The sequence below is a fragment of the Petromyzon marinus genome, chromosome 45, assembly GCF_048934315.1.
Source record: "Petromyzon marinus isolate PM22_M1 ecotype Great Lakes invasive population chromosome 45, UKy_Petmar_22M1.pri1.0, whole genome shotgun sequence".
Taxonomy (NCBI): domain Eukaryota; kingdom Metazoa; phylum Chordata; class Hyperoartia; order Petromyzontiformes; family Petromyzontidae; genus Petromyzon; species Petromyzon marinus.
Window position 1 is genome coordinate 9,915,711 of NC_133711.1, and position 120,776 is coordinate 10,036,486.

The 120,776-nt window shown below is 50.1% G+C and overlaps 2 protein-coding genes and 1 long non-coding RNA gene across 6 annotated transcripts; 1 reads left to right on the forward strand and 2 right to left on the reverse strand.

The window, feature by feature from the left end:
- Nucleotides 1–38,299: 38,299 nt before the first annotated feature.
- LOC116952151 (flap endonuclease 1-like) lies at nt 38,300–66,453 on the reverse strand. 2 transcript variants are annotated; one of them, XM_032971240.2, is made up of 13 exons: nt 66,042–66,453; nt 55,497–55,569; nt 54,881–54,983; nt 52,850–52,889; nt 51,494–51,525; nt 47,694–47,757; nt 45,605–45,687; nt 44,621–44,757; nt 44,103–44,163; nt 41,608–41,739; nt 40,957–41,114; nt 40,118–40,247; nt 38,300–39,429 (listed from the first exon to the last, which is right to left on the reverse strand). In XM_032971240.2, the coding sequence occupies exons 1-13, from the start codon at nt 66,121–66,123 to the stop codon at nt 39,322–39,324; spliced, it is 1,203 nt and encodes a 400-aa protein (XP_032827131.1). In that variant the 5' UTR covers nt 66,124–66,453; the 3' UTR covers nt 38,300–39,321. The 2 variants fall into 2 exon arrangements, with proteins under 2 accessions (XP_032827131.1, XP_032827132.1); XM_032971241.2 differs by lacking the exon at nt 66,042–66,453 and adding an exon at nt 64,955–65,051.
- Nucleotides 66,454–69,373: 2,920 nt separating this feature from the next.
- Nucleotides 69,374–118,757, reverse strand: LOC116952185 (kinesin-like protein KIFC3). Of its 3 annotated transcripts, none has more exons than XM_032971311.2 (19): nt 118,620–118,757; nt 114,408–114,530; nt 111,001–111,085; nt 97,143–97,585; nt 92,470–92,604; nt 90,292–90,489; nt 87,996–88,169; nt 85,157–85,304; nt 82,859–82,989; nt 82,306–82,417; nt 80,679–80,860; nt 79,609–79,713; nt 79,266–79,396; nt 78,591–78,714; nt 77,861–77,990; nt 75,403–75,632; nt 74,431–74,559; nt 72,899–72,958; nt 69,374–71,274 (listed from the first exon to the last, which is right to left on the reverse strand). In XM_032971311.2, the coding sequence occupies exons 2-18, from the start codon at nt 114,492–114,494 to the stop codon at nt 72,932–72,934; spliced, it is 2,571 nt and encodes an 856-aa protein (XP_032827202.2). In that variant the 5' UTR covers nt 114,495–114,530; nt 118,620–118,757; the 3' UTR covers nt 69,374–71,274; nt 72,899–72,931. The 3 variants fall into 3 exon arrangements, with proteins under 3 accessions (XP_032827202.2, XP_032827201.2, XP_032827200.2); XM_032971310.2 differs by having other exon boundaries at nt 69,374–71,271; nt 82,306–82,453; XM_032971309.2 differs by having other exon boundaries at nt 82,306–82,453.
- A 254-nt stretch (nt 118,758–119,011) lies between these two features.
- Nucleotides 119,012–120,461, forward strand: LOC142930922 (uncharacterized). Its single transcript, XR_012946903.1, has 2 exons — nt 119,012–119,148; nt 119,339–120,461. It is a non-coding gene; the product is annotated as an uncharacterized LOC142930922 (long non-coding RNA).
- The last annotated feature ends 315 nt before the right edge of the window (nt 120,462–120,776 follow it).

Sequence of the window (120,776 nt, forward strand, 5' to 3'; positions counted from 1 at the left end):
TGGCTATCGGAACAAAATGCCAATTATTTTCGACAGGATCACAGAAATGCTAAATGTGAACATTAAATAAACTGCCTGTGGGTTTTATCTCCATAACAACGTTAACGCAGGGTATTACTTCTCCACGTGACTTTTGGGGTCATTGGGGATAAGCACCAATTGTGGATAAGAGGTTCATGGTTATACATATATATGTGTGTATATGTGTGTGTGTGTAGTGGAGCGGTTAGCGTGCTGCGCTACGAACCTGGCCACCCAGGTTTGATTCCCTCTCACGGCCAACACCAGTAACGATTATCTGAACCAGTCCTGGGCCTCCCCTAGGTCAACTCAGTCTCAAATGAGTACCTGATGCGATGTGTAAACATCGCTATTGGGGAGACAAAGGCGGCCGGTCCTGGTGCTAGTCACTCACCTCCTCGTGTGCCGTTCCAGCCTTCATAGGTGCTCGCTAACAGCACTTACCCCAACAGTCTGGTAAGGCTATACGGGGGATCTTTGTCTTTGTGTATAAATATATACAGTATATGTATTCGGGACTTGATTTCCCAATATGAATGTTTTCCCAATGGTAGACTATAGTAGGTGGCACGTGACTAGTAGTCATCCACAGCGAGAGGGATACAGGTAGTCCCCGAGTTATGACACTCCGACTTACGATATTTCGATCTTACGATGGCGATAGCGAATCAACAAAATTGCCATCAACAACCTAACATCGTTCAAGTATGCAGACGACGGACAGAATCTTGGTGAGTACAGTACAATATGATACGATACATTCAATGCATGTTAAAAGTTTTCATAGCTGATAGGATTGTTTCCTGAAAAAACTTTCTATTAAATTGCAGTTCATATAGATAGGCTGAGAATTTACCTTGTTGTTTTTTACTTTACATTTTACCGTGCAATACCGTATTGTAATTGATAAATACATACAGTATATCGTTTATACAGCACGGTACTGTAAATTGCTCTGTTTTGCTAAATTATCACCATTCTTAAAGACTCCTGGGTAGGCTAGGCCATCTTCGACTTACGATATTTTCGATTTACGACGGGGTCGTCGTAACGCATCTCCATCGTACGTAGAGGACTACCTGTACTGGGTGTGGTTTGCTGGCGTGGAATAGAATACAAGTAGCTGGTAGATTGGAGTAGACGAAGGACAGGTAGGCACAGCTACAGACGAAGCTATACTGGATGAGCTATGCTAGGTGTGGACACTCTTTTCTGGATAGCTGTGCCAGACAGATCTGGCTGGAATTAAGCCTCGTTTATATCACGATACAAGTATGCAATACAACGTAGATTTAAATAGCTTCTAAATACAACCGCATCTCAATATGCAATACAGAAACAGAGGTACATGGGCATTATCAAAAAAATGTATGCCTGTTTACCCAAGAAAGTCTCAGTGAGTCTCAAGACTCCTTTTCAGGAGGGTTCTGCGTGCAGTCGAGGGGCAATGTTGCTGCTGTGTGTAATCGCAATCGAGTATTAAAAAAAACCGAGACGTTTATTTACGTATTTGTATTGTGCTTTAACTATGGGTCTTGCCAAGAGAAGGCACAGCGGTAGCGACATATCCACAGCGATGCCTCGTGTGAAATATTGCAAGGGCAATATTCCTAGCGGACAAGAAGAGAAAAGCAATAAAAAAAGCCTAGAGGACATTCCATTTAATCGTCCTACGAGACCCCCATAACAAATTTAAACAAATCCTCTAGGAATCCTAAATGAATTTTATAGGAATCAAATAGGAATTTGGAACCATTGTGGAATATTAAATGAGAATGTTGAGGTCGTGTATATATTTTCCGGTAAGGAATGGATGGTTCTCCAGTTGCATTTGCGGGACCCCCTAATGAGAGAACCATGCAAGCTCCCTCCTGTTTATCAGCACATGGATGTTACCATCGTTTTCATAGAAAATCAGCTGCTTCATTTGCCTCGTTAATGATAGTGTTAAAGAAAGAAACAATAAACCGCTTGTCTGGCGGGGTACGCGTGCAGACGGACAGTCAAGCAGTTTGTTTGGGGGGGGGGGGGGGCTCTGGTTGGTGCAGGGAGGCCTCAAAGAAGATTTGTTACGGCCGGAGACTTAAGTTGACTGGAAGAGAATGCAAAGGCGGGGAAACGAGGGTGGACTGTCTGGGGGTAACGGTTGACAACCGTCAGAGAAGGAGCACGAGGATTGGCGGAGGGAAATATGAGGGTGAGCGAACCTTCGAGAAAGGGGGCCTCGAGGAATATAAAAGGCGGAGAGCACGAGACGGAAGGGGGCGGTTGGAGAGAAGACGAAGCTCCGGCGTCAACAATCGAACACCTTGGACTCAGGGACAGCGTTGGTGTCCACAGCAAAGGCTCTTAGTAGAGCACGAACGTGCGTTGGCGTCACTGCAGTAGTGCACTGCAACACAATCACTAATACCCCAAAGGCCAAGTGTCGTTACCGGAAAACCTACCTCTTCTTTTACGAGTCCCTCGCCCTTTCCAGGTCGTTGAGGCCATGACCGTTCCCGTCACTGACATCTCCTTGCAGTCGTCTCTCCGCTTCTCTCTCTGTCCGTCGCTGCATCCTTGAACTGGGCCAGCTTCTATCCCGCCCAATGTTCGACGTTGGACTCCCAGTGAGGTCGTGGTCTTCCCTCGCTTCCTCAAGCACCTTCGCACGTCAATTCCATCGCCATCCTCTACAGCCGATCCCAATTCCTCCTTGCAACGTGCCTGGAATATTGCAGTTTGCTACACTTGACCTGAATATGTAGCCTTGAGTCTTTGTCTATGTCATATCTCTCAGGGATTGCTCTTTGTGATAACTCTCGAGAAATCTCCAGAAGGCGTTCAGTTCAAAGAGTGGCTGACCGCCCTGTGTATAAATCCCAGAATGCCACAACAACATTGGACCAGGTCCAAGGCACCGCACGCGCTGGTGCCGGACCCCGAATGGAATGTAGCGATGTCACTGTCGTACCTGGGAATTCAGATCAAGCTCACGTAGATACACATATGTGGCAGTACAGAAAGTTGGTTAGTGGACCCATCTTGAGAGTGCTATCACCCTCGTGCGCATGGCGGTGAGCCGTCTCTGATTACTCTGGTTTCACGTTGTAGGCACAAGTGGCGATCTTTCTTCGAATACTCCCGTTTACAAATGAACAACATTGGCCGGCACACACGAAACACCAGCAGCGGTCAGCAACGCCGGAGTTGAATGCTGCCAAAAAATGCAGTTCCTCAAGATGCTCCCAAAAACACGTGGAGGGAAACGTGAGACATTATTCTGGACAGCACGCGGTACAACCCGAAAAACAAAGCAGAGGGCTGCGTGGCACAATCGCAGAAACCTAAGCGGTGGCATCCGTAATCTTTCTGGTTTGATTCAAAGCGGCCGCTGTGCACCCAGGCACGGTTCGAATGTAAATGTAACCTCACGGAGAGTTAATACTTAAACAATGATACTATTTGGAATTCATATTCACAAAAACAAATACATATACATTGGGCGTTACCCATGTTGAGTGATTGGCAATCTAAGCAATACATTCTGGTAGAATTGTGTCCCTTTAAAATGAGTGGATACAGGGAAGAGCAATATTCATTTCCTTACTTTTTTTTGCCCGACTATACACGCCGTGACAGATTCAGATGTGTTTTTTTTTACCGCGGATTTACGTTAAACCTCCGTTACCCAGCCTACGTGCTATTTAAATAAACAAAATAAGCACAAGTGTCCCACACACGCACCGGTACACACCTTTGTTACAGCGCTTAACGTGCAAACGACGAAAACGAAAATTTGATCGCACGCATTTCTTTACCGCACATAAATATAGAAAATTAGATTTCCCCCAAAATAACCAGTGCACCACGAAGGCCATTTAGCCGAAGAATCTACTTCATCTTACCCACCGTAACAATATATCCATTTTGACGAACATTTTCACGAGCAGGGGACTACAATGACGCACAGTACGTAGGGGGTGCATGTCATCCAGTGCACGTCCGTCCGTACGCATGCGGCACGCTCGTGCAACGCACGTACATGCGCACGGACATATATAGGAAAACAATGATGATTTGAAAGAAAAAAGCAAACCTCTTGAGCCGCGACCCCATGACCTCGCCACCTCAACGTGGGTGCCCGAACCATCTCACCAGTGGGAATAAGTGCGTCGAACATGAGAAAATTAGATTCTGTAAAACAAGCACTGTTATGGCTGATTTAGGCATAAAGGGCTTACTGGATGCGGCCACGGCAAACATATGGGCTTAGAGGTGCTGATTTACACACGTAATATCATTCTGCTGCGAGGGATTAGTCACACTCGAGCACGGGTAATCCGCACTGCGGGACAGACTGGCCAGACTTCGATCATCTTCTTCCCGGCTCAATTCCCGGCTATCTTACTCAGCACTCCGCTCACGCACAAAATAAAAAGCCGAAGGCATTTAGTCCGCGCCATCCTTCGGAAAATCACACCGGCGGCCAAATAAAATAGCAAATCATAATGCTACAAGGGCATTCAAAGTAAATCAATGCCTCACCACCTATTAACCTACAAATTTGCAAGAGGGATCCGGCAATACATTTAAAATTTTACAGGACCAGAGGTGCCGATTCTGCCTCGGGGGGGGGGGGGCTGTGTGCACTCGTGTCCAATTTTGAATATGCTGCTGCCCTCCACAACCACCCCCCAGTGTGCGTCAGCTCGGATTTGATGTCGGACGGTTAACCATATTGGCTCACGAGTGGATCGTGGTCGCGAAACGGAAGGGGGTTTTGCGTGGGGGGTGCTGTGGGCTCATTTGCCGCGCTGCACGGCCGAGACTCGCTCTGGGCCACGACGGCCGTGGCCTCCTGCCCCTTCTCGCTAAACGCGAGGCCACGACCTATCGGAGGCAGCCGCGCCGCATTCCTTTGAGCCCGCCGTGATGCCTTACATTTTGCACTTTGAAAGGTGAGGTGCGGTACAGGTCCAGCCCTGCAATCACTTGCTCGCGTCATTGCTGGTGGAGGTGGCTCCACTCGAGGCGGCTCTTGAGAGAGTCTCTCGAGCGAGTGATGTTTGGCTTATTCCTTCACGCCGGCCGGACAGCATGGGAAAGGTGGCGATACCCGCACTTTACCCCACCACGCGCCACTTGCAGATCGACTAACTGTGGTGTGACCATTTATACATTCTGCTGGATGGAAAGAGGCGGGGGGTGGGGGAGGTTAAGAATCTGAGAATTGTTTCAACTGCCGTGCCGGGAGAGAGAATGGAACTGGTGGCCTCTGGTTTGCGAATCGAGTGTGTCAGCCATTACACCATAGAATTTCACCCTTTAAAAAAAATGTTAATAAAACTCAGACAACCACTGTTTGCAAAACACATTCAGGCTTTTGTGTGCCTGTCCCACGGTGTACTGTGGTGCATTTACATTTTCAGGGAATAAATCAGTGTAATGGTGCATTGTCATTACTCGGCCTTATTCCTGAGTCAATGAAGTGGCAGGTGAGAGAAAGGGCTTACGGCATCAGTGTATGGGAGTTTGAGAAATATGTCCATCCCCTTAGGTTGATTTAGTTTCCACTGTGGAGATGGAGCGATAAGAGCAGCTCATTTGCGGGAGTGGGTTGGGTTTGCGGCATCGTGTAACTGTATGGAACTGAGTGGCGATGGCGTGGAGAGGCCTTCATCCAGCAGTGGATTGGCTATGGCTGATGACGGTGGCATACTCGGGTGAGACTCACTCGGGCGTCAAATCATCTCCACGCTTCTATGCGTACTTTTCAGGGGGTTTTTTGTTTGTTTAATGACTGTGTTTCTGAACCGTGAGACCCTCTTAATGTTGCGCATTTATGTATACCATAATTAAATATCCCATGACACATTAAACCTAAAATTATACCAAGCGCATTTGAGAATTGAATAATAAGTCCATCGCCTGGCTAAATAAGGAGGCAGACAAAAGCAGGAGGCTTTCCACGTATTTCCACTCAGGCTGACACACACAAATGGAAGAATTTGCAGCCATAGAGGAACACACCAAAATTGAATACCATATTTTGTTGAAGACGGGATTTGGCGTGTTTGATTACCATCATTAGGAAATGTCACATCCTTCTGTGTGCATATGAAAGCATGGTGTATTATTCAAAATTAGGCGACATGAAAATAGGAGCTCATTATCTTAATTGCTCCGTGATGGCATCTATTAACGTTATTGTTCATTGGAGATTCTTTATTTCATTAGAAAAAGTAAAACATAATGCACACTATATGGTGTATTGTATTTATAATGTGCAGTGAAAGCTCTATTTTACATTCGATGTAACCAAAGCGAACATGCGCAGATATATGCATTGTAGGTATCATCATGGATTTCAATAACAAATTCACTGAAGCTGAATTTTGTTTTCCGCCGAAGAATAACACGTGCTCTGTATGTAGGTTTAAAACATTCTCACAGGTAGACAGAGGAAAGTCCGTTGAGAATCTTGAAGGCGATAAGAACAAAGTCCATGCTGGATTGGATGAGGACGCCAGTGCAGGCATCGGAGTATGGGGGGGGGGGGGGGTGACGTGGTTTGATTCACGGGATCGGTGCGAGTAGCCTTGCTGTAAAATATGTGCATCACCTGCAGTTGTATTTTTGTGAAGGGTTGGAAGAGGCCATAGACGCGGGACGGTTTGTGGAGGCCTTAGAGGCAAGAGGCGCCGTTCAGATGCAGTGTCCCATGGGTCTCTGCGCATGTATACATGATAGACAGAATCAATTGCTGAAAGTGGTCGGTGAGTGAATTCACGCAAATATTTTCCATGCTAATAATCGACATTTAAAATGTTGCACTATTTTTTTTGTTTACCACGCATGTGTCAGCAGCCTTATCTACGGCTCAATAACGTGTGTTACTCATAACAGCACGAGTACCAATGTCCCACTGTGCACACCCTAATATTCATTTGGCAGTGTTAATTAACAGAAACGGTGTTTAATACACAATAAACAAAACATACGCAGGTAATATTATCTTCCCGCGTTGTGCGATGTTCTTGGCCAGATGATAAAACACATGTTTAGCAAAATTGTGTTTTTAGAAAAACTTGAATTCTTGTGCTCTTGTTATATCATAAGTACTTTGTCAGGGAAATAAAACACGAAGAATTAAACGAACAACGACAATCACATACAGCAACATTTTCCAAAATCAACGATATCATTATCATGGATTTATTTTTGTTATCGTACGATACATCGTAATACAGTATCGCCATATTGTGGCAATCCACCCAGGTCACTCCTGCAAATGAGACTCTATCCTGGTCTCTTGAGTTTTCACCTGGTTAAGCAAATAAAACTCGAAGCCCAAGTCAACCCCAGTGTTGTAGCATTGTCTACGGAATCGATGGAGAAATTGATTTGGGGAGCCACGTGGTACATAGTTCTCCAAGCCAAGACAGAAGTACCGTTCTTCGTTCGCATCAACCACCCAAACTCTGGTCATCAGGGCTGCAATCACAATCAAGGGAGCGAAAATTGACAACTGTGTTTTCTTCCGAATCATGCCGGCAGCTTGATTAGTGGCAGCAGTTGCTCTTATGTAAATGCTTGTTACGGAGCAGCAGTGCCACTTGCGAGCTGGCCGTGAACACAAAAAGCCGTCCACGTGTCCATCTACAGATTTATTTCTTCTTCTTCTTCTTACGTGGGTGGGTGGGAGAAATGTGACACATCTCTTGTCAATCTCACACCGACCATCGATTGTTCTCCTCGCGATAGCTTCATCATCGTCTAAAATCATGTCGATTGCAGTCACCAAGCAGTGAAGTATTTGTGTTATTTTTTATGTTTCCTTCGCTCCCTGTGAATATTTTAATTTCTGGCCAGCATGGAAGAGTAGGCCAAATAACTCCTGGATTAGAGGCTCACTTTAGCTCCCTCTCGTGGAGGCCCTTTCGCTAGCAGCCTTCTTGTGGACAACAGAAAGCCATGAAAACCATGTCCTTACAGGCAGATCACTTGATTTTGTAAACATAATGAAATCTTCACTCAAAATCCATCTCCGTTTTATTTTTTTCCAATGCTATAACCTCTCCTTAACATTAATTCTGTAAATATATAACGGTTAAAAACATAATTCAAGTGGTCCAATACGTCGGGTTCCTGCTCTTCAAGATTGCTCTGGAATCTGATAACCTCACTGGCATTGTGACAAGGCGTCTGTCAATGTAATTTTAATAAGTAAAAAATTGCACCCAATATTCTCCACAGCTAGAACTGCACATAAAAGCGACCTCATTTTAGTTAACCTCCTCATTTCATAAGAAATCTGATTTTTTTTTAAATAAACGAACAAACTGAAGCGAGTAGTTTAAATTTGAGATGTGAAATGTGAGAGAAAAATACACTTATAAAATACAACCAATTCGTCTCCCCAGAAATAAAACATTATTTTAAATATAATTACAATGCACATTCCAAGTAAAACCCTGATATTAGTTCTTCACTCCACTGCTTGCAGAAGGGCCTCCATTAGATGGATCTTTACAGAGCTCCACTCGACGGTAATTTGGTCTACTCTTCCACGCTGGACAGACCCCTTGTAAGAGCGGGGGGAGTACCCACGCTTTACCCCACTCCACCCAGACCTGCCGGGTGCCTTAAGTGTGATGACCACATTAATACTGCTCGGTGGACAGACGCGAGTGGGATCTAATATATAATTCCCCATTATTTCATCTGCCACGCCATGACAACGTCAATCTTGTTACACGATTCCACCTTTTCGAGGCGTTTCTTTGTATTTATTGTAGAAGAGGCAATGCCGATGAAGTTTAAGGTGCCGCGGTGGGCATTGCGTAATGCGCACCGATTGAATGTATCAGAGACTTGGGGCACAGACTGGAATCCAGGTGCAACCCTTAGGCACAAGGCACGCAGGACGCAAACAAAGATTCGTCTACGATCATGATCTTTTAGTCCTTACGTCTGCGGGAAATTCTCTTAAACCCTATCAGATGTTGTTTACTAAAAGGAAACAACACGCAACGTGGAAAAAAAAACAAATATGACAAGGGTGTTTTATTTTTCATGGTTTCGTACGTTATGAATGATTTGACTGCGAGATATTATCTCGTTATTCATTATATCGCCGTAAAACAAAGCAATAGTTATTACATTAAAACAAATTTTCAAAACCCCACCTCGCACTCTCCTGCCAACTTTTTGGGTAATTACGTTCCCTGTGATGGGCTCCGAAACCCAGTTCTTTTTTTTTGTCTAACTCTTAATCACGTGGTCGCCGAAGCAGACAGGAAATTAATAACGAGCTCCTAATTACATCACATCGGGGCCGGTCGTGGAATATGGCAGGCGTTACTCCAGCCGCCGTGACGAATGGGACGTGATTTGCGATTCGATCTCGCGAGCCTGAAGGTCACCAGAAGTCATTCATTATCAGCGTGACCATATGGCGTGCGCAGGCAGGCAACTCTGGGCTATGAAGAGGCTCTCGCGAAGGAGAGTGAGCATCCTCCTATGATACACGGCGGGAGCCTCGCAAAACAGCCGCTGCTTGCGACTGAGAGATACCTAGCAACGTGCTCGGGCATCTCTGCAAACGCAAAAAAAGCAACAAGCAAAAAAATGCATTGGCAGGAAAAATGCATGAAGATGCATTTGTTCGTTTTGTCATGGACAAAGCGAGATTTGCAAGCGACGCCCTACCCTGTTGTAGAAGTCTCCCACACAGGGCTCTGCAAGCCTGATAGTCGCCCGGTGCAATGCATTGCCTAGCGCGACGGTCGAAACAATGGAGCGGGTTTATCAAATCCCATCCCGCCACCTGTGATTACCCGGCAGTAAAAAACAAAAACAAATGGGTTAGTCGATCCCCTTAGCTGCGTGTGGTGAGGTAACGTGTAGGTATCGGCAGCTCTGCCGAGATGTCTGAAGAGCGTGAAAGAGTAGACCAAGTATACTCGAGATGGATTCTCTGTGAAGCTCGCACGAGTAGAAGCCATCCCACCAGCAATGGGCCGCAGCTTCACCTATTCACCTATTCACCTCGACATTGCTACAGTTGTTTCGGATTTTGCCATCGCCTCCGATTAGTGGGGTTGGCTAAGTACGGTGCGAAATAAGTTCAACATACGTAGAAATTATTTTTTAACACGTGATAATAATAAAAACACACGCGCGGCGGAGGCGGTGTCACAGCAGTTAGCACACTGCGCTATAAACCCCGTGACCTGAGTTCGATTCCGGGCCACGACTAACATTAGTGGCGAGCGATATCCAGAACTGGTCCTATGCCTCCTCCTCTCACCGGCGTGGTGAATCATGGGAAAACAACACAGCCATGGCAGACATGGCGTGGGTACAGGCCTTAATTACCTCCAAAAAAAGAAGTATCGTGACCAAAAGGTCTCGTGAAAATAATACAGTGTTCACATTTTTATTGAAAATATTTTAAGCGCCGTGAATCGAGCGTGATGGTTTTTAAAATCGAGGCTTGGTGTATTTGTGCCATTGTAATTAATTGCAATATTTGCAACAATGGGAATGAATATCTAATTTATTGCTTTGTAATTATCCCCCTCTGGAGGAGATTTGTGATTGTCAAGTTAAATTGCCGCTCTAATTTTAATTAATTACTTCTTATGACCAAAAATGAAATTTCAGCCTTAATTGGGAATAAGCCATCGCGATTGTAATTCCAATTCTTTTCAACACCCCGTAACGTAATTGACTACATTCTGAAGACCCTGTTCTTATATCAGTGACCTTTCACGTGTTTTAAGTCACAATTTCTATATTCCAAAAAAGGCCCGGAACACATTGCCAAGGCTTTACCGATTAGTTTCCGATACATAATTTACACGGCGCGGATCTTTTACGTTTTCACCCGATTATTGTAATGGGAGGAACCACTGCGTCGCCGATTTCTCATTGAATGAAGGGGGCCGCAAGACCCAAAGTGTCGACGCAGAAAATTAAAGCCCCCCCGCCCCCCTTGCTCCTGCGTCAGACCAAGCTGACGACCCCCCAACGGTGTGCGATCAGAATCGGAATCTTTATTGATACTGGAGGAATCCGATGAGCTATGAAGCTCTTTTACACAGATGTCCAGTAATGCAGGAGCGCAGCCACTGGTTAAGGGACACCATCTTGCACAGCATTCATTTCAATTTCTTCGCAAGCAAGGTTACAAATAAACGACGATTGTGCCGATGATGGAACCTTCAATCACGCGGTAGCGAGCAAACAGGAGGCGCGTTACTAAGTCGGTAGCCAGTACGTTGTGTGGATTTAATCTAAGTATAGTGCAACATAACTACTCTGTTGTTTTTCTTTGCCAACTACGTAATCACAATAGAGACAAACGTTCGCTCGCTCTCAAAGTATGGCTGTGCCTCTGGGGTATAATGCCACCGGTATCTAGTTTGGATGCAAGTGGCAGATAACTAACACTTTCGTGGCTGATAGTTGAGAAAACTCTCAGTCAAACTTAATCCCTGATACTGCCTTGCTTAGATGGTATCCGCCAAAGTGGTTATCGCACACTTGAATCAGTGCCCCTCGCCTTGATATTTCAAGGGTTCTAAGAAAAATGCCCAGAGCCAACAGGTTAAGAAGACACTGTTCGCAATATATGGGCCACCATGGCACAACAGCACGCTTACAATACCCACTGAAGGATATGGCTGTTATAGGCACGTGCTATCTATATTTGGATATAATTCGAAACGCAAACAAAACATCGGGGCATAGATTCGCCATTTTATTGATCCCAACAAAAAAAGATGAATTCTGGATTTAACCGAAAGAATGACGCCACAGGAAGTGACGTAACTTCGATTATGTCATGCCAATGCTTTATCCACCAAAAGTGATGTGAAGTGCCACCAGGCATCGCCACTGTTTGTTGGCACAAAGACATGCCGAATTCGCGATGGCCGAAACGCGGATCACAATCCACAGATGTGCGTGCAACTCGGGGCTCGCATATTTGTTGTCATAATCTAAGGTCATCCGGAATTACAGAGCAATACAACTCACGTGTCTAGCTTCTGTAAATAGACATCTAAAGTTGCTGAAGATAAAATGGCAATTATTTGCTTAATTTGATTAGGACAATTTACAGCGTGGGCGAAGTTTGCGGGGGAGGGGCATGTGGGGGTGGCAACGCCCTCCCCTAACTGGACACATTTTATTAATTTACAATAGTTTACAATTAAGATTCAATATAAATTCATTATATTCACCCGCGATTCCGAATGTGAGGGGCAAAGCGAACCCCTGCCCCCCCCCCCCCCAAAAAAAAATCTAGACGTCAAACTCGGCCTATGATTTAGACAATTTGTGGTCCATGATGAGGGAGCGGGGAAGGAGGTGGGTTTGCTGTCCGTCGGCTGAGTAGTGAGTGGGCCCGGTGTGATCACGTAACGTCGTGACAGGCTCGCCAACTTCGCTTTCGTGACGTTGCTTAAAACGGCAGTGGTCAAAACCCTGAGCGTAAGGCCCAGCTGGCCACGCACGTGGCTGGGGTGGAGTAGGGCCTAAGCTGGCCACCCACGTTTCAAGATTCATGTTTTATTTATTAGGTATAGCCCTGTGAGCCATGCGGCTCTTGAGTCGGGTGCCACCGCAACAAACGAAGTATGATCACAGAACATCTTAAAGCGACGACACGCCACAGAAACATCCTGGGATAAACCAGCAATTCTTAAAGAAAGAAAAAATAACACCGTATTACAACGCTGTGTGCAAACATCCCAGTGTGATGCAAGTCAAACAATAACAACCATGAGACAATTTAGATTAAGGTTATCAGGCCAACTACGTGGCAGAGCATTGAGCCGGGCGATGCACTCGATACGAGCTAAACAACGCGGCCATTTTGTTCTTTTTACTTGTTTTTGCATTCTTTCTTTGCATTCTTTCCTGCAAAAACAGGGCACCTATTTACTTCAGAGTTTATTTTCAATAATACTGTTGGGAGTTCACCTGAGTCGTCCTGGTCAGGGAACTTTATCGTTACAACACACATACGCACTCGTAGGAAGCTCCTATCTCTAGCCCACAATACAAGTCCTGTCGACATTCCCAAGGAACGTGAATGGCTGAGCTGTTGACCCATTCGAAGCCAAACGAAGTTGCAGGACAATGAAGAGGATCCAATTTGAAAGAGGTTTTATTTTGTTCACTCAACCGGACGAAACTGTCTAATGGCAATCCTCAACTGCGTGGATACTGCACACGGGGGGCGGGGGGGGTTCATTCCCAGGCCCAAATTCTTGCTCTGCCAAAATTGGCTGACATTTTTGAGACAATCACACCTTAGAAAATATGTTCTTTAAAATGTATCAAGAGTAGAGACCGAGTAGAGAGACGGGGCATCCACACATTATCTTGTAAATCATTGACACAGGTGTGCAGGACACCTGACAGTCAAGTTTATTGGTTGTCATATTAGAAGGTGCCTTAATAATACAATTTTAGTTGTATATAGCGACATTCATGCAGACTGCATCTCACAACGATTGACAATTTGTCATGCATTGTGGCACGAGGAAGCTGCCAGTGGGTGAGCTGGCACTAACACTTTTCCAAGCTCTGTGATCCTCTAAATACTAAGATGTTTTCGGCCCATTGATGAGTGTATATACATGATCGATCAAGCTCAACCCACTGCTGGATGGAAATCGCCACAAGAAGTGGGCCATCTGCGATGTAACAATCCACCCATGCACCTCGCACAAGCTGTGTCCATTCCGTTCATCTCATGGGGAGCCAGGGCGCAAGCACAAAAGCTGGGTTCTCTCTGGTTTGTTTTTCGTCCAGAGAACACTTGCTAACAGGGCAAGGTGAGAGACAGAGAGTGCTCCAATTAGTGATGAGTGGTGGTTATACGCAGTGGCGGATTAAGCCTGTGCAGGGCCTGTAGCATGTCATAAAGGGGCCCTAAATAAATAAATAAAACACTTTAATATTAAAACACAAATGTTTAACTTGCATAGTAAAGTAATTGTATTTTTTTCATTTGCTATTAAGCCAGATAATACGTCAAATCGCTAACCTTAAACACCCAGTCGTTCATAAAAGTTGTAGGCAGTATAGTACTATAGTAATAGAGCAAGTGCAGAGTCACTGAACCGGAATTGATAGCTTGAAAGCATTTAGCGCGGGGCCCTTGAAAGTGCGGGGCCCGTAGCATATGTAGCTACTTTTGCTACTACGATGATCCGGCACTGGTTATTCGTGGTTAGCGAGTCGCACGTGTTCTGCATCGAGTGGCCTGACTGCGCGTTGAGCCCACGGTAAAGGTGCAGGAGATTAATCACGCACGGCAAACACGACGCCTTCTTTATCTTACGTAACAATGCGACATCAATCAGCCTCGCGAGCCAGTCATCGCTCGTGTCACCTCCGCTGTATCCTCTATTGCTTTTGACTTGCCGAGTGTCAAGGCCACATGCGGTTGAGTTTCCGTCCGCATGTGTGTGCGTGCGTGTGTGTTCAAATCCAGCATTTCGTGTAAATGATGAGAAACCCCAATTGCAGCAGGAACATGCGTGCGCTGGAACGGCGTGCTGCGAAGTTGGTGGTCTATGCAAGCCTGACGGGCATTGTACTTCCAGTTTAGTGGTCACATTGACATGCTTACTCTTTGGTTCTATTGGGTAAAGTCACGTAGGTAAAAAATAAAATAACAAAAATCACGACGTTTCGGCCACAACACAAGCGGCCTTCATCAGGTAAAGGGACGAGACTGTCTGGAGGACAGCGCTGGAGTGAAAAAAGCCACGCTCAGATCACGACCTTTAAGCTATTGACATGCTCGCAAGGAAATTGAGTCGTGCATTCGCGCCGCTTGCGAGCGGCGCAGCTTTGCGTGTTGCAAAATCCGTACGCGTGCGTTGCGTAGCGTGCATTTGCACGACTGGTGCCAGCGCTGCCACCCCGCAAAGGACGCCACTGGGCGGTGGGAAGCGATCAGAGGACGCAGGGGCGACGCTCACAATAGTGAGCGGTGCGCCCAGCGTGGCAAAAAACACAGATTGGGTGTCATAGTGGGGGGGAGCTCAGTCAACCCATCTGGCTTATGTCACTGTCATTTAAGTGATGATGTCACCGCCACGTAAACAACCTCGTTGTTGTTGGTGTTTTCTGCGCCGTATGGGGTTAAGAGCACTGCCCTACGAACTCCGAAATCTGAGTTTGATTCTGGGCCATGGCTAACATCAATGGCGAGTGATATCTAACCCCGCACTTTGCCTCCCTTAGGTCAACTCAGCCATAAATTTAAAACTGGTACGGTAACTCTTAGGATAGACGGGAGAGATATTCATATATTTGTATGCGATTGCAATTAGGGCATGCATTGAACGGGAGTGGTTTGCTCAATGAGGTGATCGGGCAGGTCATAGTGAGAATGAATGAAGTGAAGGAGGTGCTCGAAGGAAGAATAATTTGGGAGAAGTCCGAGAGAGAGAGAAAGTGTCGTAACCCTCCACCACCCGACACAGCCAATTAGTAAGGGATTTATCACGTAAACAAAACGCCAATTAGTTACTACTTCAGCCTACCGGTGTGTTGGAGATGACTCAAATTGTAAATGTTGTGGATTTACTCTCCAACACATCGGTGGGCTGAAGTAGTTACTAATTGGCGTTTTGTCTACGTGACAAATCTCTTACTGATTGGCTGTGTCGGGTAGTGGAGGGTTAGGACGCATTCGTACTTACGCGATCTAATCCAAAAATCTTTATTATGAATAATATTGGACGCGAAAGCCTCCGACGTGTGAAACAAGAAGAAGAAACGGGACCACGATGTGAGACGACGTCTACCGAAGGGCTGCGGAGAGACGGGGAGCGCGGCGGGAGACGAAGGGGACGGAGAGAGACGCGTGCCTCCGACCTATCTGTGGACAGGACAACGAATGCGTGCAATGAGAGGACCCCAAATGGGCGTGAGGATTGAGCCACGAGGCCAGACTTGTCCCACCCCTCCCCACTGGGGGCGCGCGCTTGGCTATCATCAGCGCGCGTGCCCGTGTGTGTGTGTCCGTGGTGGGCAACAAGGGGAGCGGTGGTGTAGCGGTTTGCGCTACGAACCCGTCGACCCGAGTCGATTCCCGCTCAACAGTAGTGACGATTATCTGAACCGGTCCTGGGCATCCGCTATGTCGACTCAGCCCCAAGTGAGTACCCTGGTGTGCGATGTGTGAACATCGCCACTGGGAAGACAAAGGCGGCCGGGCGTGGTGCTGGCCACCCACCCCCTCGTGTGCCGTGCCGACCATCAATAGGTGCTCGCAAACAGCACTTCGCCCCTACAGCCTGTTAAAGGCTCTACGGGGATATTTTTCTGAGTCATCTGGAAGGCATCACACTGGCAGGTTAAGACTGCCCCCTGCTGCTCCCTACCATGTGGGACCGTTGTTTGCCTTCAACGAGCCGGGGGGGGGGGCTGTTGGTTTATTGAGCTAATTAAATCATTCACTCGCTCATTCGTTTATTTAATTTTGCAACGCGTAAGTGCAGTCATTGCACTTTTCATTGTTTTACTTATTTAGCCCTGATTCTTATTTAGCCCTGATTCTTTTTTAGCCCTGATTCTGTCACCCCAAGACGTCGGGTGAGCTTCGATGTCTACGCGCCAGCTTCAATGAACCTTATGGCGGTACCCCGGGGTGCCATAGTACCCCAGGGTACCATGGTACCCCGGGGTACTATGGTACTATGGTACCCCGGGGTACTATGGTACCCCGGGGTACCATAGTGGGGTACCATAGTACCCCGGGGTACCATAGTACCCCGGCTCTCGCACAATGTCCGTGATGCAGTCATTTTTAGTCTGTTGATGGTCGGCGATGCGGCAGTCGACTCATCTCGACGAGCTGTACTCACGATGATGTACCGCTACGGTGCGTACGAGCGTTCAGGGTTTCGGCGCAATCATCCCCGCTGCGTTTCGACATCGCGGAGTGTGGCACTGGTTTCGGATTGATTGGTTACCCCAGTCACGGAGTTAAGTAACACCCCTGGAAAAAAAAATAGTGTCCCATAAATAACATATTTAATTGCCTCGTACATTTTGTATTATTTGGTAACCCCGGGGTACCGCCATGAGGATCAATTGTCGAGCGAGAAATGTTACTTTTGAACATACTGGTAGGAGATAATCGGGTTTTCCTCTTCCTCGCAAAGGAGGTCTCATTATGACGCTGGTAGGAGGCTTTCGCCACCAATATTATTCGGAAGAGGTTATTTTTTCGGGGGGGGGGGGGTGGTTAGATCGTGTAAAAATATAAATGTGTCGTTCAACCCGCCCACCAACCCAACACGGCCAATTAGTGGGGTTTTATCACGTAAACAAAACATGCCAATCGGTTACTGGTCCGGTGTTGGAGAGTAAACCCACACCATTGTGGCCGTCGCCTGATGAGGCTGGTTGTATTTACCGGCGAAACGTCGTACTCGAATTGTAAATGTGGGTTTGCTCTCCAACACACCACCGGCGTGCTGAAGTAGTTACTAATTGGGCAAGTTTTGTTTATGTGACAACCCTTACTAATTGACTGTGTCGGGTGGTGACGGGTTTAACGACACAACCCAAACAAGCATCTACTATGGACAATTGTACTCTTTATTTGCGATGGCCGCAGCTAGCATCTCCTCCCCCACGGAATGAACAAACTCAAAAAGCGCACAGCCCAAGCCATCACGTTTATAAAGGAGCGGTCCAGTCACAGCATCGCTACACCAATACACTCACACACAGCACACGTCAGATAACCTCCACCGACATCCATTGGCGTGTGCTGTTCATACGAGCTGAATTAATAGTAATGATCAGATATTACCTAGCATCACACCCCTCCGTGCTCACCCGCATGTACCCAACCCACACCTGCTTTCTGAAAACACGGCCATGGTTACAATTCATCTTCATGTGGCAGGCAGACGGCTAATTTCATTACACCGTCCATAAATATTCCTCTCTCTCTCTCTGTAATCCCATTACGTGCTTTTGAATTGTGCGTTATGGCTTGTGTCTGTGTGTGTGTGTGTGACAAAAACGCATTTGCCACACAAACATGCAGACATGTAAATACAAGCACAATGTGCAAGACCTTTAGCAATCCAGTGCCTCCCAAAATCTAAATATTGCAAACGAAACACACAAATTACAATAAATTAATTCCAATGCCGATGAGTAGCCGAAGAAAATATATTCATAGAAAGGAGATGTGAAGACGATTAGTCACTCCTCGGATGAGTCAATCCTCGGATGAGTCACTCCTCGGATGAGTCAATCCTCGGATGAGTCACTCCTCAGATTAGTCACTCCTAGGATGAGTCACTCCTCGGATGAGTCACTCCTCGGATTAGTCACTCCTCGGATGAGTCACTCCTCGGATTAGTCACTCCTCGGATGAGTCACTCCTCGGAGTGACGAATATTCTCAAGCAGGTGAGGAAGGTGATACTTTGATGGTTTGGGCACGTGTTGAGGGAGAAAATGGAGATGCAACGAGAAGGGCTATGGAGATTGGAGACTCAAACTGACACAGAACCATCGGCACACACAGACAATCACATACACAGAGACCCATATACTCAAGTAGAGACCCATAGACTCGCACAGAGACCTACAGTGAGGGAAAAAAGTATTTGATCCCCTGCTGATTTTGTACGTTTGCCCACTGACAAAGAAATTATCAGTCTATAATTTTAATGGTAGGTTTATTTGAACAGTGAGAGACAGAATAACAACAACAAAATCCAGAAAAACGCATGTCAAAAATGTTATAAATTGATTTGCATTTTAATGAGGGAAATAAGTATTTGACCCCCTCTAATTAGAAAGATTTCTGGCTCCCAGGTGTCTTTTATACAGGTAACGAGCTGAGATTAGGAGCACACTCTTAAAGGGAGTGCTCCTAATCTCAGGTTGTTACCTGTATAAAAGACACCTGCCCACAGAAGCAATCAATCAATCAGATTCCAAACTTTCCACCATGGCCAAGACCAAAGAGCTTTCCAAGGATATCAGGGACAAGATTGTAGACCTACACAAGGCTGGAATGGGCTACAAGACCATTGCCAAGCAGCTTGGTGAGGTGACAACAGTTGGTGCGATTATTCGCAAATGGAAGAAACACAAATGAACTGTCAATCTCCCTCGGCCTGGGGCTCCATGCAAGATCTCACCTTGTGGAGTTTTAATGATCATGAGAACGGTGAGGAATCAGCCCAGAACTACACGGGAGGATCTTGTCAATGATCTCAAGGCAGCTGGGACCATAGTCACCAAGAAAACAATTGGTAACACACTACGCCGTGAAGGACTGAAATCCTGCAGCACCCGCAAGGTCCCCCTGCTCAAGAAAGCACATATACATGCCCGTCTGAAGTTTGCCAATGAACATCTGCATGATTCAGAGGACAACTGGGTGAAAGTGTTTTGGTCAGATGAGGCCAAAATGGAGCTCTTTGGCATCAACTCAACTTGCCGTGTTTGGAGGAGGAATGCTGCCTATGACCCCAAGAACACCATCCCCACCGTCAAACATGGAGGTGGAAACATTATGCTTTGGGGGTGTTTTTCTGCTAAGGGGACAGGACAACTTCACCGCATCAAAGGGACGATGGATGGGGCCATGTACCGTCAAATCTTGGGTGAGAACCTCCGTCCCTCACCCAGGGCATTGAAAATGGGTCGCGGATGGGTATTCCAGCATGACAATGACCCAAAACACACGGCCAAGGCAACAAAGGAGTGACTCAAGAAGAAGCACATGAAGGTCCCGGAGTGGCATAGCCAGTCTCCAGACCTTAATCCCATAGAAAATCTGTGGAGGGAGCTGAAGGTTCGAGTTGCCAAACGTCAGCCTCGAAACCTTAATGACTTGGAGAAGATCTGCAAAGAGGAGTGGGACAAAATCCCTCCTGAGATGTGTGCAAACCTGGTGGCCAACTACAAGAAACGTCTGACCTCTGTGATTGCCAACAAGGGTTTTGCCACCAAGTACTAAGTCATGTTTTGCAGAGGGGTCAAATACTTATTTCCCTCATTAAAATGCAAATCAATTTATAACATTTTTGACATGCGTTTTTCTGAATTTTGTTGTTGTTATTCCGTCTCTCACTGTTCAAATAAACCTACCATTAAAATTATAGACTGATCATTTCTTTGTCAGTGGGCAAACGTACAAAATCAGCAGGGGATCAAATACTTGTTTCCCTCACTGTATAAACGAGAAGCACTGTGGAGATGCAACCGGTGCAGAGCAGAAGGAGAATATGGAGACCGAGGGGGAGATGGAAGGATGCGGTGGAACGAGATACGAGGAAGTTGGATGTGAGCAGAGAGGAGGCACAGACTCGAGCGGTGGTTCTTGACCTTTACTGCAGCTTTGCATGCCAACAAAGACATTGGGGTTTGATTAAACAAAGTAGTTGTATCTTCTTGGTTCTTTTGGTAAAGTCACGTAGAATGAGAATAAAATAATAAAAATAAAACATAATATTACGTGACTTTACCGAATGAACCAAGAAGATGAATCCCTGCAGTCACGAAAGCTTTAAATCGAAAAGTAGTTGTACTTCCGTGCCCGTGCTTAATTTGTGCTTCGATTATTTACCTTCTAAAAATAATCCGTCCATGTCTCGCACCCCCAGAAAGGGCATCTCGCACCCCTAGGGCGTGCAGCGTGCACCCCAGGTCAAGAAATGCTGGACCAGAGACGCATGCAGACAGACAATCTGAGCAGCTGACCCCGCACAAGAATGGGACCTTTGGCTTAGACACACCCCCGCCTTGCCAGCAGGAGAGCAATAGAACACCCAACGGCGTCACGCGGGCAGGTGTATCATCATCACTCGCCGTGTCCGCACAGCGACGGCGCTGGCCCAGACGCAGCCGCTGGGTTCAACCCCCCCAGCTAGGGGGGGGCAGAGGCACTCCCTCAACGCCAACGCGAAGTGGCAGACGCGGCGGCTGGCCCCGAGCAGCGCCGTCCCCAGGCGGACGTGAGCGAAGCGGTCTCCCCTCGGCCGGACACGTGCCCCGCGATGCTCCTCCTCGCCGTGAGCCCTCGTGGCGTGCGGTCAGCGGTTTTATTATTATTATTTTTGGGGGGGGGGGTGGAGAAGAGGAAGGTCAGCGCCGGGGGAATGGTTTTGCTTTGCCGGACTTAGCAATTATGATGCACGCTGGGCACGAATCCCAACCCTGCGCTAGTCAAGACGCTCTCTCTCTCTCTCTCACACCTCGTCTTGGTTTGGGAGGGGACGCGGGCAGGTGGCGTTGGTGTTCTTGGGCGAAAATCAGAGGAGCCGGGAATGTCTCCGAGATGGAGCAGACGCCACCCGCAGGGTCTGTCGGCACGTGACTGGGGAATGCGCGTGCACGCTGCTTCTTAGAGACCCTGGATCCAAGACCCGTGGAGCAAGACGAAGAGACAAGAGGCACGTGAAGCTAAAGGTTCAGCCCTGCAATTGGTCTCTCGCGCCGCTGCCGAAGGAAGGGATTCCAATTTGGGGTTGCTCAAAAGAGTAAGTTGGCCTACTCTTCCTTGCTGACCACACATCTGGGAAGAGGTGGAAGTGCCCACACCCTTCGGCACCACAGACCACTTGCTGATTAACGAAGTGTGGTGTACCCATTTGGGCGCTCAAAGCGAGCTGGCGACGTCTAGATGATTGCGAGTGCTGTGTGCTAGAATCATTACACCACGACAGACGATTAGCTCGGTTGGCTACGTACGGTGCGAAATAAGTTCCAACTTACATGCGTAATGGGGAGAGGCATACAATAACTTAATAATAATAGCAAGAGTGAATACGAAAGTAAATATAACTCGTCCCAAAAATATCCAGAACGAAAATGTGACAGATTTTCCACACATTTTAGCCCCGTGACATTCCAATGCTTCCCCGCGTTTCCGCCGTGGAATGGGGGAAGCCTTTAGGATAACGGAGCAATTTGAGCCTCGTCGTGCAGAGTCAATTCACTCCCACGGGGCCCAGGTGATGCGAGCTGGAAGAACCGGAAAAAGCCGGAGACCCAATTCCACTCTAATCTTCCAAATGCGTGTGATCATTGTGATGGCCATATATGCATGACGTTAATACCCTGGTGGCAGGTGAACATGGGCCGCGGATGATCGTTTGAGTGAAGCGTGAGATATGGAACCCCGCGGCGGCGAGTGAGCACTTCTGCGCACATTGTACGCATGCGAGTGAGTGTGTGTGTGTGCGTGGGGAGCGGTGCTCGCTGACAGCACTTGGCCCCGACAGTCTGTTAAGGTTATTCGGGGAGGGGGGGGGGGGTCTTTGTCTTTTGTGGGGAGCGGTAGCGTAGCGGTGAGCGCGCCGCACTACGAAACCCGGCGAAACGAGTTCGATTCGGCCACCAACACTGGTTATGATTATCTTAACCGGTCCTGGACCTCCCCTAGGTCGACTCAGCCTCAAATGAGTACCTGGTGTGATGTGTAAACATCGCCACTGGAGAGACGAAGACGGCCGTGCGTGGTGCTGACCATGGCTAATATCAGTGGTGATAGAATTGGGCAAGGTGTTGGACCTTGCCCAATTCGATTCAGCATGAACATCTTCCCATAACAGAGGCGTTTTGGGTTAGATCGCGTAAATATATAAATGTGCCGTTAAACCCGCCACCCCCCGACACAGTAAGGGTTGTCACGTGAACAGAACAATGCCAATTCGTCACTAGTACAGCACACCGGTGTGTTGGAGAGCCAAGCCACAACATTTACAATCTGAGTTTGCTGTGTCGGCTGGTGGCGGGTTTAACGACACATTTACGCGATCTAACCCAAAAAAACCTCTATTGTGGATGATATTGCTCGCGAAAGCCTGCTACGTGCTAAACAGAAAGTTTACAACTGGTGCGGTGCTTAAGCATCGGCGCTGGGCAGACAACGGTGACCGCGCGAACTTCTGTCCAGTGTCCACAGCTCGTGCGTGCTGCCCACCTTGACAGGCGCTCACGTGACAAGCACTTGCCCACAGCCGCGTTCACTGTGTGGGGCGGGAGGCGGCGGGTGGTTTGTGTTGCGCGTGCAAAAAGAACCCACGTGTGCACAACGTGTGCGCTGAGCTCGGTCGGCTTGATTCAGCCCAACTCCCGCGGCCGATGCCCCTGGCCTGGCTGCCTAAAGGCCCCGGTGTACACTCTAGGCCAGGGGTCCCCAACCCCCGGGCCGCGGGCCGATACCGGTCCGTGGCCTGTTAGGAACCGGGCCGCACAGCAGGAGGTGAGAGTGGTGAGTCCGCGCGTGGCACGCCCCCATTATTTTATTATTTACCAATTCCGTCCGAGCCTCTTTCCCGCAATGCGCACTTGTCTCAGTCACGTGGTGTTGGTAAGCCCAAAAGCTCTAACCCCTAGTAGCCACAATGAGTAAGCCCACAAGCTCTAACCCCTAGTAGCCACAATGAGTAAGCCCACAAGCTCTAACCCCTAGTAGCCAAAATGAGTAAAAAACAAACGTCCCAGGAGAGCTTCTTTGAAAAGGGAGAAAGACCCAATGATGAACCCCCCCGCCACCCCGGTCTGTGAAAAAATTGTCTTCCACGAAACCGGTCCCTGGTGCCAAAAAGGTTGGGGACCGCTGCTCTAGAGGACGCTTTCCCAGTGCATGATTACAGACAGCCCCTTTGGTCATTGGCTGCTGGATGAGGGCCTCCCTATGCCCGATATCGTCTGGGTGGGGGTTGTTTGTCCAAACATCACCACGATGAGTAAGCGAGCGCTGGTACATGCGTTGAGCATCGTTGTGATACCGTGGAAATACGGCACGGCAATTGATTTCAATGCATTGCCCTCTGCTACACAGAACAAACCCCGTGCAGCCTACGGCATCTGGTTTGTACGGTGGTGGATAGGATGAAGGCCCGCCATGGTTCGACGCTTCGTATTTTTCCAACCTCCAATCCCCGGGGCAAGTTTCTTGTGTGTGTGGTCCTGAGCTCAACACATTTTCTCAGCTCTAAGCGTGCCCACGGCAAAGAGAAGTCATTCTGGTGGGAGACACACAGCTTTGCGCAAATGTACCCTTCGCGTGTGCTAACACACGGGCAGCAGAATAAAGTTGCGCAAATTTATGGGGGCAAATTTTTCTCTCACGATTCTGTTATTTCGCCGTCCTGCAACGGACAAAAATCCCAGCGCTTCTAAAGTCAAGGGAAGACGACTGCCTCAAAAATGTGGGTGACCCTGGGAAAACCAGGACAAGTGGCAACCCCGTGAACAGTTCAGAAGCCAACCGAGCGCTAATCGCACATGCCGGAGGTTTCACAAAGTCACGTTATAACTGCAGCACCTTTCTGCCCGATCGCCCAAAAATTCAGACGAATTCGTGCAGCGAGTGCGTCCGTGGTTACGGCAAAGTTTACATTTCATTACGGGGCCTAAAATGATGTTGCTACAGTGGGCGAGTTTGTATTTAATTGTGTTCGGTAATTTGAATCTACCCTCTCTTGTGGGCCAATTACCCCGCTGCCCTTTACACATCTCCAATTAAGCTCCGTTGCTTCCATTCTTTCCCCGCTGAGTTTTAATTGGGCTTAACTCGTTAGCCTGCAGGTCTCCCCCCCCCCACCGTGCGTGCGGCCGAATTAAACCCACGTGACACGAGGCCCCCCCCCGCCGGCCTCGGCCATCAAACATAGACCCCCCCCTCTCTCTTTCCACCCACCACCACGCGACCCGTGCATCACCACAGGCCACTGACAAAGTGAACGGGGCAGTGGCAAAAGCGTTTAGAATGCGTCGCCCCCCTCTTCTCTTTCCCGTCCGTCGGAAATGTCTCCTGATAGTCTCCATCGTGGGGCGGCAGTTTGTTTTTGTTAAGACAGGGAATGCCCGACAAAACCCGTTTAATTTAACACGTAGGCTTTCGCGACCAATATAAAACCCGTTTAAGTTGGCAACAGAAACGAGTTAGAACAGCACCAGCCACCGCCCCTTTGGCCTTCAAATAAACCGGACTGCTCGCTTTAATTCGCCAAGCAATCGAACACACACGGATTGGGGGTTTAGCAGATCATCGTTTCACGTCACCCGATCTCACTTTCGCGTCTTGATCGTCCGTGCACAATGGGACCTCTTCCCGTGTCGTTCTCCCAACTTTTCCAGGTTCGCTCGGAGAGGTTCCCAGGGAAGGGAGAGTTCGGAGTTCGAAAGCGAGCGACGGTGACTGCACCTCCGATGAGCACGATTGGCTGCGTATGGTGCGAAAAAAGTTGCAACGTTACGTGCATGCATACATACATTCGGCTGAAAATGCTTTTTTATGAACATGGAAGGCGTCGCGAATTGGCGACATAAATCTTAACCGCGTGAACAATTAAAATGCAAGCGGTTCGTATTTATGCTACGTTCGATTGTGTATTCACGTATTCAGCGCGTTGACGGCAGCCAGGGGTAATGACACTCGTGAATAGAGGGTCTCTGCAAAGTGTTGCACACACGGCGTTAACTTCGTGTTCGACGCACGCGCCTTCATTTTCAAACGCGTGCCCATCCAACAAACGACGCGACATTGCCACGATGTCCGCAGACGACCCCCGCATTTGTATTTCCATTTTCCTTTACATAATCTATTTACGGGGTTTATTTATTTCTTTATTATTTTCAAACAACCCATCTTTGAAAAATGCAATCTCCATCCCATTTGGAATTGCATGAGGCCCCGACCCCCTTGTGACAAGGTACACGAGAGATGCCATCATCGGTTTTAAATGGGGCCGACAATATTCTCGCTTTATATATTTATTTTTATTTTAACAACCTTCTCGGAGCAAACGGAAACTAAACAACGACAACAACCCACCACACCAACAACGACAACAAACAAAAATCCATACCAGTGCTCGGGCTTTGCGATTGGGATCATTTTGACATCGCTATTATGGAAGAACAAACGTAAAACATTTGCGAATGAGAAGGGGACACTCGAAACCCATTACCATCACACTTGTTCCGTCGTGAAGCGAATTTACCAATAATACACGGATCATTGTGCCTCCGTGAGCACGCCCCAGACCTCCTGTAATTTACTTTTTGGAGTCGAACATCGGACAAAGATGCATCCGTGTCTCCAGCCTACTATGACCCTAACATCCTCTGCATCCCATTTACGAGCCTCATATTCAACTCTGAATGCAGTGAAATGTTTTCACTTGTCCACCGCTTGCTCTCTCCTCTCTCTCTGTCCGTGAAAATAACCCCTTTCTGAAAACGCTGCCACTCCGCGTTTTCCTAAACGTGCGCTGATTTCGTGAGAAAATCATTTGCTAACGCAAAAGTGTTGTAGGCTTTATACAGTGTACACTCGATCTCATGCCTCTCAAGTGTGTGTGTGCCGCGTTCCTCGCTACCTTTTGTCACACGCTTTCACCATGTCCCATAGATGCATGAATGACGTTTATTTATCGCCCTATAAAAGCCCATTGAGATAAGACGCTTCTCCAAGGTAGGCCTGGGTCACACAGATACACCCTAGCAGCAAACAGGTTCCAGGAAAACGCATGCAAGTCTATAATTAAACACAGAAGAACAATACAAACTGTGGGGACAATTTTAAATGTCATCTGCATTTAGAAGTTATTGTTATTGCATCCATATATGGACAAAGTCTGTGACCAAATCACACAGAATGCGCCCAACCTCATCGTTCTGATACTGAAAGCAAAGCAGGGTTGAGCTGAACCTGGATAACACTCGGATGTCAAGATCCTTTGTTTCCTGTACAGTCTATGCTACCCGCTTTCACCAAACCGCATTCACAAGCAAAGTGAGGTTGGGTCAAATAACTCCAACGATTCGCACAGCAATGGGGAGGCCCTCATCCAGCAGTGGATTCACGGATGGACTATAGAATGTGCATCTACATAAAAAATAACTGAAAAGTAGATTAGGGATGAAAATGCTCAAATCAGAGGCATTTTTCAATATTAATCAAATTAATTACAACTTAAGACGTCACTAGCACACTACATTTCACCACACAAATCGAAAGGGGCGCTTTGAGGGCTGGAGGTACCATTGCCACCTCCGATGCACAATACACCGGGCCAGATAATGGGAAGAGGGATATATCACAATACTGAAAGAGGGGAAGAACTGCATTTAAATGCATCATCTCGAGTGGTGTATTATTACACAACTGTCAAAAAAAACCAGGGGATATTAATGTCCTGGAAAGAATTCGAGATTTCCCAGGACGGTCGTGGGGAAAGCAGGACAGGTGGAGGCCCTAACTGGAGCGGTTGGGGCGTCGAAGGGATGAGAGGTGGGCCTGGTGTCCACGATTCTCGTCGAACGACGCCCTCTGCCCTCCCGTGCTGGCGCAAGAGCAAATCCGTGCGGCAGCGTTTGGGCAGCCGGAGTGACCGCGGCCAAATCTCCACTGCCCTGAAGCCCGTGGTGATTATTTTTATTCCGCCGGTTAATTACGAACGTTCATTTGGGGCAATTTTTTTTCTGTTCACAGCATAAAACACCACGGCGGTTATTGTTATTTCACAGTAATCACCCGAGTTGCTGAGCAAACTCTCTTCGGCGGTCCATGGCCTCTTGCCCCCCCCCCCCCCCCTTGTATCCCCAGCCACAGGACAGCCGCGGTTGGCTACGTACGGTGCGAAAGAAGTTCAACATACATACACCGCCTTCCTCAGCGGCCTGTCTGCAACCACCCCATCATCAACAAGCAAAACTAACATCAACAAAGCAGCAATATAAATTGAACACGCACTTCTCGATTTCAACTTTATAATTGTCCCATAAATTTTCAGCACCCCCCCCTGCCCCACCCCCCACCAAACCCCTCCGCCCCGCCGCTCTCTCTGTGTCCCACGCGACAGAGAGAGAGCGAGAGGGACACCCCCCCACCTCCCCGTGTAAAACGGAAGGCATTGGTGGCGATCACCGGGCGCCGGCCGTAAAGTGACGCCGCTGGGAATCGGAGCCGACAAGCCGCCTCTGTCAGAGGGGGGCGATGTGCCGCTAAAGCGCACTGAGCTGTGGAGGGGCATGATGGCTCGTCGAGAGCTGGCGCTGCTTCGTAAAAAATCATTCCGCTGCAATGGAAGAACCCCCTCCATAAAAGAACCATGAAGATGTCTCATGAAACATGTGCCCTGTGAAATCGTGTCGTTGCCCGCTGTGTGTGTGTGTTTGTTGTTTTGCCTCGTTGCTTTTGCGCACCCCGTTTGCGTTCGTGGCCGCGAGTCGCGCAAATCTGCAAAACCAGCAGTGGACGCCGCTCGTGCGCGCTGTAACATTGTAATATTCTCTCCCACGTCACCAAAGACAAGAGCCCCCCCCCCCCCCCGTGTCCTGACGCCTGGCCGCCTTTGTCCCCCGCCCCCCAGTGTTGATTAGTAGAAACACAACGCATCAAGGCTAATCGACCTATAATCACTGTTACTGGCCGTGGGCGGAAATCAAACTCGCCATGGCTCACACACACGCGCGTGGCGTCACATTTTGACCATCGTCTCCCCTGACGGAAATGATTGTTGCTTGAATACCGATTCCTCAATAAAATGCCGTCAATTGCAACGTACGCGGCCTTCTCTGACAAACCAAATATTTTCAGATGCTGCCGCTGGTCATTCGAGCTCAATTTTCTTTTCCATGCAACGCTTTAAGTGAGAGCCTCCGCTAGTTTCTAACGCCCCCACCCCCCTCGTGAACAGGCTGAGCGCCACTGCCAGGGAAGGAGAGCCCCCTGGTGCTCTCACATCGCCAGTGCAAGCGGATTACGCGCGTGTCTCCGGGGCGAGCAACCACGGACCCAATCATGGGGGTGGAGAGGGGGAGAGCTGTCATTTCCTGCGTTCGTTAGAAGTTCATTAAGTATAAATGCGCGGCATTTATACTTAATGGACACGAGGCTTTCGCCACACGTGTGGCGTATGACTGTAACTAACCCAAGGTGGCAGGGGGTGACCAGCCGGCAGCGCCTGCAATTGCCAAAAGCGTGATCTTGGTCACACCACTGGTGGCGGAAGGGCTCTAGAAAGCCCATCTACAGGGTATATTGGTTCTTTTCTTTCACGCTGTCCCAACAGCTTGGAAGAGAAGGAAAACCCCACACTTTATCCCACGACACATTACCTGTCAATTGATGAATACATTTCTAAAAGTATATTTGTTATTATTATGCTTCCTTACCCAAAAAGCCTCCCAGAATCTCAAGACTATTTTTCAGAAGTATCCTACTAAGTTTTCATAGCAAATGGCGATGTTGCTATGGATAATTCCAATTGAGCAATATGCAGAATTTTTTATTTGCATTGGAATGTTTGGCCAATACCAGTTTCATTGTAATTATATTTTAGCTATGGAAGAAAGCCCGAGAACCCATGCAGACCAGGAGGAGAACATACACATTCCACACAGCTAGGTTCCCGAGTTGGAAATCGAACCCAGGTCCTTCTTGCTGTGAGGCCCAAGTGTTACCACTGCACCACCCTCGGTGTGTTCGGGCAATGTTCGGCTGATCATGCTGGCAAATCGTGTCTCGAAAAACGTCCGAGATCTGATGAGATCCGGTGCATTCCGAGTGATTTTTATCAGGTCATAGCCACTCCAGTGTATCATGACCTATATTGCGGGTACCTCCAACTGTGCAGATCCGACCACTGCAGTGTGTCTCTGCGTACGTCAAAACGTGCGTCTCCAGCAGGCGTCGCCCGGTCCCGTGCCTTCTTATCGCCAACCAGGGCCCGTGGGCTGGCCGCAGAGTGGCTGGAACTTAAACAAATAAGCAGGTGGCACAGGCAACCCATGTTCGCCAGCAATACAACATGGCATCTAAAAGCAGCCACGTCTCCAGACTCATCACAGGAAACAAAAAACAAATGTAGCTATATGCACATGCAACCAAATGGGGTCTTGAGTTTCAACTGCACGGAGTTTTGGAGCGGTAGAGAATTCCAGACTGTAGGAGCAGAAGCTGAGAAGGAGTGACCTCCCGTGGGACGAAGCTTCACTGTGGGCTTCATAAGAAGGACTTTATTCCAGGAGTGGGGACAATGTGTCGGGGAGTAGAGTGAGGTGGGAGAGGAGAGGTAGAGGCAGGGGCACGACCATGACGAAGTGTAATAACAATCATTGCAATCTTAACGTGAATCCTAGACTCGACAAAAAGCCGGGCGACAGCGATTGCAGTACTTGGAGTCACGTGATCACGTTTTCGTGCCCGGGCGGAGGAGCCTTGCGGCGGCACTGTGGATGATCTGTAAAGTTGAAACGAGGGGATGTGGGAGACGGCACAGGAGCGAGCTGCAGTGGTCCAGGCGAGGAGTCGTGGATTGGGGTCTCGGCAGCCGGAGGCGCCAGGCGGGGCGGTACGCGGGCGGTGATCGACGGGTGCAGGTCGGGAAGGAGAGCCCCCCTGCTGCACTCGCATCGCAATGATGTCCCCCCCCCCAACTTTATGTCGCCCCCCAGGTACGACCGGGCCTATCCCAACCCCTCCTTATCAATCCCTATTGTTTTACTGCATCAAAACTACACCACCGCTTGCAATGACCCAATTTTTCATTTCATATTATTATCATGCTATCTACAAATGTTATAGCTGCTGTAAAGCGCCTTGGTAAAGGCGCTCTATAAATATCATTAAGATAAGATAAGAAGGGGACATTGCAGACCGTGGGTGAATGAGAGCTCCGGATATAAAATAGCCCCATGGTTGCGTTTGTCTTTTTTTGCCAAACTAATATCTGAGTCCAGGAGATGCACACTTGACTTGGGAGATTTTATTTAGAACTTGTTTTTTTTGTACCAATTTGAAGGATCTCAGTTTTGACGGTATTCGCATGAAGATTGTTGAGCCAATCCAGTCTAAAATTGCATCAAGGCAGCCTTCAAGATTGGAGACTGTGGATGGTTGACATGAATCTGTAGAAATCTGCATCTGGATGTCATCAGCACAGAAATAACGTTCCACATTTTAAATTTGATGTAATTTTACCTGGTTGAATGTAATACATTGAAAAAAAACCGTGGGACAAATACGGATCCCTAAGGCATCCCCCTATAAGTTACTGGTTTAAAAATATTTTATTTATGCCACATTTATGAAATAATAAAAAAAACGATTTTATAAATAAGAACAGAACCAAGCGAGTAAAGTGCTTGACATTGCCTACATATTTCTGAAGGCGCTGAATGAGAATGTGATGGTCCACGGTGTGAAATGCGGTTTTGAGATCGAGGAGGAAGAAACGCGAGAGACCCAGGACCGACGAACGGAGTGTCTCCGTAGGATGGTGGCCTCGTCAAGACACCAGGTTACAGTGGATCGTCGATGGCAAGAGGCTAACTTTAAGATCAGCTTTGAAAATTAAATCTAAACCTCCACCTCTACCATTAGAGGTGCAGGTGGAGTCTCTGGTGTAGGCCAATCAACGCATATATAATTATCAGAGCATGTTTGTTTGCATGTTCACCACAAGTTCCGTGTGGCAAATGCAGACGTGATTCCTTGCAAAATGTTTCTATTTGGTGTTTGAACATCTTAACACCTGTTTTATTTCCAGAAAGCGCAAAATATATTCTTATTTTTTTCTACCAATAGAGTGTACACATTCGCATACAGTGCTTTGAAATCCATAAGATGTTTTTTTGGTTAGATCGCGTGAATGTGTCGTTGAACCCGCCACCACCCGACACAGCCAACCAGTAAGGGTTGTCACGTAAACAGAACATGGCAATTCGTCACTAGTACAGCACACCGGTGTGTTGGAGAGCCAAGCCACAACATTTACAATCTGAGTACGACGTTTCGCCAGTAATTACGAGCACATTTATATATTTACGTGATCTAACCCAAAAAAAACCTCGATTATGGATATTGGTCGCGAAAGCCTCCGTGCCAAACAGTTCATTGAAACCCTGGGAAACTGCTTCTGCTAATGAAAGCAGACCTAGAGGAGCACTCCAAGTATCAACTACACAGACGTCTCCCTCTTGTAGAAGATCTAAAACAAAACAGCGATCCGTGAAGGTCGGATGTTGACATTTCAACAACCGCATCGAGCGGGAGGAGGCGATGTTGAGGTGCGGTGCCACCAACAGCATTTCCCGTTTTGACCTCTTTGACCTCGAACTTTGCCTTCGCTGCGTCTGCCACGTGCGGTGCCCGAGCGAGCGCGCCTGTGCAATTTCACCCAAAAATTGCAGACGAAGACCACATACACACTTCCATTTTGTGGCTTTTATTTGTTATGTTAGCTGGACATTATTTCAAGTTACAACACACAGCTACAACTACGTTGATTAGAAATATGCTCTTTTACGGTTAAAGCATGAACCACTCTCAATGGAACTTTACTTATCCAGGGATGCGGAGAAAATCTGCGGCGCATCCAAGCCGAGCCAGCGAGGGCGATTTGCCGTGCCGAGCCAGCACCAAACCGTGATACGCTGCTGGCATTTACGATACCTCTTAATCTGGCTTGGGGCCAAGCAGGGCCAGGGGCGGGGCAAAATGATGCATTTATTTGCGGAACGCGAGCCGGCAGACTGAGAGAACGCAGTGTCACCGCGACATCTACTCACATCTCGGCTCACTGGCGTGTCACATCAATCGGCAACAACTCGGAACACGTTGTCAAGTCGTTGACAACAATGCCTCTCAACTATGCTTCTGCAGTGGGAGGGGGGAGGGATAATAAAAACAACCTGACGCCTCCCGAGCCGCGCCGGGCTGGTTCGGCACAGCCCCGGTGCGGTTTCGGTTGCCCAAGGCTCGAGGGATGCAAAGTAACAATCGTGGGAACACTTTGATGCAGCCCATTCGCTACGAGACGGCTGGGTATAGGATAAGGCAGGTTCCATTGTGTATGGCTTTGGCTAACACAACGGGCAACAACGCGGTACAGACCGCCCATCTACTGCAACAAACACCACATCACAAGATATTGCACATGACACAGCACTGCCAAAGCACACAAGCGCTCGCATGTGGCACACAGGTTCATCTAAGGCAGGGCTTCCCATGCGCCGGTTCTCGCGACTCGCCGCAGTCCGTCTTTCCGAGCTGACCAATTTACTTAATCAAATGAAGTTGTTGCGCACCAAACGCACCTGTCGATTGTTAAACACGTCCCACGCACACACGCGCGCGCTCATCGGTGGTCTCTCTGCTAATCTGAATGGGAATCATTGCCTTCTAGTTCAGTAGAATTAACCTGGGGTGCACGCACCCCCTGGGAGTGCGAGATGCCCTTTCTGGGAATGCTAGACATGGCCAGATTGTTTTAGAAGGTAAATCATCGACACACAAATTAAGCACGGGCACGTGAGTACAACTACTTTAAATTTTGATTTAAAGCTTTTCCTTATCTGCAGTAATTAATATTCTTAGCTCTTTCGGTAAAGTCACGTTGAAACGTCGTGAGAATTTTTATTGTTTTATATATATTTTATTTTATTGTTTCCTTTCAACGTGACTTTACCGAAAGAGCTAAGGATATACAACTACTTTGTTTAATCAAACCGATGTATTTATTAACATTGTACCGCAAGGCTACAGCAAAGGTTAAGAACCACTGCTCTACATCATACTGCACACGTGCACACACACATGGTCTCTCTATCCTTCGATTAACCATCCCTTACAAATCACTTTGTCACACACATGTACAGCGACAAAGATCCATCCATATAGCCTTAACCGACTGATGGCGCAAGTGTTGTTAGCGAACACCCACAAAGGGGTGGGTGGCCACCACTATGCCCGGCCGCCTTTGTCTCCCTTGTGGTTATGTTTACACATCGCACCCGGCACTCATTTGAGGCTGAGACGACCTCGTGCAGGGCCCGGGACCGGTTCAGATAACCGTCATCGGTGTTGACCGTGAGCGAGAATCATGCGCCTACATATACCAAGACACTACACACGATGTTTCTACATTGATTCAAAGCGATGTTCCATGCATCACCTGAAACGAGTGTGGCGATCAGGAGGCATGTGCGGCGTATGGACGGCGATGTGCATTGGGACGGAATTTGAAATTGGTCAGCTCGCAAAAGGTGCGTCGGTCGCGGCTTACGAGGATGGAGTCTGGGAGACGCTGCTCTAAGGCTCTAAGCCGTTCCTTTAGGAAACATAGAACGAAAAAAATGACACAAAGCAACACACTCTACAAATCTTAGTTACGTTTTTTTTATAAAAAAAAAAACCTTGCTTATAGAAACCTAAAAAAACTCTATATAAATCTACAGAGACACTATTAAGAAATGTAAAATGTTCGTGTAATCGTGTACAGGTTGCCGTTCAATTTAAACCGGAGAAACGTGATGTCCGTCGTTTTCTGGGCACTGACAATCGTAAGCAGGGACTCTACCACAGCTGGGTTCTGTGCCGCGTCGGCGGCTTGGAAAATATTTCCGAACCCGGCAACAGCCGCATCGAGTAATACAACCTCACTATGGCTGGCGGCTACTTGTCACGCGCCTACCGCAAAGTCTACCAGCGTGTCGAAATTATTTTGTCAGTGAGAAGTTAAGTCCTGGTTACCACCAGCACAAAGGGGGCAGGGGTTAGGGTTGGTTCACGTTGGGTGAAGGGATCTCAATAACTGGAGCACGGCACAGCCATTCCCGAACCAACAAACCAGCCGTGCTGTCCCGGGTTTGTGCTTTTTGTCATCATAACGATGTTGGCAGCTCCTCGGTCGGTTGGTTCCTTTATGGTGGGGGGAGGTTGGAGATAGGGCATCGAGCATGTTGCTACCGCAATACGATGCAGATTCGTTTAGCGACTGTGACTGCACCACAATACGGTCTACGGAAACAAGTTGCGCGTGTCATGTACTATAAAGTGTCTGTCAAGTCATAGGCAGAGGGGAAAAACAGGACGTGAGTTTGGGCTTAAGCGCAAAGCACCAACATGACTCAAATGCACCACCGATCACGCACCATTGCCTGGACCTCACAAATCTCACATGCTCGTTGTTTTGCATTCCCCCCCCACGCGCTTCACATGCATGATAATCAGAACTCGTTTACACATTGGATGCAGAAATTCCACTTCTGCCACTTAAATCTGTGGCTGGTCTCACGCCACCGTGCGTCAATCAAGCGCCAATCGCTCGAATAAACTCAATGCTTCACCGCTTTTCCGTCTTGAGAGGTCAGCGTTAAAGTATTCTCTCATGATTACGTGAATTTAGTTCTTACCTAACTTTATAGACCACGATTTTTTAAAAAGCTCAGTTTCGATACCGGTTAGTGCTTAAGAATACAACGATTTCAAGTGTGCTTCAATAAACAGAATATCATTTCGGATTTCACGAGCACCATTTGCAATCCTAACCCGATTTCAAGCATTTTTGTCTTCTCATGCTCTCAATTGATTAAGGCTCTCTACTACATGGTCATGAAGACAACGCTGGTTGTTTTTTGTTGTTGCTGTTGTTGTCGCGTCTGTAATCGGACAGCCCAACAGTTTTGGCCTACGTCCTTTCAAAAGTTTTTTTTAATGCGTCACAGAATATTACCGTATCCGGTATATATCGCGGGTTTACGTGGGAACAAAAAAACAATCTACAGCCTGTAGCTATATTTGGAGGTAAAAAAAAAAAATGTGAAATGTAAATAGTCAAAAATGTACAGTTCATTAGATATCCTAAATATACAGGGGATTAATGAAGGTTTCATCCATTACTAAACAATCAGGCGGCAGTTTCAGCTCTGTCAATTAAACTATGCGTGTTAGCAAGCACCTATGAAGGCCGGAATGGCAAATGAGGGTCTGGGTGGACAGCACCACAACCGGCCCCATTTGTCTCCCCAGTGGCGATGTTTACACACGCACCGGGTACTCATTTGGTGCTGAGTAGACGTAGGCGAGGCCCAGGACCGGTACAGATAATCGTCACTGGTATTGACCATGAACGGGTTTCGAACTCGGATCAACGGGTTCGTGATGCTGCGTGCTTACCAATGCGCCACCACTCTCCCGTGTGCTTTGGCGATCAGACCTGGACACCGACTTGTGAATTGCTCCACACATCTAAACTCAAAAGGAATAAATGCCTCGAAACTCCACGTGTCCGCCACTTCATTGGCAACACACACCGTGGATTTAAGAGGGCCCCAGGTGTTGTCCAACCCCTTGGGTTTGAGCGATTTGGACGCTTCTGCTCAAGTTTGTATGGGATAATATTCAACCGCACAGTTCAAACTGCTGTCTAAATTTATTTTTGTATATTTCATAACAGATTAAACCTTCATAGTCACCCTGCATTCTCTACCGAAAAAATCGAATTCCCGTAGGATGTTCCTTTCATTAAAGAGTCCTGCCGCAGACTGACGTTAAGAGCATCTACATGAGCAAGTGCTTAGTGAGGGTTTTACGTCTCGACAAATGATTTGGTTCTCAATTTTCATGGCTGCACGAGAGACGGGAGGCCTGGCTGCAAAGCCAATGCCAGGCTAAAGATGTTCTCTCACCCTGCAACAAGGCACAGTCGCCTCCAAACACTCACAGCCCCCGGCAGCCCAACCGCTCTGCTTCAACAGCCTCTGCTCTCTAAACGCCGCAATTAAGGCTGTGATTTTGGTTCTCGAAAATGGTGACTTTTAAAATAGTCCGTGAAATCTCGTAAAATGCGGAAATACATTGGGTTACGTGCTCCCTTTCTTTCCTTTCAAAAGTGTCGTACGTCAGGGGTAGCGGGTGAGCCGTCCGAGCTAATTCCATTACCATTCCGTGAATTTTATCAAAAGCTACCGTGCCAAAATCGTAGCCTTAGGCTAGTTTAGGGCAATTGTCTCAGCCTCCCTTGTACTACGAGCGACTGGAAACTCGGAAAGGAAATGGCATGGAGAGCCGGAGTTATGTCTAGCCAACGAGAAAATAGATTGTTTAAAAGTCTGTTTTAGAATCATTGATTGACCTCAATTAAAAACTCATATCTTTAGAACTCCTTTTCGTGTTTAGTTTGTTTTCCTTCCCCTGCACCTCCGACTAGCACAGTTGGCTATGTACGGTGCGAAAGAAGTTCTACATAGATACACACAGACCTAGGCAGCATACAACCATGGGAAGTCATGTGAATTCTGGCTATAAGCCGAATAGAAATTGCCATCCAAGTTGCATGCTACGGAAAGCGGTGATCAAATTTGTCCAAATTTGGGAAATGATCACCTATGTTGAATGTCACCCACGGTTAACCTAAAATCACTACTGCGTCATTTTTTCGGATTTTACCACGTATTGTTCGGCATGATGTCAGGACGTTTCACTCCAGCATGTAAAGAGCACTATTGCCCTAAAAGCGTTTGAGTGTATCATGGACTTTAGAGTAAAAATATATTCAAATATCAATCTCATGATCACAATCTGGGAGTTCGAGATCGCTACTCGATTGAGTCACGATCTTAGTTCCAGGGCTGGTTGCAGCAGTGAGCTATGTGACCAGTACTGCCTGACTCGAGCCCTATGGTTCTGGACCTCAGAGGTGAGGGCTTTAGATTAAAATGTCACAAACGTTATTACAAGAATGCTGGAGATTCCATTAAAATTATTCCAAGAATAATAACTTTTTTTTAATTCCAAAATGAAGGCCTTTTCATTAAAAAAAATTCCAGGAAGGGCAATGTTCCCATTAAAAATTATTCCAGGAATAATGGATTTTTCATTCCAAAAGTGATTCCAGGAATGCTGAGGTTTCCATTAAATTATTCCAGGAATGACAATGTTTCCATATCATTCGAGGAATTATGGAATTTCAGTGAAAATTATTCCCTGAATGACAGTGGCCATTAAAATAATTTTAGGAATGATAGTAATCATGATAAGTATTCCAAGAATGATGGAATTTCCTTTAAAAATATGCCCAGGAACGATGAAATTCCTATATAAATTGTTCCAGGAATGATAGAGATTCTTTTAAAATGATTCCGGAAATCCTGAAACCATACTATATTATAAAAAACAAGTTTTGCTGGCTGGATTCATGGCTGCCTGGCTGGATTTCTGTCTGGTGCACAAGTGCATGTGCACGGTGGTGACATCACCAAGCGTATCTGTATGACCGTCGCCCGCATTCCCCAGCGTTCAGCCAGATTTGTGAATCGCACTGGCGTAACGCTCCCCCACCCACCCTCCACCCCATGTGATAGGGGAGAGAGATAGAGGGAGGGAGGGAGGGAGGGAGGGAGGGAGGGAGGGAGGGAGGGAGGGAGGGAGGGAGGGAGGGAGGGAGGGAGGGAGGGAGGGAGGGAGGGAGGGAGGGAGGGAGGGAGGGAGGGAGGGAGGGAGGGAGGGAGGGAGGGAGGGAGGGAGGGAAACAGAAAGGAAAGTAAGAGAGCAAAATGGAAAGAGAGAGTGAGGTATAGAAAAAAGCAGTGGGAAGGGAGGGAGGATTAGGGAGAGGCAAGAGAGGAAAGGGAGATGTGGGAATAAGGAGTGCGAGGGTGAGAGGAGAGAGAGAGAAACAGGGAGGGAGACAGGTGGGAGGGAAGTGAGACAGTGGAAGGAGAGGAATATTAAGGGGGAGGGAGAAGAGGGGACATAAAGAGAGACAAAGACAACGTGAGAAATAGAGATTAATTTCGATATACAGTTGTGAGAAACAAGGCTCTCATTATCAGATAAAATTTTGCTGGCTGGGCGGGAGGGACGGACAAACAAGAGGTCACATCGAAAGAACATGCTGGTTTTTTTTTAAGTATTCCAAAAATGATGGAATATGTTTACAACTCATCCCAGGAAAGGTTAAATCGAAATTATTGCAGGAATTTGTAAATGTCCATATTATTATTCCATAAATGATGGAATTCCATATAAATATTCCCAGGAATCATGGAATATCGATGCAAATCATTCCAGGATTCATGGAGTTTCCATCCATAAACTACTAAAAAACCTATTGTAAGAGTTAATGACAATAATGTCATTAAGGCAAAGCAAATGTTCCGTTGTTTTTTTCAAATGTTCTTATTTTCTTCAAATGTAGAAGAAAATATAAAATCACTTTTTTCGTTGTCCTCACCTCTTACTCAACTCTGCTCCACGACCCCAGCCCAATGAACCGATACCAACCACTAACCCCCAGATGCTGACCGCACGAGACCCAGCACCTATCCTCCGCTCCCCACCACCACCACTACCACTCACCCACTCCCCGCACATCACTAAAACCCAAGCGTTGTGCTCCTCCCTTCTTCAAAGGCAAGGTCACAGCCGCCCTCGATGTGCACTACTATCACTACAGAAATGAGAGTGGTGGCGAAGTGGCCTCAGCGCTGCGGGGGTGCGTTACAGAACGCAGGCCGGAGAGTTGATAGGCAGTGGTGGCCCTTGAGCTTCCTCCTTCTCGTCGTCGACTTCCTCCGCATCCTCCAGTTTTCCCATCTTCCCGCCCGCCTGGGACAGGAGAGAGCGTCGCAAGTCAGAACGTGCACAGCAGAAAGTGCTTAAATAACGATGCCAGTGAAAGCGATTCGAGACCTGATGTAAACAATTAATGTAACGAACAGTATGTACCTCGAATTATTGTAAATAACTTTAATTATAAGAGCTTTTTTCTTTAATCATAAGAATGGCAGAAGAGATTAAAAATCACTGAATGGACAATTCATGCCTTGGCACCAAAGTTCTGCACCAATTTAAGATGAACTTAAATATATTTTATTTAGATAGCGTGTGAACGAGTCACGTGAATTGGACAACAAAGAGAGAAGGATCTAGGATTCGAACTGTTATCCCACTCCTGTGCCCAGCATCGCCGATTGCCCCTCTTGACCCTCTCGTCCGATTGTTTGGGACCCCCACATGTCGCACCGATGTCGTGCGACCGGGAATAACAACGCGTGGGTGTGCGTGGTCGCATACCTGTCAACCCCTTATCAGTGCCCTACCTTATTACACACCAATTCAGACCTTATTGGTCACCCCGTGCCCCTTATAAATCACATCACAAGGAGGAAACACGAATATATATTTGCCCGTATTGAAACGGCTGTACAAGAATACGGGGTAAACGGCTGTACAAGAATACGGGGTAAAGCGTATGGGTTGACAGCTGTGGGGTCACGACGGGTGCTCTCGCTACCGCATCCTCCTCCGCTTGTTCCGCCTTCCGCTGCCGCTTGCTGGATTTGAAGATGCTGTCAATTCTCTTCTGCTTGGTCGCCTGCGGGTAAAACCTCAGTCGCTCCACACCCTTGCGGATGCGATCCTCCCTGCGCTCCGTGATGCGCACGCACACAAAGATCCTGTTTTAGCTTTATACAGCATCACGACGGGTGCTTTTTTGGTATTCCAGTTCGATCCTGATTGTACTATCACTGTCATGTCATGAGATACGTGATCCAATTGGAGCTCTCTCACAACAGTGCAAAACTTCATGTTAGAGAAAGGCCCATGGAAACAGATATCACAGAACTTCTTCTGAGATCCCTTCAAGTGGCAGCACTTTCCCATCCACCCTGCTAGAGATTTATGCTAATAATAATGCATTCATTTTATATAACGTCATTCATGCCAACAGCATCCTACAATGCTTTGCAATGCTGTTCATCACATGACAGTCAAAGCGATCATTTAAGCTCGAACATGAAAATTTACACGACGATGTCACTTGGCATATAATGTGTTACGTTGGGAGATGATGTCACGCAATGACGTCAACGAAAACGCGAAGACAAATTATTTCAGTCTTATTGCCCAGTTTTTGGCCAATATTACCTCGATGAATGTGGCCGGTTTTCTCTGGGGTAAGTCCCCAGTTGCAACACAACTTGACGCTAAGCTTCCAATCATCTTGAATCGCCTTTACGAGCGTCAACGTGACTACCCCCTACCCTGCAGACCGTTCGAGGCAGACAAACGGAGCCGACGCGTTGGTCGGAAAAGTGTTAGGTCACAAAAAAACAAGAAGGAAGGCCTCACTTGATGACGTGCTTCTCCACCGCGAGGAACTGCACCAGGCCCTCCTCGTCCGGAGTGGAAGCCACCAGACTCTCGGGAACCCCCTCCAGACACACGGACGGGTTCTTGAAGAGTTCACGGGCTCCTTTGAAGTCCCAAGCAGTGGGCACCGTAAACTTCTGCAATGCACCGACAAACGCTAAGTCACCGCCCGTTGTCCTGTCGTAATCGGCCAAACGCAATCACACTGAAACGCACCTCTGTTGTTTACATTACATTATTGTGATTATTCGGAAATTTCTGCAGAAAATCTCACTGAGTCTCAAGACACTTTTTTCAGGAGGGTCCTGCCGAGTTTTTGCAGGAGGGGGTTGATGCTGCGGCTGCTGTTGCATGTGATCTCTAATAAGTCATTTGCAGCAGGGAATTTTCAGCATTGGGATGTTTGATATACACCAGTTGTATTGTGTACGCATTTCGTTTTTTCAGCTTGCTTTTTTTTACTTACTGCCGCTCCATTGTTAGTCATGCCCACCTAGCCAAAGCATTTCCTGCCCACTTACTGACATGATTTGCGTTCTCTAATCCGTTTGTTCCTCTTTCTGCGTCTCGGCGTGCTACACCACCACCACCACCACGTTCGCCGGTGTGTGTCGCGAGCCCTCGTCTCACCTTGGTATCCAGGTGCTTCAGGATGCCCTCAATGCTGTGGTACTTCCTGATGAGGGGCAGGGCCTTCTTAGGGCCCATGCCATTGATGGACTCGCAATAGTCACAGCCCAGCAGGATGCAAAGGTCAATGAACTGCACAACGCAGGGAACACACGATGCGAGCACCGGACACGCGTAAGCCGTGAGCCATGGCGTTGGCCTGGTTCGGACCCAGGTTTCGGCCACCTGTGATTACAACTCGAGTTCTTTCGTGCAGTGAGTTGATGATGTCAGCTCGGACACCAAATTCCTGCATGAAGAAGAGCCGCATTCAATTCTATTCTGCACTCATAATTTTACTAAATTCCAGGTCTGAGAAATAAATACAATTTGGTTATAGGGCAGGTGGGAAAGTGCTGTCCCCTGTGTGGACCAGCGGTAACTAGAAGTGATCTCAGAGGAAGGTCTGTGATATCCGCATCTGCGGACCATTTCCTAACATGAATGGTTGCACTGATCTGTGAGAGCTATGAATAGATCCTTTGTTTCATTGACGTGATGCCAATAACACGATTGGGGGGAAATATTTGGTTTTATGTACATTAACACATTTAAAGGCATGCATCAATGAGAAGGAGAATAAGTGAGCCTATTGTATTTGGAAGTGAACAAAATATGATTGCAAAAAATATATACTTGGTGACATTGCTGCATTGGCATTGGTGCACAAGCACACATAACATAAACATTCAACACGTTTCTAAATAATACCACTGTAGCTTTAAAAGGTATGAAATGTGAGATTTTGGGGGCAGTGCCGCTTCTTAACAGCACATAAATAGACACCATTCTACCCTTGCGGCCTCTCTACATTCTCTGACTTAGAACCATTGCTTGATATGTCGCCTACTACTACTACTACGTACTTTCTTTTGTTTTAAGGCCACAGTGTTATTAACCAATGTTGAGGGGTTTTCTCACGATTTCGGAAGATTCTTTAAGCCTGGCAGTTCACAATCTCTAAACGCACCACGCGTTACGCCGATTCGCTATTAACGACGCGGGCGACAAACCCCCACCTGTAATTTCCCCATTAAACTCACGGTCCGGCGACATTCAAACACCCTCGCTGGTAGATAAATCCATTTACATGGGAATGGATAACCCCGGCTGCTTTTTGGGCCATGAACCCTCCTGCCAAATTCATCGCCAAACAGACAACAGGCATCACTGTAACCTTCCACGTAAAGCTCTTCCGTCACGCACGATGAGGCCCAATTCAAGTGAGTGTGCTGATCCCTCTGCTCCCCCGAGCTGTCTTTAATACAAACCCGGGCCCTGGGCTGCGTGAACGGAGGAGAATATTAAACGCGCCACCGCCTGAGACGCAACAACGAGACTATTATACTTTGTATTTTATTTTACCAGGTAAGGCCCCACTGAGCTACGTAGCTCTTCTGTTCAGGAGCGATCTAGCCAACACAAACGATAGCTACATGAAGTGGCTTATCATCGTGTGGAAATGTATAACAGCCAAATACTCTTAAGCGCATGTTGATTCTAAGTATCGAGGGAAAAACAGGAGGAAAAATCCACGCCACCATGGGGAGAACATGCAAAAGGTGTCAGGGTTGGGATCGAAACAACGACCTCCGACTGTATATACCAGGCGAGGTCGTTAACATCTCGACATACTTTATCCCACAACACACAACCTGTCGATTGTCTGTGGTGAAGAAATTTACCCGGCTGGGTGGAAAGAGGCGCTGGGGGCAGTGGTGGAGGTGATTTAAGAAACTTGCAGCTTTGTTTCGACTGCCACGCCGTGAGGTCGAATCAACCCAGCGAGCTCCAGATTGCAAGTCCAGTTTTCTAACCATTATGTAGTGCCATTGATGACGGCACTATAGTGTAGCGACAGTGCCGTGTGAGTGGTACTGTATGGGCGCAGCTTCTCCCTGGCACCGGATGGGTATACCAGGGAAGAGGCTGGGTAAACACGAGGGGGCACGTGACCGGATGAGGTGGTAACGAGGACGTGGGTGAGGGTGAGAGGAACACGTGAGGTGGGTCCTGAACCCTCGCGAAGGATCTGTAAAAGGGGCGTGGCCAAGGGCGGGGCCTGGCCACGCCGATAAAAGCCGAGCCCCGGGGTGGGGGGGGCCGGGGTTGGTCCTGGCTGGGAAGAAACCTTCCTAGTCGTGGTCTTCGGTCTCCGGGCGTCACACGCGTGGACCAGGCAGCACGGTGGCTGTCCTGGTCCGATGTAGTAGTTGTCCCGTCCAGAGTGTATATAGCCATTTCCCCCAAGTGTATAGAGATAAGTATAGGAAAGGTGGGTTACCACCCTATGTCGTTATCTCGTTAGTGTGATGTTAGTTAATAAAACGTGTTGCCTCCAAGTTCTAGTGTGCGCCTCGATTGAACCCATTACAATTACACCACAGCAGCAGCATCTCTCTTTTGTGCTGTATTAGCGTGCGCGGTTAACCCCACTTCTGTGTGTGGAATCCCACCTCTTCTTGCGTCAGCTTCAGACCGGCGAGCACCTCCGACAGGCAAATCTCCTTGAGAGTCCTGTGCACAAGAACAGAGAGATCACCAAAATAATGCAGAAGATTCGCACGTACGTGTGGATTCTCTAACGTTTTCCAACACGCGTTTGTCCTCGGATTTCTTAGCAGTATATGGATGCCAATGCAAGCATGTTTTGCCAATCAATCACCGACTGTAGTGTGCAAGTTTTGGACAACCATCTATTTAATATGGCCAGTTTTCTAGAGGACAACTTTAAACTAAACTTCCATGTACACTGGATCATCTGTACAAAGAGTTATCATGTCCCGCAAGTTAAAGGCAGACGGCCAAAAACCTAATTCAGCCAAGACTTCAAACCGGAGTTGGAAAGTGGTAAAAAAAAATATCCAAGTCACTACGGGGAAGACTGTTCGCCGCTGCCGCGTGGGTGAGGGATGCGTCGCAGCGCCGGTTGCGACGACGAGGGGGTTGTCACGCGACCTGCGTTCGCTCTTACGGGTTGTTGTGAATCTTGAGGCCACGCACGAGCACCGGCGTGCCGAAGGGCAGCGCATCCATGTCCTCGGTGGCCACCGCGTACGCCTTCCCGGCGAGCACCAGCGCCGCGCACGTGGCCTCCGCCTCGCTCTTGGCCTGTGCCGGGCAGGGAGAGAGAGACGAGAGATTGAGCAGACGGGACCACAGCCCCCCCCCCCCCCCCCCCCGAAGAAAATGCCCACGCCAACCAAACCCACGGCTCAGGTCGCATGCAGCAGCGAGAAAGCCCATCACACAAAACAAAAGGTTTCGAGAAACACACAAACACGTGCACTGTGTGTGTCAACAGCCGTCAGCATTATATGGAAATCCACCGGTTCAGAAGAACTGCATTGTGTTCTATTTGTCTTGATAGTGATCGAGGGTTCCCACGTGTAATCATCACAGCTGGGCAGATTCCTAGATTCACTCATCAGCGTTCTTGTGAACCACCACCCGGTCACCGCGAGCACCAAATCTTAGTCCAAGCGCCCAGATTAAATATTTTACTTCTTGGTACCACCTGAGCTGACACAACTAGTGCTGTGCCAATATCTTTAAATTGCCAGTAAGAGTGAATCGTGCAATAACCCTTTTTAATAAACATGTCATCACGTAATCCACTTGTATTATTCACATACAGAAACTGGTATCACTGAATATTTGCGACCTCTAGTGGTAATTAAAGTCTGTAAGTAACTATAAAATGCATCACAAGAGAAAAAAACTCATGTCGGCCGGAACCAGCCAGTTTAATAAAGCACAATTGTGTGCATCGCATGTGCAAAAGCTTTCAGACAAAAAAAAAATGCAGTTCTTTTGAGCTCGTGGTCTGGATAAGGCTGAGAGCTTTTTGTACATGCACTGCTGCACATCGCTGTGTGCTGTTAAACCTCGAGCGGTACCGAATTCCGTTGCGGCTCACGGGCCAACTCGTGGAGCAAACCCCCGGTGCGTGCTCTACCTTAATGACGGGCACTCCCATGAGCTTCAGCATCCTCATGCACTCCTGCTCAAACGTGTCCCTCTTCTCGGCACTGGTGAGCTCTGCGCGTAGCACACGGAGGACAACGAGCGATCACGACAAAGCGGGTGATGACCTCCGTCGCGCTCGTCCAGGTGTGCGGTCATCGCCCCCCCCCCCCACCGCGTGAGTCTTCCCCCACTGGTCACCCGAGGACAGGTGCACGCCAGTTGGGTGCGGGTTTTAGTGGCGTGGCTATTGAGTGCGTGGGCGGCGCAACTGCCACACGAGGCCTGCGGGCAGGAGGAGTCCCGGCACCAGGCGACAGAGAGGGGGGGAGATCAGAGAGGAAGGGGGTTGCCCTGTTTCATTCCGTGCAACAGGTCCCGTGCTGACCACACTCCACCGCTGGGCATGGCTCACGGGCCCGACTTCTTAAGAGGTCCATTACATCACCGTTATGATAGCGAATCGTTATGATTCATATTTGTGTTAGCATATTTCGTGGTGTTGATATGATTTTTTTCCCCTCGGAGCTTTCGCGATTAAGTAACATAATTGTCAAAATACATTAACGTGATCACGGTTAAAGTACACGTAAGGCGTGTTGCACTCTACTCTCTGAGGCATAGGTTTAGGAAAATAACGACAGAGCTGAGCAAGCGATCGGGGAGAAGAGGGGAGCAGACAAGGAGACCTTTAAGGGAGAAGGAAAAGAAGTGGCCAATCCGACACGGCCTGCACGTGCCGCAGAGAAGAGTCGAGTCGAGAGCCAGCACGTCTCCACGATTGGAGCGTTCTCGCCTCGGCGAACCTCGTGAAACGAGGACGTCATACACCAATGGGGAACCGTGAAACAATGGGAATGTTTAAATTTTCTTGCTGTGGTTTTCACACCTGATGATGATTGCTTGTGTTGCAGTCGAAACGTCGTGAGAATTTTATTGTTTTATATTTTTCTTATTTTATTGTTTCCCTTCTACGTGATGTTACCGAACGAACCAAGAATATAATGGGAATGTTTCCCGATTCTGCAATGTCAAGAAGCTATTCCAGAGGTCTCTGTCCAAGCGTGTCCAACCCCATCCCATGAGTGCACTCGCACCCTTCCTTCTACGGCAGTGGTGGCCAACTGGCGTCTCCCCAGCCGCATGCGGCTCTTTAATCCACCACATGTGGCTTTATGGATGGGGCATATTGTAGGGCGCCAGTCGCCACAGTGGCGAGATGTTAACTACCTCGCCTGATATACAGGTCATGGGTTCGATCCCGACCCTGACGCCTTTATATTTGGAGTTTGCATGTGTCTCTCCCCGTGGTCGTGTGGATTTTTCTCAAGGTCCTCCGGTTTTTCCCTCCATATTGAAATTCATGCGTTGAGAGTATTTGGCTGCTATGATAAGCCACTTCGTTGAGCTATCATTTGTGGCCAGGTCGCTTCTAAAAATAGAGCTAGACAGCTCAGTGCGCATTACCTGGTAAAATACAGTTTGCTAGTTTATACAACGCACTATCACAGTAGCAAAGAATAACGAATGTCTCCCCTGCTGTGCCTAAAACTGTCAAGACATATATACACATATATATACACTTGGCTCTTTGCAGAACTCAGGGGTACTTTTTGCCTCTTGGTCTGTTGCAGGTTCTTCTACGCCACCATCTGTACAACAGCTGCCTCTCCACCACATACTCAGAACCAAGAGCTCCCCTGTCCAACAGCTACGCGAGAGTGTTTTACGCTCCCGTTGCATTCCCCAAGGTTGCGTGTAAAATACACGGCACCGTGCTTACGCGGAGGTGCCAACCGGAGCCCGGGGCTATGAATACGCTGGATTGGGCCATGCATCGACGTAACTCCGCGCGCCACCATGCAGTTCAACACAGCGGTGTGTAACGAATTGCCATGTTTTGTTTACGTGACAAACCTTTTTAATTGGCTGTGCCGGGTAGTTGGAGGGTTTAACGACACAGTTATATATTTACGCGATCTAACCCAAAAAAAAAACCCTTCTATCATGGACAATAGTGGCCGTGAAAGCCTGCGTGAAGGGTAACTAAGTCTCCTCGTGTTCCCCGCCGCGTTACTCGCCGGTCCACCCCGGCGTCGTCGAAGTCTCCGCCGGAGCTGGAGACTCAGCGGTCTCGGCGTTAGCCTGCGACGGAGAGAGACAGCGGTCAGAAGCCGGCAGGATCCGCACTCTTTCACCAAACGGCACTGAGCAATACGACAGCCGCCATTCGCCACTAAGTGGTGGTGAGGTCACCACGGCGCTTGTGCCAGGCTAGGTGCACTTTTAAGGCCACGAGAAGTGTTGAAAGCCCGCTGGCAGGAGGTCACGGGACAGACCCATGTGCCATAGGTTGACTCACTTGAGATGAGCAACACAGCGCATTACGGTCAAACAACCAGATGACTACTACCACGGAATCTACTTAGTCAACTGCAGTGGATCGACAAAGCTGATCATTATTACCGATTATTGATATGTGTAATACTATATTTACACCAAAGGGGTTTTTTTCTTGATAGAGATGTTTTTACAGTTGGTACTGCTGCCTGTTACCACTACCGATCAATCGTAGGGCAACGTTCGTCTTCCCTTGCACTAATCTCGATTGAGAATGAGATTGTGCGAAAAACACAATTTGAAGATGTTTTTGCTTATTTTTGCAATGACAAAAAATTATCGAAACGTTAACCTCCGATGCTAATTTCTCTCACCTTGTGAACAAAAAAAATTACATGACTCTGCCTCTTTCTATATACATCCGTGCCTATCCTTGCTGTATAAATATATTTACTCAAGATGATATCTCGGTTAAAAAAATTTGTATCATACAAACAAAAAACATGTAAAAATGTGTGAGATCCCTTTAGTTTTGTATGCCCTAGGCACAGTGCCTACTGTGGCCTATTGGATAACACGGCCCTGTTGAGTGAGTAGGCCCTAGGCTCAGCGCCTACTGTGGCCTATTGGATAACACGGCCCTGGTGAGTGAGTAGGCCCTAGGCTCAGCGCCTACTGTGACCTATTGGATAACACGGCCCTAGTGAGTAGGCCCTAGGCTGAGCGCCTACTGGGGCCTATTGGATAACACGGCCCTGTTGAGTAGGCCCTAGGCTCAGCGCCTACTGTGGCCTATTGGATAACACGGCCCTGTTGAGTGAGTAGGCCCTAGGCTCAGCGCCTACTGTGGCCTATTGGATAACACGGCCCTGTTGAGTGAGTAGACCCTAGGCTCAGCGCCTACTGTGGCCTATTGGATAACACGGCCCTGGTGAGTGAGTAGGCCCTAGGCTCAGCGCCTACTGTGACCTATTGGATAACACGGCCCTAGTGAGTGAGTAGGCCCTAGGCTGAGCGCCTACTGGGGCCTATTGGATAACACGGCCCTGTTGAGGATGCCCTAGGCTCAGCGCCTACTGTGGCCTATTGGATAACACGGCCCTGTTGAGTGAGTAGGCCCTAGGCTCAGCGCCTACTGTGACCTATTGGATAACACGGCCCTAGTGAGTGAGTAGGCCCTAGGCTCAGCGCCTACTAGGGCCTATTGGATAACACGGCCCTGTTGAGTGAGTAGGCCCTAGGCTCAGCACCGACTGGGGCCTATTGGATAACACGGCCCTGGTGAGTGAGTAGGCCCTAGGCACAGTGCCTACTGTGACCTATTGGATAACATGGCCCTGACCGCGCCACACAACGGCCCACACTGAACCGCCTCAGAATATCGCACGGCAGTTGCGGCTCTCTCCTCTAGGGGCGCAACTATTACTGGTAGGAAACGTAGTGGACTGGAAGCCCAACCGGGATTAATTCACAGGAGGCAGGGGATTAAATTGTGTATGTCTGTGGATGTCTGTCCACGTTGGTGGGATGGGGCTGGGTGGAGAGGGGAAGGTAGGGAGGGGCTGGGTGGGGAGGGGAGGAGAGGGTGGGGAGGGACTGGGTGGGGGGTGGGAGGGGTGGGGCTGGGTGGGGTGGGGCTGGGTGGGGTGGGGCTGGTCACCCCGTGGTGCCCTTATAAAACTCAACGTTTAACCTACTCACGCCGGCTTGTTCCCGCCCTCACAGTCGGGCATATTGTGCGGAATACACCACGTGGTGCCGCCGTTGACCCTGGCCATTGACCGAGCAACCCAACGTTCCTACCAGCCCCCTCCGCAGGAATGTGTTGGGGCGGTGGGGGGGTGGCATTATGCGACGTAGTGGTGGCCTAGTCGGCCACAAGGGGGTGGGGGGGCGAATCGACATATAAAAAGTTCAAACACTGTTAAGATTTTTTTTATTATATTCCAGCAATTAACCACGAATGCCACAAAAAAACGTTGCAAATGAGAAAACAATATTTCCGAAAAATACAGCGTAAAAAATAGTCGTGCTACTGGTGTTTTCTTACGCACTTCAATTGGACTTGCCATCTTTGCTGTTTATATTCTTTCATATCTTTGACGCTTGTGTCTACAAAGCCTAACGAGCTGAACGTTCTCTACACAGACTCGTCTCGCGTGACATGCGCATGAAAGCAAGACGCACAAGTATTGTGAGTATTTTAGCCTTTTAATATCTTTATTAATACTGTCACCATGAGACTGTCTTACTCTAAACCCAATACACGGTGTAACTAACAATAAGAGTGTGTGCACAGTTACAGCCTCAATATGATTGTATACGTGTCAAAAGCATCCGTTGCTATTTCAGAAAAGGTGTAGTCGGGAGAAAGAAGGGGGGCCCACAGTTGTATCGTGCACACCAACCCCCATTGACATCGGTCGTTGCGCCCCTGCTCCCCTCCACTGATGGATCCCCAGAGCCACTGCGGTCACCGGTCTCGAGCCATGGACCACTGCGTCGTGATGCCACTGCCGCTTCCATCGTTCCCCAATGGCCCTTCAGATATTGACCATGAGGCTCGCCCTGAGGTCATCCACTGGCTCGCTCACCGACCTTGACGTGAACGTACAAACGTTGCTGACCCGACCTTCCCACCGCCACGCGAAATATGTGTCCATTTAAATCTGTGGGCGTCTGCATGAGCCTATGGGTGTCGATGTGAGGTTAAATAGAGTCTGAGTATAGGAGTCTATGTCTATGAATGTTCATGCGAGTCCACGGGTCTATGTAAGTCTGCATGTCTCAACGTGAGTCTACATCTCAAACCACGCACCACAGAGTAACAGCTCAGCCAGCTTCAATAATTCCCCGGCAGCATCGTACATTCGCCAGGCTCCGAGTACTGCTCAATCTCATCACGGGCATTAAACGCTCGCAATATCCACATCCTGACCTCCCTATCCCTGAGTGCCCCCCCTTATCAGTAACAACCCCCAGGACCCCCCACATCTCCACCCGCACACCCCCCCCCCCCACCTTCGTCCCCATGCGCTGGGCGCAGTGTAGCCTCCACCCACTCAGAAATCTTGAAAATTTACTGACAAAGCCACTGCTTCAGTTTGTTACATGAAGTGGTAGTGACAGTGCCTAATTATCCTAGTAGCAAAAGTAGCTACACATGTAGTACTGTAGCTACATATACAACGGGCCCCGGACTTTAAAGGGCACCGCGCTAAATGCTTTCAAGATATCAATTCCAGTTCAGTGATTCTGCACTTGCTCTATTACTATAGTACTATACTGCCTTCAACTTTTATGAACGACTGGGTGTTTAAGGTCAGCGATTTGTCGTATTATCTGGCTGTATAGCAAATGAAAAAATACAATTACTTTACTACGCAAGTGAAAAATTAGTGTTTAATATGTGTTGTTTGTTATTTAGGGTCCCTTTATAACATATGCTACAGGCCCCGCACTAGCTTAATCCGACACTGGGTAGTGATGATGATAGTGGTGATTTGAACACCCAGATAAGAACTTGACAATGCCCACCAACCTTTGCTGCAGCCTCCTTGGCCGCTCGAAAAGCTTAAAACAAACAAAGAGAATAAGAACGTTTTCACAGTCGTTCTACAAAACTCAAAGACACTTTAGTGATAAGTAAATGGTTGTTAACGTTTAAACCAAATATAGTAGACTGTCGATTATCTGCGCAATCGACGCAGAGGATGGCTGTGGATAATCCCAAATTGCGGATAACCCAAAAAAAATAATTTTCCGTGGATCTCCATGCCAAAAACTAACCATCGACCGATCGATGCCTGTGCTCAGTGACAATAATATAACTTTCCTGTTCCGGCCCACCAGAAGAGTCTTTCCACTAAGTGGACAGCAGAGCCACGCCAATCAAAATCAATCAAACTCTGCCCATTGTTATAAAGATATGGAACTACCGTACTGGAGAGGCGATCACGTGGATTTCGGATTAACCGGAACACATATTTTTTCGGTTTTATCACGTGACTTGTAATAAACATTTCCATGAATAACAATCTATCACTGTGTTTAGATTATTCATTTGTGCTCAAGGGAAAGTCCACGGATTATTAATCTACGTCAAAATCTCAGGCACGTGGTTAATGCGCAAATCGGATAAACCGAACGCGGATAATCGAGAGTCTACTGTAATTGTCTCTTTTCCTACTGGTTACCTTCCCAACTTTACGTGGTCTGGTAACAACAATAAAATCTTTATTGACGAAAAGCAAAGGTCAACTGCAAAGCACGGCCTTCCAACAGGTAGCATCACCACTCCAGCCATGCCATCCCAAAAAACAGGGAGAAAAACGCAAACTCCATCCCGTTTTAACGCAATGCACACGTGTGCACCTTATAATGCATTGTTACATGGAGCTGGGTGCAAGACTACAGTCAGAAGATTGGCAGATCGCGAGCGGTGGAGTATAGTGTGCCTACTCCCACCGATCCCAACGTGTCTGAGCAACGTGAAAGAGTAGACAAAATGCCCTCTTGACTTTTGCTGTTATGGAGGCCCTTCTGCCAGCAGTGGCATGAGAAAGCAAATTGCACGGCTGCGCATTTACCTTCTCTAAAAGTGTTGTTGTAAAGGAGTCGGTGTGCTCGACTCATGATGTCCAGGTACCGAATCACGTGACCTACCGTGGTGCTCAACAACAACAGCAACGGGTACCTCCACTGCTACACGAGTCGAAAGGCTCAGCACCACGTTCGTCATAGACACTGTCCTTGGAGCAACGGCAACAAATCATCGTAGCCTGATGATGTTTGGGGCAATTCGCTGTTGTTCAAAAAGAGAGAGACTTTGATCGAATTACAAATGGAGAAGCTGCTCGCATCGCAGTTGTATAATTTTTTTTATTTTAATCGATACCTTCGATGGCGACTTGCCTCACCGCTGCGCGCTTTTTCAGCTGAAAAAACAAACGCGGCAGAATCCACGGTTACGACGCAGTTCACACGAATCTTCCCTTGCAAGAATCACGCAAGTTCACACGAGTTCACACGAGTGTTCGCTTGCACGAGAGAATCACGCGAGTTCACACGAGTTCACACGAGTCTTCGCTTGCAAGAGAGAATCACACAAGTTCACACGAGTTCACACGAGTCTTCACTTGCATGAATCACACGAGTTCACACGAGTCTTCGCCTGCAAGAGAGAATCACACGAGTTCACACGAGTCTTCGCTTGCACAAGAGAATCACACGAGTTCACATGAGTCTTCACTTGCAAGAATCACACGAGTTCACACGAGTGTTCGCTTGCAAGAGAGAATCACACGAGTTCACACGAGTCTTCGCCTGCAAGAGAGAATCACACGAGTTCACACGAGTTCACACGAGTCTTCACCTGCATGAATCACACGAGTTCACACGAGTCTTCGCCTGCAAGAGAGAATCACACGAGTTCACACGAGTCTTCGCTTGCAAGAGAGAATCACACGAGTTCACACGAGTTCACACGAGTCTTCACCTGCATGAATCACACGAGTTCACACGAGTCTTCGCCTGCAAGAGAGAATCACACGAGTTCACTCGAGTCTTCGCTTGCAAGAGAGAATCACACGAGTTCACACGAGTTCACACGAGTCTTCGCTTGCAAGAATCACACGAGTTCACACGAGTCTTCGCTTGCAAGAGAGAATCACACGAGTTCACACGAGTTCACACGAGTCTTCCCTTGCAAGAATCACACGAGTGCACACGAGTCTTCGCTTGCAAGAATCACACGAGTTCACATGAGTCTCCGCTTGCAAGAGAGAATCACACGAGTTCACACGAGTTCGCACGAGTCTTCGCTTGCAAGAGAGAATCACACGAGTTCACACGAGTTCACACGAGTCTTCGCTTGCAAGAATCACACGAGTTCACACGAGTCTTCACTTGCAAGAGAGAATCACACGAGTTCACACGAGTCTTTGCTTGCATGAATCACACGAGTTCACACGAGTTCACACGAGTCTTTGCCTGCAAGAATCACACGAGTTCACACGAGTTCACAAGAATCACAGCAGACATTTATATGTGGTGTGACATTTGCTTGAAACATCTCATATATTTCATGTCATCGAGTTTGTAAAGAGTGATGGTGCAGTTGTTAGTACATCGCACTATGAACCTGGTGGACCTGAGTTTCGATACCTGGTCAGGGCTAAGATCAGTGGTGAGTGATATTTGAAGCGGTCCCTGGGAATCCTCTTCACAAACCCGTATGACCAGTGTGGCGATGCATGGTTAAAATAAAACCCAAGCCTGATGCAGCATGGGATCGCCGTCACCCACCAGTGGATTGAGAGACAGCTGTAAGTTATATATATAGTTTACTGCAGAATACTGTGTGGAACAGTGCACTGGACTGTCAATATGATGACCTGAGTTGGATTGCCAGCCCTGGCTAACATCAGTGCCAAACACTTTCTGACTTGATCCTGGTTCCTTTCTACTTCACCAATCAGCACTGACGAGTATGGTGAAGTATGTTCAAGCCACCCCTATGGCCGAAAGGTGTAGGGATGCTTTCATTCAGCATTGGATTAGCAAGGGCCAGTAAATGATAACAGACTGTAGGGGCAAGTGCTGTTAGCGAGTAGCACCTATAAAGGCCGACACGTCACACGAGGGGGCGGGTGGCCAGCACCACGCCCGGCCGCCTTTGTCTCCCCAGTGGCGGTGTTTCCACACCACACCAGGTACTGATTTGAGGCTTAGTCGGCCTAGGGGGAGGCCCAGGACCAGTTCAGATAATCATCACTGGTGCTGGCCGTGAGCGGGGATCGAAGTCGGGTCGCCGGGTTCGTAGCGCGTTGCGCTAAACGTCACACGACCGCTCCCCGTCACGCATGTACATGCACACACACGTACGCACACACGCACGCACACACGTACGCACACGTACGGCCCTTACCAGGGGAGCCTTGAGGATGGGCGGGGGGCCATCGAACACGAAGATGGGGAGGATTCCCAGCTCCATGAGCCCCACCGTGCGGTAGAACGTGCCCAGCAGGTGGCTGCACAACAGGGGGAGTCACTTTCAGTGGCATCTGCAATGTTACGTAGAACTGTCCGCTTGCTACAAGACTTACCACAGCACCAGCGATAGGAACTGCTCTAGGATCTGCTATTGGATCTACAGGACAGAGTATTGTGACGTGCGATGGGATCTGTTTTGGGATTTGCTTCAGTGTCTTCTAGTGGACCTGTTATTCGTAACTCAGCACTTTATTACCCAAGTTATGAGATCTGCTGTGGGATCTGAATTGAAATGTGCTATGGAGCCAAGAGATTGAACCTGAGATGAGTTATCACATTGTGATCTGCTATTGGGATCTGTTATTGAGATCTGCTTTTGGGATCTGCTTTTGGGGTCTGCTATTGGGGTCTGGTATTGGGATCTGATATTGGAGTCTGCAAATGTGATCTGCTATTGTGATCTGCTATTAGGGTCCGCTGTTGGGATCTGCTATTGGGGTCTGGTATTGGGGTCTGCTATGAGACTTAGGATACCACCCCGGAGCCCGCACCTGTTCCGCATGTAGCCCATGCTGCTGGCGAACTGGTGGAGGAAGATCGAAGCGTCCACAGCCAGGCGCCGATCTGCGTGGGTTCGGCACAAGCGGGGTTAGAATGAATAGAGCGCCGCAGTCAGTCTCAACCTTCCGAAAAACACACACACGCACACTGCTTCGTAAGTCGTGTGCTGCGTGGTCAGGGGATAACCGTACTTGCAATGGATTATTCAATCAATCTGTGAGGAGTTTTGCTAATCGGGGGTGTGGGGAAGGCACCACAAACTCAACACAAAAGGCAGTTCTAAAGAAGTGAGTTTTCAATGGAGATTTAAAAGTGCATAGCTACGGTGGCAGATGCAGGGGTCGGCAACCAAAAGGACGAGAGACAATTTCTTCGAATTCTGTTTAAAAAAAAAACAACTAAATATTTAAAGAGCCGCAATGCACCGTGGGCGAATACGAGACGGTGATCCTGAATAACGTCGCGAAGCAGTACACCGCATGCCAAGCCGCGTACTCCTCCATCGCCGAGGGTCGCCGACCCCTGTGGCTAGTGTGCCTAGCCCCTCCTCCTTGCATCTGTGGCTAGAGTGACTAGCCCCTCCTCCTTGCACCTGTGGCTAGTGTGACTAGCCCCTCCTCCTCCTTGCACCTGTGGCTAGTGTGACTAGCCCCTCCTCCTTGCACCTGTGGCTAGTGTGACTAGCCCCTCCTCCTTGCACCTGTGGCTAGAGTGACTAGCCCCTCCTCCTTGTACCTGTGGCTACAATGACTAGCCCCTCCTCCTCCTTGTACCTGTGGCTAGAATGACTAGCCCCTCCTCCTCCTTGTACCTGTGGCTAGAGTGACTAGCCCCTCCTCCTCCTTGCACCTGTGGCTAGTGTGACTAGCCCCTCCTCCTTGCACCTGTGGCTAGAGTGACTAGCCCCTCCTCCTCCTTGTACCTGTGGCTAGAGTGACTAGCCCCTCCTCCTCCTTGCACCTGTGGCTAGAGTGACTAGCCCCTCCTTGCATCTGTGACTAGTGTGACTAGCCCCTCCTCCTTGCACCTGTGACTAGAGTGACTAGCCCCTCCTCCTCCTTGCATCTGTGGCTAGAGTGACTAGCCCCTCCTCCTCCTTGCACCTGTGGCTAGAGTGACTAGCCCCTCCTCCTCCTTGCACCTGTGGCTAGTGTGACTAGCCCCTCCCCCTCCTCCTTGCACCTGTGGCTCGTGTGACTAGCCCCTCCTCCTTGCACCTGTGGCTAGAGTGACTAGCCCCTCCTCCTTGTACCTGTGGCTAGTGTGACTAGCCCCTCCCCCTCCTTCTTGTACCTGTGGCTAGTGTGACTAGCCCCTCCTCCTCCTTGCACCTGTGGCTAGTGTGACTAACCCCTCCTCCTCCTTGCACCTGTGACGAGAGTGACTAGCCCCTCCTCCTCCTTGCACCTGTGACGAGAGTGACTAGCCCCTCCTCCTCCTTGCACCTGTGACGAGAGTGACTAGCCCCTCCTCCTCCTTGCACCTGTGACGAGAGTGACTAGCCCCTCCTCCTTGCACCTGTGGCTAGTGTTGTTTTGCTTCTCAGATTTCCTGCAATCATCTCGTGAGTGTGGTGGTTCTTCCTCTTGCCAGGGGGTGCACGCTGCACCCCCTCGCAAGAGGAAGCGTCCTAATTGTATCGACTATTAGTAGCCAGTGGCAAGGCTTCGCCTGCTTTCTGTCGGCTTCAGCGTCACACTTCACGGGAGACGATTCACTCGGTGTACTGATGATGAGGTTTGTCATTGTATGAGTGTTTAACACAAGATTGGTGGATGGAAAGGTGTTTTTTTCTCTTTCAACGTTTCGAGCCACACGCATAGACGACTTTATGCCAAGACAAATGTCATGTTTCATCATACCACTAACAAAGCATCATTAGGATTTACATCAGTCATCCATCGTCAGCGCACTTACAGGGCGATCCATATATAGATGCCCCACTCAATAACAGGGAGATATGCGCACACACTGTGCATGTCTCCCCGCCAATCTCATTGCATCGATTCATTAAATCTGATCATTCCCTCCTCCGTAAAGTACTAATCCATCGCTGTCACAGTACTCTCGCGGTTGCTGAGAAGAAAATAAAGAGATCCCATTACAAATCAGTGGGGTATCTAACAAAGGATCGCCCCTGTGTATGATCGTACGCTGCCCCGGTTTTATTTGCTCGCTTCACACCCGAGACCGGCCAGGAGCGAGCTGCTCCTCATTGCAAAGTTGCGAGTTCAAATCCTGGTCGGGAATTGGTTGGTTGACAACCAATCGTACCCTCCTTTGCAATCCCCCCTAACACTTTGCGAGGGAGTTAAACGGCGGTTATTCAATGGATATACTCACCCCCGCCATAGCAACGTGGAATCTCCACCCACTGGCTCAGGGGCATATAAACCGGAGAAGGGCACCTTCCTCAATGCTCCGGCTGAGGAGCAAGACGTCGCTTTCACTTCTCCGAGTGCGGCAAGACGCTTTCTCGCGCTCGGCCTACAAGTATATATATTTTTTCTTTTCCGCTTGTGTGTTAATCTGTGTGTACCCCGGATATTTTAGAGATGGCAATTCTCCTGCTGTGTATCCTACTGCTGTCCCTCCCGGCCATATCTAGTGCCACACTCAACTCTACAAACAGCTACCCTCGTTACTTTGCGTCCATACTTGTTGCTCGATTTGCCACTACACCTGCTAATGAAACAGCTCATAGACACATCATTGTATCCTTTTAAACCCTATCTTTGTCCCATTACTTCACCAGCACTCCTTCCAAACTTCATTCTGATCTTAAAAATAACACCATCTGCGAGCTACTGCTATTTGACCAAGGTTCGCCGCTCTTCATCCTTTCACAGAAAATACTTGTACAAACTATTAATTCTACTTTTCGTATTTCTGGGTGGTATTGAGCTTCATCCTGGCCCCAAATGAAAAGAACTCGTATAATTCTGTAAATTTTTCTGGCAGGAAAGGTGTTGGTGTTCTACATGTCAACATCAGAGGGCTTGTGATTAAATTAAGTCAACTAAAACTAGAAGTGGCAAATCTTGACCCGGGCATTTTTTGCCTAACAGAAACATTTCTCCTGCCGTCAATGACTTGCAGATTGCGATTGACAACTACAACCTTTTTTGGCTTGACCGAGGATCTAAAGGAGGTGGAATTGCCATCTATGTTCGTAATACTATTGCATGTTCACTAGCTCACTCCTTGTTTAGAAAATGTTGCTTTGAAGGTCTGGCTCTCAAAATAACTCTCCCAAATAATCAACAGATATTGGTAGTGTGCTGCTATCGACCGCCTAGTGGGAAGGATGTTTAAGCTGCATCTGCACTGAGAGAGCTTTTTGGGGGCCTCCCTAAAGGTGAAATAGTTTTAGTGGGTGATCTAAATTGGAATTGGCTAAACCCGCAGGCCGTGGCCACAAATTTTGCAGATGAATTTAATCTGTTTCAATTAATAAATGTCCCCACAAGACCCAACCTAAAAAATCCGGGACAGTCATCTCTGCTTGACGTCCTATTGACAAATGCCCATCACAATTTCACATTGACTGGTGTTCTGGGTAATAACCTTAGTGATCACTCCATTTTTGGGGTGAGATCATCAGCCAGACCCAAAGCCCCTCCTAAATTGGTTGAGAAGCACTTTATGAGACACTTCAGCACTCAGGCATTTACTAATGATGTGCTTCACTCGGATATTGACAAGGTCTGTGATATCCCCCACCTGACTACGGCTTGTTAGACCTTCAGGTACACGTTTCTCCAAATTCTTAACAAACATGCTCCGTTGGTTAGATTTAAAACTAAAGGCAACCGACAACCATGGTTTGATCCTTTGATTACAAAGCTCATGAAAACTAGGGACAAGACTTGGGCATGTGCTCAGAAAAGTAATTTGGTCAATGACTGGCTAGAATACAGGATTTTAAGGAATAGATGCGTCAAAAAAATACGGCATGCAAAAAATGCCTACTTTTCCTCCACTCTCCTGGAATCACATGGAAATGCCAGGATTTTCTGGAAATCAATCAAAAGTATCGAAAAGGCATCCAAAACAGACAATCTGCCCATTGAGCTTAACCGAATTGGTGAATATGTTTCAGATCCCCAAAAAATAGTTGACAATTTTAACCTTAATTTTTCTGAAGCTGGTAATCTTTTTGATAATGTATTGGGAGTCACCCCTGCTCATGCAAATTCCTACACCCCTGTCCAAACATTAAACAAATTTGGTTTCCAGCCAATCCACGAAAGTAATATTCTGAAACAACTGTCCTACCTCAAAGGGTCCTCCTCTACCGGAGCAGATAGTATTCCCATCTTTGCTCTACTAACTGTTGGTCACCTAATATACAAACCTATAGCCCATATTTTCAACCTGTCCATCAAAGAAGCATCAGTTCCTCTAGAATGGAAACATTCCTATGTCCGTCCACTTCACAAAGGGGGCCCTAAAGATGATCCAAATAACTACCGACCTATCTCAATTTTGTCCCCGTTGATGAAAATTTTTGAAAAATTGTTCACCTACCAAATTAGCAGTTTCCTGTCCACCAACAATCTACTACATCTAAAACAATCTACAGCACCACATCTGCTGCATTTGACTCTCTGAATCACATTCACAGTAGCCTTGATAATAAGCAGTACTGTGCCTGTCTTTTTCTAGACCTGTCCAAAGCTTTTGATACAGTAGACCACAACACCCTGCTTAGTAAACTAAGTTGCCTCGGTTTTTCCGAAAACGCAGTAAAATGGTTACAAAATTACCTCTTTTCTCGCACCCAAACTGTATTCACAGATGGTTGGAGGTCAAACAGTGTGAAGATAACAAAAGGGGTTCCACAGGGTTCCATCCTCGGCCCCCTTTTGTTCTCTCTTTATGTCAATGACTTGGGCACTGACCCTGATCATTCCAGGGTAAATCGTTTTGCAGATGACACGATACTGATTACTGCTGGCCGCTCTCCGGATGACGTGATTGCTAAGCTACAAGGTGATTTCAACAAACTACAACATCAGCTAGTTGCTCTTAAACTAGTCCTGAAAACCTCCAAAAACAAGGTGCTATGCTTCTCACCAGGACTAAAGCAGGACGTTATTTTTCCTCAATTACATTCCTTAAATAATTATCAAATAGAGCAAGTCAAGATCTATAAGTATCTCGGGGTCATCCTGGATTCAAAACTGAATTTTGAAGATCACATTGATTATATTGGTAAAAAGACAAAGCACTGCTTCCCCCCAATGTTCCGTTTGGAATTGATAAAAGCTACCATACTGCCTCTACTTGACTACTGTGACATCGTGTATAAATCAGCCCCAAGTACTGTACTGAAGAAGCTTGATTCCATCTATCACTCGGCCTTCCGATTTACATTGAACTGCCCATATAGGACTCACCACTGTGATCTCTACATTGGGTCAAACTTGTGCACCAGATCTTATTTATGGCTTGTGCACCAGATCTTATTTATTCACGATGTACTTACAAAATAATCCGCAGACTACCTGCTGGATCTCTTCTCGTTTTCAAAGAACAAATTTGACCTCAGGTCTTCGCTCATTCACCAGCTTCACATTCCCTATTGCCATACAAAAACTGAAGGAAGGGCCTTTGCTATTGATGCCCCCAGGGTCTGGAATGCTATTGCCAATAAACTGCAACTTGAATCGCTACCAATGAGATCTTCTCTCAAAACTGCTCTAGAGGAGTTGTACACCCCTAGCTGCCACTGCTATTCATTGGCGTAAATAAAATAAAATGTTTCGCTCCGGATGATGCTGCAAAGTATTATCTGTATTTTGATTTAGCGTGCTGATCTTAAAGGTGCATTGAAAAATTTGATAATCCGACTGATGCTTCTGTTGTTGTGGAGTAACTCATGCAGCCAGCTATGGCTCTAGGGTTTGGTGTTACATGTTATTTATGTAGTTTATTGTAAAAATTCGGTCACAGTCCTTGTGATCACTGTTACGTTGCAATTATGGCTTTATTTTTTGGTGATTTGGAAAAGTTTTTTGATTTGGACATGTTTGTTTTGTTGTAGTACGGAGTTAGACTGATGGCCTTAATCTAAGTTGTCTTGTGGTTGTTGTTGTTTGACTTGCATCCCACTGGGATTTTTTTTGCACACAGCGTTGGTGTACGGTGCTTTTTTCAGGAATATTTTGCTGGGTTTTTTCAAGGATTTTCTGTTTGCACAGTCACATAGTCACTTTAAGATGTTTTTTTCTTGTTCGTGTTTTTGTTTTTTTGTTTGTTGTGGTTGCACCCGATTCAAGAGCCGAATGGCTCACAGGGCTATACCAAAATAAATCAACTGAAACTGAAACTGCGTCGCTTGGACATTTGGGCATTCATAGTTCACTCCCTCGCCGGCAGAGGGCCAGGGGTCATTGCCTGGTTCACGGACGTGACCCCTGAGCCGCGCTGTTGGGGACAGGGGGGGCGTGTGTGGCTGGTGGGGGAGGGAGGGGAGGGAGGGGAGGGGAGGCGGGGAGGCTCTCGATCACGGCTCGGGGTGAATCGAGGACGCGGCGCGGGATGGGCACAGCCGCGCTCCGGCCGCTAGGGGGGGGGGGCCTCTGGGCCGTGCGCGGCTCGCACAATAGCAGCAGCTGCTGCTTCCACCACTACCCCCCATCACCACCGCCACAAAGACAAAGATCTCCTGTATAGCCTGAACAGACTGCTGGAGGCAAGTCGTGTTAGCGAGCCCCTGTAATGGCCGGAACGGCACACGAATGGGGGGGGGGGGGGTTGCCCAGCACCACGCCCGGCCGCTTTTGTCTCTCCAGTGGCGATGTTTACACCATCGCTCCATGTACTCATTTAAGGCTGAGTCGACCTCGGGCAGACCCAGGACCGTTTCAGATAATCGTCGCTGGCATTGGCAATTTAACTCGGGTGGCCGGGTTTGTAGCGTAGCGCCCCCCCACGCACACACCCCCCCCCACGCACACACGCCCCCCCCCCCCACGCACACACACGCCCCCCCCCCCCCACGCGCACACACGCCCCCCCCCCACACGCGCACACACGCCCCCCCCCCCACACGCCCCCTACCCCCACGCGCACACACGCCCCCCCCACACACACGCGCGCAGCTCCCAACAGCACGGACACACGCATGTAGCTCTCACAGCAGCACGCACAACGAACACGCACCCGGCTCACACGCATGTAGCACTCACAGCAGGGAGGGTTCCTTTTCAGTCGGAGCTGTGTTTGGGGGCGGGGGGGGGGTTCGGGCTGGGTTTGAGAGGCCCCGAGAAATATTCCAGGAGAAATAATCCCAGACTCCGCAGCGACCACAAAGACAAAGACCCCCCCCCCCCTCCTGTGTAGCCTGACCAGACTGTTGGGGCAAGTGCTGTTAGCGAGCACCTACGAAAGACCGGGATGATGTACGCGAGGGGGTGCGTGGCCAACACCACGCCCGACCGCCTTTGTCTCCCTAGTGGCGATGTTTACGCACAGGTACTCGTTTGAGGCCGAGTCGACCTAGGGGATGCCCAGGACCAGTTCAAATAATCGTCAGTGGCGTTGGCCGTGAGCGGGAACCGAACTCGGGTGGCTGGGTTCACAGCGCAGCGGACTTACTGCTCCACCACGGCGCACAACACAGCACTCACTCACACACACACACCTAGCACATAGCACTCACACACACCTAGCACGCACACACACACCTAGCACTCACACACACCTAGCACTCACACACACACCTAGCACTAACACACACACCTAGCACTCACACACACACACCTAGCACTCACACACACACACCTAGCACTCACACACACACCTAGCACTCACTCACACACCTAGCACTCACACACACACCTAGCACTAACACACACACCTAGCACTCACACACACACCTAGCACTCACACACACACCTAGCACTCACACACACACACCTAGCACTCACACACACACACCTAGCACTCACACACACACACCTAGCACTCACACACACACACCTAGCACTCACACACACACCTAGCACTCACACACACACACACCTAGCACTCACACACACACCTAGCACACAGCTCACACACACCTAGCACTCACACACACACACCTAGCACATAGCACTCACACACACACACCTAGCACTCACACACACACCTAGCACTCACACACACACACCTAGCACTCACACACACACCTAGCACTCACACACACACCTAGCACATAGCTCACACACACCTAGCACATAGCTCACACACACACCTAGCACATAGCTCACACACCTAGCACTCACACACACACCTAGCACATAGCTCACACACACACACCTAGCACATAGCTCACACACACACCTAGCACATAGCTCACACACACACCTAGCACATAGCTCACACACACACACCTAGCACATAGCTCACACACCTAGCACATAGCTCACACACACACAACTAGCACATAGCTCACACACACACACCTCGCACATAGCTCACACACCTAGCACATAGCTCACACACACACCTAGCACATAGCACACACACACCTAGCACATAGCTCACACACACCTAGCACTCACACACACACACCTAGCACATAGCTCACACACAACTAGCACATAGCTCACACACACACACCTAGCACATAGCTCACACACACACACTTGCATATTTCCTAGTGCACGGCTCAAATAAACACGACGCAGCTCGCCAGACTTCTTGGCTCGTAACTCGCACAAAAAAACTCGGCTCGCGCGAGGCACACGACGAAGACAAAGAAGAACCCCCCGCGTCAACAGGCCTGTAGGGGCAAGTGCTGTTAGCGAGCACCTATGAAGGCCGGCACGGCACACGAGGGGGTGGGTGGCCAGCACCACGCCCGGCCGCCTTTGTCTCCCCAGTGGCGATGTTTACACACCGCACCAGGTACTCATTTGAGGCCGAGTCGACCTAGGGGAGGCACCGGACCGGTTCAGATAACCGTCACCGGTGTTGGCCGTGAGCGGGGAATCGAACTCGGGTCACCAGGTTCGTAACGCAGCGTGCTAACCGCGACCACCACCGCTCCCCACACACACACGTAGACACACACACGTACACACCTCGCAAAAATAACAGTGCCGACTGCAGCACAAAGCTCTGGCAAAAAAAAACCCACTACATGGCACAGCGCCAACTGCACAGCTCACAAAAAAACACAGTCGGCGACTCCTGCACACAGCCAGCGCATAGCTCAGAAGAAAAATGTTACACCGCTCAACAACACGGCACAGCGTAGATGGTAACTAAAAAAAAATACAGCACAGCTTTCACATAGCATACACAGAGCTCGCAAAAAAAACAGGATACTAGCAGTACATATATAGCTCACAAAATGCTGCTTACACAGCTAGCAATACAGCCAGCGACATTGCTCACACACAAAAACACTGACCGACGCAATAACTGACCACACCACCACCACACAGCTCACCGCTGATACGGTAAACATATATATAGCCGGTACCCAGCAGCGAACAACAGCAGCCTCCCTCCCACCCCGCCTCCAAGATCATGCAGCAGCAGCAGCAACAACAACAATCATCATCCGCAACAGCCTCGTTTTTATCCCTCGCCCCGAGACAGCAGCCACCACCACCACCAGCAGCAGCAGCACGGATAAGAGATGATTGCCGATGGTGTCTCTCCGATCGTCACAGCCGCTCGCTCGCTCGAACATCGAGACAGACCCCCCCCCTCTCCCCGGCTGCCATGTCGAGCAGGGAGAATGCAAATCTGCCCCCTTGTTGTGTTTTTTCAACATTTCATGTCGGGACGCCGATCACGGCCATTGCTCCCTGCGCGCGCGCGTGCATGCATGCATATGATGACGACGATGATGATGATGACCGTGGTGATTATGACGACGATGATGATGACGACCAGCGTTGATGTTGACGACGACGACTATGATGACGGTGGTAATGATGACGATGATGACGACCAGTGTTGATGTTGTCGACGACGATGACGGTGGTGATGATGACGGTGGTAATTATGACGACGACGATGATGACAGGGTTTATGACGACGATGATGACGGTGGTGACGATTATGACGACGATGATGATGACGACGATGACGGTGATGATGATAATGACGGTGATGATGATGACAATGACGGTGATGATGATGACGACGATGATGATGACGGTGATGATGATGATGACGACGACGGTGGTGGTAACGAAGACGGTGACGCTCATAATGATGATGACGTCCACAACAACGTTGATAACAAAGACCACGACGATGTTGATGATCACGATGTTGATGATGACGATGTTGATGATCACGATGATGGTGGTGGTTATTTTGATGACAACAACGGCGACGCTCAATAATGTTGATGATGAAGGCGATGATGTTGCACGGCTCTGCTGCTGCCACCCCTGCAGATGATGTTATTTAGAGCGCGCATGTGCGTGTTTGTGCGCGTGTGTGTGCGCGTGTTTGTGCGCGTGTGTGTATGCGTGAGTTGCATGCGGGGTTTAAATGCCCCCCCAGCTGTGTGCTCCTACCTCGGTAGTCCTCAAGCACCTTATAGTGCACGGCAGCGCCCGCCTCGTCAGAGATCAGGTCGGTGAGCTTCAGAATCCCCATCTCTGTGTCGAACACAGTTCTCCGACGCTGAAGGAGCAGCGGGGGTGGGGGAGTTGATCCTCGCGAAGCAGATCGGGAGATTGGGGGGGAACGATGTCTTTGAGTTTTTGTTTTTAGCAACGGTGGTGCGATCGAGACTCGCACAGCGCAGCAGAATCGATTCGCCAACCCCCCCGCTAATGCACGAATCGCGAAATGGCGATTTCGGAGTCCCTTTAAACAGAGCGTGCACCGCAAGCAGCAGCAGCAGCGAGCGAGTGGGCGAGCACACGCACGCGTTTGCCTGCTCGGGAGCGTCCTTTAAATCCCCGTCACTCGGTGTAGCAGCAGTGGCCACGTGTGGAGGCGCGAGGGATATTTATTCTCTCGTTTCGCTGGTGTTGGTGCGGCGAGCAGTGGAACGGTTTTGGTTTTTCGGGAGGGACTCTTTCACCCCCTTGCACGCATTTGGGAATTTGCCGTGCGCGTGTTTTCATTGAGCGTGCAGAGTGAATGCGAGCGAGCCTGTGTGTGTGTGAATGTTGCACGGTGTGTGAATGTCATTCATTGTCGGTATTACAGATTATTTAATTCAGCTTCATCGCGAAAGTACCGCACTTTTATATTCGTTACGACTCGCGTCGCACCATGCTCAGAAGCAGCCAGGGTCGAATCCACTGCTGGATGGAACTTTGTCAACACCCGTCTCTCTGTGCTTCCTACCGCACTTTGGCACGGTTTGTAGCAGATTTAAACGATTTTTTTCTAAGAGAATGCAAGAGCGGGTAGATGCACTTAATTTAAACTTACCATCCCTCAAAAGTGTAGGTGTTATTTTGTCGGTGTTTACGAACGAACAAACGTCGCGCAAAATTTTGGGCGCAAAGAAAATTCGAACATCGCCATTCCACCCCCAGCACCGATGGCCAGGTGGGACAGCTCAACCGCACGCTGTCTGCGATGCTGTGCCACGTCGTAGCGGACAGACGGACAGACTGGGACTTACACATCCCAGGAGTCTCGGGGGCTTATCGTCGAGACCCCAGAGCCAACAATCGAAGACCACCGACTTGTGGCTCTCCCAGATTGCCATTCGAGAGACCTTGACGAAGAGAAGGCGGTGGGGGGGCACAGAGGGAGTCATCCAAGCGATGCCAGAAGGGAGCAGGGCTGGAGCGAGCGTGCCGCTTAATCACGCGCTGATGGACTTTGAGATCTGGAGCGACGGTTGCGGCGGATGTACCGGTGGTTTTTGTGTTGTGATGTAAATGGATGCTCCCCTTTAATCGGCGTACTAGGAGGTACTAGACGCAGGGATAAGCTGTGTTAACCATGTATGAAAAATGGAGGGGCCATTGTTGGTCCTGACGCCATTCTCCCCTTTGTGCTGGGGCCTGTGTTCAGCGTTGAGCAACAACTATGTAAAATAATCCCATACTCGTGGGGACTATATCCCCTTGTGAAACGCGTAACTAAAGAGGGTATCTAAGGGGGAGCCCGAACTCGGTTCAGGGCGCAAGGCTGAGGCCAGACTGGAAGATGACAACCAAGACGGAGTGCAGCTGGGCTGGGTTCAGCGGAGCTGTACCGACTCTCTAATTATCTCCATGTATATAAAAGGCAAAGTTGTGAATGTGTCTGTTCAAAATGTTTAGCGTACTTCCCGACATGCAACAAACTTCAAATTTGCCATGTGGGTACTTTCCAGACTGTACACCATGCAAAAATAATAAAAATACACTTTTTTTGGGGGGAGGGGAGCTCAATGCATATTTTTTTTGCACGGCAAGTGAGCTGTCACGTCAAATCTGTCACGTGACCCGCGCATGTGGAAGCGTAACGCATTGTAGTGTAGTGGTTAGCGCGCTGCACTACAAACCCGGCGACCCGAGTTCGAATCCCGCTCACGGCCACCGCCGGTGACGATTATTTGAACCGGTGCTGGGCCTCCCCTAGGTCGACTCAGCCTCAAACGAGTAAGTGGTGTGGTGGTGAGACAAAGGCGGCTAGCCGTGTTGAATCCAAGTCCCGAGCGAAGCCGGGTAGTAAAGCTAGTTGTAAATAAAGACTTACCTTTTTTGAAATATATACCTCCAAGGAAATCCTTTACACAGTGCAGGTGACCGCAAGTGACACCAATATCAGTGATTTAAAAAGGGTTAGCGAGCTAAACGTTTGCATTAACGTGGTGACCATCTAAGGTGATGGCGATTTTAAAAACCCCAACAAATTAATATTTTAAAACCCCAACAAATTAACATTTTAAAAGTTGGTTCCCAAAACATGGAGCCCGGTGCAGGGCCGTATTATCAAATAGGCCACAATCGGCACTGTGGCGAAGTACTACGGAAATTAAAGGGCCTACAAAAAAATGTTGACCATTTTTTTGTTTGTATGATCAAAAATGTAACCATTAAATATTATTGCATAAATATGTATATTTAGCAAGGATAGGCACAGTGTATACACAAAGAGGCAGTCATGTCAATGTTTTTTTTTCATACGGCGAGAGAAATTAACACCGCAGGTGAACTTTTTTTTAGAATTTTTTTATTGCAAAATGGGCAAATAACATCTTCAAATGGCGTTTTTCGCACTATCACTCTCAATTCGAGAGTAGTGCCTACGCTTGGTCGGAGAAATGTTTATTTTTTTTATCAGCTTTAGCGAGTGACAGCCGTGGTAGTGGTAACATAGGCAGCAGTACCAACTGTCGAAAGTTATCACGGAAGGCCTACGAAACAGAAGTGCCTCGGGCCTACAAGAACCTTAATCTGGTCCTGCCGCGGTGGATAATTCGCTTGCCACCATGTATGTATGCTGAACTTCTTTCGCACCGTACATAGCCTAAAATCCCAATGTGCTCAAGCTCCCGTGATAAACACACATCGACAGCCTCCATAACCGGCGAACACCATCGGTTTTGTGTTTCTCGGGAGTGTGACGATACATTCGACCGAACGAGGCAGAGCCCCGCTACTAAAAGCTCGTGCTCTATCCACACGGCGACATAGTGCATCTCAGTTCCGTCTCCGCACAGACTGTATGTATATTTGTTTAGCGAACAATACAGACTGCATTAAACTCGCCAACGAAAAGAACCACCACACCATTATCAGCAGCGCCACTTTCTGTCCACCAGCACTATCAACGGCAGCAGCTGTGTCTCATCGCCACGACCGAATCCACGCAAAATATTTTGGTGCAAAGGGTTTGAGAGGTGCAGGCAATCCGATCACTGCCTCGGTGAAAAATCAGACCTCAAGTTGGGAAAAATGTGGTCATTTTAATAGTCACGCATACGAATACAGAGTATACATAGTATATACGGTACATATCAAAGATGCGGCATTGTCGTATGGCTACACGTACGACATCCTCGTACTTTCACGATGCCGTGGCTATCAACAACGGCAACGTAGAAAAATGTGCACATTAAAATCGGTAGAAATCCTCAGTTATATCATATAAAGCGCTGATACAAATTTAATTTAAAATCAAACGACCGTATTCAACGTGCCTGACGCACAAACGAGATTTTGCGTACGCAGGAGTTTGCTCACGTGCACAATTTTAATGAGAAGATAAAAAGGCGCTCCATGTCTCAAAGCTGCATTGCCAACACAACACTTTTGGCTGGTTAAGGTTTATTTCTCAAACACTTTGCAGTTTCGTTATTCCCCCCCCCCACCCAAAAGAAAACCAGAGCAAATTTTATTTTTAAATAAATATTTGTTCGCACGGAATGTGCGTTCGGTCACTGCATTTGTAAACGCGTCCGCCCTGTAAGCACAGCACCGCTGAATTGATCAACGCTCGGTCGCGGAGATTTTTTTTAGCATACTTCACCACGCGGGAGAGTACGCGCTTTGTCGGGGTGGGCGGCATAGACGTGGAAGCATAGAAGCGCAGTACAACAATTTTATTGCACTGCCCCTCCATGACCCAGATCCCATCTCTGAAGCAACCTATGAAGAAACCTGTAAGGTATGGCACAGTCACCCATCCAAGCACTATCTAGGCCCAACCCTGCTCTTCGTCTAAAATCTGACGGGCATCGGGTGCATTGCGGGTGATTAGATCATAGGCACGTACGCACACTTTATAAACAAACAAAAAACAACCTTGTGTTTCTGGACACACCCGTCAGCTTGGTCCGTTCGGTGACCTCGTTTCTCAGTTCCCAGCTGGGTTGCCCGGTGAGGCAAGTCAGCTTCCACACCTCTCCGATGTCGCAAAAGGCAGCAGCAGTGGCGGCGGCGGTGGTGGTGGTGATTGCACTCTCAGAGGTTGGTCGGGCAGGCAGGCACGGAGCGGAGCCCTCGAACGTAGCGAGAGAGATCGCCTGTGTCCCACACCGTTTGCTTGTCAAGAGTCCGCTGGACATGGGGTCACGGCCAGACGCCTGTGAGCAATAGGCACTTGCGTGTTGGGGGTTGTTGTCTTGTAGTTCTCTCTGGTATCGGGTGCATTATATTACCAGCAGTTGATAGACCATGGCTCGTGATGATAATGTGGCCTGGGTCTGTAGCCCAGGCAAGCTCCTTCACAGTGCAGGGGAGCTGACACACCAACAGATGCTCCATGTTCCGTATGTCACACCAGGTCTGTGTGGCTGCCGCACTACTCTGAGACGTTAAGAGCAGTGGTGATGCAAGCCCACTGGGGGCCCCAGGCAGAAATTAAATTTGTGAGGCCCCCGTTCCCCATTCAAAATTCATAAAAATCATAGTGAGATGACAGAAGGGATAAGAGACTAGAGATAAGAGATGTAGATCAAAATAGAGGGGTGGTGAGATTGCGGGAGAGAGAGATGCAGATAAGATTGACGTGAGATAAATTACTAGGTTTGTTGTGTTAATTGGTCTGTTGTTTATTAGGTTTTAAATTCAAGCTCATATTTGATGCACCCTGATTTTTCATTAATCCGCGGCTCCTTGTGCTTCATGGAGGCCTAAACTTTTGCTTAGTTTGCTTATGCAGAGCACCGGTTAAGAACCTGTGTCTGGGCATCTTGTAATACCAGCAGAGATACCAAGACAACGCTGGAAACAAGTTCATCAGAGTCCATTCCTCTTGGTGCTGTATCTGCCAATCTTGCCAGACGAGTTGGGGAATGATCCTCTTGTCCAACATCCCAGAGACAGCTGTGCTCGCCATGGAAAATCTCTCCTGATTGAAAGAAAATATTTACTTAGGACAGTGCGTTTCATTACTCCGAGAATATGAGGCTCTGTCCTATCATCGTTAAATTCCTAACCAATCTAAATGCCAAGAGTACGCTTATTTTGTTCTATTGCAGCATGGTGGAAGAGACGGCAGTGGCATGCAGAGGCCTTCATCCATCAGCGGATTGATCCTGGCCGATGATTATGTTTTGAGAATGCAATTGTTTTTTTTCATGTTTCTATTTTTTAAATGTCAATGCGATGACGGTCAGTTATTTTGTCAAGTCGACTGCTCAATGAAGGCCTCTATATGCCACACCTGATGTGGGGGCTGTTTGATCATACTTTACCCTGCCGGTCAGTGCAGACTCTTGAAGTGAGGTGCCCAAGTCCAGTTCAGATATCGCTCGCCACTGATGTTAGCCGTGACTGAGAATTAAACTCAGGTTGCCGGGGTCACAGCACAGTGCACGGACCGCTCCCCTGAATGTCTTACTCCTAATTTCATGAAACTGTGCCGAGGGGTGTTACACGAGATGGAGAGATTCCCATTCGGCAGTGTAACTCCACTCCATGTGAGAGAACACCACCTGGAAATGTGATATCACTTAAGTACTTTCGAGGTTCCTTTAATTGCCCCACTCACATCGTCAACGACAAGGACCCCCCCCCCCCCCCCCGTGTAGCCTTTAGTAGACCCGTTGGGGAAAATGCTGTTAGGCGAGCACCTATGAAGGCCAGCACGGCACATGAGCGGGTGGGTAGCCAACGCCACAACACCCACCCACCGTGTTCTCGCCAATGCTGATGTTTACACACAGCGCCAGGTATTCATTTAAGGCTGAGTCGGCCTCGTGGACGGCCAGGAACAATTCAGATATTCGCTATTGTTATTGGTCGTGAGCGGGAATTGAACTCGGGTCGCCGGGTTCATACCACAGCGAGCTAACCACTGCATGACCGCTCCCCGTTAGTTGCATGTGTCATCACACTTGCTCACGTGCATTGCCACAGGAGATGTTCAGTGACATGACAGTCTAAGCAACATTTTCAGTCCTCATCTGGAAAATGTCAAATTAAAGTAGAATTTAAACTCCACGTAAAACACAAAAAGTACGTGCAGTCATTGGTGACCGAGCCAATTTCATCAATTGGCCACACTCAACAAAACCGGTTTTAATCACGGCTGTTTGCCTAGATTTAAACCTACAATCGCAGCAGTGCCACCTCGGTGTCCACCTGAGCCACCTAACTACCTGCACGATGTGTATAGTTCTATGTTTTTTATATATATGGAGACCAAACGGATTTATGTTAATTAATTTTCTCTGTGATTATTTTTTTCTTGTAATGTATATTCTCCTTATTTATGTATTGGGTTTTTTTCAATTTGCTAAGTAGTGGGGGTTTGTTTTTTACATTATCTGTGTACGGAACTGGATAATTGGTGTGCAGCGTTGTGAGATGCAACTGCATGAATGACGCTCTATACGATTAAACAATTTGTACTATTATTTAATCCTGTCTTGTTCAAAACATACTTTGCACATTCTGAACGCGAGTTCCGTTCGGTGTGAAGCGTTCATCATCGGCGACGCCCGTGGTGGTGCTCACCAGTGCACACTCACCAAGAGAATCCAGGCTCCGGCAGCTTCCGCTCTTCATATTCTCGAAAGTTTTCCCTTCACCTAAAGAAAGAAAACGGGTGAATAAATTGATGAAATAATCAAAACACATTTCACCCTTTCCTGCAATAAAACGGGTGGTGTTAAGACATTCAACCACCAAATAGATACCTTTCGATTTAAAGCCTTCGTGACTGCAGGGATTCATCTTCTTGGTTCTTTCGGCAAAGTCACGTAGAAGGGAAATAATACAATTATAAAAATAAAACATACTGAAAGAACCAAGAAGACCAAATAGATACTTTGTGCAAGGAAGGCATCAAGTACTGCATTAACCATACTTGTGGCAAAAAATGCAAACAAACATGCGCTAATAATATACTTGCATTGTCTTTGACACTGATTGGCCTACACCAGACAGCCTTGTTGATGGCCTTGTCTCGCCAGTGTTAGACCAGAGAACACCAAAAGGCGAACGGTACAAAGGCAATGAAAGTTCGAGAACACTTGTAGCTTGGGGCGAGCAGTTATATCTACGGGATACCTTTTTGCCAGTATACAAAATGATGAAAAATAAGAAGCGATTTTACCCTTTTCTGGCAATAAAACAGGTTTTAAGACGTTCAAACACCAAATAGATACCTTTTGCAAGGCATCAAAAGTCTACATGAGTCACAGGTGAATACATTGACAATTTAAAAAATATATACTTTTCCTGCTAGAGGTAACAATGCAGCCCTTGCAATTGTTCACGGCACTTCCGGTGGAAGGGCCTCCCCGCTAGAAGGGGCCCTGTAGAGCCTTTCTCGAAATGTAATTTTTTGGCCTACTCCTCCACGCTGGCCAGACGTGTTGCAAGAGCCTGGTGAAGCTACACTTCACCGCACCACACGTGGCCTGCCGGTCAACTGTGCTGTACCCATTAATGCTGCTGGGCGCACAAACGTGGGCGGGGGTTTAAGAAACCTGCACCATTGTTTGCGAGCGATTGAACCGGCGAACTCTGGACTGCAAGTGTAGTCTGATAAGCATTACGTCACCACGGCAGCATCCGCATATGAGCCGACTTGCACTGCACGGAGTTTATTGTTTCACGTCGATTCGTGTTCATACGCAGTGTTTTCTATCCCTCGTGCGTCACGGAATGTTTTTTTGTTCTGATTTCTGTTTGTTTTCACTCTGCTGTTTGCTTCATTGCTCGACTTTTTTTCAGTTTTTTTTTATTCTCTTTCATCATTTGGGTGGCTCAAGTGTCACCGTTGCAAATGAAACTCATCTTGTGCGGTTAATGCAGACTCGATGCCGCCTTGCAATCGGAGTCTATGTGGTGTCCGAACATCTTATTGCCAGAAAGGTTGAAATCTATTATTCTTTTTCATCAATTTGACACTGCCAAAAAAACGGGTCCCGTAGACATCGACCTCTTGAGAGTTCCCACCTGGTCAAAAGTAGGGGGGACAAACATTTCGAATGGTGGGAACAAATATTGACGGGGGCAAAATGATAGTTCACGGTCTCCACGGCCGATCACCGACCTCCGCTGGCATCGTCGCGTCCGGCGGCTCGACCCGGCGGGTGGCGGGACCCAGCTCCACAGCGCGCGCGCGCTGCGCGAAGTGCAGCGAGCAGATCGTCTCGGCCGCGTGGCGCGCCGCCGGGGCCACCTGGTCAATCGCAGCGCAGACGACGCGCGTTTCAAAGTTGAACCGCGTGTTGTTCGGCATGGCGCCCGACATTGCACTCCACGTGCCGGGAGCTCCATCGTGCCGAGCGACACGCAGCGCAGCCAAGAGCACGCGCACCGGAGAGAGAGTTCCGTACAGCACGGCCGCCAATACCTGCGCAGTTGTAGGATACTACGCAATTTGGATTTCATTAAGTGCTTAAATGTGACTCACTGCATATGTACAAACAATCGATCAGATCGTGGAGAACAAAACAGTGGGCCGTTTAGAAGCCAGCCAACCACCGCGCGGAGGCGCGATGCGAGAAACGCGGGTGAAATTCCACGCTTACGATGCGGAATGACATTGCTTCCAAATGCACCAGCGTCTGAACACGCTGCAGAAACAGGGGTCGTGTTTATTGTAGAGAGAGGCAGTCACTGATAGACAGAGGGAGAGAGGAAGGTGTTGAGCCCTTGGACTTGAAGAGAGGCAGGGGAGGCGACAACCGTCTCAAAAACTCAGTTCAGCTCTGCAGTTTTGATTCTTCCCATTTTACGTGTAAAGTGCCAATAAACTATTATTTTATTTGGTCTGCAATCACTTTCGTAATGAGCGATCATCTCAAATAACCCTTTATTCTGGCGCCTTGAAACCTACTGTATGGGAGCCACGGCATAAATAATAAATGATGATGATGATGTGGGGGGGAGTTCCATTCAATCGGGGGCAGCAGCGGAAAAACAAGAAACCTATCGTGACCTGTAATACATTCCCCACCGTCCCTCCGACCCGGTCGTGGGTAAGCGCTCCTCCTTCCCCGCACGGCTCGCGAACTCTCACCTGGATGACCATGAGCGTCTTGCTCTCCCGGGCCAGCGAGTCTTGCAGGAGGTACGTGAGCTTCGAGTTCCGGAAGGGGACGTGCGCCTGCTTGGCCCGCAGCGCCTGGATCACGTCGCCGAGCGCGGCCAGCGAGCGGTTGATGTTCTGGGCCTCGCGGAGACGGTCGCCCTCGGCCCGCGACTTGGCGAGCCGCTCCGAGCCCGCCAGGTCCACCAGGTTCAGCCTCCCTGCGACCGAGTGCCGAGGGTCGTGTGCGCTGTATATATATATACAACTAGCTTTACTACCCGACTTCGTCCCGGGACTTGGATTCACCACGCCCGGCCGCCTTTGTCCCCCCAGTGGCGATGTTCACACACCACAACAGGTACTCGTTTGAAGCCGAGTCGACCTAGGGGAGGCCCAGGACCGGTTGAAATAATCGTGACTGGTGGTGGCCGTGAGCGGGAATCGAACTCGGGTCGCCGGGTTCATAGCGCGGCGTGCTAACCACTACACTACATGTTAAAGCCTACATGTTAAACTGACACTACAATGCGTTACGCTTCCACATGCCCGGGTCACGTGACAGATTTAACGGCACAGCTCACTTGCCGTGCAAAAAATATATTCATTATTGAGCTCCTCCCCCAAAACGTCTATTTTTATCATTTTTGCATGGTGTACAGTCTGGAAAGTACCCACATGGCAAATTTGCAGTTTGTTGCATGTTGGGAAGTACACTAAACATTTTGAACAGACACACATATTCACAACTTTGCCTTTTATATATATGGAGATGTGTACTTACATACATCAACGTTTATCGATGAACCTACCACATTTCTGGCAGGCTCGACCAGGGACATGCGGTGAGCTGACCAGCCCCTCTCTGTCTCAGTCCTGGCCACTTTTACAAAGCCACGCCCACTCAACCTCTAATCCCCCCCAGTGAGCGGCCTCCTCCTCCTCCTGCTTCTTGGATGTTGGCCCCACCCACTGTTCAGGTGCTCCACCCACTGTTCAGGTACCCCCGCTCACTGTTCAGGTGAAACCGCCGACTGCCCAGGTACCCCGCCCACTGCTCAGGTGACCCACCCATTGTTCAAATAGCCCCCACCCACTGTTAAGGTAACCCTGCCCACTGTTCAGGTAGCCCCGTCCAATATTGTTTGGGTCTTTCGGTAAAGTCACGTAGATAAAAAAAAAATTAAAATAAAAGAAAAATGATTAAATTAAAATTATTATTTTTTTCTATCAACGTGGCTTTACCGAAAGACCCAAAGGATATGAATTCCTGCAGTCACGAAAGCTTTAAGTCAAGATTACAGCACCATCCAATGTTCAGGTAACTCCGCCCACTATTGTATATATTCCCGCCCACTATATTCTTGGTTCTTTCGGTAAAGTCACGTAGAAGGGAAACAATTAAATAAAAAAATAAAAAATAAAAATAAAAAAATTATACAAATATAAACCAATAAAATTCTCACGACGTTTCGACTGCAACACAAGCAATCATCATCAGGTGTGAAAACCACAGCAAGAAAATACAAAATGTTCTTGCCAATGGCTCAGGTGGCCCGAGTCAAAGAACAAGTTGCTTGTGTTGCAGTCGAAACGTCGTGAGAATTCTATTGCCCGAGTCAAAGAACAAGTTGCTTGTGTTGCAGTCGAAACGTCGTGAGAATTCTATTGCCCGAGTCAAAGAAGAAGTTGCTTGTGTTGCAGTCGAAACGTCGTGAGAATTCTATTGCCCGAGTCAAAGAACAAGTTGCTTGTGTTGCAGTCGAAACGTGAGAATCTTATTGCCCGAGTCAAAGAACAAGTTGCTTGTGTTGCAGTCGAAACGTCGTGAGAATTTTATTGCCCGAGTCAAGGAAAAAGTTGCTTGTGTTGCAGTCGAAACGTCGTGAGAATTTTATTGCCCGAGTCAAAGAACAAGTTGCTTGTGTTGCAGTCGAAACGTCCTGAGAATTTTATTGCCCGAGTTGAAGAACAAGTTAAACCGGGGATAAAATCCTGATTTTTGCAAATGCTTTGGATCACCGGGACGGCCTTTCTTTGAACCGGCACTGCCCCAGTCAAACCAAGGACGTTTGGCAGCCTTACTGCACGTGTGCCAAAACTCCTCGAGGTTTCCAGTCGAAAACTTGGGGCAGTTTACGGTAGGCAAGGCCTTTGAGCAGCAGCGGGGGGTTGATGTCAGAGCAACGCCGCTCACCGTGGCCATGGAGCAAGTGGTCGAGTGGGCGTCGCCATGTAAAAGTGGGAGGGGGTCGACAGAGGGCAGGGAAAGGCTTGCCAGCTCAACATATGTCCTGGATGAACCTCCCCGGAAATGTGTTAGCTCTCCTCCACAGACCCCCATCCCTGCTCCAACCCCCGCCGCTACCCCGCAGAGACACAGGTTGGCCACGCGTCAGCATGGCCACGGCTGCCCGCACGGTGCCCGCCCGGCCGGCCTTGCGCGCACCTCGTGTGCTGGTGCCCGTGATGGAGTTGGTGGCGCTGACGGTGACCAGGATGAGAGCGTGGGAGCGCGAGCTGTGCTCGTTCATGTTGGTGCAGTGCGTGGCACGGTTGCTGTGGCCCAGGGACACCAGCTGTTGGGAGACGTCAACGTCTGAGAAGTGGAATGTGTTTTCGCTTCCACTGTGACCAATAAAGTAAGAGGCGAGCAGTTACTGAGAAACCCACCACTTCCACGAGGGAGACGTCACGCTACAGTTGATTCACAGGTGTTCAACATTATACTTTTAATTCAGAACTAAAAGTAGCACGAGGATCAGAATTTAAACAAAAACACGTGAACACTTCCCCTTTACAAAAAAATCCAGGTTTTTTTCAGATGGCGTGAGCTGTTATTATCATTACATTTGACTAAAAACTATGCGCTATCTTTTTTTTTTCACCAGGTAAGGCCCGATGAAGCGACCTGGCCACAGATGTTAGCTCAATCAAGTGGCTCATAGTGTGGAAATTTGCAGCAGCCAAATACTCAAATTGCATGTTGTGTTTCTATTTGTGGAGGGAAAAACCGGAAGACCCAGAGAAGAATCCACGCGACCACGGGGAGAACACGCAAACCCCAAATATACAGCAGCAGGCGTCAGGGGTCGGGATCAAACCCACGACCTCCTGTACACCAGGCGAGGTAGTTAACATCTCCTAGCCACCGCTGCGCGCCCAAAGACGAGAGTCACCCTGTGGACGTCGCCGAGCGAGGTCACGGGCTCCTGCCGCAAGCCGGGCACACACAGCTCCCCGCTGCCATCGGGGCACAGTCGGATGTCCAAGCGGCCGTGCCCCTCGCTCCCGAGCAGATCCCTGCCACACGAAGACAAAGATTCCCCCAACCCCCCGCCGTTATAGCCTTTGGCAGACTGTTGGGGCAAGTGCTGTTTTGCAAGCACCTATGAAGAGCGCACGCGCACGTACGCACAGGGCGAGGGGGAAAGGGAGCGTCGTTATGTGGCACCTTACAGCGTGGTCTGGGCTCATGCTGTATTTCCGTGGACATCCTAAAGAGAGATATTTTTCTGCCCCAATACACGACTCTGTGAAACTCAGCCTTTTGCTCCACCTCCCTCACCACTCACCCCCCCCCCCTAAGGCCAGAGGTAAGAGATCACATTCAAACGATCTTTCAAAAGTGAAGAAAATTCCAAGAGTTGTGCAATGCTTTTCGCGAGCTGACATCTACTATTTAGTAATTTTCAGCCACGTGTTTTGTCAGCTTGCCTTCTCACTAATCGTGTGAATGTGGCATCGGTGCGCAGCTGCTGAGACTGCCAGGTTCTGCCCGTCCCGTGGGACAGCATCGACCGACGGGCCCCTGCCCGCTGCCACCGCTCGCACCGCTCGCAAGGCGCCCTCACCGCAGGGTCTCGTTGTAAATCTCCAGCATGCTGAGCGACAGCGTGTACCGCCACTCATCCTGCCGCTCTTCCATCTCCTGGAAGAGGTGCTGCAGCGCTCGTTGGTTGATCCCAGGCGCCTTGGCCGTGCCCTGCGCGCGCGCAGAGGATGATGACGATGGTGATAGTGTACTTCTATTCTCCTTGGTCTCCCACTGCCCACCTTCAACGCGCACTAGTCCGGCGTGGTCGAATAACCCCATAGCTCGACCCACACGGCGCGGAGAGGCCCTCATCCAGGAGCGGCCCTACGTGTGGAGCAAGACGCGAGGGATGTGCCGTGTTCACCTGCGAGGGAGATTACCTCCATGGTGTACGTCTTGCCCGAGCCCGTCTGGCCGTAGGCAAAGATGCAGATGTTGTAGCCGTCCACGCAGGACGTCACCAGGTCCTGTACCTCCCTGAACACCTGGCGGGGTAGACACATGCCCGTCGAGGTGTCTCGAGACGGAAAACGTGCGGCGGAGCGAGCAGGCGTGCGTGCGTGCGCGCGCGACACACGCAGAAAAGCACAAGACCAGCAGCTTCCACCTCGTTAGAAATTCACACGGCACGTTCGTTCGTCAGGAATAGCATAGCAAGGCCCTCCTGTAAAATAACCTTGAGACTCGGTGAAGTGTTCCCGAATAAATAAATTCAGCACAAGTCATCATCGTTATCAAGTCATGATCGATTCACTGCAGGATGAAGGCCTCCTCAAGCTGTCGCCATGCTTTTCGTCACGTGATGCAACAATCCATTGAGCGAACGAGCTGATCTCAACACTCCATCTCCGTGGTGGACGCGATCCACCGGGGCGGCTTGTCCCTCCTTTGGCCGTCACGTCATCATTAGTGTCACCGACTGCCCATCATCCTTGCTCGCGATGTCTCCCGCTTAAGCCCCCGACTTCAACCACCGCCCGAAAACACGGGGACAGACTGCGACCAGGATGACGTGGGGAGTAAGAGTACAACTCGCTCACACACTGTTGCGTCACCACCACCCGAGGGGCTTAGCCTGACACAAGAGGTTTGGATGGAGGGGAGGCTGAGAGAGGTGTTAGCGTTTGCCGCTAGAGATTTAAAAGCAAATCCTCACAGAGGGAGCTCACGAATCCCGGTTGCCGAACCTGCTCAGTGTTGGGCCTAGCTCACCGAGGCACCTGTGGGACCCCGAGTCGAGTCTGCGGTCGCAGTTCACGAACCAAACCGGTACAGTGCAAGCGGCACGAGAGACAAGCGCAGTCGAGTGTTGGGGGCGAGTGCTTGAGTCTGTGCGTGAGTGTGTGTGTGAGTACGTGCGTGCGTGCGTGTGTGCGAGTACGTGCGTGTGTGTGAACACGTGCGTGCGTGAGGGAGTTGAGTTCGTGCGTGAGTGCGTGCGCGCGCTGACCTCCTCCTGGGAGGCGTGCGGGGGGAAGACACGGTCAAGCTGGAAGGAGTGCTGGCGCCCTCGCTGCGCCACGTGCACCGCGCCGTCGTCCTCGGTGTCCACCTGCACCACGCTGTGCGCCAGCGTGCCCTCCCCGTCCTCCTCGATCGCCGGACGCACGCGGCACAGCACGCGGATGTTGCCTAACGCGCGTGCGTGTGTGCGTGTGTGCGTTCAGAGGGGTTCACCACCGCCTACCGGGCAGGTTCACATTCAAACGCGCGGCTCCCCGGGTTGTGACCGCGTGCCATTCTGCACGACGCCCGACGTTTCGCTCCGCGAGCCGCGAGCGCACGGGAAGGAGCCGAAGGAGCGCTCGGAGCGCGCGGCACGTGGAGCGGCGGGGCGCGTCGGACGCCGTGCCGTACAGCTTGCGGGACGCAACGCGGAAACGATCGCGCAGCTGCACAGCACAGACGCGCAAAACTTACGCAGTGCCCGTGACCATGTGGTCAAATAGCGTGGACGCTCTGCACCTCGTGGCTTTCAAAGCTTTTCAACCAACTAAGCCTCGACACATTCTCACACCTAAGTCGGCACACAAGTCTTACGATTGTTCGTTCGTACGTTTATTTATGATATTCCTTTTTCCAAGAACCGTCAACCAAGTGCACCCCACACCATTACACCAAGCCAGCAACATAAACCACGTGCAGGACTCATTGGCACTGCCATAGCGCGAAACATCGTGTAAATGCGGAAACCATGAAATATTATGAAATAACAATCAACATGCAAGATAATGTCGATGCGGTTATTGTGCCTTGAACGCGCTCGTAGTGTATCGTTATCCCAAGACATATTCTGACCGCTCCACCATTTACACGCCCGAGAATCGATTCGTGGAGCACTCTCAGGGAGCGCCCACGGTACAACCGCCAAATAATTCTCAAACGCATTCTGACCGCTTTCCGCTCGGTTCCGTCCCACTTGTGCCAAGCCTGTCGGACCGTTAGCCACCCTCATCCTTAGGCCTACTTTAGGCCAGGCCCTTGGCCACATGAGGCCACTTAAAAATGGCTCGCACACAATAATTACCCATCACTGCAAGCACCTTAGCCACACTGGTCAGGAACAAGAGGGAAACATTTCCAGCCTGGCAGCAGCACTCTGCTTTTATGTATAAAAACATGATTGCGAGCTGTCACTTTCTGTGTACCTAAGGTAACTTATTTTTTGTATCCGTGCACTTAACTTGCCTTGACGTAACCCAGATCATCACCCTCGAAAAAGAGGCAACGACTTGTCACGATTCTCACCGGGGTTTATCTTAATCTCCTGATTAAATAACAACCGATATTTATCCATCGCTGCATACTGATTGACCGGCATCTGTCACTGACGGCGACAGAAATCACGAGGCGTGTGTGCGTGGGCGCGCGCGTGTTTTCACGTGTGATCGCCCGCCCTAAGCTATTGCAAGCCCTAATCTGCTCTCGGCAAGGGGAAGGTTCCCGCACTCCTGGATTAAGAGGCTCCGATTGATTGAACGGACGAGCTTCGGTGCCCTTCGCCGCGCTGAGCGGCCGGAGAGCACGCGTCTCGCAGCCTTAGCGTGGCTCAAGCCGATTAAACGCGTCCGTCGTACCCCGCAGCTCCACCAGCTGGTTGTGGTATTTCTTTCTCAGCACCATCTCCCGCTGGTACCGCCGCTCCATCTCGTCGCACCGCTTCGACATCTCCTCCACGGCCCGCGCCAGCTGCCGCGGCGAGCACACGGGCGGCACAGAAATCTCCTACGTATTTTATAATGAAACAAATCATATTATTATTATTGCTGCTGCCTAAAAGACAGCAAGCGGTGGAAGACAGCAAGCCGTGAATTAATATTAAATATATATTCTAGGGGTGTAATGCCTCCGCGAATCAACAGCGCAGTACAAATGAAATAGGAGCGGATAATAATTGTTCTAAAAGCATCCAGTGACGATGCTGTGCTGTCTTAAGTTTATTCCAGTGGAGATAAATCTCCTGCAGTGGAGGCTCTCGCAACCCAAGACGGCAAAAATACTCCACATGACAGATTGCGTCCGAAAGGTTGACTGGCATGCCAGAAATGTCTCGTGGCCGGACCACAGAGTGCTGCCGGCCAACGGCGTCAATCGCGACCCCGCGCGCTCGCGACACCGCGGGTCACCCACCTGGGTCTCCACGTTGGCCACGCCGGTCTCCAGCAGCTGGGGGAAGCTCTTGGCCTCCTCCTTCAAGCTACGGTAGTCGCTCGCCAGGGACAGCAGCGCCGGGCCGAGCGACGTCAGCCGGTCCTGCACCTCTACACGGTGGCGGCGGCATCAGACGGAGAGGGGCCAAAGATCACGACGGCATTCTCCAGAATACGACAACGCAACTTTCGTTCCTGGATTTTGAAGGGGATAAACGTTGGGGTGGGGGGGGTGCGTCTTATAATCCGCTGTGAGGCATCCGTGCGGTCCCCTCTTGCATTGAGCTCCTCAGCTCCCATCCTGCCACCAGGTGGCGCGATCGGCCTGTGCAAGGAACGGCGCGAACACTCCCCATTCTACTCACCCGCAGCGTTGACTCGGGCAAAACTAAGATCTATTAAAAAATATATAATTACAATGTTGCATGGAAGTACCTCTGGATTGGCAAACTGGAGTCGTGGTTCCCGCTCTTTTAAAAGGGGACCAGAGGGTTCGCTCCAACTACAGAGGAATCAAACTCCTCAGCGTCCCAGGTAAAGCCTACGCCAGAGTGCTGGAGAGGAGGTTCCGCCCGGTGGTCGAGCCTCAGATTCAGGAGGAACAATGCGGATTCCGTCATGGTCGTGGAACAATGGACCGGATCTTTTCCCTCTCGCAGATATTTAAGGGGTCATGGGAGTACGCTTCTCCAGTCTTCCTCTGCATTGTAGACTTGGAGAAAGCATATGACTTTGTTCACCGCAATGTCTTGTGGGAGGTGCTGCGGGAGTACGATGTACCGGTGCTGCTTTTGTGCGCAATCCGGTGCCTCTATTCCCGGAGTGAGAGCAGTGTCCGTATTCTTAGCGTTCAATCAAAGTCGTTCACTGTGGGTGTTGGACTCCGCCAAGGGTGCATCTCGTCTCCACTCCTGTTTGTGATTTTCATGGACAGGATATCAAGGCGCAGCCGACGTATGGAGAGTATCCGGTACGGGGGCATGGAAGTGGCATCGATGCTTTTTGCAGACGACGTTGTCCTCTTTGTCTCGTCAGTCTGTGACCTCCAGCGTGCACTCAAGCGGAGTGTGAAGCCGCCGGGATGAGGATCAGCACCTCCAAATCTGAGGTCACGGTTCACTCCCGGGAGACGGTGGATCGTTCTCTCCAGGTGAGGGGGGAACAGCTGCCCTTAGTGGAGGAGTCCAAGTACCTCGGGGTCTCTTTCGCGAGTGACGGTCAGTGGGAGCGGGAGATCGGCCGGCGGATCGGTTCGGCGTCCGCGGTGTTGCGGGCGCTGCACCGTTCCGTGGTAGTGAAGCGGGATCTGAGTTCTCGAACAAAGCTCGCGGTCCACAGGTCGATTTACGTTCCCACCCTCACCTATGGTCATGAGCTATGGGTAATGACCAACAGGATGAGATTGCGGGTACAAGGGGCAAAAATGAGGTTTCTCCGCAGGGTTGCCGGGCTCACCACTCTCCGTGATCAGGCGAGGAGTCGAGCCGCTGCTCCTCCGGATCGAGAGGAGCCAGTTGAGGTGGTTCGGGCATCTGGTAACGATGCTCCCAGGTAGACTCCACCTGGAACTCTACTGGGCACGTCCCACTGGGCGAAGACCCTGGGGCTGGCCCAGGACCCGCTGGCGGGACTGTGTCACTCAGCTGGCCTGGGAATTCCCCAGGAAGAGCTAGAGTCTGTCGCCAGGGAAAGGGGAGGTCTCGACCGCCCTCCGCAACACCCTGCTGCCGCCGCGACCCCTCACCATGACAAGCGGACTGAGAAACAAACGAATGAACGAATAATTACGTCCTCTTGTGGAGTACTACGAATGTACAGCCCTTTGTCAATCCACTTCTGGATGCGGGCCCTCCCACGCTGCAGTTTGTGGAGGTTATTCGATGCAATATTTTTCCCCCTGTGTCCCATTTTCCTTGGAAATCTTTCATGCGTTCTAGAAAGATGGAGTTGAATTTTTCACAATTACCCCAAGAGGAGCTTGCAGCCGTGCCGGTTTGCAGGTCGTTAACGATCGTTCCGTCCCTCCTGGTCGGGGCGGCAGTTCGCTCCTTGCACATTTATCCCGTTCAGTTACGCGCACCGTCCACGGACGGCGGTTCAATTTCGAAAATCCTGGTTATTCCGTTTGCGTGCACGTCACCGACCAAATCCCCAATCTCCCTCCGGGTGGGACACCCTCGTCGGAGCGGTACGGCCGTCAGCGGGCACACGGGGTAACGGCGGGAACCCGACGTTGCCGCGAGAAGCGAGCGAGCGAGCGAGGGCCGGGCGAGCTCACCCAGCACGTAGGTGTGCGCCCTGCACAGCTCCGCCTGCGAGGCGAGCGCCGTCTCGGCCACCGCTCGCTCCTGCAGCTCCTCGAGGCGCTCCAGCTCCTCGCGGAACTCCCGCCGCGTCAGGGCGGCCTCCTGCTCCGCCGCCTCCAGCTGCGACGCGTCAGCACGCGCGCACACACGATTACACGCACGCACCATTACGCACACACGATTACACGAACTCACAATTATACAAAGATCCCCCGTATAGCCTTAACAGACTGTAGGGGCAAGTGCTGTTAGCGAGCACCTATGAAGGCCGGCACGGCACACGTGGGGGTGGGTGGCCAGCACCACGCCCGACCGCCTTTGTCTCCCCAGTGGTGATGTTTTTATCCACCGCATCAGGTACTCATTTGAGGTTGAGTCGACCTAGGGGAGGCCCAGGACCGGTTCAGATAATCGTCACTGGTGTTGGCCGTGAGCGGGATTCGAAGCCGGGTCACCAGGTTCATAGCGCAGCGCGCTCCCCACAACCATTATACACACGCACCAGTACACACACGATTACACACATGCACCAGTACACGCACACACGATTACACACACGCACGATTACGCACACGCACCACCATCACACACACGCACGATTACACACACGCACCAGTACACGCACACGATTACACGCACGCACGATTGCACACACGCATTATACACACGCACACACGCACGATTGCACACACGCACGCACCAGTACACTATTGCTGGTCAGCGTGGAACGAGCACCTCGAATGAGCACGGTTGGCTATGTGTGGTGTGAAAAAAGTTCAACATGCACACACACACACGGAAGAATATTTCCGCTCACGTCACGGCACGCGGTATTCAGCGCCCGACCAATGAGACGCCGCGTCTCATAGGCGCACCTTGGCTAAACGGTTGTCGTAAATAGCCGAGTTAAAATATAAATGAGAAACCGTGGGCACTAATGCAGCGTTCCCATGCCAACACACAACCCTCGGGGACATGGCACCGCCCTTTAATTACCCCGATTGAAGTGGGATTTTATTCGGTCAAGCGATTTTTGCCTTCTGGGCGACAAACAGATGACTTCACCAGCCACAGCGGGCCCCGAAAACATCTCGCTTGCACGAGGGTGGCGGCGCCACGCGTTGCATCGCAACTCACAGTCCACGGATTCGTCGTGAACCTCGCCGATTCCGCGCACAACTCGTTCAACCGAAAACGACTCTGTGCTGTGCCGTGGCGATTATTTTCACTTTTTGTCTCCTCCCCAAACGCTATTCGAGTTGCATCTTCCGGCATCGCTTCACGAGACAAGCCGTCCGTTCGGAGCTCAGGCGGAGTGCCGGCAATCGAGAGAACGGTCCCCCCCCCCCACGCAGACGGAGGAGAAGCGCGAACGCTCATTAACCGCCTTGATATGTCCTTGTTTTACTCTCAGGGTGAATCGGTTGCACCGTTACTATCCTTGTCACCCGCCCCCTGGCCCCTTTCTTAAATACCTAAACCTCACCCCGCCGCGGTGCCCCGGCTTGTGAGGGGCAGCAGGCCCCCCCCCCCCCACTCTTCCCACCCCCTCATCTCTCTTTTAACCGGGTTAACTCGCGCCATCGGGTCGAACGCGCGACACAACGCGCTTGAAACGCGCCCGCGCATTCCCTCGGTTAAGAAGAAAAAAGATCACAGAACCACTTCTGAGGTGACCTCAAGCGATTGTTTTTGGATGTACACCACGAGAGGGCGCTGATCCTGATGTAGAGGAATACCAACGCGGTAGGTTGGTGGGGGTTTTTTAATTCTTTGAATAAGGCTTAATCCAAATGATTTGACGCAACAAATTCAACGCAATGGCTTTTTGCGCAATCGCTGGTGACCGGGCTGAGACCAGTCGACTCGCTATGCACGAGAATCCAGTCCAATCGCACACGGCTGAAACGTCGCCACGTCATGGAAGAGGGGGGGAGCTATATGCAAATGACTGGATCTTTTGCCCGATTATGTTTGGCATACTTCCAAACGAAACGTCGGCTCTAATTGCCACGTTTGGCTGTGAGGATTGCCTTTCTTCAATTTACCCACAGAGTTGAAATAGTAAGTCGGCAGGTTAAATCACAAGTACCGGCAGAAAATCTCATTTATTTGGCTGTGTCAGTTGTCGGAGGGTCCATGACACACATCTGGTCAGATTATGTTTGTGGCCTAACCCAAACATCAATTAGAGCTGAGAAAAACCGAGACTTTGAATGTCCACGGATAACCGACAGGTTTCCCAGGATAACCCTAATGGACACCCAACGGCACCCAGTGTCGGATTATTCTAGTAGCAAAAGTAGCTACACATGTAGTAGCTACATGTGTAGTAGCTACATGTGTAGTAGCTACATGTGTAGTAGCTACATGTGTAGTAGCTACATGTGTAGTAGCTACATGTGTAGTAGCTACACATGTAGTAGCTACGTGTAGTAGCTACGGGCCCTGCACTTTCTAGGGCCCCGCGCTAAATGCTTTCAAGCTATCAATTCCGGTCCAGTGATTCTGCACTAGCTCTATTACTATAGTACTATACTGCCTTCAACTCTTATGAATAGACTGGGTGTTTAAGGTTTGCAATTTGTCATTACCTGGCTGTATAGCAAATGAAAAAATGCAATTACTTTACTATGCAAGTTAAAAATGTCTATGTTTTAATATTTACGTTTTTTTTTATTTAGGGGCCCCTTTATAACATATGCTACATGCCCCGCACTAGCTTAAGCCGGCACTGATGGCACCGTCCGTGGCCATGCTCCTTGGCTACAGAGCTCCCCCCCCCCCTGCCCCCCCCCGCCCCCGAGGCACCTGCAAGCGGAGGTGCCGCTCTGTGCGCTGCGATCCTTGCAGCAGCTTGTGCAGCCGCTCCCGTTCGCCCCGCAGCTGCCGCAGATCGTCCTGCAGCGCCGCGTTCTCGGCCTTGAGTGCGTGGGGGGCCTTGCCCCCCCCCGTGGGGTCCGGGTCCCTGGGCCTCCCCATACCCTGGGCATGGCGAGACGCGCGAGCGCATGGCACACGCAAGCATGCTCGCATAAGCACGGACACACCCACGGCAAACGGTAATACTAATGATAGATTACAGCACTCTTTCAATCCACTGATAGATACCAAAACTAAACTATTTTTTATTTGATCAGTTAAGGCCCAACGAAGTGGCTTATCATGTGGAAATTCATGGCAGTTAAATACTCAAATCGCACGTTGATTCTGACTGTGGACGGAAAAACCGGAGGCCCTGCAGAAAAATTCCACGCAACCACGGGGAGAACATGTAAACTCCAAATATACAGGTGTCAGGGTTGGGATTGAACCTACAACCTCCTGTATACCAGGCAAGGTAGTTAATAGTAATAGGTTTTTACCCTTTTAGCTGGCACAAAAACATGATCCCTTGTATAAAGGTGTCAGTTTTTGTGCCAGCTAAAAGGGTAAAAACCTATTACTATATCTTGTTACTGGCAAAGGAGGTCTCATAATGTAAAGGCTTACCCCGAGCTCTCAATACTCTGATAGTGCGCTGTTTTTGAGTTGTACGCCTTATGGCGTCATCTGGTCCAACACCAGTGGAGACTAGGCTCTAAGAAAAGCTGTCTCGTGTGTGGACCAATCAAATTCAAGGACAGTGCCAATATCATTATCAGAGTTGTTTCTTTTTGTTTGTTTGTATTTTGACTGCTTGTGATGTGGTTATTGCAAACATGATCCCTTGTATAAAGGTGTCAGTTTTTGTGCCAGCTAAAAGGGTAAAAACCTATTACTATATCTTGTTACTGGCAAAGGAGGTCTCATAATGTAAAGGTAGTTAATATTTTAGCACATATAAAGGCCTCCCCACGCCCTGTCAGTCATGGGGTTGTTTGACCATACATCACCACGCTGGTCAGTGTGGATTGGTAACCGCCCCAGATGTCGCTCGCCACCCCAGATGTTGCTCGCCACCATAGCCGAGAATCAAACTCCGGCTTCATAACTCAGTGTGCTAACCACTGTGCCCATCACTCCACCCATGCGCTTTCAATGAGCACCTATGAAGGCTGGTACGGTGCATGAAGGAGGGTGGCATAGGCAGCATTTGAGGCCGAGTCGACCTAGGGGAGGCCCAGGACCGGTTCAGATAATCGTAACCAGTGTTGGCCGTGAGCGGAAATCAAACGCTACACCACCACTCCCCACATGCACACACAGATACACGCACACACGCATGCGCACATGCTCGTACGGACACGCGCACACACACGGATGGACACACACACATACGCAGGCATGTGTGTACACGCAAGCACGTACATAGGTCACGCGAGGACGCGCTTCTCACCACAGCTGCCGCAGCCGCCAATGAATGACGCGATATTAAAAATCATTTTTTCATTACCCGTAAAATCCCTGGCTACTTTCGAGTCTCGTACATAAACGCATTAATTAAGAAAAAAAATTGGGACATTTTCTGCAGGGAGGCAGGTCAACGCTGTGCTGGGACCGCGCATAAAGCAGACGCACGGCGGAACGCGTTCACTCGCTCATTAGTTTGCTCGCTCGCTTGTTCACTCGCTCTTTCGCTCATTCACTCGCTGCCACGGCGACATCCACCGCAGGGTTCCCACCTCTACAGGGAATGAGTTCCAAGCACCGTAACGCAGCTCACAACACTTCTCTTTCTGCTTCCTTCCTTGCGCTGCTCCCCCCATCGTCATCTCTTTGCTTCAATTCAAGAAGCGTGTTCACTCTTCCCTATTACACCAACGATTGTGCGCTCAGAAACTGCTTTGGGAGGTGTTGCCTCGATGAAAAAATGTGAACAGGAGGGGCAATCGCCAGTGCGTGAACCGGGAAGGGGCCTCTACGCAGATGAAATGATTTCCCAGAATAAGGCCGAGAACGCGGCGCTGCAGGAGGATCTGCGGCAGCTGTGCGCGTCGAACGGGAGCGGCTGCACGGAGCGCGGCGCAGAAAGAGGCACCTCCGCTTGCGGGTGCCCGCAGCGGTGGCGGTGGCGGGGGTAGGAGGGGACGGCTCTGTAGCCGAGGGGCACGGCCACTGAGGGTGCCGTGGGTTATCCTGGAAAATCATTTTAGTCCTTTGTCGCCACTTAAGAGCGAGCAAGCACCTTCATGAGTGACATCATCTTCCCGTTGCTGAGTAGCGGCGGCGGGCTCCTGGGCTGCCCTGCCGAGCCAGTCTCCTTGCCCTGTCCCTGTTGCTGTGCTGCCCTGACGCCGGGTTGCTCCAGCTCCTCCAGCCTCTCGAGCCTCCGCTTGAGGTCGTCCTCCAGCTGAGCGACCCGCGACTTGAGCCGCAAGTTCTCCTGTGCGCGCGCGGCAGTGAAACACGAGAGCGACGGCCACTTTAAAAACCAACACAGAAACAAGCGGCGGCGGCGGCCGCCGAACGTTGGGGTCAGGGGTCACAGCACCGAACTGCCACCGCTGAGATTAAGGGTTTGAATCTGGCCAAATACCAACGGTTGAACCGGGTTGTCGAGTCTTGCCTCAGTCGCCAATAAAATCCAAATTGGGTTTATTTCTTCACTTAAGCTGGCTAAATTCCAACTGTGCGAATTCAAGCAATCATGTTTGATTGACATGCCACAATAACTGTTCACCGCGGGGCCTTATTGTGGATAGAGAGGTACTAGTTGATCGACTTCGGGAACAGTTCCATGGCAACATTTGCCACGGAGTTTATGTGCGCCCCCCGCACCCCCACTTAGTAGCTGCTAGATACTCGACACGACTGCTGCTCTAGCTATCCACACGCCCATACAGAAAGGGCCACCCACCTCCTTGCAGGCCTGTGCTCACTGGCCTGTGTGTGTCTGTGTGTGCGTGAATGTGGTTTTGTCAGCACAGCGAGCGAACAGAGCGGAACGATTTTATACTAAATAAGTCTGGGTACTGCAAAGGTGCTATGTTTCGCAGACGGGTGCAATCTGATGGTACAGGGCATTGTTGCAAAGCGGTTTATCCAATTAATTATTTCGGTAATTTTCTTGCAATTTTCAGGGTTGGGATCGAACCAAATTCGGGCCGCGACGCCGGCGGCACGTGGCATACTCTCTTTCAAATGACGCCAGGGGACCTTTAACGTCCACCATGAAGCAGACGGCGCATATTTTTCACGCTTCGTATGCCCGCAGCATTAACCAGGGCGGCCGCTGGGCTCGAACTGTGAACACCTGCAATAGCAGCAACAAGCGGTGGACGCACAACGCCGCGGTGGCGGCGGCAGCAGCGGCAGTAGAGACCGCCCGTGCCAGGCTCCCCCAAGCGGGCATCGAAGGCGTTTGGGGGCGGAGCCCACGGAATTAAAAACCTCGTCCGTCCGCCAAGCGAGGCGGCTCCACTCGGCATCCCCTCCAGAGTGTCACGGCGATATCGGCACGAGCAGCACACGGCTTAATCCCACACGCCAGCTCCGCCACCAGCCCCTGATCAAAGCTGACGCGCTGCAAGGATAATTACTCAAAGCCGCCTCTCTCTCTCTCTGAGCTGTGACACGAATACGTCTGGTGGCTTTTGATTATTGCCACGTTCTAACGTTTGTCGGTTCTCTTAACGTCAAATTATTTGTGAAATACAAAGGATATCACCGCCGGCTTAGCGCTGAAGCTTCCGAGAAACTGCCGGTCAATTGACTGAACCCTGTGACCGTTGGATGCGACAGAACATATGGAAGTCAAACTATGAATGTTTAGGGAATACATTTTAAAAATGTACAAGGGACTGTGTCTCAAAATTAAAATAGGCGAAATATTAGTCCTTCACCCTATCGGCCTTAACCGACAGCTTATAGCAGCATTTGTATCAGCAGGCAAACTCCATATGGAGCCAGTTCAGTGGAAACTATCCTTTGGGAAACCCTCAACTACCCTTAACCCATCACCACCGACTTATGACCATCAACCCCACACCACCATCCCATCGGCCTCGTGGCTCAGTGGTAGAGTGAGTGGCTCGCAATCAGAAGAGTTAAAATCCTAGTTGGGGTTTGACTCAGCCCATCATCTCTTCGGCGTCAACAAAATAAATACCGCCTTGGGGGGAAGTCAAAAACTTTTCCTGAAGACTCTCCGCCACCAGAAGAATGTGGAATTTCCACCACTACCTGCGCAGGGCTGTAAACAGGATTTAAGCACTGCCTCAATGCTCAATTCAGCAAAATCTCGCTTTGACCATGCAATCGCCAACGTCCCACCGCCACCGCCTCATCGCCCCATCGCCAACGTCCCATCGTCAACGTCCCATCAGCACCGTGCGGTCACCACCGTCCCATCACCAGCACTCACAAGGTGCAGGCCCTGGTGAGCCGTCTCGGGGAGCGCCGTCGTGGGCGACGGAGGCTCGCGTGCCGCCAGCCTCCTGCGCAGGCGCTCGTTGTCGACACGCAGCACCTCGATCTGCTTCTCCGAGTCCGTGGAGACCTGGGGGCGCACGGCGAGAGAACTTGTGAGCACACTCTGGTTTACGCCACGAGATATCCGCCGGGGGATGCTCGAAATTTCCGGCGGTGCGCAATGGCAGTCGGGTCGTGGCTCTGTGACCGCGCAGGTCCACACGGCCGTGACACGCGGCTCCCTCCGCAGCGCGTTCGCTCGGCGTCGCGTGCCCGCCGACGTTGCGCCCGGCGCGCCGGAAGCTTTTTCCGTTCTTCCTTCAGCTCCCGAAGCAGCGCCCGGGCACGTGGAGCAATACGTCAGAAATCACGGCGGGACAATCCAAAACCACACCGGGGGAGGTCGTGAAGCGGCGGGAGCGGACGTGAGCACCCGGCGCCAAAGCGGAAGAACCGCGGCACTTGGGCAATCGCTCGCGCAGAATTTGTCCTGAAAAAAAAAACTCTGCCACCCCCCCCCCCACCCACCCTCCACTTCGGAAGCGCTAAATATTAATAAACAAAACGTCAAAGCGGGACGCTCCGCCGGGGTCGACTCGCTAATCGTTTAATGCGCGCGCGACCTTGGCGACGCGCAATGATTAATGGCGCTCGCGGACACGGGCGGCTTGCGGTGGCTTGCCCGCCGCCCCCCCCCCCCCCCCCCGCCAGCTCACGAGGGGCCCCCGTCTTCGTTTGGCCGCGGGCGACGAGGCACGGGCAAGCGCGATCGATGGGCGCCGGCATCTCCCGCTCGCATCACCGGCCACCGCGGCGGGCGCGAGTGCCGAGCGGCAGACACGACCGCTTGCCCACGGGCCAGGACGGAGCGATCGAATCCTCAGCAGGCTGCGGCTCCCGGTGTCCGGCGCGGAGGAGCTCTCAGCCTAGCAAGAGGCTACCGCTCAAGCCTCCACCGAATCGGCGCCCAGCCGACGCGAAGCCCCGACACGTCGTCCTCCACGACGTTATCACACCGCGCGACGCGTCTGTCATTTTTGCCGATGACTTGAGGAGCATAAATTTGCGCAAGGACGAGCGATATACACCGAAAATGTGCACGCACGCAACAACAACGACAACGACGTGAAATACCTTACCAAAAAGGGGTTTTATAGGAGGCGGTAAGTGGACCTGGAAAGCTGGCAAGAACATTTTAACCAAGTGATTTCTCGATTGTGGATGGCTGCTAGAAGCAGAAGGCTGAATTACGATCATGTTCACAAATCGTTGTAGTACTACTACTTCGACTATAAACGAAGTGTTTATTATGTTTCATATCCCATTAAAGTGACGAACGAAGCGCAGCATGGAGTGAACCCGTGTACTGTAGACGGTTGCTTTGCTGTGCACCAGTGATGGTAAGACGATGACACAGGTGCCACAATCATCACCAAAATAACAATGAATCAAATCACTTGGACGACGAAGTCCTCTGCGTCCCTTGCGAATCAACTCTGGAAAAGAATCGCGACCCCATATCGTAATCATAACGAGTTAATCGACAAACACCGGCGAGACAGAGGGGCTCAGCACGAGCGCCGCCGGGGATCACATCTCCAGATATTACGCGAGGTGGGAGAAAGAGCCGAGGGAGAAACGCATTTGCCTTGAGCAAAGCATCACTCGGCTCTGTACACTCGGCGGTGAATATTTATTGGGATGGGGGGGCGCTGTGACCCGTGACCCCCCCCCCGTGCCCTCCAATCTGGGCCCCACCCCTCCCCCTCGTAGCACTGCCCAGTGACGGGGCTTACACCTTGTTACGCGCTGGCACGGCCGTGCAGTGGAGTACAACTTCACCGTGTGACTAAGTTAGTGTGGATTTAAAGCAGACCCCATGAATGCTTGCTTTATAACCACTGGTGGTGATGGCGGCGGTGGTGACGACGATGGTGGTAGTGGTGCTGGTATTCATAGCAAAGGTTTTTGGCTTAGATCGCGTAAACGTAAATGTGTCGACACATTTATTTTCATGCCACTTCACCCAAAAACTTTTATTATGAACAATATTGGCCGTGAAAGCCGACGTGGTGAAGTGGTGACAGTAGCGGTAGTGGCGGTGGCGGTCGGGGCGGCGACAATGATGGTGGTGACAATGGTGGCGATGGTGATGCTAGCGGCAGTGGTGACGGTGGTGATAGTGATGGTGACGGCGGTGGTGGTGGTGGTGGTGGTGGCGGTGGTGGTGGTGGTGGCGGTGGCAGCTCCAAACTAACACGAAACGCGGCGGTAACCGAGACCCCTCCACTTACGATGGGCACCAGCACGGACGGCATCTCTCCACTCTCCCGCACGTCCTCCTCCACCACCGGGGCCTGCGCCACAGAGGCTGAGCCACGACCCATAGATACTGAGTCACGACCCGTCAGAGGCTGAGTCACGACACGTCAGAGGCTGAGTCACGACCCATAGAGACTGAACCACGACCCGTCAGAGACTGAGTCACGACCCATAGAGACTGAGTCACGACATGTCAGAGACTGAGTCACGACCCACAGAGACTGAGTCACCACCCATAGAGACTGAGTCACCACCCATAGAGACTGAGTCACGACCCATAGAGACTGAGTCACGACCCGTCAGAGACTGAACCACGACCCGTCAGAGATTAATCCATGACCCACTAGAGGTTGATCCACGACACATCAGATATTGAACCGCAATCCATTAGAAATTGAGCCGCAACCCATAGAGATTGAACCACGACCCGTCAGCCCAGCGATGGGGACTCACTCACACACACAAAGCGTGACCCATGTTTTGAAATGCAAACAACGAGAACAGGTAGAGGTGCAGCCCCCCTACAACTGCTTTCTCACACCACTGCCGGTGGAAGGGCATTCGGGCTGCACGTGGACAGAAGCGCGGTCCCGGAGAGGGATGGGGGCAGAGTGAAGAAGATTGCCCCACCGATTCAACTGCGGGAGAGTCGGGCGATGGAACATTCCTAGTCTCGTGTGCGTTCACCATTATGCCTAGGCAGCAGCCCGCAGGCCACTGACTGAAGTATCATTCATAAAAAAACACACACTTTTTTAATCTGTGATTTTCTTCAAATTCTTTCACACGGTCTTCATAAAGTCACGAGTTACTCCGATGATTATTTTTTTTATTCACACAAATTCAAAACAATCAGGGCCTTGTTCGAGGCGGCCCTGACTGCAATGCGTTCACGATGGTGATTAACTGCAATTCCTCAGGGCTCAAGAGGCCAAACCGCAGAAATGAGGACTCTGGTTAGAAATAAATGAGCCTAAATGAGCTGTACACACAGAACAAAAAACAAACTCCACACATTCGTCAACAACATTGTGGACTTCAAAATCTAAGTTTTGGGGGCAATGGACATTCTTCTTAGCACGTAAAGGGCCATTTGCCCAAAACGTCACCAATTTTTTTTTCTTTTTAAGGCCACAGTGTTATTGTAGAATGTATTGAGGTGTTTTTTATATATATTTGTGCTTGTGCACCACCAGTAAGGCAGCAGCAACAGCAGCACCACCAAATAGTTTGTCTACGCAGACGATGCTGACGCTAACGGCAAATGAAATGACAGCGTCAAGCGGGGGGATGACCAACCAGTGCCTCGAGTGCACAGTCACTTCTGCATGGCCGTTCTAAACCTCCGCTGCTTTGCCTCCTTCACGCAGGACCGAGGGCTTAGCCTCTCACCGAATATTTTCCAGGTCGCCGGTCAACCGGCTACCTGGGACGTGACTCGTAACCACAGCAATAGTGACAGGAGGCAATACTGGACGTGGTGTGCCGAGCGGCGAGACATATTTTTACCTGGTCGCCAGCCCCAGAGGGACCCGGCTGAAACTAAGCCCAGCGCAGCAGCAATTGTCAAAGTAAATAAATAACTAACATGCTGCCACACGGCGCCCAGGTTGTGGGGCCCGAAGTTACGCGTCAGCAGCCACCGCGACAGTTTCACGAGGACCTGCGCTCACAATTCAAATTGTAACTGGAATTCCTGCCGCGCGAACGAACGCGAGTGCACATTTACGACAACGAGAAAACACAGACGCACGGTGGAACTAAAAACACACCGCTCCTGTTGAGTTTGTGCACAAAGAGAGAACACAAGCCCTGGGTTGTACACCGTGCCCTTCAAATCGTGGCGGCAATGTCACCTGGGCTTAATTTCAGCCGGATCTGCCCAGATGTGATGTTCCACACCCGGGACGTCACATCGAGAATAATACCTCTCTCTGTGGCTGTGGTTGCCTGTCGTGTGCATACTCCAATCTACTGGCAGCCTAGAAAATATGCAATGAGATATGAAGCCCGCAGTATAACACGATTGTCCATGAGAGCATGCTGGTGGCAGTGGTGGTACCCCATGGCTGTAAGTGGACGTGTGTATGCAGTATTCACGAGTGATACGTTCCAGAGATACAAGCAAAAAATAAAAGCAAATTTCGCTGATAATGACGTTGGCCTACGAACACCTATCCTTTAAAATGAATTATTTTAAATGAATCTCATCACTTTATCTCATCACTTTCTTTCTCTTGCGGCGCAGCTAGCAAGTCCGTGAATAACGAGGCAATCCCGCACTCGGCACGCTAGTACGCTAACCTGCGTTCTTGGGCCTGGCGCTCTCCGATAGTGCTGCTCCTGCCAGCCCTCCGTGTGGCCACCCGCAGCCGCCCGCTCTTGCCTGACCCTCCAGGCATCCGCCAACGTCGGGGCCGCAATCCCCGCGGCGTCTCCGCGGGCGCAGCCGTCCGCGTAGTCGAGGCCGCCCACGACGCTAGCCCGCCTCCTCCCCCCGTGGCCGTCGCAGGGGCCGCGGGCGTCCATGGAGTCCGAGAGGCGCTCGTTCAGAGGCTCCCGCAGCTTGACCGTGTCCGCGGCCGAGCACTGCCCGCCGGCGCCGCATGCCTCCGCCGCGGGCCGGCCGGCGTGGCGGAGAAGCGTTCCGCCGCCTCCGTTCTCGGCCGCGCCGTCCGGGGATCCCGCGAGAGCCTCGTGCAGCGGCCGCGAGGGCGTGGGCCACGCGAGCCCCCGAAACGACGGCTCTGCGTGGAAACAGGCACGCGGGCAACGGTTACGGCGGCGGGCGCGGGGAGACTGAGCGCGACGAGGAGGAGGGCTGTCCAACTCGCTCCGGGGTCGGCGCGCCGCTCTCAGCGCGACCGCACGCGACGACCTCTTTTCACAAAGTGGGGCAAATTTCCCACACTGCGCCCATAATGGGTGCTACACGCCGCTGGCTGCTGCTGCCAGTGCCGCCGTTGGTACCAGCGCAGACCCGCAGCCAGAATTGGGCCACCGTGTCCCGACGATCAATTTGCAAAGCGGGCGCTTCAGATACGCCCGCAACAAGTTTCACATCTAAGTTTGTCGACCGAGTATTTTGTTGTCGTCCTCGTCGTGCGATTACCCACCAACCCCCCCCCCCCCCCCCCCCCGAGGCAGGAGTGCTCCCAAGCACCGCGGAAGAACAGCAGCAACAGCGCGTAATCCCTCACCCGCAGCAGCCTCTCGAACGCGGGCGGCACGACAGGTTTCCTTCAACCCCGGACTTTGTCGCCACACGCCGGCTCGCAATCGTGCATCACCGTCTGGGATTGTCTCTCGCTCGCAGCCGCCAGCGGGCGCGGCGGAGCGACCGAGCTTCCTCTCCCAGAGCCCAGGTTACAACATCTGCGTCGCAGCGTCTGGGAGCGGAGATCCGCGGGCACACCCTGGAGCCGTGACTCATTGCGCAAGAACTTCCCCCCCCCACCACCACCTCTCATTAAAAAAACACGCACACACACACAAACACACGCGCACACACACACACGCACGCGCACACGCCGTGTACCTCTCTGTGTATCTCACGAGCAAAGCCACCCCTGAGATGCGCTCGCGAGTGAGCCAGCCCTTTGCGAGGCCCCCCCCCCCAGCTCGCGAGGAAATGGACTGAGGAATGTTCCATATATGGAGAGGGAGTTGACTACGGCACAGAAGCCACGCCGCAACGATGGCCCCTTCTCTCCTCCCGCCAGACGCTTTCCGGCACCCCCTGGTTTCGACGTCCACCCGACGTTCGCAGTTTCCTCGCCCAACGTCTCCAGCAGGAGTGTGAACCGCGTGCGCGCGCGAGAAAAGAGTTCACGGCGAGCCAATTTGCGCGGTAATTGGCGCGCTAATTGACGCGCTTTTCCGACGAACCACAAAGTGGATTTTAAAACGCAATGAGGGGGAGAGAGTTCGTGAACCGTTCGAAAGCACGCAATTTCGGAGCGTTCAGCTCTCCACTCAAGTGACTCACTCGGGGATTCCACTGAACATCGATCGTCGCCCCCTGCTGGCGGAACAACGCCCCCCGGGTCGCTCCTGCAAGTGAGACTCCTATGCCCGTCCGTCGAGTCCTCACCCCGGTGAAACCCAATAAACAAACTTGAACTTGGACTCCAACCCTCCCGCCCGGTCACGGCTCGGCTGTCCCACTGGGCAAAAGACGTCAACGCGATCGGACAAGGGGTGGGTGGGGGGGGGAGGAAGTGCCGGATCCCGGATTCTGCGCTCAAACGCCCAACGTGCAGCTGCAGCCCGAGCGAGGGACGGGGTAAGCAGCCGAGCTCACGCACAGGGAAATCGCTGAGCGCTGTCGGAAGTTTAAATGTGGCGACGCTCACCTCGCACAAAGGGCGGGGGGGGGGGGTTTGGGAAGTGGGGGCGGGGCAGGGCGGGGGGAGTGGTGGGGGGCTTCTGGCAGACAATGGAAGAGGCAAAGTGGGTTGTGAGTATCGGCAGTGAGCCGGAGAAGGAACCAGGAGCAGAGCTCCACGCCGTGTCTCCAACGTGAAAAATAACACGAATAAATGTGTCCATCGGCCAACTGCCACCCAGAGCAATATTATCCAGCAGACTTTGTGTGGACTGTGGTGGGTTTTTTTTGGGGGGGGGGTCTTTCTGGGTCTCGTCGGCAGTCAGGCTTGTTGAACGAATGCTGTTGCTGGGTTAACTGGGGTTGTTGGTAAGAGCATTCTGTCTAAGCTATAGGTTCCTGGCGGCACCAAAGAGGTGACCTCTGGATTGCAAGTCCAGTGTGCTAACCATTATGCAAAGGCACGCTTCCCTTCTGTGTCTGTCCATAAGTGCCGGAGGTGTTGCCGTGTGATATTTGCAAGGGTCCTGCTTTTCACCCTTTTATAAATGATCTGCGCCAGGTCTTCCTTGTTTAGATCAGCGAGAGAGCTAAAACCAGACACCGCTGCGTCATAATGAGTGGGCACACGCGTGTAATCACTGCAATAACCGCATCATGCGCTCATCGCAGACTGAAGTGACAAACACCCACACCCGGACGAAATAGCCCGCAGTGCAGCCACCCCCAGCGACAAATGTTGATTGCATTCTGTTTTGCAGACAACCGGCACTTTCGCCGTCCCCACGACAAACCCACCATCAACATCACCCGACTCACCAGAAGTAGCCATCGGCCACGATCTTTCTGAGCAGCTGCCCACAACAAACCCAACAGCCTTCATCCTCGCTCGTCAGTGTGTGTTGTTTTACGCAAGGCTGCGTGGTCAGCTGTTCCTCGGTTGAATAAGGATGTTTTATCGCGTCGTTTTTATGGACCTTCGCTCCATAAAGGAAGATAACAGGGCCTCACTCTTGCCTCTTCTGTTAGTGCCAGCTGAGCTTGCATCATGCGGGGACGACCGTGGAGGAGTGGACTGAATCTATCTGTGCAGAACTTTGAGTATGCTTGGCGACTTTCCTCCTGGCACGTCAGTTTCATCCCACGCGACAATCACTTTGAAAATTGGATTGGCCAAACGTCGCAATACAGGACCCTCCCGTAAGGGAGTCGTGAGACTCGCTGAAGCGTTTCTGGATAAATAAAGGACAGTACGTATTTATCAAGTAACCCATGACCAAATCACCAAGAATGCGACAGTCACCATGTCCTGGGCGGCCACCATCCATCACAGGTGGTACAGGCCACGGGGCTACATTTCGCGCAGCACAGGGAAGTGCAGCAAAATCCAAAGTGATTAAATGCTGTGCTCCCAACACCTGCGATCCTCGCCCTCACCAACTCATGGACAACTTTCGTCAAAATAGCTCCCGCATGCCATGGGGGGGGGGGGGGGGGGGTGGTGCTCATCCAGCAGCGGATTGATACAAAATCTGCACACCGTGCTACGACAACAGCCACCTGAGCTTCACTCCCAGCCGCGGCTACAATCAGTGATGGGTGACATTTGAACTGTCCCACCCCCCCCCCCCACACCTTTAGTAACCAACCCGCACCGACCAGCACGGAGAAGTGCGATCGACGAGCCCGCAGGGCGACCCGCACGGCCGCGGCGGGTCGCTCGCCCAACACCGGTGGGTCGACCCAGGGGCGGGCGGCAGGCCGCGCGAGGTTTCGCAACGCGGGCCACTGTTACCGGTCAGGAATGCCGCCAGGAATCCGAGCCGCAAGGCCGGACGCGGTATCTGATGCGGGAGGGCGGCCGGGCGGGTGGGCGAATCTCAGGCAGCAAAACATGACTGTCCCCATCAGACTCCACGGTGGGTAGCGTGACCTCCAACTCTTGGCTCCGCGGGTCTCACTAATTATGTGCCATGAATATAGGCCACTGCGCGCAAGGTTGCCGATTACATTTTATTTTTTTAAAAGGCCACGGCGTTGTTATTGATGAACGCCTTGCATTTAGTGTCCTCAAACGACTGCCAAAACAGGTTTAGCTGCTGCACGACGCTCGAGCCAGCAATAGCCACACACCTGCTCACGTCACGTCAAAAGTGGCAAGGAGACACACTTTCGCCAAGGTGCATTTGAGCGCGCTAATTGTATTATTTATTGCATAAAGCATTCACGACTAAGATGCCTTTCTACATCCACGGGTGGATACAATAACATCGATGATGACACCAGTGGTTAATTTAAAGTGCTTTGTGTCAATCGGCGAATTAAAGGCCTCTCCCCATGCCGTGTCGGTCATGAGGGTTATTGGACCATGCTCGACCGCGTTGGTCAATGTGGATTGGTGAAGTTGTGGAGGGGAGAAGCCCAGGATCGATTCAGATACAGGTATGCAGAAAAATACATATTTTACTTGCCACTCGTGCCGCCAGATTCATGGCGCTCTGCGCGAGCCAGCACCACTTCTCTTCCCCCTCTTGTAAATCTGCTCATTTACCTAAGCGTGGCATTTACGGTGCGTGTGGAAGACAAATAACCACTCCTGGGGTAGTGGTGGGGGAGGGTGGGAGGGGGGCAGAGATGTGGTGAGCTCGACAAGGCTGTTGTCACTCCGCATAAGCAAGGACAGAGGGTCAAGGCGCAGCCCTGCAGTTTCCTGCTCACGCCACTGCTGGCGGAAGGGCCTCCACTTGGGGCAGGTTTACAGAGGCCCTCTCGCCCCTCTGGCTAGGCACATTGTAAGACGTGGAAGTATCCACATTTTACCCGACCCCACACGACCTACCCATCGACCAACTGTGGTGGAACGATTTTAACTTCTGGGTAGATGGAGGCGATGGGGGCGGGAAGCAACCTTGCCCCGAGTGTTTCAACAGCCGAAACCGGGACATCGATTCGAATCGGCAACCTCCGAATTGCACGTCCTGTGCACCATTACCCCACGGCGGCTCCCCCTCTACGCGAGGTGAAATATCTTGAAAAGCCACCCCAGAGGGGGGGCACATATTCCACACACGTCTCTGGCGCGACCCCCATCTCTGGCCGCCGCAGATTACCCGGGAAATCTCTACATCGGCGGAGAAACAAAACTAAAAATAAAGAGACGCGAGGGGATTAGCGGGATTATTGGCCTTTCAAATGCTAATGCGTGGGTGCTTGGCCCTGGGCAATACCCAGCACTGACCGCTGTGTTGCAGAGGCACGGAGGCCCGCGGGCACACTGCATTTCACATCTCACGGTGGAGATGCCATTAAGATGGCAGTGACAGGCAGCAGCGGCAATTAAAGTTGTACAGCTGGGTCATGCTAAGAAATGGAATTAGAATAACGTGACTAATGTTACGCTTGTTCACACAACAAAGCCCAAATGAGTCTCAGGACTCATCGTCTACGAGTAGTTTGCAGGTATTTTTTTCAGCATTGGGGATGTTTTAGCCAATACCAGTTACGGTACATTGTTCGGGATTCTTCATAGCTATGGGGGGAAACTGGAGAATCCCAAAGATAATCGTGCCAAACAGGAGGAGAACATACAAACTCCAAACACTCACTCACACACACAGTCTGCGGAACAGGTCCGAGGGCATACAAACTCCACAACAGATCGGTTCCCGAGTCGGGAATCGAACCCAGGTTCGTCTTGCTGTGAGGCACGAGTGTCTCCATTGCGCCACCCTGCCGCCAGAATCGACACGGTGTTCGTGACGAGGCGCTTGGAACGAGGGACGGCAGAGAGAGCTTCCCCCCGCGTGGCCACTCCGATGGCAGCCCCGGTCAGCGGGAGTGTTAATGTTGTTCAAAATCACGCGCCAGTTGACATGTTCAAAGTACCAGTGTCATCACGCAGTGTGTCATCACACAGCGTATCGTCATCATCAAAACCGCACTCATCTCCATTCATCAAAAACACTACGAAAAATGTGTTATTGTCATCATCATGCACTCTATTATCAGAAATCGTTCACACTGCGTATAATCATCACAAAGGCTGTACTCATGAACATCACAAATGACAATTATCAACACACAGTATGTAATCAGTCATAAGCATCACCATACACCATCGCTTCAAGTCATCACCACCGCAGTCAATTATCACCACACTCTCATAATCATGAACCCACGCTCATCACCACATATCACTTTCATCGTCACGCAAGATACTGTCATCATTCCCACACATCAATGTCACCACACTTATCACCATCATATAATTGACATCATGTAACCCCACACAATGACAATGTTCATCATCACATAACACTCATCACCATCATTTAATCAGCAGTATCACACCACTCAATGATCACTGCACTCAACATCACAATAGTCATCAGCATCATATCACGATCATCATCAATCACATACTCATCACCACCATATCACAATCAACACCACACTCACCATCATCACCACACCAAGTCATCACCTACAGTATATTCATCATTATAATAATATCATCCTCATAACACTTATCACCAGGGGCGGAGCCAGGGGGGTGATAGGGTAGACAATTGTCACCCCCGAAAAAAAATAAAAAATCGAAAATCTGAAACATTCTGCACATAAGTGTACGTCACTTGGTCTGGCGGACTCCCTGCAACTGCATTGTCAGAGTGTGTCACCAACTGATGGCGTTGGGGTATAGCCGATTTCTCATTCAATCATTCTTGAAATTAAAATTTGTTGAATGTCACCCCGGGCTGAAATTCCTGGCTCCGCCCCTGCTTATCACCATCATATAATTGACATCATGTAACCCCACACAATCACAACGCTCATCGTCACATAACACTCATCACCATCATATAATCATCATCATCATCACAGCACTCATAATTATCACTGCACTCATCATCACAATAGTCATCAGCATCATATCACCATCATTATCAATCACGTAGTCATCACCACCATACCATTATCAACACCAACCACACCAAATCATCACCAACAATATATCCATCACACAGAAGGCCGCGGAGAGACACACAGAAGGCCGCGGAGAGACACACAGAAGGCCGCGGAGAGACACACACACCCCGCCGATATACCTCCCATGCCGTGGTGAGGCTGCCCGCCACGAGCAGACGGCACGGGGGCAGCAGTGCCTGCCGCCGCTCGCTGCCCATGTCTCAGCCGCGTGTGTCGACTGCCGTCCTCGCTGGGGTCCGTGGGGGGGTAGGGGTGTCTGGGTAGGGGGGAAGGGGTGTCTGGGTAGGGGGGTAGGGGTGGGTGGGTAGGTGGGGGGGTAGGGGTGGGTGGGTAGGTAGGGGGGGTAGGGGTGGGTGGGTGGGTAGGTGGGGGGGTAGGGGTGGGTGGGTAGGTGGGGGGTAGGGGTGGGTGGGTAGGGGAGTAGGGGCTGCTGGGGAATGTAGGTCAGCGTCTATGGGGGGGGAGCAGGAGGAGGAGGAGGAGCCGCCTTGCGCCCCCAATTCACGCTCATCGCCCACGCCGCCACGGTGCGTCCAGCCGCTTGTGTGGAATTAATATCGTCTTGGATTGATTTCATGTTGAGCTATTAATTACAATGCTCATACTGCTACCAAAAATAATCCATGCCCCGAGTTTCCTGGCTGGGCTCCTGTCTACCCCAACGGTAACTCTGTTGTTAGTGGCTGCTGCGGGCCGTTGCAACCGAAACTAGGTAACTGGCTACACGGGATTTTCCCTATAACAAAGAAACGTTGCATTGAATTGGCGGAAGACGTTCGGAAGACATTTGCGTAACAGATAGCGACAGCGAGGAGATGGAAGTGCCGAATACTGAAGACCGACCCCACGGTTCATTTAAAATCGCTCTAACTTTTCAATTTGTGCTCCTATTAAATTAAACAATTTCGCCGGAAAATCATGAATAATAAACTAAACCGTACAGTACAGTTTATTGCCTTCAAAAGCAGATCACGTTTAGTGCTCGGGGTATCGTGAGAGGAGTATCATAGCAATGACAGCCGTCTCTTATTTACCCGTTGCATGGCAAGGAGGTTTTCTCTACTGGCTCCAATAATAACAATAATATACGCCCCCTTTTGTCAAGAGAGCAACGCCACAACATTTTACAATCGACGATGTGTGTTGACGTATCCATCGGCTAATTCGGTGACTTGTGATTCTTAGCAATCGTTTTGGGAGTTTGCAATGCGGCGGGCTGTGTTAAAAGCACTCCCATGCACGAGGCAAAAAACACAACGGTCAAGGGAGCGCATTTTTCACCCGTAGCGGTACTGAGAAATGTCGCACAGCACCGGCGGTAATCGTATGCAAATTGGCCACTCGTTTTCGCTCCGTCTCAAAATCCAAAGCCGCGCCTTGGCTGACGCGCAGAATGTTTAAGCCTCGCCGTCGCAGGGAGCGGGGGCGTTCGAGGGTCGTGCGGAATAATAATAATAATAACGACGTACAGCCCTTTGTCAGCCGCTGCTGGGCGAAGAAGGCTTTCTCCACGTCGTGTCGGTCATGGTTCGGAACATTTAAACAAAGCCCCGGACAACAAGCGGCGCAATTCGGGGTGGCACGTGGCGCACCGAAGACAAGTGTCTTAATGTGCGCGGCGACAATGAGTGGCTTTTTGTGGAATACCGAAACCGAGCCAAAGCGAGTGGGCCGATGGTGGGCCGTGTGCGTTCGTGCGTGCGTTGTGTGCGTGCGCGTGTTGTGTGCGTGTGCGCGTGTTCGTTCGGCGCTGACATTTGGAGAGCGCCTCCCCAGGTTCCTCTATCGGATTTCCTCCGGATTACGACGCCGCTGTAACGGCGGGGGCCGTGCGCCGTACGCTGCGCCGCCGCTTGGCAGTGGGATGATGGATACAGCAGAGATGGCGACGGGCCGCGCATTTACCGGCGTTGGATTTTTTTCTGCATCGTCAGCACTTTTTCCAATTACGCGGCATATGGTGCTTTAAATTAATCCAATACTATACTCCTAACGATGATGAAGTGCGCACTCGGACACTGTCGCTTGACCGCGACGCAAACTAAATTAAAATAACACTCTTACATTTTATGGCATTTTTGCTTTCGGGTAAATCCGACGGAGCATTCACGAGACACGCGCCGCAGCCCGGCATGTCCCTCGTTGCTAAACCAACGCAGCGTCCGGCACGCACAGTGGTGGTGGTCGTGCTGGGGGTGCGAGCCCATTGGGGCGCCCCCACGCAGAAATCATCTTTGGAGGCCCCATCCTAACCCCACCCACCAACCCTTTCAATGCATTAAAAATCCTCGTCGAGAAAATAGGGAGATGAGAGAAGAGAATGCTCCAGATGAGACAGAGATGTAGTCAGGTGAGAGCAATGAGGCAGCGACAGGAGAGGGATGGGAGGAGGCAGTCATTTGCTTTGCGAATGGCCATCGGATTTGTTCTGTGTATCAGCATTCGAATTTGAGATGCTATTTGGTTCACCCCTATTAGTCCATGAGCCAGAGAGAGAGGGTGGTCAGTACCCCCCTGGGGGGACGAATGCCCATTATTATTTTTGACAAAGTCTGGTGGATCCCTAGAGAAGGAATATCATCGGCGATAGCGTTGCAGGAATATAATCCGTGATAGCGGTGCAGGACTCGCTGTCCTCTCTGTGGTTTCACTCCATGGTCAACCTTCGATTTTGCCAGTAGCTACTCGATCTATTCAATTGTGCAGCGGGTCTCTATACCAATCTCCTGCAGCATCTTTATTGGTGAAGTCGGGTTATTATAATTGAGAGCTGAGCTGGTCAAGCATCTGTAGTTGCCAGTGTAACAAACGGCATTCAGCTATCTCCACTGCGTTGCCATGGGCAGGTTCCCTATTTTACTTTATCTTCAATTAAAATTCCGAGCATTCGTTTTTTACACGACAAATACCAAAGCTGAAAGTGAATCTACATATCTCGGCGCACGTTATAAGAAGTTATTGGTGCACGTGTCTATCGATTGATGCATTGGGGTCTTCTAAAGACCCTTTGTCATTTTCTGGTGGTAGTATTCATCAATTTGTGATGGGGAAAGGTGACCTCTGCTCCCATTTTCTTTGCAGTGAAAATGCGAATCAGAATCACCATCTTACTAATACCGTAAAACCTTCTCCCATTGCAGCAAATAATTATTGAATGAGAAAAGTATTTTTTTTCATCTTATGCAAATATCTCTTACGCGCCATCTGCTTCTTTAAAAATAGTTAATATTGCTGTTTTTTCAATACGCATAGGCTCTTTCAGTTGACAATTTGCATCAACGCTACGTATATATTTAGTAACCGCATATTTTATTTGCATTCAGGTAGCCTGGTGGAGGCGGCGTAGGTCTCGAAGTAGTTTAGCAGGTAGCTTCCAGTTTCGTTTTGGAATAGCCAAACCATATCAAGTCCCACAGTCCTCGCACACACATTGTTTGCACACCAGGGCAACCGTAGACCCCCAGCCCCGGATAAACACGTCAACGGCACGGGAAATGCTGACGCAAGCGGATTCATCCGACTGCGGAATAAGCCTCGGAATCCCGGCAGTGCGTTGCGCTGCACTGACCAAAGGAGCATGGCCCCCAGCAGCAGCAGCAGTAGTAAATTAATGACGATGCCATTCATCATTTACCCAGGCACAACTAATGGAGTCTCAAGCGCAGTTTTCAGGAGAGTCCTGGCGAGAGTATGTTTGGTCTATTCTTATTTAATGCCCTTAACCCTGAACGGACTGAATAGGTCTCAAGAATATCTCCCAGAGGGTCCTGCATTGGGCCGTTTGGTATATTTTCCACACCAAATCATTTGCCGTTATGCTACCGATTTTTAACCCCCCCGACATCGTGGACTGATTTTCCAAGCAAACACTGAGATAGCAAAAACCCGATGTGAGTTGAGATTTGCTAAATTGTTACGCGGTAAAAGGAGGGGAAATAATCGGCAGATAACCCCTTCAATTGGTAGGATTTGGCCAATCCCATAACAATGAGTGTGTTAAAGGAAACTGGAGTGCCAAAAAAAGCCCAATGGGCATACGAGAGGACAATGCTGAAAGGTCCAGGCACAGATGGGTTCATGAACACATTTGCCCACAGCAACCGTGATGGTAACATCGTACTGAACGTCAAGAAAACGAAGTGGGCTTGCGAGAGGACTCGCCGATAGACAGGGCCGACGTCCGAGGCTTACGTCGGAGGGGCCGCCACGGGGGAGTGAACGCGTCCGAGAGAGCGTCCAACGTGCGGACAGAGCGGCGATGTCGGTTCTCGAGTGGAGGATGACTATATGGATGGTCGCATGACGTGACCGTGAGGGGGAGGCCTTCATCCAGCAGTGGATTGAGCACGGATGATGATGAACAAAAACGTAATAATAACAATAACGCCATGGAAAAGTGTAACTCTCACTCGCTCTGCTCGTCACATTATGTACTTGTTTTCTACAACAACAACAACGGAGATCTACAGCACAGATCAACGCTCCGTGCTCGGTACATTCACGAGCGTTCATAAATTTCACTCCAAATTGTTTTTATCGACAATAGTGCCCCCCACCGCCGCCCCCCCTCTCAGAGTGATTCCCCACTGCCCAACGGGGCATGAGCATCCCTTGCACCACACCACGCCAACCCCCTGCCCCCCCATCGCCTCTCCTGCAATCCGGGCCGTTCAAATGATGTCCATAAAACAGTGCTGCTGTCAGCAAAACGAACCCATTGTCAGCCTGCGTCTGTAAATAATACCGTAATGCCGGCAACGCTGACCCGCGGTCAGGATGGCTTCTGATAATCGGAGGCGGTGCAGCGTCCCATGGCGGTTTTTATGCGAGGGGTCAAATTTCAGATTTTGTCAGGCAATGGGATACTGGCGACGGCTCTTGGCATACTGCAACGATATACAATACGCCGTCAAAGTAATTTCCGGCTCAAATCAGCATTGAAGCGGTGCCCATCAGCCGGGCTCGGGACCTCGGGTTTTCCGTTTACTCACTTTGATTCCGTGACGCCGTCCGGCGAAGCCATTCCACAATCCGATCATTCCTTACGCGAAAAAATGAGGCCCTCCAAGTCGCAGGGCACGGCCAATCAACGTCAGCGTTTCCAGTTTCAAATCACGAAGGGCCTGCAGCGCGCAAGACGAGTCCTCCACAAAAGCTGACATGAAACATTTACGATGAACGAAATTAAATATGAATGACGGTACGGCGGTGGTGGGGAGGGGGGGGGGAGAGACGGCTGCGGGCGACAGCCAGGAATGCCAGCGCTGTGCCAGCGTAACTTTAGATTTCGCTTCGACCCTCTGCGTCCTTTGTGAAGCCGCTCAGCGGCTACAGTCCACCACAAAACCACGCGCAGCCCCACCTCATTTTCCACGTCCGCTTACTCAACAGACGTACTCAATGGTGCTCTGTGCAATCACCCACCCCATGGAGGGTGGTACGTTGCTTCAAATTTGAAATACACGTAGCAACATTTTTTTTAAAATAATAATAATAATAAACGTCATCTTGGGGGTGATTTGACCTAATCCAACCCTGCATGAAAAGTAATTTGAAAATGTTGTCAATTTTCTCCCCAGCCACGAAGCGTACAGGAGAAGGGGGGTGGGAGAATGGATCTGACCCCCATGGGGTGCCTCGAGGTACATGCAGCATGGCCACACGCAACTCGGCAACCTGATCAACTCATCCCGAGCTGATCGCGGTGCCGCCAAGCCACATTTACAATGGTCGCGGGAAAGCAGCGCGAGGCGCTTGAACCTACTGCCTCGGTTTCTGTGCGTTCACGTTGTGTCCGCACATTGACGGCACGTTTAAGATGCCGCCCCACACGTGCATCGAAACGTCAGACGTCGTGCTGAGTGACAGGCAGTGACAACCTGAACTCACAGCAGAGTGCTTGCACCCAAAAAAGACAAAGATCTCCTTACAGCCAAAATAGACTATTGGGAGCAAGTGCTGCGAGCGAGCACCTACTAAGGCCGGCACGGAGCACGAGGGGATGGGTGGCCAACACCATGCCCGGCCACCTTTGTCTCAACAGTGCCGATATTTACACACACCGCGTCCTTGTTTAAGGCTGAATAAACCTCAGGAAGGCGCAGGACCAGCTCAAATATTTGTCACGGATGTTGGCCATGAGCGAAACTCGAACTCAGGTCACCGGCTTCATAGCGCAGTCCTCTAACCACGACAGTAGGAAGCCACTGGAGCTATGCACTTTTAAATCCAGATTAAAACTAATTTCATTAAAACTGTGTTTTGTGTTTAGTACTGTTGTTCTTCCACCGCACCTCTGATTATCACGGTTGGCTACGTACTGTGCGAAAGAGTTCAACATAATACTACCACCATTACTCATTGACCCCCACTACAACAACTGCCACCATTCAACACTAAGTGGTAGTGACGTCACCACGACGCTGGTGCCAGGCTATGTGAACTTTAAAGCCACGTGAAGTGTCGATCGCCTGTTGGAAGGAGGTTACGGGACAGACCCAGGTGCCATGGGTTGATTGACTGAGATGACTGGCCGATGCACCACCTGTGCCCCCTACTGTGCCAACTTTCTGTGTTTTAGCCGCCCGGCGCTCCGCTCATTGTTGCGAGCGTCGCTCCTCTGTCCTCCGTTGTTGCTGGAGGGTATCTGCCTCCAACTGCCCAGTAGCGTCCTTCACGAGCCTCCTCCACAGAGGCCGATCTTGACACCGCTGGTACCAGTTATTTGGCAGGTCAACTCAGCTCCATATCCTCTCATACCACATCATTCCACCTCTTCTCACACTCGTACAGCCACCACAAAATCCACACACTGCTCCATTTTGAGAAACCATTGAGAGACCTCACCTGCGGAAGAAGCAGGGCTCTCGATCTCTTCCGCAGCATCTCCCATCTCCTCCCGGGCCCCTTCGGCTCCCCCGTGCTGTCGAAGCTGCACCGGCAAACAGGTGACAGCGGCGTTAGTTAACCACGAAAAGCCACACGCAGGGGCGGGGGGGGGGGGGACACAGCGTGCAGAGTGGCTTAGGGTGGGCAAGCCCCACCAAGTCACTCAGCGTTGGTATGGTTTTGATTATTAACCGGATGGTTTTGATTATTAACCAGGTAAGACTTTACAACAACGCACATTTACATGTGCAGCACATTTGTCAATACGCGGCAAGATAAGGGCCTCCCGCCCCCCCCCCCCCCCCCCCCCATGTCTCGCCTGTCGTGAGACTTACTGTAGTCTCTCGGTTAACAGTGACATCGGTTAACGGTTTTTCGGTTAATGTTTCGCCTCCCATAGGACCCGCATGGTTTCGACGAGCGTTAAAATTTCGATTAACGGTATGTTTACGTTATATGCACGCGGGCGCTAATTTGGCCAATCCATTTAGACCTCGACTGGCTTTGTTTACATTACGTTTTATGTTTTGGCAGTGGAAACAGCTCTCAATTATTTTTTACTTATTTTTCAATTAGTAAGTTAATTCCATTTACAGTTATTTCAATTAACAGTAGTTTTCGTGAAACAGATTAAAACGTTAATCAAGGGACTACTGTACTCGACCATACTTCACCATGCTGGTCACAGCAAGTTGGTGAAGGCAGGTAGAATATACACCTGGGAACATAGAGGGACATTAGACCAATGGACGTTGCTGCATTGCAACTGATGCCCACAAAATAGCCCTGCAGTCATCTCTGGCAACCTGTTATGCATGGTGGTCACCCATTCAAGCACTATCAAGGCTCGCATCCACGTTGCTTCGCTTCCGAGATCCAATCAGCTAGGAAACGTTCCTGATAATGTTATCCGAGGCTCTGGCTGCACACAAATGGTATGAATTAGCCACGTGATTCTCATTGCCCGTGTACATTTTTGCAAATAATCGGAATACGTTTGCACGCTGGGCAGCCACTTCTAAGTTGCAGGAAATGGAGATAGAAGCAACGCCTCTCAACCATGGATAATCGTGCAAAATTATCCAAGTATGGGCCACAAATAACGAAAAAATGTGGGTAATAGGGGTCACTTATCTGGCCAGGTGGCTCGGCGGTCGAGCAGGCGGCTCGCAATCGGAAGGCTTGTGGGTTCAAAACCTGGTTGGGTGTTGGACTCAGCCCATCATTCCTCTGGGGTCGGTACAATGAGTATACCCCCTTGTGAGGAATTCAACAGTGGTGGCCTTTTGACTAGACTCGCCAGAGGAATGCGGAATTTCCACCGCTGGCTTCGGACTGTACACGGGAGATGAGCACTGCCCCGATGGTCAAAGGCGCAGGGAATCGCCGTGTGCGTTACTCATAGGAGGGGTTTAGACTTCAATCTTCCATCACTGCAGGAATTCATATTCGTGGTTCTTTCGGTAAAGTCACCACGTAGATAGAAAATAAAAATCTCAATTAAAAGCAAAAAACCCACGACGTTTCGATCGCAACACAAGCGGTCTTCTTCAGGTGGAGAGAAAAGAGGGGGGGGGGAGAAGGCTGCTTGTGTTGCAATCGAAACGTCGTGGGTTTTTTGCATTTATTATTTTTAATATATTTTTTTATTTGTATAAAAAAAAAATTATCTTCGTGACTTTATCAAAAGAACCAAGAATATCAAAGAAGGGGGCTTTCACTGATGGCATATTCACATTGGAAGGCGGATGGAAATAGCGGAGAGAGTTGAGAGCCGAGGTATCAGTGGCGCCCCCCGGACCACTGTGGCAATGGGAGAGATGGTGATAGATGAGGATGACTAACATTCACTGCCTGGAAAGGGGATCAACAACCCACCATGCCTAACATCACGCTCTGCTATGCAATCTTTGCAATCTTTGCAATCTTTGATGCGCACAATATCAAGACATTTGGCAGTAAAATGAGGCAATGCAGAACAAATGCGTGCCTCCATACCACAAGTGCTCTCAGGCGGTAAACAGATTATATAAACAGGATTGTTGGTATGCAGGTGTCACTGTCTTTTAAAGAATTTAAGTGGTAAAGCATATATATGAATTACACGCGACTTTTACTTTGTGAAGTCAGGCTGCGGCAACTGTGATGCTTGCCTCAGAGGGTGAAGGTGAAGGCGCTCCACTGCTCGTGGAAGGGGCCTTCACCCGAGGGAGCCCGAGAGAGTTCCTCGACAGTGAATGTGGTCTACTCCTCCATGCTGGCCAGACCGTCTTGGAAGGGGTGGGTGTACCTACACTTTACCCCACCACACGTGACCTACCAATCGACTATGGTTGTACTTATTTATACTGCTGGGTGATGGTGGGCCGGTGATTTAATAAACACGTCCTATTGTCCCAACTGCTGCACCAGGAGATCCAAACGTCGACTTCAGAATTGCGTGCTATCCATTACACTAAAGCAGCTTCCCCTATTGTAGTCGAGAAAAACAATCACCCTGTCCCTTTGACACGCTGTTCCCAGTGTGCTCATAATGATAACGCCAACAAGCCGTGTGTATTACCCGCTGTCACGTATAAACGCGAATCAGAAACTTGGAAGTTGATTGAAAGAATGTGAAACAAGAGGTGAAACTACTCAAAGCGTGGAGAGACGCACGCTAGGAATTACACCGAGAGACAGAAATAAGAACACGTGAGAACGACGCAACTTGAATAGATCATCGTGCCCTGCTGAGACAATGAACTGGGCTTGGGCAGGATACGTCACGGGACGTGGGAGTGGCAGCCAAAGGAGACAGCATGCCCGAAGCTACCGTCCACCAGAGAGATGGAGTGATGAAATTAACTCATGCGCAGCAGCTGCATGGGATTGTTGCACTTCCTGACTGTAGGGGATGCCGATAGCATGGGGATGCCTTCATCCAGCAGTGGAATGACCTTGGTTAGTTATGACGCCATGCATACGATGCCACGGCGGTCATGGGCCCTGCCCAACAGGTTCCGTACCGGCCAGGGTGCGTGTACAGCCGACCCCCCTCCGCACCTGGGGCCAACGTAAACCACAACCCACTCGCTTTTGTGGATGTGCTCAGACTGTGCCATCGTAGCACACTGTCGACGAGGGGCCGCTGAGCGGACTCGATGGCGGTCTCGGCGCCCCCTTCCCTCCAAGGCTGCTGGTTGAGAATATCAAGAAGGGCGCGGCAAGAGATGAGCATCGGGGAAAACGTCAACACGAAGCGGGGGTTCTCGATATGGAGCTGCAGCAGTTGCGGCGACAGCAGCCACCGCCGCCGTGCTGCTTTGAGCGATTGCCCGAGGAGCCTGTTGGTCTGCAGAAGATGAGAGCTGGCACGCAATTACCTCTGCGTTAACGCGACACGAAGACAATCCATTCAGCTGCCCCTCCAACGCCGCGTCGGTGCCGATATCTTCCGTGGCCTCAGACATCTCTGGGGCAGGGCACGGCACTCCGAGACTCGCGAGCTGCATGGGATACGGGAAGAAGGGGGGGGGGGTGGACACACGCGTGAACGTACGTTCCATCATCTGGCAACGCATGGCAAACACCTGCGCGGGTTTTCACGGTCGAGCTACGTGGCTCTCTGACGTGTGTCCGGCTTGAACTGCACGTCACCTGGCGCGGGGTCTGACAGTTCACTACACATGCTGGGACCTTGTCCAGGGACTGGTCTCTTCCTCCAGGAACTGCATTTTTCCTGAAGACGCTCACAGCAGGTGGAGCAAGACGTCAAGACGTCATGCCGAACGACACGCGACACAACCCACAAGCACATCAGGCAGCTGTGAGGCATACACCCACTGAAGCACCAGCTCCAACTGGAGTGCTTAACCTGCTGGGCTGACTGTGCAGGTCACATAATTGCAAGTTACGTGTAATTACTTAGTAGTGTTTGTGTCTCCACTCTCAATTAAGCACGGGGTGGTGGTGCATCTCTGTTGGCTACCCAGAGTCAGCGGTAGAAACTCCACCTTCCTGTGGTGGTGGCGAGTCTATCCGGACCGCTGTTGGCTTCCCAACAAGTGGGACGACCCTCAGGCGCGAATGCCGACTCTGGTGCGGGCAGCGGCGCCTTGTGGCTCCAAGTTTAGGAGGCCTGGTGGAAGCGGATTTCTTGACGACTGATGGTCGATGATGATCGTTCAACATAATGGCCGTTAATGTCGAAATTACCGCACAGGTGCTGGGCTCCCGCCAAAGCGGTTTTCCTTGGAAGCTGCGTGGGCTGTGAGCTGCTTCATCTGGTGGAAAAAGCACTGATAATGAAGTCAGTTTCTCAGTGGGTCTCTATTGGGGCCTATGGATATCTATGTGGATCTACGTACCCCTATGTGGGTCTATGTGCAGTAGTACCTCTACGTGTGTATGGGTCTGTGTAAATCTGCGGGTCTCTGCGTGAGTCTTTTGAGTCTTGGTGCAAGTCTATGGGTCTCTACGCACCTTTGGGTCGCTACTCAAGAAGCCACTGCCGTCACGTTCCAGTGACACGATAAATCCATCTGCAAAGGGGGCATCACGGGGCCGATTTTGTGACCTCCTCAACCTTGCAGCCCACAAGCCGCCACCTGTGCACAGTGCCGGATTATCCTAGTAGCAAAAGTAGCTACACATGTAGCTACGGGCCCCGCACTTTCATGGGCCCCGCGCTAAATGGTTTCAAGCTCTCAATTCCGGTCCAGTGATGGTGCACTTGCTCTATTACTATAGTACTAGACTGCCTTCAACTTTTATGAACGACTGGGTGTTTAAGGTTAGCGATTTGTCGTATTATCTGGCCGTCTAGCAAATGAAAAAAATCAATTGCCTTACTATGCAAGTAAAAAATTTGTGTTTTAATATTTACGTGTTTTTTTTTTATTTAGGGGCCCTTTATAACATTATGCTACAGGCCCCGCACTAGCTTAGTCCGCCACTGCCTGTGCATCATTAGCGTGCACTGCAACGCTTTTACTGAATGGTGGCAGAGGTGATTGCGCGACTCTACGCCCTGGCTCCTGCTTACTCCACAACAGAACCACGCTCGCAGTCATCCTTCACTGCTCTGTCGTGTAGATAACAACAACAAAAACTCAACACCTTCGTCAAAAAAGGCTGCCTTAAAAGGAAACCGTATTAACTAATTGTCACGTTGTTGACGTGACAAACCTTACTTGCTGCGTCGGGTGGTGGAGGGTTACGACGCATTTACACTTAAACGCGATCTAACCCCAAAAACCTTTATTGTGAATACTGTAGTATTATTATTACACTTGCCGACTCAGGAAAAGCCTCACTAGGTCTTGTTAGGAAGATCCCGCCAAGAATGTATGCATTGAGGGGCTATGTTGCTGTGTAATTACAATTGAGTAAACGCTCTTCCTTCCGATATTATGGCGTCACTGGGGCTATGCACTTCACTTTTAAATATGGATTGAAAACGAATTTATTTATAACTTATTTTTTTGTGTTTGGTTTGTTGTCCTTCCCCCGCACCTCCGATTAGCACGGTTGTCTGCGTACGGTGCGAAAGAAGTTCAACACAGTGCGTGCAAAATTTTGTTTTAAATCATTTTAAGGCCACGGTGCTTATTGACGAATGTGTTGAATGTTCGCGTCGTTTGTGCCGGCGGTGATTAAAAAACGACATCACCACAATGGCGCGTTTCATTTTCTAGAATAGTGTGGGCATGGCCAGCCCCTGCCACCTCTCCCAGCTACCTGCGTTTGTCATTTCAGTTTCCAACAACGATATTGGGCGCGCCCAGACGTAGCTCAGAAGTTAATAATTGTCCATTATGCCTGAGTCAGACATGGAAATGCCAGGCGCACGTTGACTCTTTGCTTTGTGATTGTGCTACACAGGCAGGGCCAATATTTACAACTTGGAGATGCAAACTCGAGAGCGAAAACGAACAAACATTTAGCATTAAATGGCTGTGGAATTGTTAATAATTATTTTGTAACTATATACATTTCTGATTGCGGTTGTTTAATTTCTGGGTAAACGTTTAATACAGTAATTAGGGTTGTTTATATTTTGACTTAAAACTTTCGTGACTGCAGGAATTCATGTTCTTGGTTCTTTCGGAAAAGTCACGTAAATAGAAAACCAAAAATAAAAATAATAAAATAAATGTATAATAAAAAAAAAATACGTATAAATAGAAAATAATAAGAGCAAAAACTCACAATAAAAATGTACGTTTCATTTTATTTTATTATTTATTTTATTTACTTTATTTACCGAAAGAACCAAGAATATAGGGTCGATTATATCTGTGATACAGCAGCTGGACAAGCTGGTTCCACTTCTATGATAATGTCCACGGTTGTTCCATCTGCTGTGGCCACTTTCCGCATTTCACACTGTCGCCGTACAGTGTGGTGTTTGGGTGTGACATCTGGAACCTCCGACTCACCTCAACAACTTTTCGTTTCCGAAGCGAAATCATCTATTTACTGCTCAAAATATATATTGATATAATTACTCCACTCGTATTATTCTGTAACACCTGCTTCGATCTATTTGAAAGTTGTCAATTTCAAAGATATCAAAACACTTGAGGATTTCCCTTAATATAATTAATATGATATTAAATGCTTTAAATGTTGCGATTAAAGCGTCCCAAATGTAATGTCTCCCACTGGATGTACCTTCTTAAAATCACGTGATCCTCTTGCTGTGTAATTCCAAGTAAAACATCTCTCCAATGAATCTTTGCAAGTGTGTTGCTGTGTGTGTGTGTAAAGTATCGATGACGACTACAACAGCAACATCTTGGGAGCAAATTTCGATTTAAAGCTTTCGTGACTGCAAGGATTCATCTTCTTTGGTTCTTTCGGTAAAGTCACGTAGAATGAGAATAAAATAATAAAATAAAACTCAAGCGTTGTCTTCTGGACAGTCCTGTTTCTTCACCTGAGGACGGCTACTTGTGTTGTGGCCGAAACGTCGTGAGAATTTTATTGTTTTATTTTATTATTTTATTCTCATTCTACGTGACTTTACCGAAAGAACCAAAGAAGATCTTGGGAGCAAGTAAACTGCTTCTACATCTACACCAGGCTGGACGTGTCGTCTCAACACCGTGTTCAGCTGCCGCATTGCAACGGTACAACGCTCCTTCTTTCTGCTGGCACCACCGATCCAAGGCTTCGCAAACTCGCACTGGCCAGCGCTGGTGAAGTATGGTCGAACAAACCCCCAAAGGCATTATGTGTCGTTAACAACAAGGGCGAGAGGCCTTCGGTTCGCCGATTGTAAATTATCAGTGGCATTTTTTGGGTGGATTATTATGAACGTAACACAACGTGCAGCAACTTGCATGCCACAACTGCAATAAACCACACTCCTTAACCCCACTAATATCTGCTAGAGCATATTACTCCGTACCACCGCAACATCGAAGGCAGACTAAAATCGATTTCTTCCAGACCGTCGATGTTCCGTGAAGCATTTGCTTCCTCTGGACTTCACGTGGCGACAACGTTCAGCCGGAGACCCCCCCCCCACCACCACCACCCCCTAAGCAACTCCCGACAGCTGTGGCTGTGAGACTCGCACGTGTCTTTACCTTTCATCTCGCGTGGAGGGAGGGGCGGCAGAAGCAAAGTCCGCTCTGGCTGCAGCGAGAAGAACTTCTCTCGCCGAATCGCGACCGCTTGGATGCTCTCGGCGAGAAGAGGCAGACAACTTCCCTCCGCTTACAATAAACACCCCAAACCTCCCGCCCGGCTCTCAATGTCCACGGACGAGTTGAAGTGCACGCGGCAACCGCAAATCACGCTTCGATGATCAACCCTCGTCGCCGGCTCCTTCGCTTCCTTTTTTTTGCGGGGGTCTTGCTGAACCGCGGCAGCTGCAGACGACGCTCACGGAGTCTCCGACCTCCCGATGTCCAAATCGCAACGGCCACGAGCGACTCGGGAGAGCGCGACCGACTTGGGGGTGGGGGGGTGGGCGACTCAAAACCAAACCACGCTCGCAGCGGCGGAGGGAGCGCAAAGCCACAAGGAGCTCCACAAGGGCCCCGCTGGGGGCCGCAGCAGCGAGAGGGTGGTGGCTGTTCCAACGCGCAAGTGAGCAGGCAAGCTGCGGAACAGGTAACTCCGGTGCCGGCAGCACACGTACTCTCGCCTACTACCCACGCAGAAAATCTGCGCGGAGACTCCCCACCCTCCCCACCCCCAAAGTGAGTTCGTCGCCTTTGCACTTGAGCCGCGTGGACTCGTGATGTGCTTGGTGCGGCTCCCCCACTCGCTGGCTTGGTGTGTGTGTGTCTGTGCGTGCTAGAGAGCGAGCGAGCGGTACATGAAGCGACCTCTCCGCATCACCGACTCCAACCCCCCACCGCACGTGCGGCACATTCCAGGGCAGGCGGCGTCACGCCCGACACGGACCCCGCGACGGCCACCAGCTCAGCGGACGTCGCGGGCGGCGGCGGCAGCGGCGTGCGGACGCGGATCACGAGAGACGCGCCGGAGAGCGAGGGGAATGCGCGGGCCAAGCGTGGCTTCGTCCGCCGAGTTGTGGCGTCTGCGAAATTAATCGCGCCGCCTGTTCAAGTGATCTCAGTGTTCGGTGCGACAAGCCCGCGTCAACCACCACCCCCCCCCCCCCCCCCCATGGCTTTCGGGAAGGTGCTACTTTTGCAATATTTGGCTTTCTCGGGGCGGGCGGGCTGGGGGTTTGGGTGTGTTTCCCTCCCCGTTTTGCTCAGTGAGCCTTACCTGGTGAAATAAACATTTTCGCTTTAGTTCCAAGATATCGAAGCTTCAGAGTCAGGCGAGAGAGATGAAAGATGACGCGACCAAGGCACCCGAAATGTCTCGTGATCTCGTCGGCTCTCGGAAGCGAAGCAGGTCCCAGCCAGTTGAGCTAGTGCCTTGTGACACCGCCAGGGCTTTTAAGGTGTTGTAGGCATGCGGCTGCGAGGCAGCCACAAGTATCCCTCACCCTACCGTGTCTGTGGTGCATTGTGTTCAAGTGCTATTAGCGAGCACCTGTGAAGGCCCACGTGAAGCCACACACTCATCATGGAATTGGGCAGGACCCTCCTGAACGAAACAGTCATGAGACTCGGCGAAGCCTTCCCAAGTAAATGATATTTCTATAATAAGTCACAGTGCGGTTTTTTTAGTTAGTTGAATACGTTTGGAGAAAACCCATGCCAATGCAGATATAAACACATTGGCATTTGCAATGATTATCTGGAGGTTCATGGTTGACTCGTGGTGATTGAAGAGCTGACGTCTCAGGTCACCCTGGTGTTGAAAGTGGAGGATGTCACCTAAACCCCGGTCTTTAAACGTTATGACAACCGAAGATACTGTGGTATGCGTATAGAAAACGCAATATATTGTGCACAGAGCAACGGGACATGCCAATACATGTTGCCAAGCCTTGTTAGGAATCATTCATTCCTCCACAGCGTATTTATTCCTTGACTTCACCCACGGATTTCGACTACGCTCAAGTCTGCGTGAAAATGAATGGATAAATGAGGCGAGCGGTTCCCCGTTCCATTTCCCCCTCTTCTCTCACCGAGACTCGCGACATGTTGTGTTCGTCAATCCGCTGCTGGATGAGGGGGCCTCCCCATGCCGAGCCAGTCCCAGTGGGGCTGTTTCATCGCACTGGTCAGTCCGGGTCGTTGAAGGGAGGGCACGAGGGCGGTTCGGATATCGCTTGCCACTGATGTCTGCTGTGACCTCAAATCTAACTCGGGTAG

Excerpts from the sequence above, each read along its gene's own strand:
- LOC116952185 (XM_032971310.2), bottom strand. The coding sequence starts at position 114,494 with ATGTCTGAGGCCACGGAAGATATCGGCACCGACGCGGCGTTGGAGGGG. Across the intron at positions 82,990-85,156 it reads GGCGCACACCTACGTGCTGG|AGGTGCAGGACCGGCTGACG; the intron begins GTGAGCTCGCCC and ends GCCACCGTGTAG. Across the intron at positions 78,715-79,265 it reads ATTTACAACGAGACCCTGCG|GGATCTGCTCGGGAGCGAGG; the intron begins GTGAGGGCGCCT and ends TTCGTGTGGCAG.
- LOC116952151 (XM_032971240.2), bottom strand. The coding sequence starts at position 66,123 with ATGGGGATTCTGAAGCTCACCGACCTGATCTCTGACGAGGCGGGCGCT. Across the intron at positions 47,758-51,493 it reads CCAAGGAGGCTGCAGCAAAG|GCTAACGCCGAGACCGCTGA; the intron begins GTTGGTGGGCAT and ends TCTCCGTCGCAG. Across the intron at positions 44,164-44,620 it reads CTCAAGATTCACAACAACCC|GACTCTCAAGGAGATTTGCC; the intron begins GTAAGAGCGAAC and ends TCTTGTGCACAG.